Here is a 107500-nt window from a genome sequence, read left to right as displayed (position 1 = left end):
TGGAGAAGGTGGTTGGTCCAAAATAAAGATAGCAAAAGAAAAACACTACCTCAAAGATCACAGCCCAGGTGCACAAAAAAATTCCCTCTAGATCTTGGTGGGAAAATCTATCTGAACACAGACATCGATATAACTGATCTTGGGGGTACCTTTATGGTGTTCTGTGAATTTCCACAATCATAACAATATAAAACGTGATGAAAAGCGATGTAAACGAGCCTGTGCAAAATCCGATGTTAGTCTTCTTCAACGAACCATATGGAGACCAGCTACCTCATCGCACCATGGATAACCTGAAGAACTGTCAGTATCAGGAAGGCACACTCGTTCAAAATCCATGAACTACGATAAAAGTAAGTGCTTTTCTGCCAAGGCAAAGTTCAAGATGTTTTGCACGAATGTCGTTCAGGAAATATTGGAACTCTGATGCATGATATAGTGCAACACTCCAACAACACAGAGTGGAAAGTGAACTATGCTGATGTCATATCTGACAATGATGCACTGCCACAGGACATTGTGTATCACAAGCAGTGTATAACTGAACAGTGGAAACTTCTGAAGTGTGAGCTTGAGTGTGCTGGAGACAGTCTACCCTCCTCAAATACCCCTACCAGTGGCAATACCGATGATAGTGAAACAACTGTTCACTATACAGCAGCCGAAATCGAGTTCTTTGCTGAAATACAGGAGCATATCGAACAAGGTGAAATCGTACCCATCGATGAAGCAGAAAAAGACTAAGTATCGAAGATGAAACAACACGATATTGAATATTGGTCAAGATTTTCAAATGCCCAAACAGCACGGAGACGGTTGCAACAGAAAATCGAGAAGAATGTCAAACTCGTTCAGTTCACACTATTGCCAAATAAGCCTACGCTGATACATTCCAAAGCCAAACAAAACGCAGCAGTCGGAGAAGCAGTACACAGACCTGACCCACATGATAACATGAAGAAGATTTTCGAAGCTTCCATGGTGCTACGTAAATCGATTGAGCAGGTCAAAAAGGACCCATGGGTTTTCAATGGAACGCTGGAAAACTCAGCAGAAGATGTAGTTCCACATGAACTACATAGCATGATTCTATGGATCTTGAAGGGAATGTACACAGTAAAAACTGAAGCCCGAACACATGATTTGAATCAGTCAGCAATGGACATCTCTCAGCAAATATTGCAAGCACATAAATCAAATCGTCAAAGGTGTGGAGAAGCTACTTCCGACTCAGGATGTATCACTGAGCATATATTGCACGCACACCTACGAGCCAACATATGGTTGCAACACTTAGTAGCTGTACCAATTCTACTGGATCCTGTTACTCTGGGATGGCGACAACTGGAGGACGGCCACTATGTCCAAGTTGTCTCAAAAGTTCCAGCACCACCGGAGGCTGTGGTGGAACTTGTGAAGTGTTCTTGTGTCGCCAGTAAGTGCAGTGGATGGTGCTCTTGTAAGGCACATAATCAAGCCTGTACAGAGCTCTGCAAGTGTGAAGGAGCTGAGGACACATGCAACAATGTCGCAATTGATGAGAATTCAAGCGATGACGAGGAAAATGAGGACTTGGATGACTAAATAATTATATATACCTAAGCATCTTTGTGTTTTGTATTTGCACATCCATTCAAATTGTATGTTCTCAGTACTGCTGAACGTCCTTTTGTGCATATTTGGCTGTCATCTTTTGGGGGGTTCGTAAATAATGCCTAACTAGGTTAAATTTAGCTGAACAGATATTTAATATTATCTCTGAATGTGCTATAATGGGTAAAAATGGCGATTTCTCAAATTTTGGATTTTGGTATGCTTATGAATAAAAAAATTGGAAACAGCTGTTTTTGTGTTCACTGTAAACATAGGAAGTGAAAAATTACAAGTTTCCAGATTCTATATGAAAAGTTGACCAAATTACACAATGACATACACTAATTATGCTTATATGAAAAACTTTTCTGGATTGGTAAGTCGCCAAGTTTATAAATCAAAGCAGAAATCATATCCTTGTCAGAGATGTCGAAATATCTTTCGATCTCAACAAAGACTTGATAAACATTTAAAGTATCGTTCGAATCATAAAGCAACAGTTGTTGAGATGCCAGGACCAGGAGAGAAAGTTGTATTTAATGAAACAAATAAATGTATAAAACACCCATTTGTAATATATGCTGATTTTGAGAGCATCTTGGAAAAGACTGATATTAAAAAAAAAAATCAAAAGCATATCCCTTGCGGGTTTTGTCATGACATTAAATGATCTGTAGGAAGTAAATATGATAAGTTGGAGTTGTATCGAGGACCTGATGCTGCTGATGAATTTGTTAAAAGGATTGAGGATGATTGTATCAAGCTAACTGAAATTATGTCAAGAACAAATAAACCCCTTGACTTATCTCCAACTGAAGAGATAGAATTTGAAGAAGCAAGGATTTGTCATATATACTCAGAGGCTTTGGTAAAAACTGATAAAAGGGTTAGAGATCATTGCCATATAATGGTGAAATAGAGGAGCAGCTCATAATAATTGTAATCTTAATTATAGAATCCTGACATTCACACCTGTATTTCTTCATAATTGTCATTATGATATGCATCTCTTTATAAAATAACTAAGACTCCTGGAAAGATAATAGCAATTCCTAATACAGATCAAAATTACATCTCATTTATGAAACAGATTTATATTTGTGAAATGGGTGTAAATACAAATATTAGATTTCTTGACTCATAAATTTATGACAAGCCCTCTAAGTTCTTTGGTTTCAAACATCTCCTCTTTTCCTATACTTTATTGTCAATTTAAGACTGAAGTCGACTTCGCTAAAGACATTTCTCTTCTTACTAAAAAGGGCACTTCCCCCATATGATTATATGGATTCCTTTGAAAGATTTAAAGAAAAAAGACTTCCTCCTAAAAAGCATTATTATAACAAGTTAGGAAGATGTTATATTACGGTGAATAATATGAAGAGTGAAACAAGTTTGGAAAGAGTTTGAGAAAAAGAATAAGGGTGAATATCATGACCTTTATTTAATAACTGATGTGTTATTACGAGCTGATGTGTTTGAGCCAAACCTTATAAGTTAAAAGTCTAACTATTAATAAAAAAATGGGGTTGGGGGAATTAACGGGCTACCGCTGCATTATTTTTACTTGATGAATAAATTAAGTTATTCCTGAAAATAAAACATAAATATTTATAGTATCTCTATATGATCACTCATAAATTGATCACTCATAAATATCTCTCTCTGATCACTCTATATGATCACTCAATATTATCATACATTTGTTTGGGGAAGTTGTAACAAGAGGATTGAGTAAAACTGAAAACGATGTCCTGGACAGCATTTGCTCGAGTACCTTGATAGCATTGTTTTCATGGAGACTGCCATGTTGCTTTGTGGTGCCGAGCACTCCATTCCGTTGGAGTGCTTGCTTGAGCTGTTTGATAAAGCAAGCTGCTTGCTAACGGACCACACCCCAGGTGGAGAGGATGTGGTGTCGATATCACAGCCCAGAGGCTTCAAAAGCCGCCACCAGCAGGCCTGACGATATCAGTTTGAGTAGCCTGAAGCAAATCCAGTCTGAGTCCAAGTCTGGGTCGGATGTCGCCGGCGGTGGTCGTTGTGGCTGAGCCACCCAGAAGCAGGCAGGAGGCATTATGGTGGAGGCGCCCAATAGCTGGTGGGGACTGTTGTGCCCCTCCCCCAAGTCCCGGTAGGGGGCGTTGCAGCGGGCCATGCTGGTTAGATAGTTGTGGCAAGGTCCCCTGGTCACTGGCGGAGAATGTTGCAGTGCCCCATCTCTCCCCAGCAGGGGCCATTGAAGACCCCCGACCTGGTCACCAGTGGCGGACATTTGGGGGCTTCCGGTCACTGGTGGGTTTCATTCCACAAGCCCCTGGTCTTCAAACTTAGCGCAGCATATTGTTGTGGTTACCAAATTCGCAAACCACCATTCAGGTCCCTTAGGTGAGGTATCTCGGTAAGTACATGTGTAGTTAGGCCCAAACCCGTTGTCTAGTGGGAATACATGTCATTTATGCGTGCTGCGACTCTTCAGGATAGCCGTTTTTCTTTTACTATCTTTAATTTGGACCAACCGCCATTGTTACAACCACAACATCAACCACCCACCGCGGCGCCGCTTCACGTCACACCTCGCAACCGTCGCATCGCCACCGTTCTTGCGCCGCTTGTGGGTACCGGTGTTGGACTCGTGCAGGGCGCGCGCCGAACAGCGTGTACAAAACCACGGATTTTGCACTTCAAAAACGGATCAAAAACGACACACGCCCACTTTTGTTCCGTCCAATCGGTGAGCGAGGGGCGATTTGGCCCCGCCTCCAGGGCGTTGGAGGGCGATCGATATATGCAAATTTATGGATCAAAAAGCATTCACGCCCACTTTTTCTCGGGCCAATGGGGAGCGAGGTGAAGGGTCGAAGGGAGGGGGTCAAAGATGAGAGAGCGAAGCCACGGGGCTTATAAAAGCGACCGCGTTCGTCAGTCAAGTGGAACAGAGAGTTAAGACTTCGCGGGCGGTGGAGTTGGCAAGAAGGAGCTGGTCGTCGTGTGCGTTGGAGTCGGAGCGGAGGGGACGGAGCTGTGGAGAGGCGGCGAGGGCAGACGAGGGGGTGCTCGCGTCGTGCAGGGAGCTGCACCCCAGGGAGGCCGACAGCGCGACCTGGCCGAGGTGGAGACGCTCGTCGCGGGACTCGAGGCAGAGTAGGAATCCTCTATACCCCGAGCATCAGCAACCCCCTCCTGTTTCCCCCCGCGCTGAGATAGTGCGACCAAGGGGGCCCCTTTCCCACCCCCTACCAGACACTGCCCGCGAGGCCCGCGGAGATGAGGCACCATCGCCGCTCCGCGTCTCATCACCAGACGGGTAGGCCCGACCCGGTCTCGGCCTCAGGCCCGCCTCATCCTTGAGGGTTCTCTGTTCTTTTTCTTGGTTTTGGATATGTGTTGTCGGCGCCGTCTGTGAAGTTAAATTGTATAAGTGTTGCCGTGTGCTCGCGTAATCGGTAGTAGATCTGCATTGTCGCATTTGCTTTTTGTGTAAATTGCATTGTGTTTTCCTTTTCTATGTGCTTTTGGTGGAATTGTATATGTGCGCTTTCCGTTCATCGCGAATAAATGTGCTTTTGTGTTGAACTGTTTCCCGCTTCGCTTCGTCATTTCTTTCATTGAATCCTCATCTTGCTTCACGTAAAGGGTTGGTAGTGGGCTGAATACGCCCGATAATTAATCGAACCGTCGAGGTCGACGAATAACACCGCTCGGTTATCCCGATAGTACGGAACGGGTCGCTTAAGTGGCCCGTGTCCGAAGTCGACCTGCGGCGAGGTGCGACCGCCCGGTCTACCCTCCGTGTGGGTACTTAGGTAGGTCGAATTTGGCGAGCAACCCTATCCCACGTGGGGGCTGATTGGCTCGATCGCGGTGAGACCGAAAGGTCCACCCGTGACTGGTTCCCGGCGTTAGTCCGAGAGGGTCACGACTGGATTGTCCGTCCGGTGGGCGACGTGCCGCGATTCGAGTTACGTGGCCGTCAGCACGCCGGCGGGCGCGAATCCGTAACACTGGTGTCAGGAGTGGGATACAAATTCATCGCCCTCCTCGCGGCACTGGTATCTGAGAACAGGAAAACGGGCTCTCCTGTCTCCGGCTAAATTCACGGGAATCGGTCCAGGGGTGAGAGAAGCGACCCCCGATTCCCTCCAAATTACGAGCGAGCGAAATTAACCCTTTAAGAGAAGCAAGATGGCGTCTCAAGGCGAGCGGGTGCCGGGTGGATTAGGTATGTGTAATAGTAATGTAGAATCCATGGCTCAGGACGAGATCACCGTGCAAGAGAAACCCGTACCAGAAGGTTGGGAAAGGCATCGATGCCGTTCATCTGGTCGGTTTTTTTATTATAACTCCACCACTAAATGTAGTCAGTGGGAGTGGCCAGGGCAGGTGACAATGCGGCAGATTATGGAACTCGCGCAGAGCATAAATGACAAACTGGATTACTGGAATGCCGGAATAGAAAAAATGAACGAAAAGATGGATGCAAATACAAACGAAATGAAAGGCATGAACGAAAAGATGGATGCGAATACACAACAAATGAACGAAAAGATGGATACAAATACAAATGAAGTGAAAACGACGATGGATGCGAATACACAGCAAATGAGGGAAGAAATGAAAGAGCTACGGGGTGAGACGCAGAACATGAGCCGATGCCTGCAGGCGGGCATGAAGGCCGTGACCAGGGAGATAGGAATGGCGACTCCACGTGTGGAAGCAAACGAGCTGGAAGGGGGTGCAACGGCTGACAGGCCCGCGGTGGAGGCGGGTAAAAAAATAATTCAGGGGGCGTGTTGGGCGAGGGTCGTGACAGAGGAATCGACGGTGACCGAAAGGGAAAAATTAAATGGGGAGACCAAAACGTGCGAGACGAGACACGAGGTGCCGACGACAGAAACTTATAAATGTATAGAGACACGGGAGATAGAAAAAATAGAGGAGAGACAACACGATGAAGACAGGGTAAGTGACGCGCACACACACACGGAGGTAGTGGAGGATAATGGGGGTGAGCTGGCGGACTGGGTCGAGACCCAGTGCGAGCACCTGGATGGCCCCCTCCAGGAACGAGGGGAGGGAGTATGCCCCCTTGAGGTGAGTCACGACCAGGTGAGTTCGGTCGTGCTTTGCGAGGTTGAGGGGAGGAGAGCTGCGAACGGGTGCTTGGAGAGCTTGGGGGGTATAGAGGCCCCGGAGACCCTTGTGGGGACACGAATCCCCAGTGTGGTTGTCCCTGTGTGTGTGGTGAAAGGCGTGAGTGCGTCCCCGTGTGTGAGTGGTGTGGTGGCGATGGTGCCGGAGTACGTGCTTCCCAGCACGCCGTGTGTGGATGAGGCACGGAGTGTGGATGAGGCACGGAGTGCGAGTGAGGCACCGCGGGTGAGTGCCCCCGCGTGTGTGGATGAGGCACGGAGTGCGAGTGAGGCACCGCGGGTGAGTGCCCCCGCACGCGTGAGTGAACGGCCGTGTGCAAGGTCGCTGTGTGCAAGGGAGACCGTGTGTGTGAGAGAGCGGTATGTAAGGGAGATGTCGGTTGGCATGCGGGAGCACGCAGCCGCGTCTCCCGGTGTGAGTTTAATGGTGTGGACTGTGTGCGTCGTAACACGCAGGTGTGCGTGGGTTGAATGGCGACGACGAAGGCGACATGAGAAGAAAGAAAGCCGGGTTGCGGCTGTTGTTGTTTTGCGGACCGTGCCGGGTTCACCCAGCAGTGAGCACGCGGTTCGTGCTGTGCAACGCACGAGACCGCCACGTGCTCGCTTGCGAGAGTGAAGTCCCGGTCCGGAAACGCCAGCGGTGGATTTGCCGATCCCGCGGACGGACAAAGTTTAGGCAGGATAATGGATTTGGACCGGACGGGTTCTCCACGCGATCGTGTGTGTTAAGCTCCAACGGGCAAAGCACATGTGTTCGCGTGGGGAACCCCTCGAGACGTGGGGCTTGTGGTTTTTTTATGCGCACGGTGACGCCATGGCTGCACGTGGGGTTGGAATCCGGCAGGAGGGGTATCTCTGCCGGATGGTACCGTCCAAGGAGGGACGAGGAACACGTGCAGCTGCATGACGTCACGGGCAGGTGTAAAGTGCGCGAGCTCTGAGTTGCCGCGCAGGTGCTGCGCATGGAAAAAAAAAAAAAAACAAGCCTCACTTTCGGGTGCACAGGATTCCTGGGCAAGGGGTGGAAGACCCCCTTGACCCGGGGCACAGGATGGAAACTAGTTAGGGGGAAGGGTTAGCTTAGTTAGACCGACTTCATGGGGCAGGGGTAAGTCCTCATGGAGTCCGTGGAATGGATTAGGTAGAGGGATTGCAGCCAGATTTAGGTGGGGAAATAAAATGATTTATTTGGAGACAGAGACAGACTTGTGGATGTGTAGTGGGGACGTAGCTTAGCTACGTAGGTTAAATGGAACGTGTTATAGTTAAAGGGACGACGTGGGAGCACGAGTTAGTTAGGGGATGTAGTTAGAAGGATGGCAGAGTTCAGCGGTGAGTGTGTTGAAGAGTTGGTGAGTTGTGAGGTGAGTACATGGTGAGTGAGTGAGGCCAGCGGGTCTGTGTGAGTGGAGCGAATGGGGAATGCATGGTGCGATGAGTGATTGGGGGGAGGAGTGACTCCCGCCCAAGGGACCCCCGGGGTCAGTGTAGAGTGAGTTAGCTGGGTTAGTCAAATTAACAAAAATGGAGGTCGTTTTGCTGTTGGTGGGAATGTAGGCTCGAAACCCATTTGGAGGGGTGCAGGAGCCCTGTTGACGGGCTTGGGAGCGTGGCTGCGAAAGGTGAGTATCGCTGAGTGGGTACCCCGGGCACCAGGCTAGTCGGCCGCGGTAGGCCATGGGCCCATGGGGGGGCCGGGATAGAGTAGTGAGCACGGGTGCGCCTGCTTGGTGCGGGGGCCCGGGGCGCCATTAGCCGCGTGGGCAGTGTTGTGGGCATGGGTGACCCTCGGAAAGGGGCCCGGGAAGCCAGCCTGCCACATGTGCGTTTCAGGGGAGGTGCCATGGGGGGCACTCCCCGGTGTTAGGGAGCTGGTAGGCTCGGAGGCAGTGTAGTGCCCGGGGGTGCCATAGCGGGAGATTCGGCAGAGGGTCGTGCCTGCCAAAGGGAGCCACGTGTCCCAGCCATGAGACCGTGTGAGGGCACGGAGAGAAAATTGGGGGGCGAGGCCCGAAATTGTAAGGACACCAACACAGGCGACGGGAATCTGGGTTGTTAGAACCAATGGTTTAAGCGAGAGGCGCTTGTTGAGAGCCCCGGGGTAGTTTAACAGTTAAATGGTTAGGGTAGATTAGGAGATGTACCCCTCCGCACCATCCATCCCCTCGCTCTCGTTGTGGGCCGCTGGACCCACTTTGGTTATAGATCGCCGAACTCTGGGGAGGCCATTCTGAGGCTTCGTTGGGCCTCGACACAGGACGTTAGCTCTCCCTTATTCCCCCCGGGAAGGGAACGTAGGGGTTGGGAGTAGGCTAGGTGACAGAATAGGTTAGCCGAACAAGGACGATAAAGGGGGTTAGGGGACGATTTATAGTGGGGGAGTAAAAATAAAAACAACAAAAAAATAAGTTGGGGCTAAATTGGGGTTTGACAAATTAAGGGAGTGGGTATGTACAGTGACAGGCAAAGGCGATAGGTTGGGAGGGAGACAGGTAGGTAGGTCCGAGCCCGCCTTCCGAGTGGCCAGCACCACCGCACCCCCTCCACCAACCTCCACTGAACGGCAAAGGCTGGCCAGCTTCATCGGCTGGCTGTTTTTCTTCAAGGCCTGTGCCGGCCAACTTCATCGGCAGCTGTTGTTTTGCTGCGAGGCCTGTGCCGGCTGGATCGTCTGCAGCTGCTGTGCTGCAAGGCCTGTGCCGGCCCACTTCATCTGCCGGCTGGCTGTTTTTTCTTCAAGGCCTGTGCCGGCCAGTTCATCTGCCGGCTGTGTTTGCCTGCAGCGGCCTTCTTCTGCGGGCTGTGTTGCCTGCACTTTTGCCATGCCATGCGCACCGCCCATGTTCACCAGCCCCGTTCAATTTTTGCTCTGCCCCCCCTGTTCATTTCCATGTGCGCCAGGATCCGCAAGGCAACAGTTTGCAAGCTGCAAGAACTGCCCTGTTGGCAGCTACAACACGGGCCTGCAGTGGCGGCCCGTGCACCGTGTTTGTGTCCATCCATCCATCCGTTGTGTTCATTGCGTGTGCCACTTGAGCTGGCACGGAGACTACGGTTGTGCAGCCCATGCACCGTTGTGGTTCACTGCGTTCAGTTCAAAAGGGAAGGCCTTGGACTGCGTGTGAGCAGCCAGCCACGTTCCCTGTCACCTGCATCGTTTTGAGCCAGAGACTGCATGCGAGCAGCCTGGCTCCCTGCTAACTGCTTTCTTTTTGCAGAGTTCAATGATCCTGGGCCATGGTTTAGTGTAAAATTTGTAAGTTAAGGTTAAGATGTACTGTAAATATGAGTGCGCCCCCGGCATGTCTGTCTAGCGCCGGCAATTTTATTTAAGTCGTCCGTGTGAGTGAGTTTGTTTAGGTAGTTACGCAGCCCTCAGGTTATTTATTTTGGGGACACGAATACCATGAATGTCGCACTCAGGGATCCGTAGGTAAAATGTACTAGGGGAAAACTACACATGATGGCACACGAAAATTTGACGACTCGGGACGAGTCTGTAAAAAGGGGAGGGGGTAGTGTTGTGGTTACCAAATTCGCAAACCACCATTCAGGTCCCTTAGGTGAGGTATCTCGGTAAGTACATGTGTAGTTAGGCCCAAACCCGTTGTCTAGTGGGAATACATGTCATTTATGCGTGCTGCGACTCTTCAGGATAGCCGTTTTTCTTTTACTATCTTTAATTTGGACCAACCGCCATTGTTACAACCACAACATCAACCACCCACCGCGGCGCCGCTTCACGTCACACCTCGCAACCGTCGCATCGCCACCGTTCTTGCGCCGCTTGTGGGTACCGGTGTTGGACTCGTGCAGGGCGCGCGCCGAACAGCGTGTACAAAACCACGGATTTTCCACTTCAAAAACGGATCAAAAACGACACACGCCCACTTTTGTTCCGTCCAATCGGTGAGCGAGGGGCGATTTGGCCCCGCCTCCAGGGCGTTGGAGGGCGATCGATATATGCAAATTTATGGATCAAAAAGCATTCACGCCCACTTTTTCTCAGGCCAATGGGGAGCGAGGTGAAAGGTCGAAGGGAGGGGGTCAAAGATGAGAGAGCGAAGCCACGGGGCTTATAAAAGCGACCGCGTTCGTCAGTCAAGTGGAACAGAGAGTTAAGACTTCGCGGGCGGTGGAGTTGGCAAGAAGGAGCTGGTCGTCGTGTGCGTTGGAGTCGGAGCGGAGGGGACGGAGCTGTGGAGAGGCGGCGAGGGCAGACGAGGGGGTGCTCGCGTCGTGCAGGGAGCTGCACCCCAGGGAGGCCGACAGCGCGACCTGGCCGAGGTGGAGACGCTCGTCGCGGGACTCGAGGCAGAGTAGGAATCCTCTATACCCCGAGCATCAGCAACCCCCTCCTGTTTCCCCCCGCGCTGAGATAGTGCGACCAAGGGGGCCCCTTTCCCACCCCCTACCAGACACTGCCCGCGAGGCCCGCGGAGTTGAGGCACCATCGCCGCTCCGCGTCTCATCACCAGACGGGTAGGCCCGACCCGGTCTCGGCCTCAGGCCCGCCTCATCCTTGAGGGTTCTCTGTTCTTTTTCTTGGTTTTGGATATGTGTTGTCGGCGCCGTCTGTGAAGTAAAATTGTATAAGTGTTGCCGTGTGCTCGCGTAATCGGTATTAGATCTGCATTGTCGCATTTGCTTTTTGTGTAAATTGCATTGTGTTTTCCTTTTCTATGTGCTTTTGGTGGAATTGTATATGTGCGCTTTCCGTTCATCGCGAATAAATGTGCTTTTGTGTTGAACTGTTTCCCGCTTCGCTTCGTCATTTCTTTCATTGAATCCTCATCTTGCTTCACGTAAAGGGTTGGTAGTGGGCTGAATACGCCCGATAATTAATTGAACCGTCGAGGTCGACAAATAACACCGCTCGGTTATCCCGATAGTACGGAACGGGTCGCTTAAGTGGCCCGTGTCCGAAGTCGACCTGCGGCGAGGTGCGACCGCCCGGTCTACCCTCCGTGTGGGTACTTAGGTAGGTCGAATTTGGCGAGCAACCCTATCCCACGCGGGGGCTGATTGGCTCGATCGCGGTGAGACCGAAAGGTCCACCCGTGACTGGTTCCCGGCGTTAGTCCGAGAGGGTCACGACTGGATTGTCCGTCCGGTGGGCGACGTGCCGCGATTCGAGTTACGTGGCCGTCAGCACGCCGGCGGGCGCGAATCCGTAACAATATATAAGGATTTCCTTGTTGAGATATTTACACTTTCAAGACAGACCTGATCACATGAGGTGCCTTGACAAAGCCACAAACACTCTCGATATCTTGTAGGTCCTGTTTCCATGACATGGGAAAAATAATTGGGTGGAATGTGGACTAAAGTCATTGAGAAATGACTAAGTTTGAAGCGCCTGCTATTGATGTGATGTGACTGCAAAATCTGGTCTTGTAAAATATACATGTGGCACGGCCAGCTGAGGTTGTCGTGGCCAGTCAGGCAGGACCATATGGGGTGATCGGAGCCAGCTGAGCAGGACCAGTTGGGATCCTCAGAGCCAGTCAAGCTGGCCCAGCTGGCGTCGTTGGAGACAGTAAAGCAGGGCCAGCTGGAATCCTTGAAGCCTGTTAAGCTTGGCCAGCTAGGGTCCTCAGAGCCAGTCAAGCAGAACCAGGTGGGGTCATTGAAGCCAGTAAAGCAGGGCGAGTTGGGGTCATGCGAACATCACAGGCAGTAAAACTCATCCAGCTTGGGTCATCAAAGGCAAGTAGAGTTGGCTGGGGTTGTCAGAACCAGTAAAGAAGGGCCAATTGCGGTCAGCAAAGCCAGTCAAGCAAGGCCAATTGGGCATGGTTTGGGCGGCTCAGTTACATGCATTATAAAAGGTCCATATTGAGTTTCAAGATTATAAAACGGAAGCTCCTGGAGTGAGAGGCAGCCGTGAGAAAAGGATAAAAGCCGTAGGTACCTACGTAAGCCGTAGGTACAGTGGGCAGTTGCAGTTGAACTTACAGGGCAGTGGAAATTTAAGTGGTAATGGCAGTGTTACCCAAGAGAGACAGACTGAGAATGAAAGCCTATTTGTCACGAAGTATGAGCCAGGTGCACTTCTGCACAAGTCTACTGCTTCTAGCCATTTCACCACCATACCAGCCTGGTGTGATGCCACCTCATTGGCCTGTAAAAATGGGCAGAAACAGCATTTCCCCCACACTTTATTTTCTGATGCCTCAGCCTCAGGGTTCTCATTTGCAAACTCCACCAATTTGCAAACAGGGAATGAATTGGAATGTGGAGCAATGGCACAATCAGCACCACAGAGTGCAACATTGAGAGACACTAGAGCTGAAAGACAGTTAATGTTTGTGTTGCTGTCTGTGAAAAGAAATTGAAATTTAAAAATACAGGTTTAAAAATATTTGTCAAATCTAATACAACTACAACAAGAAAAAGAGCAAGATGAGATTGCAGACCCTCGCCAGGACTTGTTCTGTGTGTGTATTTCGTGTGGAATTTTTCTACTGGTGTGTTACATAATAGGCATAACTAGAAATGCCACTTTATAACTGTGGAAGTGATGACCGTTTTGATGCAACCCCATTTTGAGTGTACACCTGACCCTGACCCTGACCCATGACGTTTTTCATTATTATTCAATTGAATGTAGAATGGGATTAAAATAAATTCAAGACAAATCAAATGGAAGACCAAATAGGTGCAGTCCTGTATTGGAGTAATCAGAATGAACCAAAACAAGCAAAAAGCAAAGATGAAGTCATCAGGAGGAACCTGGATTGGATTCGCATTTCAGCTGCTACTCCTCTCCCATCAAACCAATCCAGGCACAGCCAAGTGAGCCTTATTAAAAAAACAAAAACTCAAAAAGAACCCACATCAAAAAAATTAAATATTTCTGGCTGCCAGACCATGTGTCCAATCAAGTTGAAATTCATAACATATATTCTACATCACCACTACAGCATAAATGTGAAGTTTCATGTCAATTGATTAAGCGGTTCCAGAGAAAACATTATTTCATATTTTCTTCAATAAAATATGGCTGCCAAGCCATGTGACCCATCATCCTTAACAAACTTGTACATGCAAGGCTTGGGGAACATTTTGTGAAGTTTTCCCTCGATCTGTCGAGCCATTCTGGAGAAGAAGATTTTTGTAGGTTATCGGGTAAATCCAATATGGCTGCCAAACCATGTGACCTATGATGTCAAACTTGAGAACCTTTTGCTCCTAATGTAGAGGTGGTCATATCTATAAAGTTTTGCCTCATTCTGTTCAGCAATTTCAGAGAAGATTTTTAAATTATGACATATACAATTATAATTATACAATTATGACGTCATAACAAAGGCACCTATGACATGAACTACCTCAGTGGTTAAGGCGGTGGCTTGGGATCCTTGGGATCCTGAGTTCGATCCCGGCTGGCCGCTGAGTTAACATCAGGGGGCTTGACCCAGCCTATCATCCTTCCGAAGGTCGGCAAAATGAGCACCAGCATACTGATAATTATCCCTGCAGGGTCGAAGGCGACTAAAGGGTTGGTGTCAGGAAGGGCATCCGGCCGTAAAAAAAACATTGCCACAAGAAAGGGTACCATGATTGGAGCCCGCAAAAAGCTGACCCCTGCTCAGGGATAAAGGCTTTCAAATGATGTGATGATGAACAAAGGTACCTATGATGTCATAAAAAAACACATTCTCAAAGTCTGAGTACTTACTATGTGCCAAGTTTCAATTTTTCATTGGTGTGGTTTCAGAGATACAGAAGTCCAATGTTTTCCATTTTTTCCAACATGGTGGACACACCACGTGACGTATGACATCATAATTATCATTAAAACATTCTACATGAGTAACAAGGAATAACAAGGAAATCCAACAGAGGTGGAGGCCATTCATGCCTGTGCGAACACCACACCAACCCATCCACACAAGATCCAAGGAAGAAAATGCAAAAAAAACGTTTTTAGTTAATGAAATAATTTTGTTTGTTTGTTTGTTTTTTGGAGTTTTTTTTGTAGTGTTTTTGGTTGTTGAATATTTATTTATTTATTTTCCTTTCCTTCCCCTCAGGGGAGGGGGCATGGGTTTGGATAAAAACACAGCACATCAACCACACAACCCTTCTTGACAAAACCCCCAACAGCACTCCGTACACATGCACACAATCACCATCAATGCTCAAACTACCAAAAAGTCTTATCAACATCCCCATACCCCTCTATCTCCATAACTTCCAGGTACCTATCTCATTCTAATTTAAACTGATCAACTTTTTCTGCTGCCACTACCTTTCCTGGGAGGTCATTCCATGGATTAACTACTCTCTGAGTGAAAGTCCCCTGCCTTACTACCGTCTTAACTCTCCTCTTCTTTATTCTCAAGCTATGGCCCCTGGTTCTATCACTGTCTACTCTGTTGAATAATTAATGTGCACTTCTTTTATTTATACCTTTCATTGTCCTAAACATCTCTGTCATAGTGTTACAAATCTGGCAGCCATGAGCACTCAACATTTAGGTCCCCGTAGCTCAGTTATTTCTTTAAGTAAATGTGGATAGATAGCTCCCTTTCCCCTATGTCTAATGGGAATTAAGTGTACGTGCACTGTGAAGTTATTTTATAGATAGGATTTTTACCCCAACAACAACAACAACAACAACACCAACAACAACGGCATCCTCCCTGGCTTCCTTCCACCATCGGCCTTTCTGACGCGCATACGTGCCGAGCACCTGTGGGCGGAGTTCCATTGGCAACCGACGTATTGGCTCCGCTCCAGGGTTGAGCAAGACGTGTTGCCTTCAGCCAATGGGAAAAGTGCGAGCGACGTACGCCGCGTTCCAGCTAATGCGGAGGCACGTCGCCCAAAGATGGAGGAATGCCTCACAAGGGGGGGCCGAGCCGCTAAGATGCTCGCCACGCCCCCTGGACGAATCACGAACGGCGAGCGGATCGCCTGAGACGAACCAGCCAATCCGGAGGCGATTTGCGTCGGAGGGGGGGGATTAAGAGAAGCGAGGGTGTGTGCGAAGAGGTAGGTCTCTATTTTTCCCTTTGAGCCTGTCCCACGGAGGATCGCCTGCCTGCGAGTATGTCCTGCCGAGAATCGCTTGCCTGTCTTGTCTGCTGGCGCTCGCTGTCTCGTTGCGTGCCGGAGGAGCGTGCTGGAGCCCGATGCTGCCCTCCGTACCCGGTGCTTGCAGCGGCATTGAGTTGCCAGTTTTGGTCCCGCTAAGCCGGATCGTCAAGGGCCGCATGAGGCGGGAAGGTCCAAGCTTGCTTCTTACCTCCAGCTCACCTTCCCTCCGAGCTGGGGGTATCAATAAAGACACGACGGGGTCCATTTCTTTTCAGGTGTGTGTGTGTGTCTGGTGCAGGCCAGTCCTTTAAGTAGCACCTGTATAAGTGCTTGTGCATAAATTTACATTTCTTTTATATTCGGATAAATAAATCAACTCTTGTTGAATGTCCCAGCTCGTCCTTGTCCTTTGTATCATTGGTTTGCTGCGCTGCAAACAGGAATTAGAAGGCCTCATTGTTGCCGTAATCATGCAATTGGCTGGCAGGTTTCTGGTACTCTCTGCTCGGGTTACGACTTGGATCCGGCTCGGTAACGGCCCGGATCGCGCAGATCCTGCCGAGCGTGAATTTCCCCGGTAGTTTGACGACATGGGTAATTTGGTATATTGAAATTGGCAATTGACCCTACCCCACGTGGTCGACCTATTGGCGATCTTCAGTCCGATAAGGGCACCGTGACCTTTCAGATTTATCTGAAAGGTACGACCTAAATTCCGGGTGTTCGGTGGAGCCGACTCTACTGCTCCCCCTAGCAGTCGTGCTTGCCACCGAGACCCAGCCCCCACAACAATTGGTGTAAGGAGTGGGATTTGAATCCAATGCCTCCACAAGAAATTTAATTTACAGGTTCGAATCCACAACAATTGGTGTTCAGGAGCGGGGTTAGAACCCCTCCACCTCCATGAAATTAACAGGATTCGGATCAGGGGTGCAGGGAAAAGAGGGGAACGAATTAAATAAAGTTAAAGTGAAGCACACACGTAGAGCTGGTGAGGGACAATGGGGGTGTGCTGATGGAATGTGTTGGGACCCAATGTCAGCAGCGGATTAACCTCCTCAGGAACAGGGGGAGATGGTATGCTCCCTCGAAGTCGATTGCGACCAAGTGGGTCCCGTCGGACCGAGCGATGTCGAATGGGTGCATGATATGGAGTGGTCCATGCAGAGTTTGGGGGGAGTAGAGGCTTCGGGATCCCTTGTGTGGACTCCCGCCGCCAGTGTGATTGTCCCGGAGTGTGTGGTGGAGTGTGTGAGTGGTGCGTGTGTTGAAATGTGTGCAAAAGGTGTGCAGAATGTGAGTGTCATGGCATGTTTGAGTGCATGCATGGAAATGGACGTCGGACGGATTCAGACGGGAGACACGAATAGCGAGCTAAATAGGCCGCAAAGGGTTAATTTGGCAACCGCGCCGGGTTCGCGTGACGGCGAGTACGAGAGTTGTGGTGCGTTTCGCGTACGGCCTGCAAGCGCATGTCTGCGCGATCGCGATCCGGCCCAGAAATGTTCCACGTCGGACACAAGCTGGCCGCGTGGACGGCGAAAATGTTGGCGAGTGTTGTGTGAATTTGAAACAGATGGGTCCGCATGCGGGCACGTGTGTGAAGCTCCATGTTCTGCGCGCTGCGTGTTCTGTTCGCAGAATCCACGGAGCGGGTTCCCGGGACGATACGCTCGGGCTGGCCTGTACGGCAAGCCGTGCAGGTTCAGTGTGTGAGTGACGTCACCAGGGACCTCGCACCATGAGCTTCAGGTGAGCAGCGCACGTCGGCTCGCATGGCGGATGACCCGAAAGTGAGCGCTCGGTGCGATATGCAGGGTGACGTCATGGCTGCACTATCGCCCGACGGAAGGGACGAGCGAGTGAGCCGTAAACCGCCGCCTTGGTGGTTCAAGAAAAAAATAAAATAAGCCTCGCTCCAAGTACACGGCCCCAGCTGAGGGAGTACACGAGGGAGCATGAGATAGTTCGTGGAATAAAGGTGGAGTGTGGAGTGAATTGAAAAATTGGAAGAAGCATGTTGAGTGTGTGGGACAGCGGGCCCGAGTGTGTGAATGGAGTGAATGTGGAATGCATGGTGCGAATGAATGAGTGGGGGGGAGGAGTGAAACCCACCCAAGTGACCCAGGGGTCAGTGTAATGTTAGTTAGTGGGTTAGTTAAATATACCAAAAGGAGGTCAGCAGGGGATATATGGGGTTTCTGAGGCAACCATGCAAATGAATGGGGTGAAGGGGAAAAACTCTTTGAATTGATCCCCGAAAACCCCTCAACTGGAGTCTAATTCCTCCCATACAAATGTATAGGGAGAACTGTCTGACTCGAGACCCATCAGGACAAAAAGAGGAGAATGATTTTTCTGGCATACAAGCTCATGTTAATTTGAGACTGTCTCAGGGCCCAAAAAAACCTCATACAAATGTATAGGCTAACCTTTTTGAAAACCCACAAAAAAACGTCAAACAGGAGAATGATTCCCCCCATACAAATTAATAGGGAGAACTCTCTATCTCAAGGCTCATTCAGTTAAAACAGGAGAATTATTTGTCCATGGGGATTGCCTCAGTCCATGGGGTCAAAAGAAGAGACTGCTCTCTGCCCCATTACTTACTCCACTCAAAGAGTGAGCCAATGAATATTTGTTCATGTTCTATTCGAGGTAATAAATTAATTTTCCTATTACATTCATCACCATCAAGTTTTTTTCACAAATATTATTTTAGAACTTAGTTCTTGGTCTAAATATCTTTGTTGAGCAGAAATAAAATGATAAACTTCTCTCAATGCTCTGGTTTGACTACCTCCTGAGCTTCCGATTATTTTTTTGCATAACCCACGCCCACCTTTTCTAAGCCCGCCCACTTTTTAAGCCACGCCCACCTTTTCTAAGCCACGCCAACTTTTCATGAACCATACCAACTTTTCCTAAACGCCACCCACTTTTACTCAGCCCGACCCTCTTTTGTGAGGACCACCTACCCTAACAATATTTCCTGTTAATCTCTTTTCCAAAGAATTCACCAGAAAATTCTAAAATGTTATGTTTTAGAAATTTCAACAGCAGAGAATTCTCCATTTTGAAAAAGGAAACCACACCCACCAGTCTTTCTCTATAAAGGCTTCAAACCCAGACTGATTTTAAACATATTTTTACTTTTACTGAGAATGGACTGCTGTGCGGAGCTTGAGTGGGATGGCTTTAGAGTTCCTTGGAGGTCTACTACTTGTATGGAACTTAACCTTCAAGTTGATGAACTGGATTCAAACCTCTTATCTATTGAGGTAAGATTTTATTTTCCTATTTATAGAGTTTGATTTAAGCATAGACTCATTTAATAATTAAATCACTTAATTAATACATTATTATTTTCTCTCAAAGGAAATTGTATCTGAAATACAAAATGAAAATACTGCTTTTGCCACAACTTGGGACGAAATTGTTGGTTTGGTTGAAGACCTTATGAGCGACCAAGACCCACAGAACGAGCTCGTCCTTGATGACCCAACCAAAGAGTTATACCTTGGAGACCAGCAAAATCCTGAAAAAGAGTTTTACAGCAATAGTACTCATTGCGAGTTATCAAGACAACACCCACTGAACAAGTTATACCTTGATGAGCCAGAATACAAGTTTTACGTTGAAGACTCACAAATTTTGAAAAAAAAATCAGTAAATGAGTATATTTCTGGAAATTGTGATTCAACCTTGGAGTCTTGGATAGATGGTTATATTTTTGGAGACTTGAAATGTGGGTGCTGGCTTGATAACTCACAATGTGATACGTATCTTGGAAACTCAACAGGAACATGGTTATACCTTGGAGACTTGGAAAGTTGGGTTTATTTTGGAGACTTGAAATGCTACCACTCTTTGGGATCTAAACCTATCAATGTAGTTCTTTGTTGGATGGTGCTTGATGTGAGCAATATCAAGAAAATTCTGGAAGAAAGTGCAGGAAAGTTCTTACTCCCCCTTTCTACTTCATCAAACCTGAAAACTTTAAAAGACAGAATTGGAAGAAGAGAAAAAAAACATAAAAAATACATATTGTTGAAATACGTATTTAAAAAAAGATATTGTGCTGGGCGAGGGTTGGGTTGGGGTTGAGATTTTGAATGTGAGGTTTAGGGCGGGGGTTTGCGTTGGGGTTGAGATTTTGAATGTGAGGGTTAGGGTGGGTTTGGGTTGGGGTTGAGATTTTGAATGTGAGGGTAAGGGTGGATAAGGGTGGGTTAGGGTTGATTATGCTCCCTGTTATATTATCTCACACACACACACACACACACACACACACACACACACACACGCACACACGCGCACACACACACACACACACACACACACACACACACACACACACACACACACCAACAAACAAAAGTTAAGCCTTGACTATTCAGTTGAGGATTCTGTGTTTGGGGTTCACAGATCTAAGAAGGTCCCCCTTAACACACTATATATATATATATATATATATATATATATATATATATATATATATATATATATATATATATATATATATATATATATATATATATATATATATATATATATATATATATTTTAAACCCTCGGCAGATGCCACCTGTTATACACCTCGGACTTGGTCCTCGAGTGTCCATAAAGGTGTATAGTAGAGGGGAGTGAAGCACCAACCTATTTCTCCCATGACTATTATCTGCTTAGTTTTGTCTTTTGTAATTCCTGTGAATAAAATGAACCTAAAATCTGTTCCCCTTCTAAATCATTTACTTTATAAGTCCAAGGAACTGTATCGATCACATCAACAATTTTTAAAAGTTCATTTGTCCACCGCTTTGTATAACCTTTTTCAAAATGAGATTTCCATCTATATATTCTGACTATATCACCAACTTTGAACTTAGGCTCTTTGACATGAATCTTTTTCATATTTTAATTTTGTAAATGTTTCTGATGGTTTCATATTCGTTGACGTGTGAATCGTGGCATTATACTTATCCACAATATCCTGAATAAAAGATGACCATTGTTGAGAACCGAGTTGTGTGAATTTTTTATATCGTCTCTCTTTTAAGGTGCGATTAAAACGTTCAATAACAACTGCCTTTCCTTCATTAAAGGTACTGTATAATGTAATACTGTTATTTTTTAGAAAATTCATAAATATCTTGTTATTAAACTCTCTACCCTCATCAGTCCACAATTTTTTAGGTTTTCTCTTACTTTTATTAAATATCTGTTGAAAGGTTAACATAAGAGTATTACCTGTTTTGTTTTTTAAAGGGACAACCCACCCATATCTACTCCTCAAATCAATAACGGTTAAAGCATACTTGTACACCTTATCATTATTGAGTTCAATCAAATCAGCGGACCAGATATAATCAACTTCTTTGGAATAAACCTTCCTTCTATGAAACTTTGTGATTATTGGTTTATGTAATTCATCAGCTAATTGCTCTTCAGTCTTCATGACATCATTAGAGCCTATAAGTTTTTTGAATTTCCAAGTCCAAGTTTCAATTTAGCACTGATCATCTTCTTCACGATGAACCTATCAACTTTTTCTCTCAAGGTTGGATTTTGTATCAGAGACAAATTATACAACATTTCTCGATCGGCTTCATGTTTTTCTTCCAACGTTGTGGTATTCCCATAATCAATATCGTGCCTCATGCACACTTCATCAACCCTATTGATGGGTTTACTCCATGGTTGAGGATTGTCTGCCTCATCTAATCTTTTATCCAAGTTTGTGCCTGGACCACAGAAAGAATACCCTGGTAGATGTAATTCCCCTGGTATTCCAGTAGTTGTAAATTTACTTCCTGATAAAAATTTTGTATATCTCCTCCACGTTTGTGTTTGGAGATAAATCGACACATTTTTGAACCACACACCGAACATGTGCCTTTTTGTATAACCCTATTATTTTCACTTTTAAAATATGAGATATTTTTAGTATTAGCTTTCCTTTTACATTTGAGACAATAACTCATTTATTTATGAGAAAAATTCCTACAGAGTGCAAAAACCTTTTTAGTTTCCAACATGCACATTTGAATCTTAATTTTTAAAACATAAAGAATCATTAGAAACGTCTTGACTCTCTCCTCCATTGATTTAAGAAAAAAATGAAAAACATTAAATAAAGTCAATATCTTTTCCTTGATAACGATGTCAATAGTCTTGTCGAAAATATTGCTGATAGACTTGTCAATTCTTTGTTTTCCTCCTCGGTACGTTGAGATTTATTTATTTTCTGTAATACGCCCAATCTTTTTAAAATCTCACTGGTTTCCATATTTTCATATTTATTTATTCTCTCTCTTTCCTCCCTCTCCTCCCTCTCCTCCCTCTCCTCCTTCTCTCTCTCTTCTCCCTCTCCTCCTTCTCTCTTTCCTTCTTCTCTCTCTTCTCTCTTTCCTCCTTTGTCAAAGTTTCTTCAACTCCTTCCTCGTCCCTCACTATCCATGAATCACTTACACCCCATAGAATATAATACATATATTCATCAGGATTTCTTGTTATTCCTGTATCCAAAATAATTTTTTTTACAACAGGAAACCAACAAAATTTCTTCTGAATTTCTAAAAGAGCCTTACGTTTTCTTAACTTTATAATTTTTTCATTATCTTACATTTTAATTAAATCTAAAGTTGTCGGTTTATCAACATCAGCATAAAGCCAATCTTTTATTGAAAATACATCATTCTTATGTTGTAGAACATATCTATTAAAATACCGAATAACCTTTTCTTGAAGGTATGCTTGGACACAGAAATGATAATTTTCTTGAAGCCTTCTTGCTGTCATTTATATATTAGAAATATATGACAGAATAATATTATGACACGAAACACCTCCCCATCTTCCCATCGTAAAATCATTTTGTATTTCCTTACTTATTATATATAATCCTGTTTTTTCTGTTTTCATGATATAAACGAGGGCAAAACCATTATTATATTTACTCTTATAAAAAAAATTTATTTGTTGTTTACAAATCGTGCTTCCACAAAACTCATTCTCAATACCAAGTGGATAATATTCTTCCTTAGGAGACTGACTTAATTGTTCCAGGTCTTCTAGGTCAATTTTAAATGACCAATTATACCCTAAATCATTCATATCATACCCCAATTGTTCTATTCTCAAACAAACGATATGCCCTTCTTCATAAAAAATTTATTTTAATTGGAACTGTGAATTCTGTATGACCTGGAGATAAAATCAACACTTCTGTATCTTTGGAATACACGGCCGTTTTATTTTAGGATATATATTGTGATAAATCACTTAATCTCACCAAGTCATTCGCGTCAGTCGAGCTTGGATAATTTTTTATTTATAAGCATTTTTCATATCAATATTTTTTGTTATAATATATTTCTGTCGTTCAGCCTGTGCCTTTGTGTAATAATTTGATAAATCAATATCCAGTTCTTGGGATACACCAAAGATAGAACCATCTTTACCAACATAAGTCATTTATATTAGATTAAAAATAATATCATTAAAAAAATTATTTTTGTTGAGTTGAAATAACACATAAAGACATAATTGACCACAACACTTGGAATTTAATTATTGGACTTGAAATGTTTGATAAACACCATTCTGGAAGAATTTTATAACTTCAACAGGTGGTGGAAGACCAAAACTATCAAAATAATATTTGTCTTGACTATTAAAAATACAAACCCAATGAGAACCGTTCCCATTATTATCTTCTAAGTTCATAATAATATTCTTTGTATGTTTCGGCACATTTGTTAATTCATCTCTCATACAAATAACCACATTATGAATTTTTAATTTCTTACAGTATTTGACAAGTTGTAAATTTGATGTTGTATTCTTTCCAAATTCTTTCAACCACTCATCAATGCTCATTTATTTATTAGAAAGATATAATCCATTACCTCTTTTCGTTAATTTTACACCTGCTTGTGCTATAGAAGAAAGCATATCTCCAACTAACAATCTCGCTTTATCAGGCAGACCTTCAAGTTTTTCAGCAAAATCTACAATTGCACCACTTCCACTAATTTGTTTCTCCAACTCTTTGTTATGTCTTTCCAATTCTTTTTGAGCCTGGAGTTGAGCCTTCCTTTCGTTGGCAGTTTTCACCGCTGTTGAAATACCACCCGTCAATGCTCCAACCGCACTTAAACCAGCAAATAAAGGAATTAGAAATGGGAGAAATCCTCCACTCGTCTCTCTTATTGAATATTTTTTCAACATTGGCTTTGTCATTTTAATTTTAAGTGAGCCAGTGTCATTCAAGATTTTAACCTGTTCTCTTGTGAGCAAAACATCAATTCTTACTGCTCTTTTTCTCTGAATTGTATTAACGTTAATCGTACAAGGCTTTTGATTTTGAACACAAGATGATAGTTTATGAAGATTGATTTGATTAACATATACCCCAGTTGGTACTTTGCCACTCATTTATTTAACAAAAAATTATGTGAGACTAATCATCACACCATTATCTGTATTAATCTGCAATTCTGTTTCTTCCAAAAGCAAACAATATGTATCAACTTCTTCACTCTCTCCTCTTTCAATGTATAGGGAAGTATCCACTCGATTAGACTTTATAGTTTCCTTTTGAGCGCTCAGGTCAAACGCATAGATTGTATACAAACTTTTAAATGCTGTCATATCCAAAATAGGTTCTTTATTTCCATTACTTTCACACACCTTTTGGTAAGACTTGTATGCTTCAGCAAAATCATTTTTTCCCAATTAATTTCCAATCTATCTCGTGGATAAAATGTTCCATCTAGAGAAACGCGAAGTTGTTTCACCTTAGCATTATCACTCAATGCATTATTCTTATTAGTAGCAGTATCACCATCTGGCTTTTTAAAAATGATCCACAGATATCGTGGCTTTCCTTCCAGAACACCCAAATTCCACATGTAAGTAGTTTGGTTGAGTTTAACGTGTTGACATCTTCTTTTGAGGTATGATACACTGAGTGGTTTCTTTGAGTTAAGTCTTCGATTCAACATCTCTTCTGTTTTAAGATTAGGAGTATATTCACTGATATACCAACTCATTTCCTCAATTACAAATTTATTCTGATCACCAAAAGCACTACCAACACCAAAAAGCAATCGATTTTCATTACCATTCCTTTGTAGTTGAAATCTAATTTTAAGACCATACAGAACTTTATCATGATCACAAAATCCAAATATACCTTTAAGAGGAACTGCCACAGTAAAACTATTTTCTGCTTTTGTATCATCATTATACGCTCCTTTCCTTTGAGTATATCCAGGGTCTGTGTTTGTTCCCGTTGACATATCAGGAATAAAACCTTCGACAGACCCCTTTCCCATTCTATCACTGAATGTATAGAGTGTAAATTTCATCATTTCAGATACAGCAGAGACATAATCAACCGCTTCAACTTCTTGTGTTCCAATATACAAACGCACACTCTCAAACATTTTCCAGAAGAAATCATTTATAAGTGTAGCGTTTGTGTTATTCCCAGCTTTAGTGAATTTAAATTTACACAACAAGAAACTTTCGGAGAGATTCAAATAGGTTTGTTGATTATTTATTTCAAAACTTTTTGTACCATTCGTATTCCAGTCTGTTCCAGTTATTGCATTTACCTTGAAGTAATCTTCTTTTTTAGTGGAGTTTGAGATAATAATAGTATCATCCAAATCATAGATACTATCAATTGCTTCCATACTTGTATTTATTTAGGAAAAAAGATGTTAAAACTTTTGAAACCCTGATCCAAGTATTCAAATTATTTTCTGTCGTTCTTGGGGGGACAACTGAGTTTTGCCTTTCTTAATTTCTTTTATTGCTTGTAATTTATGAGATTCCTTCTGGGCATCTTTTATGCTCTTTACAACACCTGCTACATTTCCCACAGCAGAAGCAGTTGAACCAATTAGATCTTTATGTTTAAGAATAGTTGAACCAATACCCATTAGAGTATCAATTATCCCATCTCCTCTAAATTGCTGTCCAACACCCCTTTGTCTCTTAGGTTTATAGTATCCTCTACTAAGATACATACCTTCACCCTTGTAGTATGGGGAAAGGAACATCCCATCCCCTGAAATTATTTTATATTTTCCCAACTCGTGTTTCCTCACAATAACCATCGTATTTATTTATTGGAAAACTTCACGTCAGTGAATTCTAATGGATATAACTTCTCCATTAAAAGAAATCATACGATTATCTTGGTCGGTTATCCTAAAATTTACCCTGTGTATGTTTTTTCCTGACACAGGGAGATAAGCCAAATTTTTAGGTTCCATATTGAATTTATAACCAATTGGGGTTGAGTATGCGCTGAATGAAAATATTGCATTTGTTTTTTTTCCATCATTATAAGCACCATCAATCAAATCACAGTAAATTAACACCGAATTTATTCCCGAGGATATTTGAATGACATTATCACTGTAAAACGTCCCATTAGTTTCAATCTTTTTTGAGGAGAAACCCAATAACTCTCTAAATGAATTATCAATTGTGAAATCAACCTTGTAGTTATTTTTAACTTTAATCGTTGATTTTGAAGTATGTTTTTGAATGTCTGTAACAATATTTTTTGGTTCATCGCCCTGTTCTTTCATAAGACGAGCAATTTCGGAAGATATTTGAGAAATCTCATATGCTCCGGGTGAGACTGTTATCGTTTTGTATCCACTTCCGGGATTATAACTAAACTTGTCATTTTTATCAGTTATATTAAATAAGGTATTATAAGTTTCCATGGACAATAAAGATGCCTCATATTCTTTTGTTGGGTCAAGTTGTAGTGGGTATGGGAATGAAGATGTGTGGTCGCTTGTTGTGAAATTAAAACTCAGGATTGTGCTTCTCATCTTATTTAATATGAGATAAAATGTCTTTATATTGAGATTTATTAATTATTTTCATGTTCATCAACTGGTCTAAAATGGCTGATGCTTCATTCAAACAATTGTTATTTCCAGCCTTCTTACTACCCAACAACAATAACAGTCTAACTAATTGCGATGGGTCATTTGGAAGAAAACTAACACCTGAACCAAGGATACTTAAAGCCTGAATAATGTGTTTCTCCTTCTCATTCTTCCTACTTTTACCAGAAAGAATAACCCTATAATTTAGAGTGTTCAGCAGATCAATATATACTCTATCATCATTATTTTCCATATCCAATGGTTTATCAATATACTTTGATTCATCCCTCACAGTTGAACCTTGTCTTCCATCTTTTGTGAGAAGAAACATTAATCTTGGAGTTAGTTTAACAGGGGGTTGAGCAGAACCCAAGAACCTTAATTCATCATTAAATATCAATACCTTTTCTTGAACAAGATGAAATATTGCTGGTTGTTCTGTTGGAATGAGTCCTGCTTTGGTTTTTGAATCCGCTGAATATTCATTGTTTTGAAGAGCATTCACAATATAATCAGGGGGTCGATTAATCTCTTCCAGTTGTTGAAATAAACCTTCATCATCATATACCTTTAATTCTCCTAAATGCTCTAATTCTTCCTCCGTCATTTGATCAAAATCTTTTAACATTTGAAGTTTTTTGGAGTATATTCTACTGTGGGAACTGTGGAAACATCTTTCATTTTTTCTTGGGAAGTTTTTAAAAGTGGTTTAAAAAATTTCTCTTGTTTTCTTTCAAATGCTTCTTCGCCCGTTAGTTTCTGTCTGCGTTTCTTCTTTATGTCTTCCTGCTGTTTTACAACTTTTGAAACCAACTCTTGATGTTCCTTAAATCTTCTTGCTCTTTCTTTTGCATCCATTTATTTATTGTAAAATATAATTTAATGAATTGTAAAGATCAACAGGGAAATTTTCCGTTTCTTCATCATTCAAGTAGATGTGTTCAAATAAATCCTTTTCTTTAAATATTTCATCAAATTCTTTATTAACATTAATGCGAGTTGTAATTTCTTCTTCACTAATACTTGCATCTCTGCTTTTCATACATTTGCGTTGAGTTTCTTCATCAACATCAAAACCGAATGATAAAATCTTCACTCCGCTCAGATGTTTAATAATTTGTCTCGTTCCTTCTGGATTAGTTTCTAATATCCCAACACCACCATATTTTAGTTTCCTTAACTCACTCTTACAATGTGAATATTTTGTTGTACCAAGAGAAACCTCCTCAAATATTTGACCTTCATTCCTCAATCGCATATGTTCCTCCACTGAAATATAGTGATAATATTCACCTTTTACTTCTCCAGGTCTTATTGCTCTAGTTGTTGTTGATACAATGCGTATCACGGGGTGTTTTTCAAGTAAATTTACAATATTCTCATTTGTACTACACAAGAACCTTGATTTATGAAAGTTTTTTTCCAGAAGCAGATTTACCCACAAGATTTACAATAATAGTTGTCATTTATATATGTAATTGTTTATAAAACAAAAAATATATCCCTTAATATCTCATCTTGTTTCACAACAATATATTTATACTTTTCAGTCGTGTGCTTCATGTAATCCTCAAATTTCTTTTTACTACATAAGGTAGAACAATTATCTCTCCAAAAATTATTGATATCTATTGAATTTAACTTGAATAAAATAAAAGTATTAGCATTGTTTCTGATGGAACGACGAGGAAGTTGAAAGTACGATTGACTAAGATAAATACAATTACAAGAAGAATGTCTCCCTCTTGTGTAGTAGCTCTCCATTATCGTTTGGTTTCTCTCATTAACACAATCATCAAAGATAACGAGGTTCTTTTTTGATTTATCCAAATCTTGGGGAGACGGTATATCATCCGTATTATCACTAAGAATACAAGTTATCGGATTTGAATTCTTTTTACATCTCTGTGTATCACAAAATAGTTGAATTATATCTTCAATGTTATAATCATTTAGGTTTTTTTGAAGTTTAAATAAACCGATTATATCTTCTTTTTGAAGACAAGCATTAAAACCTTGTGAGAGTAGTTGATACTCTGGCTGAAAACTCGACTTTGTGAAAATTATTAAATTATCATAATCTAAAAAGTTGGGAGTGAGGAGCATCTTTAAAAGTAAGCAGGTTTTTCCACATCCACTTGAACCAACTATGAGACATCTTAATGAATTTGGGAGATTTTTATGGTTGTTAAATTTATCTTATTTTCCCAAATGGGTAAAAAATCATTCATTTATATATTTGGAAAACAGGTTATTTAATTTATTATTAGCTTTTTTAGAAACTCTATATTTTATCCTAAGTTCAGGTTTAATTTCAAGATAATCCATTATTTTATTTATACAATATCTTGTGTTGATATTTCCCTGAAAATTACATCCATTAATAATATATAACAACAATCCTTTGAATATTTCTCTTATACGTTCAGTTTCTTCCCTTGTAAGGAAAGGTGTGTTATCACCCTCATACTTTACATTCATTTCTCTAATCAATCTTGTAAAGTAATTCATTTTTGGTGTAAATCTAAAAGAATTATTTTCCTTTTTCTATTTTTTATTATCATTAATTAGAAGATAATCACAGAATATACATTGTTTACAGGCTTTTGACTCTGTGTTTAATCCCCGTCTTTCACACGCAGGACAATTCTCAAATTTGTCATATGGAGAATCAGGAAAGTCTAGCATATTTATAAAGTAAAACTTTACTTAAACTGAAATTCATCTATACTTTCAGTTGTATATTGACTCATATTTAATAATATTACCATCGATATCGATATACTTTTTTTCATTATCAGATTCAACGACAACGTTTTTTATATTAAAGGTAATTTTAAAATGATCGTTAACTACTATTGAAGGAAATGTCATTTCACCTGATATATTAACATCCTTTATTTCATCAGGATTTACATCTTTCGGGTTGTTGAAAAAAATACAAATTTCTCCTTGCATATTACAGATGGTCTTATCTTTTCTTTCTAAAGCTTCATCCATAAGGTTTTTGTTTTTTGATACTTTTTCTTGTTTCATTGCTTTTTCTAGTTTTGAATATATTACCAGAAGGAGAGGAGAAACTTTTGTTAGAGATACTTTAATTGATGTTCTACCAGGTATACTAAAAGCCCTTCCACTGAAGGAAATTGAAGAACTCATATTATTTACCATAATTGTTTTTATCCAATAGTTGTTATATTTATCTTTGTTCAATTTTACATCCTTGACATATTTCTCAGTATCTTTAACAAATGAAGAGATCGATTGAAACTTGTCTTTTGTGTCTTGAAACATTGTATTTATTAAGTGAAAAAGTTGGAGGATAAAATGGTTTTAAGCACAGATTCACCTGTAAAATAAACGAAATTTTCATCAAGAAAATTTTAGTTTAAGCAAAGATTTATTATATAAATATGGTGAATACAACATACTGCAATGTTTGTAATCACAAATATAAACATTATAGAAAACACCTCCGAACTAACAAACACACATTTAATCTATTTCATAAAATATCTCCTCTTGAGTTGGAAAGAAAACATTGTGATATCTGTTCAAAGGATGTTTTGAAGAGAAGTTATAATAAACATCTTCAATCACAAAAACACAAGAAAAATGAGTTTAAAGTAAAGGGAGACTATTATATTGAAAACACTGATGGGGCATTTAAAGGGCATATAAAAATAAGGATTTTTCAATTTGGAGAACCCGGTCCATCATCAATAGCTGAATCAATTGAAATAGTGAAACCCGATGTTGAAAATTTTATTAAAAAGACATTAAAAGAAATGAAAACTTTAAAGTTTTATATGGGAGTGAAAATGAATATGAAAAGACAAGATGAAGAACATACTCCTTATATGAGAACAGATCTTCATTTTATAACATCATTTCAAGATTTTTTGAATAGTGGGGTTTATGAAGAACTTTCAAGACAAGAGGAGGATGTTGATAATACAGTGGTAGGAAGTGGATTCAATATTAAAAAAAAATCATCTTTTTAGATATACACATTCTAAAATCAAACCCTCTTAAAGCTTCTTCTTATATTGAATTACCAAAAGAAATAAAACTAAAGAAGGCAGTTGTTAATATTAAGAACAATGATAATAAATGTTTTCTCTGGTCTGTTCTTGTTCACTTTCATCCACCAAAATGTAATTCAGAAAGAGTAAAACAATATATGAAATATGAGAATACCTTGGACATTAAAGATTTTAAATTCCCAATGCCACTTACAGATATTCCTAAATTTGAGAAAAAGAATAATCTTTCTATTAATATATATGGATTAACGGATACAAACAAAGTTCAAATATTAAAAATTTCAAACAACTATAAAAATGAAGAAACACACATTGATCTTTTATATTTTAGTGTTGGAAAGAATTCACATTACACATACATCAATAATTTATCAAGATTAATCTCTTCTCCGGTATTCAGAACAGCAAACAAAATATATCCTTGTAAGCGATGTCTTAATTCATTTCATACAAAAGAACGATTAGAACAACATTCAAAATATTGTAGTAATCATAAATCAGCTGTAATTACAATGCCTAAACCTGGTGAAAAGATTTCTTTTGAAGATTATAATAAATCTATCATGCACCCATTTGTGATATACGCTGATTTTGAGTGTATCCTTAAAAAGACAAATACTGCTTCTCCTAATCCAAAAGAATCATATACAACTAAATATCAAAAACATATTCCTTGTGGTTTCTGTTATTATATCAAATCATCTGTTGGAGAAAAGTATAACAAACTTGAACATTATCGTGGAAAAAAAGCTTCACAAGAGTTTGTAAAACGATTAGAAAAGGATTGTATAAGACTCACTAAATTAATGAAAGAAACAAATGAACCGATGAAATTAACCAAAGAAGAAAAATTAGAATTTAGAAAGAACAATATCTGTCATATTTGTGAGGTGGAAATTAAGGAGTCTAAAGTTAGGGATCATTGTCATCTTACTGGTAAATATAGAGGTCCCACTCATTCCTGTTGTAATCTTAATTATAAATTACCTTCTTTTATTCCAGTCTTTCTTCACAACAGCGCCAACTATGACACACATCTATTTATAAATGAACTTTCAAAAACACCAGGGAATATTTCTGCCATAACAAACACAAGTCAAAAGTATAATTCATTTACAAAAATTATATTCACAAAACCTTTCACTCGTATTAGGTTTCTAGATTCTTACAAGTTAATGGGAACACCACTAGCCTACCTCGCATCAAATCTAAGCTCCACGGACTCTTTTCCAAATCTTAATTCATTCTTTCCAAAAGAGGAAATTCTCACTAAAGAGGAAATTCAGATTAAAGAGAGAATTCAAAGTAAAGAGGAAACTCTAATTAATGAGGAAATTAATGAAGAAATTCTAACTGAAGATGAAATTCTAATTATAAAGAAAATTCGAACAATGAATGAAATTCTAACTAAAGAGGAAATTCTGATTAAAGATGAAATTCTGATTAAAGAAGGAATTTCCACGAGAGAGGAAATTCAAACAAGGAATGAAATTCAAAGTAAAGAGAAAATTCTTACAAGTAAGGGAATTTATCCTTATGATTATATGGATTCATTTATGAGATTTAAAGAAACACAACTTCCTTCAAAAGAAAGTTTCTATAATAACCTTTATGAAGAAGAGATAAGTGATAAGGAATATAAACACGCACAAGAAATATGGAAAATATTTAAGATAAAGAACCTTGGAGAATATCATGATTTGTATCTAAAAACAGATGTTTTATTGTTAGCTGATGTGTTTGAAGCTTTTAGATCACTCTGTCATAATAAAAATTGTTATGGATTAGATCCTGCCCACTATTTCACAGCTCCTGGTTTAGCTTGGAGTGCAATGTTGAAAATGACAAAACAAGATATAGATTTAATCAGTGATGTTGATATGCTTTTGATGATTGAGAAGTCCAAGAGAGGTGGAATATCACAAGTATGTTCAAAAAGATATGCTAAAGCAAATAATAAATATCTTCCAAATTATGATAGTGAAAAAGATAGTAATTATTTGATGTTTTTTGATGGTAATAATTTGTATGGATGGGCAATGTCTCAATCTCTGCCTTATGGTAAATTAGAGTGGGTGGAAGAAAAGGATTATGAAAAGGCTTTGATGAATATTGTTATTTCTTCTCAAGAGGAATTGAATGAGGAAGAAGAAGGTTATTATTTTGAAGTTGATTTGAGGTACCCGAGTGATCTTCATAATAAGCATAAAGACCTTCCTTTTGCATGTGAGAAAGAAACCCAAAGAAAGAATGGTTCAGTGATTATCATAAAAGTTTTAATATTAAAGGCAAATCAACAGAAAAGTTATTAACAACATTCTATGATAAAGAGTAGCTAAAAGTGAGAGTAGCTAAAATAAAAAAAAAGTTTTAAAATTTAAACAAAGTCCTTGGGTGAAAAAGTATATTCAATTCAATACAGATATGAGAGCAAATACAAAAGTAAAATTTGAAGGGGACTTTTATAAATTAATGAATAATGCTGTATTTGGAAAGACTATGGAAAATGTTAGAAACAGGCAAAACATTAGATTCGCAACATCTTGGAAAGAAGCTTCGAGATTGATAAATAAACCAAGTTTTGAGAGAGAAGAGGTTTTTTCAGAGAACTTTTCTGCAATTCATATGAAAAAGGAAAGTATTGTAATGGATAAACCAATTTATATTGGAACAGCAGTTCTTGATTTATCAAAGATATTGATGTATGATTATTTGTATAATGACTTAAAGAAAGAGTATGGTGAAAATGTTTCATTGTTGTATATGGACACTGATAGTTTTATCCTAGATATAAAAACTGATGATGTTTATGAAGATATGAAGAAAAATATTGGAGTATATGATACAAGTAATTTCAGCAAGAAGAGTGAGTTATTTTCCAAAAAGAATGAAAAGGTTATTGGTAAGTTTAAGGATGAGTTGGGTGGAAAAGTAATGAGTGAGTTTATTGGATTGAGAGCAAAGGCATATGCTTATAAGTATGGTGATCAGATTGATAAGAGGTTAAAGGGAATAAAGAAATATGTAATAAAGAAATCAATAACTTTCAGAAATTATTATAATTGTTTGATGAATAAGAAAGAAGAATATAGGAAAATGAATGCAATAAGAAGTTATAAACATAACATATATAGTGAAGGAGTAAATAAAAAGGCAGTAGGAGCCTTTGATGATAAGAGATTTATTTTAGATAATGGAATAGATTGTGTTCCATATGGATATTGTATGATAGAGTGTATAAAATAGATTGTGTTTTAACGATGGGAAGATGGGTTAGGGTTTTTTTAAGGGCTACCGCCGCGTTTTTTCGCAATACATAAATGGTTAAACCAAGTATTAATCAAACTAAAGAGTGGAGAAAATCTCAGTCTTGGTATATAAATGGAAAACATAATGAATGTGAAAAATATCAAATAAGTCTTATTGAAAAAATAACGAAAACAAAGGTAAATAAAACAAATAAGCGAATCAATTTAAAAACTAGTAAGTTAGAGGATGTAAAGAAAAAAATGAATATCCTTGAATGGACTGAAAACTTTGATGGTTATCAATTGAACAATGAAAAAACAATTTGCTATAATCTCAAAATGATATGTGGCTCAGGAGGTGGTCAAACAAGAGCATTAAGAGAAGTTTATCATTTCGTAATGGCACAAAAGGGGTATCTTAAAAAATATAAAGATTCAAATGTTTTGTTTTTCAATATTTTGAATGGGGATTATTGTGCAAAGAAAGTTAAACTATTGAAGGAATTTGAGAATGAACAAATCTTTATAGGTTCAATGAGTGAGCTGTTCAACCCCCAGGTGTTCAATTCAATGAGGTTCAACCTCCAGGTTAAAAGGGGAGACAAATAAATATACCTTGGGATAAAAAGGGGGTTTATTTTTAGGGAAAAAAAATAGGAATCGCTGAAAATCCCCCATTCATTTACATGGGGAAAAGTGAGCCAGAACCAGTATATTCACCCTACTTTCATCATATTCACATAATTAGTGATTATTTAATTAGTTCCCCACACACAACATGTTTATTTAATTAAAAAATTATCCACCCATCCACACAAGCTCCACTCATCCACCCATCCACCCATCTCTCCACCCATCCATTTATCCACACAAACCTCATCCACATAAGCCTCATCCACATTCACCCCTCCCACATAAACCCTGCCCACACAAGCCCCACCCACATAAACCCTGCCCACATAAACACTGCCCACATAAACCCCTCCCACACAAGCTCCACCCACATAAACACTGCCCACACAAGCCCCCACCGAAGCCCCGCCCACATAAACCCTACCCACACAAGCCCCGCCCACACACGCCCCGCCCACACAAGCCCCGCCCACACACGCCCCGCCCACACACGCCCCGCCCACACGCCCCGCCCACACAAGCCCGCCCACATAAACCCCACCCCCTCATCCCCCCTGTGCACCCCCACCTTTGACCCACCACCTCCCTCATCCCACCCCCACCCTTCCCCACACACACACATGGGGAGGGGAGGGGTGGGATGAGGGGGTGATGGGTCGTTGGGGGAGCGCACCTACCCCCCGCCCACCCCCCCTCCCTCCCTCTTCTTCATGTCTTGGTCCTTTTTTTGAAATTCAAAATCAAGTTATTGTAAACAAAACACATATAATTAATCAAAATTTAAAATATTAAATATTCATTTGCGAGAATGTATAATCTTTCCCAGCAATCTTCTTCAGATGTCTTGTGATTTCGAAACTCAGATACCATATTCTGTTTTGAAACAAAAAGTGGATAATAATTAGGTTTTATAAAGATAATTACATGGTAATATGAGTAAGCCTGGTGTTGGTTCTAAGTTCAAGCCTCGTTGACCACTGAATTAACACACCAGGAGGCCGACTCAGCCTGTCATCCTTCCAAGGTCAATAAAATGAATTCCAGTGTACTGACAAAACCGCGTCCAAACTAATGATGCAACCAACATAAGGCGACATTCCAAAGAGAGAGTGATATTAATAAAAGAATAAATAAACAAATAACTAAATAATAATTCAGAAACATTTACCTCCAGAAAATCATGTGTTTTACCAGATTGCTTCAACAGCTTATGTTGTGTGATCGAGCTGAAAAAAAATAAAATAATGAGTCAAGGATATAGATGGAGAGACAGACAGAGAGAGGTAGGAAGAAAGACAGACAGAGAGAGATACAAAGAGACAGACAGGGAGAGATAGAGAGAGACAAACAGGGAAAGAGACACACACACACGCTCGCGCGCGCACACACACACACACACACACACACACACACACACACACACACACACACACACACACACACACACACACACACACACACACACACACACACACACACACACACACACACACACACACACACACACACACACACACACACACACACACACACACACACACACACACACACACACACACACACACACACACACACACACACACACACACACACACACACACGTCTCACCATTGGTTTAATTCATTCGAGATCAGAGGCCGTGATAAGACTTCGTACCAGTCATTATAAATGTTTTTCAATTCTCTTCTAAAATCATTGACCTCTTCAATAAGAGCATTCATTTGATGCACCTCATCGTGATATGTAAACTCCACTTCTTCCAAGGACCTGCCAGGAAAAAATATATATTTTCGCATTATCACGATTTAATTTATAATCAATTGCTTCATCGTTCAAAGAGGAAACCATACACAAACTTACCAACTTTGTAGTGAGCTGTTATCTTCATCGGAAGAGAGTGAGTCCATGTCTCAGTTTTTTTTACCATTGGTACAAGATGGCAAAAAGATCAGAGGCCGTGATAAGACGTCGTGTCAGTCATTAAAAATGTTTTTCAATTCTCTTCTAAGATGATTGACCTCTTCAATAAGAGCATTAATTTCATGCACCTCGTCGTGATATGTAAAGTGCTCTTCTTCCAAGGACCTGCCAAGAAAAAAAAATATATCAGAATTATCACGATTTAATTAATAATCAATTGCTTCATCGTTCAAAGAGGAACCTATACACAGGCTTACCAACTTTGTGTTGAGCTGTTTTGTTCGCGGAAGAAAGATCACTCATGTCTCAGTTGTAAAAATGAAAATCCCGTCTGGCAGAAACTTTGTCTGGCGAATCACTTATAAGGCAACGATGAGGAGATTGCTTAATCATTGGGTGTGGCCACAGGAAATGACGCTTCGGGCGAGACAGCTTGGAAAATAACTGGGCGATATATTCTCAAATTGTATGAATCATTTTTAAAACATACTTAAAATGCCCTAAAATGATTTTGATTAAACTTATGTTTAAAAGCCTGTTCGTGTTCTGAGATAAAATAGAAACACGAGGCCTTGTCTCACAGAATAGTTCCTATTTTTTCACAGCATGACTGTCCAAAAACACTTCCTTATTCTCACAGCACAACCGTGTCAAAAAAAAAAACACTTCCTCATTTTCATGGCACGAACTGAAAACATTTGAAGCAAAACTTTTTTTATGGCGTGGTTTATGCACAAAAATGATTTACAACTCGGACGGTGGCCAGATGAGATCATTAAGAGAAGTTTATCATTTCGTAATGGCACAAAAGGGGTATCTTAAAAAATATAAAGATTCAAATGTTTTGTTTTTCAATATTTTAGATGGGGATTATTGTGCAAAGAAAATTAAACTATTGAAGGAATTTGAGAATGAACAAATGTTTATAGGTTCAATGAGTGAGCTAAAAAATATGCATCGGTTATTTGATAAAGAGTGTCTCGAGGCTTAGACGTTTCAGATATTTCTTTAGAATCACCTTTAACAAATCACATTACCACTTTAGTACTTGAACAAATCTTTATCTTATTGCATGGATTATTTGAAAAAAAAAGTGTCCACAGGTTAAAAGGGGAGACAAATAAATATACCTTGGGATAAAAAGGGGGTTTATTTTTAGGGGAAAAAAAAGGAATCGCTGAAAATCCCCCATTCATTTACATGGGGAAAAGTGAGCCAGAACCAGTATATTCACCCTACTCATATAAATACCAGGAAATCTTGTTTTAGTGCAAGCACGTGTGGATGTATACCATCTTAGTGGGTTGTGCTCCTTGGAACCAAGGAGTACAAAGTAAAAATAAAACTCTCACATGTATTATACTTTCACGTTGTGGACAGTGAATTAATTGTGGCTTTCATTTGGGTAGCATGATTTACATCGAGTCGGGTTAAAACGGTTAACTAAAAGTAAGAAAAATAAAAACGTTAACAAATAAGTTCCACAACATTCCTCATCTGGTCCTGAATTAATGTCTCCAACACCTTCCCCACAAGTGAAGTCAAGCTCACAGGTCTATAGTTTCCAAATTCTTCTCTGTATCCTTTCTTAAATAATGGTGTTACATTTGCTACCCTCCAATCTTCCGGTACCTTCCCTGACTCCAGGAAACTACATTGAGTCGTCGCTCCGAAGGTGAAAATTTTGTCTCAATCCGACAAGCGGTTGCGGAGAAAAACACTAATGTTCTGTGTGGACAAACAAACAAACAAGAAGGCGACGTTGTGCAGAGCATGATAATTGCAAAATTCAAGAAACAAATTTGACGTCAAAAATAATTGGCGGTTGAATTCCTTCACATGAAATATAAATCCTCTTCAAATTTCGTGTCAATCAGATGAACATTGAGGATTTTAGAAATCTCACCTAAGTTGTTGACCTTTGGCCTATGTTGACCTTTTGGTCAATGTTGACCTCAAAAATAATTGGCACGTTTAATTCAGTGACGTGAAATATAAATACTCTTCAAATTTCAATTCAATTGGATGAAAATTGAGGATTTTAGAAATACAACTTTAGTTGTTAACCTTGGGCCTATGTTGGCCTCAAAAATAAATGGCGGTTTGAATTCACTGACCTGATATGCAAATTCTCTTCAAATTTCAAATCAATGGGATGAAAATTGAGGATTTTAGAAATACCACATAAGTTGTTAACCTTTGGCCTATTTTGACCTTTCGGTCTATGTTGACCTCAAAAATTATTGGCGAGTTGAATTCAGTGACCTGAAATATAAATTCTCTTCAAATTTCAAGTCAATCAGATGAAAATTGAGGATTTTAGAAATCTCACCAACGTTGTTGACCTTTGGCCAAAGTTGACCTTTTGATCTTTTGACCTCAAAAACAATAGGCTTCTTCCTCATGCGAAACTCTACCATGTGGTGAAGTCTTGTGAATATCAGTTTAAAATTGCGACCTGCAGGTGACAAACAGACGAACAGACAAACAGACAGAAGAACGAAATCGATTGACCAAAATACTTGAAAAATCTTCGATTTTGCAAGTAACAAATGGACCCAAACGCAATACCCTCTCCTACGGCGAGGGTAATAACAAACATTTTATGACCATTTCCCCTTTTTCAGGGGGTTGGTCAAATCATGCTATTCCTCAATTCAGATTTATCTTTTGCGGCAGTTTCATGCAAATCCAAACATTCCATATCTTTATTAACATTTTCAATCCATGTCTTTTTCTGTCATCTTCTCGGCTTTCTTCCTTCTTTCACAAGCTTTATTGCATTCTTAACAGTTTCATCTCCTGACCTTCATTGCAAATAACCATAGCAATCAAATCTCTATTCCTCAAATATTCTTCACTCGTATTTATTTTTAATCTCTTCCTGATATCTGTGCTTGGAATTCTTCAAGGTCAAATCGTGAACCTGGATTTTTGTTATTCATTTAAGTAATGGCGGCAAAAATTGCCTCATATTTAATTGAGCCTTGTTGGAAGTTCTTCATGTTGACATCTGTGAAATGGGCCCTTTGCAGAGCCTCCATAAGGAGCTGTGGCTGCCAATTCACTTCCTTGAAGAGGCCATTTTCCTCAAGCTTCTGCAGCTGAGACATCCTCAGTGTTGTCACCATGAATGCTCCTAAAGGTAGGCAAAATATGAAATAATTAATTCAGGTCGAAATTCAAGGGCATCTGGACTTCCAGTGATCTGTATTGCTTTGTTTTCTTGAATCTTAAAATACATTGCACATGCCTTCATCTTCAATCCAAAAATCTTGTTTTTTAATCATATTGTAACACAGTACATAATTACTTCCGCCACTGAAGGTGGATGGAGGTTATGTTTTCACTCCTGTCCGTTTATTTGTCTGTCAGTCTGTGAGCAGGATATTTCAAAAAGTTGTGGACAGATTATGACGAAACTTGGTGGACAGGTTGGGCATGTGACAACGAAGAATTGATTCTATTTTGGTGAAGATCTGAATCTGCATCCAGATACTATATTTTTTTTAGTTCCTGAACCATTGCGAGATAGGGCCAAAACCGATATATAGAATGACATTTCAAATGTTATGGAAGGATTATGGGAAATCTTGGTGGGTGAGTTGGGTCGGTGACAAGAATAAGCTGTTCTGGGACAAGGATCTGGGATCCAGATCCAGCCTTTCAGTGGGATACAAAACATAAACTGTTCAGCATTGTGGATGTATGTATTCTACTGAGTGCCGTTCTCATTTCTGACTGCTTTTATTCCACAAATTATAGTTACTTCATCAGCAGTCCACCAAAGATGTCAATACATTCAAGACACTTTTGTAGCATTTTTTTCTGCAAGCATCATTAAAATATCAAAATTGTAATGAATTTTGAAAGGTTTTCATTGTTCATCTTGCCTGGTTTCATGACTCTTTTGATCTCATTGCATGCCTTGTCCAAGTCTGTCCAGTAGTAGTAGCTGCTGCAGTGGAACACACGATCAATGGTTCCATCAGATAGTGGTAGGCTTTCTGCTCTTCCACGCAACAGCTTCACCTGTCCTGTCTGAACATACACGTGCATTAATGTGAGGCCGTCATGATGGGATTTAAAGGGTAAAAACTTTTTTTGTATACATTGTCGAGGCTCGTATGAGAGCGAACACACAGAACGTATAACAAGGGGAGCAGGAGATAAGAGGGTGGGAAAGGGAAGCACAAAACAGTGGGGGAACAGAGACATGAGGAGATCTGTAGAAGGAAGAGGGATGGCGCAGGGTACACGGGGTAAACATGATGGTAAGACAGGGATTTTCAGGTCTTTATATGACAGGGATTTTCAGCAAGGAAAGCAGGGAATCTGAAGGAGGTGGGTTTGGGGTGGATTAACAGGGATAGAAAAGATCATGGTTTTGGATGGGGGAAGATAAGAGATGGTGGCGAACAGCTGTTTTGAAGACCTGCAAGGAAGAGTGGGATTGAAGAGAGTGGGAATTTGTTCCAAAGGTGGGGAAAAAATAGGAATGAAAGAGTGAAGGTGAGCAGTGATTCTTAATTTTGGACGTTTTAGCAGAAGGAGGATGCTGACGGACCTTGAGCGCCCTGCGGAAATATGGGCGGGACAGATAGCAGACAGAGCAGGAGGGGGCGAGGCCAGAGTGGAGACAGTAGAAGACAGAAAGACCACCAATCTCACACAGAGAGTGAGAGACCCAAGGACTCATCCTCATCGTGGAAGATACCAATGATCTTAAATGCCTTGGTTTCCACATTGTGAAGCCAAGAAAGGTGAGAGGTGGGAGCACCAGCACACAGCGGAGAGCAGTACTCCTTCAGGCTGTGGATGAAAGCTTTGTATGTGGTCAGGAGCTCAGGTGTGCCAAGGAAGGACTTTGCACGATGGAAGATGCCCAGTCGATGACTCGCTTTGGAAGCCAGCTTGGAGATGTAGCTTTCCCCGGATAGATCACGGCAGATAGTGAGGCCCAGAAGCTCGAATAATAGGACTTTTTCAAGAGGATTCTTGAGAAAGTAAATGGGGGGGGGGGCTCCAGACATCCTTTCGGTGAGACATCCTGAGTGTGACATTTGTCAGAATTGAGAAACATGTTCCAAGTGTTGGACCAGCTTGAACTTTTATCCAGATCTGCAGAGAGTGAAGAGGCTGGGATGGAATCATCAGCAAAGAGAAAAATGAGGATTTTCCAGAGTCAAAGAGATCATTGATGAAAACCAGAAAAAGAACAGGGCCCTGCCTTGAGGAACTCCAGCCTAAACGTAAAGAGGGGATGGGAGAATTCCATTCAGGGCCACATGTTGACTGACAGGAGGGGAAGTCTGTGAGCCATGAGTGGAGATTACCTTGGATACCATAGGAAGAGAGTTTGGGGAGCAGGGCGGGCTGCCACACTGTATCGAAAGCACGTGATATGTCCAGCGAGATTGCTCTGATCTCATGGCAGGCACTGAGGGCCTCCATCCATTGTTGGGAAAGCAGGAGCAGCAAGTCCAGGGTAGAGTGACCTGGTCTGAATTCAAATTGATGATCAGAAATCAGGTCATTCGAGAAGAGCAAGGATTTAATGTTGGAAGCGATGATGGATTCCATAACCTTGCTGATTTGGAGAAAGCTGATTGGTCTGTAGTTGCAGAGATCAGATTTTGCACCTTTTTCATGCAGAGCAGTAATGTTAGCTGATTTCTAAGCAGATGGCAGATGACTGTCGTGGAAATTTACACAAAAGGGAAAACACTTTGTCATGTAATAGACAATTTATTGTGTAAACATATATGTGCAGAGAAAGGCTCATCTTCAACTGTCCAAGCAGATCTCTGACTCTGAGCCAGAATACATGGTTTTCATATGATTGGAAAATAGGGAGGGGTCAGAGCATCAAAGGGGACTGGTTAATCAATACCAGACGACAATAAAGCTTTGTTAAACAAGAGGTCCTTCAAGCAAAGAGAAAAAACAATTATGTGCATAATAAAACAAGATAGCGCAGTGAAAGAATGTGCGTCTTGCTTCAGGTCGTGCGTGCACAGAAAACCTTCATTTACATCGGCAATGATAAGCATTTAGTACAATAAGCATGCCGGTGGAGCATCTGGTTTGCACAGACAACATACAAGATTGCAGAACAATGGAAAGTACATTGCCTCAGCAGTCCGATGACACTTCTGCTTTACAATCTAAATAAGAAAACAATGGAAAAGCAGAGTTAATGAGACTTTGCAATGGTTTTGGTGTTCGACTGACTGGTGCCAACTGAAGCAGCTATAACTTAACTTGCCACCAAGTGAAATAAAGAAAAGATTATATTGTTCCACAGTTAACTAACACACGATATCGCTTCATTCTCAAAAAACCATCAGTATGCAATGATCCATTATCAAGTTTATTTTAAAGTATCAGAGCAGAAAACTACTCACTCATGGCCTGTCATAATGAATTCTGAGCAAACAAAGAAACTCATTACCATGAGCAGCCCTTATTTGCAAATACAATGAGCTCAGACTGTCATTGTGAGAGACCTGATATCCAATTTAAGTCTTTATCTCAACTGTATCTCAGTGCATGTGAACCATTCCTTATAAAGTGATTTTATCCAATACTTTACAACAGATTTCATAATTCCATATTGCTTAAAGGCATTTTAAAGCAAACAAAGAGAAATGAGTACATAATTTGTGGACAAAGAAGATTTATCTCAAGATGAAAAATACACTACATGGCCAAAGGTATGTGGACACCCCCTTTTCATTCATGGATTCGGCTATTTCAGCCACACCCATTGCTGACAGGTGTATAAAATGAAGCACACAGCCATGCAATCTCCATAGACAAACACTGGCACGAGAAAGGACCGTACTGAAGAGCTCAGTGACTTTCAATGTGGGACCGTCATTGGATGCCACCTTAACAACAAGTCAGTTCGTCAAATTTCTGCCCTGATAGAGCTGTCCCGGTCAACTGTAATACTGTTATTGTGAAGTGAAAACGTCAAGGAGCAACAATTGCTCAGCCACGAGGTGGTGGGCCACACAAGCTAACAGAATGGGACGACCGAGTGCTGAAGCGCGTAGCGCGGAAAAATCATCTGTCGTCGATTGCAACACACTAGCAAGTTCCAATCTGACTCTGGATGCAACGTCACCACAAGCACTGTTCATCGAGAGCTTCATGAAATGGGTTTCCATGGCCGAGCAGCCGCATACAAGCCTAAGATCGCCATGCGCAATGCAAAGCATCGGCTGAAGTGGTGTAAAGCTCATCGCCATTGGACTCTGCAGCTGTAGAAATGCATTCTCTGGAGTGATGAATCACTCTTCACCATCGAGTTGTCCAACGGACTAATATGGGTTTCGCAGATGCCAGGAGGATGCGACCTACCCGAATGAATAGTGTCAACTGCAAAGTTTGGTGGAGGAAGAATAATGGTCTGGGTCTGTTTTTCATGGTTTTGGCTTGGCCCTTAGTTCCAGTGAGGGGAAATCTTAATGCAACAGCATGCAACGGCATTCTGGACGATTCTGTGCTTCAAACTTTGGGCAACCGTTTGGGGAAGTCCTTTTCCTGTTTCAATATGACAACGCCCCTGTGCACAAAGCGAGATCCATACAGAAATGGTTTGTCAAGATCGATGTGAAAGAACTTGACTGGCCTGCACAGAGCCCTGACCTAAACTTTGCTCTCCTCAAGGGAGAGACACACTTGTTCCGAGCTTTGTGTAAGGAATTGAGATTGTCTTCAGTTGGATTTGCCTTCCATGAGGCGAAGGCAAGTTGTTTCAGGACAACTGCCTCACCACAAGCTTCAGTGTACTATGGGTGGGAGGAAGGACAGGATAACTGAAGATGAGACGGGAAATATCTGTGCATGAGAGAGAACAAATTTATTTGAAAGAATTCCCAAAATGAGTTGATGTCAAAGAAAGTAAAGATGGGAGACCAGTCTAGAAGTTTGATTGCTGCTTGAAGTCTTTGCCAGTCGGCCCGAGTGAAATGTCAGACTCGATGGCGCTGAGGTGGTTCTCTAATAATAGCGAGAGACGTCTACTTTGATAAGCATGTGGTCAGATGAAGTGATTGGAGCAAATGAAGAACAGCAGATATTTTCAGGAGAGATTGGTCAAAATGATTTGAACAAAAAGAACAGAAGAGATGGGGTATCATTGGTTGAGATGTGGTTCAGGAACTTGACAGGTTGTGTCAGACCCATTGAATCACAGAAATATTTTGCTGAAGAACCATGGCAGGTGAGAGAGGTACCCACACCCAGCCAACTGGCATGATGACAACTGAAGTCACCACATTTGAGGAAGAGAGAGTTTGGATGAGAGGATAGAAGTTGGTCCATGTTTTCGGCGAGCAAGGTGTAAACTTAGGGGGGATTGGCTGAAAAGGTTAAAGGAATGAGACGTGAACAAAAATCCAAGACACATTGACTTTTGTTTAATTTTACAAAATAATATTTATTGACTGCAATGCACGGTCATCATTGAAGGAAATTGGTGCTCATGCAGGTGTGACCTCAAATCCTGAAGGAAAAGTGAGTCAGTTAGCCAATCAATGGGTTTCCCTTGGCACTTGGCAGCACAGAAAATCGAGGCCATGACAATGCTGGCTGATTGTTAGATTAAATTTATCTGAGGTGACAGCATTTTCTTGTACTTGCACTGCATGGATTTCAATTTGGCTTCAGGATCCCATTGGTGAAGTTACATTTCATCTCAAGCTAGCAGAGGAGTGATAAAGTTGGCCATGGTAAGCTAGTAAGAGCTGCCATTTCAGGCATTAACCCTTAGACCATGGGCCAGGACTAGAAATTTCACTTATCAGGCATTAACCCTTAGTCCATGGGCCAGGACTAGAAATTTCACTTATTAGTAATATCTTGGGGGGGTGAATCGGGGGGGGGTTGACCTAGCTCTATGTCTCAAAGTAGGTGTGTGTGTGTGTGTTTGTGTGTTTGTGTGTTTGTGTGTTTGTGTGTTTGTGTGTTTGTGTGTTTGTGTGTTTGTGTGTTTGTGTGTTTGTGTGTTTGTGTGTTTGTGTGTTTGTGTGTGTGTGTGTGTGTGTGTGTGTGTGTGTGTGTGTGTGTGTGTGTGTGTGTGTGTGTGTGTGTGTGTGTGTGTGTGTGTGTGTGTGTGTGTGTGTGTGTGTGTGTGTGTGTGTGTGTGTGCAAAGTTTTAACTTTAACAAAGTAACTATGATTTTTAACTTCGATAATGTCCCCACCCGGAGGAAACATTTACTTCTCAGAATGTTTTCATATTATCTCGGCAGCCTTTGTGTGCAGTGCCTGAAGCTTCGCATTATGGTGAGTGAGTGATTCAGCACTTTGTGAATGAATGAATGAATGAATGAATCATGACAGTTAACATTTGTGTTGCAGGAGCATCGATTGGTGGGGACAGGGGGGGGTGGTAGATAGCCAATGTTGTCCTGATCGAGGATTGTCACATCAACTTGAATCAGGATATTGAAGCAGTCCAGCTGCTGATTGACTGGTCTTCTTCCTCTGATGTGCAGGATAAAACCCAGATGAGGTTCTTCTATCTCACAGACAGGACAACGGCAGGGTCAACGTCTATGTTTTCAGTTTGGGGTGGGCCCTCTCTGCCAAACATTGTATGTGGGCAGCATCGGCTGTGAAGTACTGATGCTTCTCTTCTTTGTCTTGTCAACAGGGGTCAGGATTTAGCTGGCTGCACGTAAACTGCCTTTGCTTGGATAGCAATTCTATTGATTCTGTGGGATGTCCCCTCGCCACTGCTGGTCTCTTCAAGTCAGTCAATGTTGTCCCAGGCTCGGGTAGTGAAAACGCCATGATGGGTGTTTGCTTGAAAGAGGACAATGTCATCTTTTGACATCGAGAGCTTCTACAGACACAGGGCAGTGTCAATATCTTCCATCTGGGAGTAGAATGGTGGGAAGAGGATACACCGTCACCAAATCGGTTGAGGGTCTGTACGAGTTCTACATTCAGAGACTTGAATGCCATTGAACTCTTTGGGATGCATGGCCGTTTTCCTTGGTACCTGTCAGTAAATATCGCAGAAAGAGGATGACAGACTCTGGGATGATGGGTCCACTTTCCTCTGCTTTCACTACCAGTGGTGGCCAGGCCTGAGGGAAATCTTTCTTTCTGATGTCTGCTCTCACCTGAAGTGCTAGAACCTCTTCTGCAGTGAGAGATTACAGGATCTGCAACTCTGATTTCAGCATCTGGTAGGCCTGGGCAAGTTCCGTTATTGACAAGTGTCAGGAAAGAGAAGAAGTTTCCCTTTCTCATTGGCAAATCTATCTCGGGCTTTATCAAACTCACTTTCTAGCCTTTCGCGGAGGTGCTTCTTAAAGGAGTTCTTCACCTGTTCATGATGAGATTTAATCAATGCAACCAGTCGAAATATGAGATCAGCCATCGCAATCACCTGGGGGTTGGGGAAAGCTCATTCCTAATAAACAGAAACACCTCATTGTGCGAGTGACTTTGAGCAATCTCATACTAAGCTTCATCATTGTGGTCTTCATCATGTCACCACTGCTGGCAGCATTTTCCTCCCTTATTTGTGTAGGATCTGTAGCACAAGCCATGACAATGCCCTTCTGCTACTCCAAGGTCTCTGCTGACAATAGTGAGCAATCTACTATTCATTTTCTTAATTCCTTGCCAGGAAGATAGCGTGGGTTTTAAATGCTCTCGCCCCAGGTCTCAAAGTAGCCGTGTGTGTGTGTGTGTGTGTGTGTGTGTGTGTGTGTGTGTGTGTGTGTGTGTGTGTGTGTGTGTGTGTGTGTGTGTGTGTGTGTGTGTGGTTGGTGTGTGTGTGTGTGTGTGTGTGTGTGTGATTGATGTGTGTGTGTGTGATTGATATATGTGGGTTTCAGAATGTGGAATGCAGTCCTCCCAGGGTGGGCTCAAAGTATCCACCTTCATTTCAGTAAGGTGTCACGATTCACGGACCAAGCTGTGAAGTTTTCCGTTCTCAAAGTTTTGTGCTGAGGTCTCTCTTCAGGATCGTCGCTGTGCCCAGGACAGCTTCCAACTGCAGTTCGTTTGTGGTTATATTCCCAGGGATAGTTTTTAATATCTCTGTGATGTTCTTCATCATCATTTCCGTGAGGATCTTTATCATCACTGGTACAACTTTGACATTCTTCAGCTTCCAGGCTCTTTACACTTCATTCTTGAGGTCTTGGGACTTTGTCATTTTCTTGATTTAGTCCAAAATGTGCATCTTTTTTAAGTCTCCTCTTATTCTTGATTTAATCTCCTCTATCCTCCCTCTGCCCTGTCCTCTCCTCTCCCCTCCCTCCCTCCCTCCCTCCATGACATTGTGAATATTCATTGTTTAGTCCAAAATCACTGGTATTAACACCTCAATTACCAATGCCTTCTCTTTTTTGTACCCATGTATGTTATTTGGTCGCAATGCTTTGTTTTCGATGTTCACACTCGATGGGATCATGAGGTCGAAGGTGAGTGGTACTTTCATGTTTTCAGTGATTGCTTTTGGTTCATGTTCTCATGAATTCTCTGGAATTGTTATCTCAAAGCTTTTGCAGATGTGCTAGCGAATTACTTCACAAACTCTGTTGTGTCATTGTGTGTACAGCTGTTCTGACACGAGTGTTATTTTTGGTGTGTTTGGTCATTAAGCGTAACATCATTCTCTTTGCTAACCCCACCTCTACCCCTCACCTTTCTACCTTTTTTTTCCTCCTCCCCTCTCACTCTCACTCATTCTCTCTCTCTCTCTCTCTCTCTCGCTGTCTCTGTCTCAGCCGCTCCTTACACCACTGCCTCCTGCAGTGTATCACAACATTTGGTGAGGCGTTGCTCTCCGCTGCCCTCCCCCCACCCCCACCCACCCTCGCTCTTTTCCCCTTCCGAGCTTCCTCTCCTCTCCCTCCGTCCTCTCCTCTCCCCTCCCTCTGTCCGTCCTCTCCCCTTCCTCCATCCCCTCCTCTCCTGTCCCCTTCCTCCATCGTCTCCTTTCCCTCCATCATCTCCTCTCCCCTCCCTCCATCCTCTCCTCCACTCTCCTCTCCCCTCTCCCGTCCCTCCATCCTCTCCTCTCCCCTCTCCCCTCCCTCCATCCTCTCCTCTCCCCTCTCCCCCGGGTTGTATTTCCAAGTACATCATAAATGTCAGTGTGTCAGTCCATCAATCTGTCAAGAAGTCAGTCTCATCCATAATTACAAAACCATGAAGCCTTGCGGCCCCAAACTTTGCATGCATACTTGGGGAACTCCATGGGCATGCATGATTTTAAAAAACACCCTTTTTGAAGATAATTAATGGCCTCAGCAGTAGTTCTGACTGTTAAAAAAAGTGTGCATTTATCCAATTCGGACATTGTTTGACATTCCAGGCGTCTCCGAGTGTTTGTGGCTTTATTTAGTTTCCACACATGTGATAACCTCAAGAATCTCTTTACCTGAGCTGAATTTCAAAACTTAAAAACCTCTCTGGATTGTCAAACAATGTCCAAATTGGACAAATTAACACTTTGTTGTTTTTGTAGCCATCAGAACTGCTGCTATGGTCAATTCTGTATTTTAAAATTTTGAATTAGGCTCAGGTGAAGAGATTGTAGAACATATCCCATTTCAGCTGTATTGCTTATAAACGACCAGAGAGATGTATTCACACATTATTTGATACTCCGGACGGTTGTCATCTCCGGTTGTAGCTTTCCTTGGAGCTGGCACCTTGTATGCACAAAACTTTGATGAGACCTTAATACTCAATTTTAGTAAGATCCATAATTGCATGATGGAGCACTAAACAATATCACATGAATGAAACTAATCGCATCAAGCCATATAACATGCATATAGGCACATTTATGAGAAATCACCCGTTAAAATGGTGCGAATGAATCTGCCATTCCAAGAACATTGTGAACGCCTCTTGTACCTGGATTCCGGATGCAAGACGTCGGCTGGCCACAGAATGCATGTATTCTGATGGGTCAACTCCATATAAATGGCCATGAGGTCCAAGTTTTGCGAGGGCATTTTTCAGGCCAATACCTGGTCCAAAGCCCAGTTCCAGCACCTGATTGTGGATAAGAAAGCAAAATGATAACCAGGTTTAATTCATAGGCTATTTACTCATTAATGGAGTAAAATGGGGGGTGAAGGGTTGGGTGGTGCAGGCATAGGGGATGATGGTGTGGCTCTGCTGATGTTTGAAGAGACAAAACAGGTCATTTTCCAAAGTAATGAAATATCAAGTAATAGAAATTGTACTTTTTTTTGAAAGATTAAACAATCAGATGGAAGAATAAAGCGATTGAACATTGGGTCTGAAATGCAATTAAATAACAGTGAAATTGTAATATCACAATTAAGTGCAATCCAAATTTTTGGTGTTCCCCCTGATGCAATAAAACATGATGTTCTTTAATCACGATGATTTGGGGAAGAAAGCTGCAAACAAATTAGGGCACATCAGAAAATGAACAAATATCATTTTTTTCAAAGATGTGGGTGCAGTTGCCAAAAGTAAATAGAAAATTAGTAACTACTAGACGACCCGTGAACCCGTTGGGTTCCCGTTGCATCAGCGGTTGATGAAAAAAATCATTTAAAAAAAAATTAAAAGATAGCTCCAGTGAACTATACCGCTGAGGTTGTTTGCATTGAGCAAATACTCCTAAAGAGTACTTGACTGAATCGGGAATTGATTTTTTTAAAACTTTTTTGTTGCCCAATTTGAACAAAACTTAATACTGCACACCGCAGGAGAATGGTGAGTAAGGTGGCTGTAAATTTTTGCACTATCGTCTTCCGTTTTGGCTGTATTTAGGGAACATGCATGCATACATACATACATATATTGAAGATGAGAGTTTTCGTAATATATAGAATAGACAAGTCTGAAGACGACGATGGTTCACGAACGGTATTTGACGATGTAGATTGTTTCAGAAGTCAAGGATGAGACAATGTGATAATGTTTGACCAAGTTATAAAAATGATCAACATGATGTGGTACGAGTGACAGGTTATTATATTCGCTGCAAAATGTCGAAAACCCGGTTTCGTTCAACAACTTTCAAAATTTGACCTTTGCATAACCTTTAAAGGTCACAAAACAATGTTGTGGACATTAAAATAAGGAAACAGGATACGTGCTATAGCTTATTGGAGTTAGTTCGTCGAAGAAGGTCGAAAACCCGGTTCGATTCCCACAACTTTGAAAATTTGACCTTTGTGAACTTTAAAGGTCAAAGGTCAAGGATTATGACCTTTGGTGCAAAACTTCCTCTGGAACATTCCAGGAACAATATAACGTCATATAGGCTATATGGCATTTCGCACTCCGCGGATTATCCATACTTTGATGAAATCAGCGTAAAAACAAACTTGAAGGGGGCGCCACGGACAAGGTGTTCGAGATAGAGCAAAATGGTTTCAAGACTTTAGGTGGGGAATGACCTCAAGCTTATGCATAAAAAATATTGTCATCCTAGCTCTCAAAGTTTGGGCGGTTGTCTGATTTTTATGTCAAAATTCGAAATTTTCTAAGTTCGTGACCTTGTGACCTTGACCTTCTTGACCTTGGGCCAAAAATGAAAAATCGAGCTTTGTGGGGCTATGCAGGTGCAATTGGGCTACCAAATACTGAAACCACTGCCAGATTCGACAATCCCCCGAGGAGAAGATGCAAATTGAAATCGGATACCCCCGTAAAACACAATTCGCAATTTTCTAAGTTTGTGACCTTGTGGCCTTGACCTTGGGACGAAAATGAAAAATCGAGCTCTGTGGGGCTATGCAGGTGCCATTGGGCTAACGAAATACCGAAACCCCTGCCAGATTCGACAAACCCCTCGGAGAAAAAAATTTATGTCAAAATTCGCAATTTTCTAAGTTCGTGACCTTGTGACCTTGACCTTGGGACGAAAATGAAAAAGAGCTCCGTGGGGCTATGCGGGTGCCATTGGACTAACCAAATACTGAAACCCCTGTCAGATTCGACAAACCCCCGAGGAGAAGATGCAAATTGAAATCGGCTACCCCCGAAAAACACACGTTTTTTGGGCGTGGCTCCGCCCATAATGGGCGCACCACGCCCATTTTCAGGAAAACACAACTGGATCATGATATAAACCTCCCACCAAAATTTTGTCAGGATCGGATCAAAACCCACGGAGCTATGCTCGGGACAGACAGACATACAGACAGACAGACAGACAGACAGACAGAGACATACAGACATACAGACAGACACACAACAATAACGAATATAGTGGTCACTTATTTATATTTTTTCGTGAACCAATACATAAAACAAGAAAGAAAATTGTTTGCAAGATGAGTAACCATGAGGAGAAGCAGGCCAGATGTCGATCTCCACGAGGCAATTCGTCAATATGAATTCAACGTTACCCCTCCATCTATCTTATTTTAATGTATCTGTCAATCGTGGAATTGGAGCTCCCCAGTGATGTTGTTGAAGTGGAAGAGAATAGCACTCGAATAGATCTGTCCAGCTGATGGATGCCTTGTGCATAGTTAGCAATATCAAGACCCCTGACATGACATGTCAGGTCAGGTTCGATCTGTGACCTGCTACAGGTACCATGTAAACCTGTACTAACCTGTTCCATGGTCGGGTTGTCGGCGACTAAACCGTCTCCCCCACCAGGTTTTCTGGTGAGGAGGGTGTTTGGATATGGACACCCAGCAGGATTAAAAACAAAACCTGTCAAAGGGCAGAGGAGCTCCTTGTGAGCCAACGGCCATCCAAATCTAGTGCCCAACTGTGTCTGCGGACGTCCTCCTGCAGTTGGGTCACTTCTTATTAGGAGGTTGGTGGCAGGATTTGCACTCCGGCCACCGTAAAACCCTTCATTCCGCAAAACGCAAAAACGCAAAAAAATCTGAAAACCCACTCCGTGGGAGTACCTCCTGTGCAGCCTCCCTTCGCAGGGCAGCTCACCGGATGACGGGATTGGGGCAAAGCCTTCGGGACCCCCAATCTTTGATAGGAGGGAAACCACGGGGTAACATCCCTGGGTCAGATTGCGGGAGAGTGTGTCGGAGTGGTGCTGAGGTGTCGTCCACCAGACGGCGGTCCCCTTGGGTTAACCTGAGGCGGTCCCTTCGGGTGGGTGCCTGGAATGTCCTATCCCTAAGAGAGGATGATCACCTGTCTCTGTTATCATCTGAGCTCAAGCGTTTGGACATCGGGATTGCAGCGCTCTCTGAGGTTCGGAGACCGGATTGCGGCGAGATAATGGTGGGTGGTTACACCTACTATTGGTCTGGTCGCTCTGATGGTTACCATACCCAAGGAGTTGCTGCAGCTGTGTCCAATAAGCTGACCCCAATGATAATTGAGGTAACACCGGTCAACGAGCGTATTATGAGATTAAGGATTCGTCACTCCTTAGGTGTCATTTCCCTGGTCTCTGTTTATGCTCCGACTGAGGCGAGTGATCTCACCGTGAAGGATGCATTCTACGCCACACTCGAGTCTGTGGTTGATCAGTGCCCCAGACGAGATACACTTCTAGTCTTGGGGGATTTCAATGCATCGACTGGAACTGATAGGGACGGTTATGAGGTGTGTGTTGGTCCCCATGGGTCAGGAACTATGAACCAGAATGGCACTAAGTTCCTTGACTTTGCAAGAAGTCATGGACTTAGGGTGGCTGGTTCATGGTTTCAGCGCTCACAAGCTCATCGCTGGACTTGGTATTCCAACGCTGGCGGTGTGGCAAAGGAGATTGACCATGTCCTCATTGACGGTCGTTGGAGGATGATCCAGAACTGCAGGGTCTACCGGAGTGCTCAGTTCCTCAATACTGACCACAGGCTTGTTGTAGAAACTCTAAAGCTGCACCTTAAATCCTGGAGAATGGTACCATCCCAGCCTAGGCTGGATGTTGCCAAGCTCAGGGATGAGAGAGTAGCTGAGGAGTTTGTGAACAGGCTGAGTGGACACTTGGGGGGTCTGGGTGCTTTGGGGGGTCCTGAAGAGTTGTGGAGCGCCTTCAAGACCACCGTCCTTGATGTTGCCGGTGGATGCCTTGGAGCTCACCGCAGGGCAAAGAAGAATTTTGTCTCTCAAGGGACACTGGATACCATTGACCAGAGTCGCAGGGCCAGGCTGAATGGTAGAGCTGAGCTGTTCAGGGAGCTGAGGCGTAAAACTGTACGTGCACTGAGGGTGGACAAGGAGGCCTATGTGCGAGGAATCTGTGAGGGGGTAGAGCATCACCTGTGGACAGGTGATTCTCGTCCCGCTTACAGGGGAATTCGCGCATTACGTTCATCCAAGCCCATCCCTCGGAGCACTACAGTTCGAGCAGAGAGTGGTAGGCTCTTGACAGAGGAGTCTGAAGTGAAGGCCCGCTGGGCCGGTTACTTTGAGCGGTTGTACCAGGTTGATCCCCCAACTGTCGAGTTGGACGTCAAGGGTGTTACAATCCCTGTTGCTGACCCTCGAATCAACTGTGGTCCACCTACGCTTGTGGAAACACGGGCTGCGGTGAACCAGTTGAAACGGGGAAAAGCTCCAGGGATCTGTGGCATTCATGCCGAACTTCTCAAGGCTGGTGGAAATGCTGCACTCGTGTCGTTGCATGCAGTTTTGTGCTCTGCCAGGAACACAGGCATCATCCCAACTGACTGGAAGAGGGGCCTTGTTGTCCCTCTCTGGAAAGGGAAGGGTGATCGCCAAGACTGCAACAACTACCGAGGGGTGACGCTGCTCTCAGTGCCGGGCAAGGTCTTTGCTCGGATAATTCTCGATAGGGTTCGCCACCATCTGCTTGAGCACCAGCGTCCAGAGCAGTCAGGCTTTACACCGAAGAGGTCAACGATTGACCGTATCCTTGCACTTCGTGTCCTCACCGAACGCAGACGAGAGTTTCGGCAGGGGCTGCTTGCAGCCTATGTTGATCTCTGTAAAGCGTTCGATTCAGTGAATCGGGATGTCCTCTGGAGGATTCTTGGTCTTCGTGGGGTGCCACCAAAACTGATCGATCTGATGTCTGAACTCTACTCTGGTACTGAGAGTGCTGTGAAGTGTGGTGGTACCATCTCTGACTTATTTCCAGTTGTTACTGGAGTTCGTCAGGGGTGTGTACTGGCCCCCACACTTTTCAGCACTTGTATGGACTGGATTCTCGGGAGGATGTCGGAGAGATCAAGTTGCGGTGCGTCATTTGGGAATGTCAAGATCTCGGACCTTGACTTTGCAGATGATGCAGTCATCTTTGCAGAGACTTTAGACATCCTCTTGGGGGCCCTCGAGGTGCTGAATGAGGAGTCGGAGCCGTTGGGATTACGGGTTTCTTGGGTCAAAACTAAGATCCAGGCTTTCGGTGACATCTTGGATGCTGCTGTCCTGTCTGTGTCTGTTTGTGGTGAGGATGTTGAGGTCGTGGAGAGATTCACTTACCTTGGCAGTGATATTCATGTCTCTGCTGGCTGCGAGTCAGAGGTCAATAGACGTCTGGGTCGGGCCTGGGGAGTCATGGATTCACTGGATCATGGGGTGTGGCGCTGCCGGTACCTGTGCGGGAGGACGAAAGTCCGAGTCTTCAGGTCCTTGGTACTTCCAGTCTTGCTCTATGGGTGCGAGACTTGGACTCTGACCAAGGATCTGAGATGGAGACTTAATTCCTTTGGTACCAGGTCTCTTCGGAGAATCCTTGGCTATCGCTGGTCAGATTTTGTGTCCAACGAGCGGTTGCTGAGAGAGACTCGGATGAGATTTGTTACCTGCATAGTCCGTGAGCGTCAGTTGCGGCTGTATGGACATGTGGCTCGTTTTCCTGACTCTGATCCTGCTCACCAGATTCTCTCAGTGAGGGAGTCTCATGAGTGGAGGAGGCCAGTGGGTCGACCACATGCCTCATGGTTGCAACAGGTTGACCATCATCTCAAGGAGATGGGGATGGGCCTGGCATCTGCTTGGGGGATGGCCAGACGGAGGCCCCTGGAGTACCGGCGGAAAGTGGACGCAGCGACGCGCTGTTCTGGCACATGTTCCCATACCTGACCTGACCTGACATGACAAATGCAAGGCAATTTACTAAGAAGTTCATTGACACTATGGCAAGCATGAGGTATGCGCACAATAAGTCAGAGGACTCTTCGAACAGTATTTGTCAGACTCACTTGAGGAAGCAACACGTGAGAAGAGAACAATTAAAACAAATTCGATTCATTGTCATGAAAATGATGACATGTAATTTAAGAGCATCAAAGACCTTCTTGCGTGTACAATGTCTTCAGAAACTATTCACACCCCTCAAATTTTTTTCACATTTTCTTGTGTTACCGCCTGTATTTAAAATGGATTAAATTTAAGTGTTTTTTTGTGCCAATTTTGTGCCAACATCTATGCCAATTTTCGTGCTTATCACCCAAAATGCACAATTGGTCTGTAATGTGGGCCCATTATGCAGCACTAAAACTGAGCAACCGAGCAAGAAGGACATTGGTCATGGAGGTTACCAAGAACCCAATGACCATTCTGACAGAACTACAGACTTCCTTGGATGAGATGGGAGAACCTGCCAGAAGGACAACAGTCTCTGTTGCACTTCACAATTCTAAGCTTTATGGGAGAGTAGCAAGATGGAAGCCACTCCTGAGAAAAAGGCACATGACAACACACCTGGAGTTTGCAAAAAGGCACGTGAAATACTCGGGGAGTATGAGGGAAAAGATTCTGTGGTCTGATGAGATGAAAATTGACCTCTATGGCCTTAATGCAAAGCGCTACATCTGGCAGAAAACGAGGAAAGTTCATCACCAATCTTACATCATCCCTACAGTGAAACATGGTGTTGGCAGCATCATGCTATGGGGATGCTTTTCAGTGGCAGGGACTGAGAGACTTGTAAAGATAGAGGGAACAATGAATGGAACCAAATACCGACAAATTATTGAGGCGTGCAAAAGTCATGAGACTGCAGTGAAGGTTAACGTTCCAACAGGACAATGACCCCAAGCATAGAGCCAAAGCAACACTGGAATGGCTTCAGAACAAGAGTGTGAAAGTCCTTGAGTGGCACAGCCAAAGCCCAGACTTGAATCCCATTGAGAATCTGCGGAAAGCCTTGAAGATTCCTGTTCACCGATACTCCCTATCCATCTTGACAGAACTTGAGAAAATTTGCAAGGAAGAATGGGAGAAAATCCCCAAATCTAGATGTGCAAATCTGATGCAGACATACCCAAGACGACTCGAAGCTGTCTGTCATCCTGCCAAAGGACCTTCTACAAAATATTGACTCAGGTGGCTGAATACTCATTGACACAAGATATTTCAGCTTTTCATTTTTATTTCATTTGTAAAAATTTCTAAAAACATGTTTTCACTTTGTCATTATGAAGTATTTTTTGTAGATCAGTGACAATAATTTTTTTTTTTAACCATTTTGAATTCAGGCTGTAACACAACAAAATGTGAAAAAAATTGGAGGGTGTGAATACTTTCTGAAGGCACTGTATAAATATGGTTTATCTGAGGATGAAAGAACAAACCATTTCAAATGAGCACCTGAGGTTCTCGTGGCGTATCATACTCAGATGGAGACCAACCTTTCTATTTCTAAGATTGTGAGTCTTCCAGAAATGCGAGCAGGTGAGCACTCAATCGAAGAAAGAGATCAGCTGTTGCTATTGCATGTTGTCGACATTATGGATAAAGATCTGACGACCAAACTTGATGTCTTTTCAGTAGATACTGAGGTGTTTGCTATTGTTGCATCCAGGGTTTTTTTACCCTTACCTGGACAGATGGCCAAACTTCTCCCTTGGAGATTAATGCGCGCGTGGGGAAACAGTTAAGTGATGTACCAGTATGGCACAAATACATGGACACAAGCAAATTGAATTAACTAAATAATAATTTAATAACAATAATCAAATGTGTACAATGACAATTCAAATTATAATAATGAAAGAAAACGTGAGGTAACCTCAACCTAATTCCAATTGAGGCGACTCCACACGGACTTAAACACAGACAAGGGAAAAATGAACCAAAGAAAAATCCCTCCTTTGCTTCGGCACTTCGCCTGGTCCAGATGGTCTTTATGGAACGTGGAATCGAGGCGGTTCCGAGACGTGCCCAACAAAATGGTGCCAAGCCCTTCATCAGGAAGTGTGGAGATGACACTCGATGTCATGGCTCACGAACTGCGCTGTAGTTTATTCTGCAGAGTGAATATGCCGACGTTCCTCTCCCACACTCGGTCTGTTCAAAACAATGGTCCACACGACAACGCGATCTCTGAGTTGGACAGCCAACGGTCAGTGCTTTGCCCAGAAGGCTGCAAATTCACAGCACGAATACGAGAATCGTGAAGCCTTTGTCATGCCAGGAGCAAAAGCGAGATCCTCTGAGGCCCTCGATTACTCGCCTCCTACACCCTCTTCCTCTCCATGCGTCCCACGTCACGCCCATCAATCACTACTCGGGGGCGTGACCGCCTGTTGTCACCCTTTGAAGGCGGGGCTTTCTGCCCCTTTGTTGTTGTTTTAGGGACATGTTCCCCACCTTTATTGCCGATCTTGAAATAGAAAAAGAGGGAAAAGTCACAGAGAGGCGATTACATACTATGGAAACTATCCCTAATCCACATCTCATTAGCAAGGCACTACACGCCCACCGTGTGGTGACACGTAACACTTCAACTCACAGTCTCCCTGCGTAATTACATTGAGATGTCTCCTACACGTCCACGGGCCATGCAACTCTACACAATTCTATATTTCTAATGAAATCCCTTCATCTACCCCATAAACATAACAGTACTTTGACCGGACACTTTCCATTGCTGCCTAAATCCACAACTGTCGTTAAAAAGAATGGAGAAAGAGTGCGAATACAAAATATTTATAACAAGCTCGGAAGAAAGACATTTTAAACATATATATGATGGTATGCTTGCAAGGGCACTGATAATACAGGGGCATTTACTACTACAGGTGGAGCCAGCCATATAAAGCGTTTTACTGAAGCAGATGATTATATACTGAATGTGTTTGCTCTTTTTGTAGTTTAACCCCAAATATCTCCAGCTATATACAGACAGATGGAGTGATATATTTGCCTGTTATGTAAGGCCTGTGACATAATTGCGGATGCTGTGAAGTCATTGCGTTGGATGCTGTTTTCAAGAAAAGGAAAAGGAGGATAACAACATCCCCTCCTTTAGGCACACCGATTCTATACACTGGACGGGCTTATCATACTCATATAGCACTTGTTTGGAAGTCATCAGACACCTTGTCTAACAATCCCTGCTGCCACGAACTATCATTGGAAGAGTGGGGTTGGGGGGCAGGGGGGCACCAAGCTGAAGCCAGTCTTTTGTCTATATCCCCCTGCTCCTGAAGCCGTCTTGCAACTTCGAAATTGTAATCCCAAGACTTGTCAGAATAATTCCTGTGGTTGCCAGAAAAGTGGTCTTGTGTGCTCCAATGTTTGCAGTTGTGGAGAATATTATGCAAAGAAAGAAGAACCCTTGGATCGAGAAGAAGACTTTGATTAAAGATTATGGTTCACCCTTTACTGTCACATTCAGAAAGTTAGACTATGACACTTGACTTATGTAAATGTCAGGGGACGAACTAAAGTGGAGGTCCTGTGATTTATATGCCCTCCTCAATAACTTAGGAAAACAACAATATGATAATCATAATGGAAAATTTTTGTTTGATGTCATCAAGATGACCTCACCAAGGCAATGCTCTTTTGGTTGGCACATTTTCAATGTGCATCGAAAAAAGTAGCTCTACCCCTGGCTCCAAAGGAATCATGGATGGGATAATTTTCACAGAATTATAGAAGCGATAATTTTCCCAGAAATAATTGGCATATTTTAAGAGTAGAAATTATTATCGTTAACTTTTCTTTTTAACCATCAAAAACTTTCCGGTGCACACCCCAGTACACGCACCAGTTTTCAACTGAGAAGTGCATATAAATCCAAAAACACACCTCTTAATTTATCTATAACATAATGATTAAATTACCAGCACACAAAAGTATTCACTTGTCATGATTGGTAAAGGAAAACAAAGTTAAACATGAACTTTACAATCAAAGTTGAATCTTGAGGTTTCAGAAACTTCACAAAACAAATGTCAGGATGAAAAACAATAAGAGAGGCTACTCATTGGGCGTTATTCGATCGATCACTCATACATCCATCTATCTTAACAGAATCTCGAGAGATCATTGTGTGAGGTGCAAAAATACCTGGTGGTCAGGTTCCAAGAGCGCAAGGTTCACAGCAGCTTGCTCGACAAATCTGTTATTCTGCTGAAAAAAGTGCTTAACGATCCATCCGAGGGGTGACAATCTCGGTAGACTGAATTGTCGCAATAAACGAGTCTGAAAAGGTCCACTCATTGAATCGCCGTGAAAATGAAGCGCAAATAACGAGGGAATGATGTACAACGTTAATATATATGTATATATAAATAAATAATTGTACGACTTGGATCGCTCCCGGCCTATCCACATGGGAGTGCCAACATCCAGTTCCAACATTGAGAATAGTATTTTAAACTTATTAATAAACCACAGCGATGAGAAAAGGATAACGTAAGTTTTGACAATTAGCTTGATAAACTGTTTAAATAATTCTTAGGGCTGAATGTATCTGTTGGTCTGAAGCACACACAACACACTCGATGAAGTGTAAAAACTGTGTCGTCTGATTAGGAATGTCAAGGAGACCTTTTTACATAGACCAACTGAGAAGTGGGTCCTGATCGAAGTCTTACCATCTAAACCCCTAAACATATCCCGTAATATCCGTGTACGTCCGTTGGGGTGTACGAATATATTATTATTTAACGCACCTCTGTGTGAAGGTAGCAGCCAACAACAGGAACACACACACACACACAAACACACAAACACACACAAACACGCACGCACAACACACAAAACACACACATACACATACACACACAAACACACATGCAACACATACACGTCTCAATTTGCTGCATGAACTCCTATAGATGAACCCATCGAGGTTGATTTGTGAGATCCTGTCTTGATTAAAAAAGACACGAGATGCGACAACAACAAAGGGAGAAACTTGGCCACTCGGTAGAGCGCAAACCTCCACCACGTAATGCCTGATCCACGAGAGAACATATCGGGCCCAATACATTTTTGAAATATCATGCAATTCAGTACCATCTCTCAATGGTGAAGAATCACATTAAAATTTAAATAATTCTCCTTTCCAGATCCGGATGTTCACCAAAATCGAATCAATTCGTCGTGGTCACACACTCAACCTGTCCACCAAGTTTCATCCGAATTTGTCTAACTTTTTGAGATATCGTGCTATATATCGTTTTTGGCCTCATATCTCAAATAGTGTATGTTGTGATGTAGAAATTCATACAATGCTCAACTTTTCATATAGAATCTGGAAACTTGTGTTTTTTCACTTCCAAAGATCACATAGGACTACAAGTCAGCTGTTTCCAATCTTTACAAACATTGCTAATGACAAAAATCCAAGATGGTGGCCAGCGAGTGACGAAAATCGATAAAAATTTTGATGACAAATTTCGTTTCGTATTTTCAGACAGTGTATGCAGTAGAAGATCTATAATAGACATCATAATCATAATCCCTAACACTCATCAATATGACCACTCTGATATCTTTGCCTGATCCTGCAGGTTTAGACTATACATAACTTTACATAAAATAACAAAAATTATCTTTTATGTGTTTTTTCTCTATTTGCAGATAAGTCGTGGCACAGAGCGAAGAACTCCCGGAGAAAAGGGCGCGCACACAAATAAACTATAAACTATGCATAAAGTGTCAGAGCTCCAAACAAGAGCAATTGAAAGAACCACCACAATCTGAGGAACATTCAACGTACCACAAATTCTTGACAGCGGTTCGTTTGAGAGCGAGTTTTGGGAACAGCGAGTTCATTACACTCAGTTAAAAAAATCGGGGACTTGATAGCAGGTGATGAAAGTGACAAGCATGTTGTGTGGCACAGAACATGCTACGCGGAAAGCACCAATAAAGAACATAGTGTTACAGATTTCCGCCCGCCGGCGTGCGAGCGACCGCGTTTAACTAATAGCGGCCGCTTCGCCCACCGAACGTGCAATCCAGTCACGGCTTTCCGGGTCAACGCCGAAAACCAGCCACGGGTGTGTTTTCAACCACACCACAACCTGGTCCGTACTCTACCCGCGCGCCACAGGGTCTGATCGCCGAATAGTCGATTTACCTAATTAATCGCGCGGGCAGACTACCGAGAGATTGTACCTCAACGGGGCCTGCTTAGAAACGAGCCACTTAAGCAGCTTGCTCCGTTTTGTGAAAACCGAGCGGGGTATTATCACGAGGCCCCGTTGGACCCGATTCTATTATCGGTTATGTAACAACCAACTATTTATTCCGAACTCAATACGGCAGCTCAATGAAGGAAAGGACGCAACGAACAGGTTTACATTCACACAAGGACATTTAATTGCACACATATATGGTCAAAGAAGCAATGCAGAGATATACAAGCATGCAATGAATGGGGGTAGGGACAAGACGCGAACAAGACAAAGACTACAACTGTATATTTATTATGTACAGTCACTTGCACTTAACATCAGTTCTACTTAGGGACATGGCGCCACAATGTTCATGCAAAGAAACAAGGAAAAACCCCATCAAAGACAAGGGGGTAGAATGGACCTCTTGGGGTCTTTATGAGCACCGAGCTGTGTAGACCGCAAAGGCTCCGAGAGGCCGGGCTGGTTATCTTCACCTTTGTGGTGCCTCGCTGGGGGACCCGCGATGTCCCATCCACACGGCGGCTGGCGTGACCGCGGCTCAGCCCAGGCCTCGTTGGGCGGCCTGGTGATTCGGGCCCAGCCGGCAACGCCTCAGAAGAACAAACGGGTCTTTGCTCTCTTAGAGTTGATGCTCTCTTTAAGAGCCCATCCGTCCCTCAGCGTCGCTCGGACTGTCCCGAAGCCCGATCACCTCGGACCGTTCGGTGCTGACTGGCGACCTCTCTCCGGCTCTCCCCACGTCCCGCACATGAACGCGCAGTTCTGCGCGGCACGGCAGGCTTGGCTGCGCTCCCAGCTCCTCCGCTCTCTTCAGATCTCCCACCGACTGCAGACTCCAGGCTCCAGACTCCAGCTCCCAACGCCAAACCCAGACCGACTCCACTGTCTGCTTGGCGTCTCTGCGCGCCGTTATATGGGGTCCGTGAGGTGAGGTTTGATCTCCGATCTCCAATCTCTGATCTCTGACCCCCGCTGTCTCTGCCCCTTTCGGCATTCTGATCCGATCGCTTCATGAAGCGTGCACAAAGCGGATGTGCGTGAAATCACCCACGCGGACCTCGTTGAAATCACCAACCCTCGCTCCTACGAGGGATCCCCCACATCTGTCGGCAGCGATGCTGTTCGTGGGGAACTCGCCGTGGCTGGTGCAAAGATGGCGGCGTTTGCGAAGATGAAGGTGAGGCGATGCTGTTCGATTGTGTTAAGGTGGTGAGGAGATGTTGGCAGTTGCTGGCAAAGGTTGTGAGGTGGTGATGGCGGTTGTGGGTGAAGTGGTGAGGTGATGTTGGTGGTTGTGGGTGAAGGTGGTTGTTGTGAGGGCGGTTGTGGAGACGGTGGTTGTTGTGAAGGCGGTTGTGGAGAAGGTGGCTGTGTGGAGAAGGTGGTTAGTGGTTGGCATGGTGGAGAAGGTGGTTGTGGTTGGGGTTGTGGAGAAGGTGGTTGGTGGTTGGCATAGTGGAGAAGGTGGTTGGTCCAAAATAAAGATAGCAAAAGAAAAACACAACCTCAAAGATCACAGCCCGGGTACACGAATAAATCCCTCGAGACCTAGGTGGGGAAATCTATCTGAAGACAGACTTAGATATAACTGATCTTGGGGATACCTTTATGGTGTTCTGTGAATTTCCACAACCGTAACACTACCCCCTCCCCTTTTTACAGACTCGTCCCGAGTCGTCGAATTTTCGTGTTCCATCACGTGTAAGTTCTCCCCTAGTACGATTTACCTTCGGATCCCTGAGTGCGCCATTTGGTGTATACTTGTCCCAAAAGTAAATAACCTACGGGCTGAGTAACTAACGAAACAAACCCACTCATGCAGACGACTTAACTAAATTGCCAGTGCTATGACACACATGCAGGGGGAGCAACTCATGTACAATTTACCCTTAACTTAACCTGAACCTTATAAATTTACACTAAACCATGGCCCAGAACTGATGGACTCTGTGGGAAAGAAGCAGGGAGCCAGGCTGCCCGAATGCAGTCTCTGGCTCATGAAACACATGCAGGTGACAGGGAATGTGGCCGGCTGCCCAATGCGGTCTTAGGCCTCCCCTTAGAATGAGCCCAGTGAACACAAAACGGTGCACAGGCTGCACCAATGCAGTCCCCGTGTGCGGCTGCCTGCAAGGCAGTCCCTGCAGAACACTGAATGGGCACTGACGCAAGCAAACAAAATGATGCACGGGCTGCTCAATGCAGTCCCGTGGTGCGGCTGCCTACAGGCAGTCCCTGCATTTCGCGCGATGATCCTGGCGCACATGGTAATGGACGGAATGGGGTGATGCAAACAAGGGCTAGCAGGCATGAGGTCAAGGCAAAGGCAGGCAGACAAGGCATGGCAAGGCAAGGCCGGCACAGGCTGTTGTAGCAAAAACAGGCCGGCGGGTGGAGCTGGCCGGCACAGGCCTTGTAGCAAAAACAGGCCGGCAGGTGAAGCTGGCCAGCACAGGCCGTGTAGCAAAAACAGGTCGGCAGGTGAAGCTGGCTGGCCTCTTGTCTCATTCTGGAGGATCGTGAAGGGAGTGCGGTGGTGCTGACCACTCTGAAGGCGGGCTCGGACCTACCCTACCGTCTCCCTCCCAACCTATAGCCTTTGCCTGTCTCTGTCCATACCCACTCCCTTAATTTGCAAAAAAATCCACCCAATTTAGCCCCATCTTTTTTTTTCTTCCCCCCCCAGCTATAAATTGTCTCTTTAACCCCCTTTATCGTCTCTGTCCGGCTAACCTACCATGTCACCTAGACTATTCCCAACCCCTACGTTCCCTTTGGAGGGGAATAGGGGAGAGCTAGCGTCCTGTGTCGAGACCCAATCCAAGCCTCAGAATGGCCTCCTCAGATCTCAGCGATCGACTTACCTAAAGTGGGTCCAGCGGCCCACAACGAGAGCGAAGGGATGGATGGTGTGGAGGGGTACACTTCTCTATCTACCTCAACATTATTAACCTTAAACTACCCCGGGGCTTTCAACAACCGCCTCTCACTTAATCTATTGGTTCTACCAACCGAGATTCCTGTCGCCTGTGTTGGTGTCCTCACAATTTTGGGCCATGCCCTCGAATTTTCCATTCGTGCCCTTGCACGGTCTCATGGCTGGGACGCGTGGCTCCCTTGGCAGGAACTACCCTCTGCCGATTCCCAAACTATGGCACCCCCGGGCCCTGCAACCGTCTCCGAGCCTACCAGCTCCCTAAAACTGGGGAGTGCCCTCCCTGGCTACTCCCCCTCGATGCTCACATGGCAGGCTGGCGCCACGGGCCCCTTCTCCGGGTGCCCGTGCCCAATGCACTGCCCACGTGGCCAATGGCACCCTGGGCCCTGCATCACGCGGGCCCACCCATGCCCACTACGCTATCCCGGCCCCCCTTGGGCCCTTGGCCTACCGCGGCCGACTAGCCCTGTGCCCGGGTACCCACTAAGCGATACTCACCATTCGCAGTCACGCTCCCAGCCCATCAACAGGGCTCCTGCTCCCCTCCAAACGGGTTTCGAGCCTACATTCTCACCAAGAGCAAAACGACCTCCATTTTTGTCAATTTGACGAACCCACTAACTCACTTTACACTGACACCGGGGTCCCTTGGGTGGGAATCACTCCTCCCCCCAATCACTCATCGCACTATGCATACCACATTCGCTCCATACACTCAGGCCCGCTGGCCCTCACTCACTCAACATGTTTCAATCCATCGCTCACATCGGTGAACACTGCCTTTCTGCTGACTGCATCCCCTAACTACCTCGTGCTCCCTCGTCATCCCTTAAACTCAAAGCACATCTTTTTAACACTACGTAGCAAAGCTATGTCCCCACTACACATTTCCAGTCTGTCCATGTCTCCAAATATCGTTTTTCCCATTCTAAATCTGTCCTAAAATCCCTCTAACTAATCCATTCCACGGGCTCCATGAGGACTTATCCCTACCCCATGAAGCCGGTCGAACTATTACTAACCCATCCCCCTAACTAGTGGTATCCTGTGCCCGAGCAAGAGGGTCTTCCACCCCTTGCCTGGGAATCTTGTTTACTTGAAGTGGCGAGGCTTGCTTTTCATTCTTTTTTTTTCTTTCTTTTTAATGCACACAACACCAGGGCGGAAACTCGCAACCTGCGCACCTTTCCCCTTGACGTCATGGCAACTGTTCACACTTCGCGCACCTCGTCCCTCCTGGACGGTAACATCCGGCAGGGATTCCCCTCCTGCCGGATTCCAACCATGCAGCCACGATGTCACCCTGCGCATCACAAGCAAGCCTCACGTTTCGAGGGGTTCCCCACTCGAGCACATGTGCTCTGCCCGTCCATAACCTGCGCCGTGCGCTCTGCGAACAGAACGCACTGCACAGGCCACATGGAGCTTGACACACTCGCTCGCCTGGAGAACCCGTCCGGTCCAAATTCATATCCAGCCTACCTTCTGCCCGTCTGAGGTGTCGGCTACATCCACCATGGGCGTTTCCGGACCGGATCTCACCTGCGCAGGCGCGCACGCAGCAGCCTCGTGCAAAGCACAGCCCAGACCGCGCGCTCGCTGCTGTGCAAACCCGGCACAGTCCCCAAAACAGCTACGGCCGCGACTCGGCCTTTGGCCCTCGTCTGGTGCCGTCTTCATCGCCATTCAACCCACACACTCCTGCGTGTCACGACGCTTACACACCATGTCATGACACTTCCACTCGGAGACGTGGCTGCGCCTTCCCGCATACCAACCGTCATCTCTCTCTCATACCGTTCTCTCACACACACGGTTTTTCTCACACGGGGTGTTTCATCCACACACGGTGTTTCTTTCACAAAGACCTTTTCCGTCACACACGCGGTTTTCCTTACACATGGCCTTTCTCTCGGGCACTCCTTTTCACCCACACACACCATATTACTCACGCTCGGTGTTTCCTTCACACACGCGGTCTCTTTCACAAACAGCCTTTCACCCACGCTATGCGTGCGTTGCAGCATGCATTTTGCCACACTCGTATACACACACACACACACCGAAACAACCACGCTGGGAATTCACGCTACCACAAGGGGTCCCGGGGCCTTCATACCCCCCAAGCTTCGCGTGCACCCGTTCGTAGCACTCGCCCCTCCTAACTCGCTTGGCACCACCGGACTCACCTGGTCGCGATCCGCTTCACGGGGGCATATCCCCTCCCCTCGTTCCTGAAGGAGGCTATCCGGCTGCTTGCACCGAGTCACAGGACATTCCTCGAGCTCCCCCTCATTGTCTCTCGCTACCTCTGTGTGTTTGTGTTCGTCTTTAGTTTCTTTTACTTCACCCTCTGTCTCCCGTGTCTCTGTTATTTCTTTTAATTCTTGCGTCTCCCTTTGTGTCTCTGCCAACTCAGTCACCTCATTCATTACCTCAGTCTCTTCCCTTGTTATCCGTGTCTCCGTCACCTCCTTTAACTCTTCCGTCATCGCCTCGTGTCCGAGTTTATACACTTCTCGTCCAATCGCTATTATTTTTCTGTCACTTCTTCCTCACCCGTTGTCACCGCAGTTCGAACAGCCGCCACACTCCCCCTCGACTCAGTAATCTCCTCAGGTAGAGTCCTGGTCCCATTTGCAAAATCTTGGAGCATTTGTAAATCATCTACCATTGTTCGCAGACTCCAATTCTTGCGCTTCGCCGCTTGTTCCATTCCTGCCATCATTGCCATGAACCGCTTCATGCTCGATAACTCGAACAGGACCGATCCGTCACGATCGGACGTGGTTTCGCTGGGGACAGGGAGGGGCGCTTGTTGTTGAGGGTGTTCGCACGCTGCTGCCCCCACGTCCATTACGGATTGTGGGTTTGGTTGTGGGGGATAGTCAACCTGTAAAGCGGTGTCCTGCACGGTTATTTCGTCCTGAGCCATGGATTCTATGATTTCTAAATCCATTCCCAATCCACCCTGCGCCTGTTCGCCTTGAACCGCCACCTCGCGTATCGGAATTTTTTTTTTTTAAAGCTCGCAAATTAGGGGAACACGGAGGGTTGCTTCGCATACCCTTGGTCCAGTTCCGTTAATTTGGTTCGGAGGCGGGATGGATTTTAATCCCACTCCTGACACCAGTGTTACAGAATTCCGCCCGCCGGCGTGCGAGCGACTGCGTTTAACCAATAGCGGCCGCTTCGCCCACCGAATGTGCAATCCAGTCACGGCTATCCGGGTGAACACCGAAAACCAGCCATGGGTGTGTTTTTAACCACACCACAATCTTGTCCGTACTCTACCCGCGCTGCAGGGTCCGATCGCCGAATAGTCGATTTACCTAATTAATCGCGCGGGCAGACTACAGAGAGATTGTACCTCAACGGGGCCTGCTTGGAAACGAGCCGCTTAAGCAGCTCGCTCAGTTTTGGGATAAGCGAGCGGGGTATTATCACGAGGCCCCGTTGTACCAGATTCTATTATCGGTTATTTCACAACCAACTATTTATTCCGAACTCAATACTGCAGCTCAATGAGGGAAAGGATGCAACGAACAGGTTTACATTCACACAAGGACATTTATTTGCACACATATATGGTCAAAGAAGCAATGCAGAGATATACAAGCATGCAATGAATGGGGGTAGGGACAAGACGCGAGCAAGACAAAGACAACAACCGTATATTTATTAAGTACAGTCACTTGCACTTAACATCAGTTCTACTTCGGGACATGGCGCCACAATGTTCATGCAAAGAAACAAGGAAAAACCCCAAAGACAAGGGGTAGACTGGACCTCTTGGGGTCTTTATGAGCACAGAGGTGTGTAGACCGCAAAGGCTCTGAGAGGCCGGGCTGGTTACCTTCACCTTCGTGGTGCCTCGCTGGGGCGAGCCGCGACGTCCCGTCCACACAGCGGCTGGCGTGACCGCGGCTCGGCCCAGGCCTCGTCGGGCGGCCTGGTGATTCGGGCCCAGCCTGCAACGCCTCAGAGGAGCGAACGGGTCTTTGCTCTCTTAGAGTGGATGCTCTCTTTAAGAGCCCGTCCGTCCCTCAGCGTCGCTCGGACTGTCCCGAAGCCCGATCACCTCGGACCGTTCGGTGCTGGCTGGCGACCTCTCTCCGGCTCTCCCCACGTCCCGAACATGAACGCGCAGTTCTGCGCGGCACAGCAGGCTTCGCTGCACTCCCAGCTCCCCTCTCCTCCGCTCTATTCAGCTCCCCCACCGACTGCAGACTTCAGGCTCCAGACTCCAGACTCCAGCTCCCAATGCCAAACCCAGACCGACTCTACTGTCTGCTTGGCGTCTCTGCGTGCCGTTATATGGGGTCCGTGAGGCGAGGTTTGATCTCCGATCTCTGACCCCCCGCTGGCTTCGCCCCTTTCGGCATTCTGATCTGATCGCTTCGTGAAACGTGCACAAAGCGGACGTGCATGAAATCACCCATGTGGACCTGGTTGAAATCACCAACCCTCGCTCCTACGAGGGATCCCCCGCGTCTGTCGGCAGCGATGCTGTTCCTGGGGAACTCGCCGTGGCTGGCGCAAAGATGGCGGCGTTTGCGGAGATGAAGGTGAGGCGACGCTGTTCGTTTGTGGTAAGGTGGTGAGGAGATGTTGTCGGTTGTGGGTGAAGTGGTGAGGCGATGTTGGCGGTTGTGGGTGAAAGTGGTTGTTGTGAGGGCGGTTGTGGAGACGGTGGTTGTTGTGAAGGCGATTGTGGAGAAGGTGGCTGTAGTTGGCGTTGTGGGGAAGGTGGTTGGCGTTGTGGAGAAGGTGGTTGGTCCAAAATAAAGATAGCAAAAGAAAAACACTACCTAAAAGATCACAGCCCGGGTACACGAAGAATCCCTATAGACCTCGGTGGGGAAATCCATCTGAACACAGACTGATCGATATAACTGATCTTGGGGATACCTTTATGGTGTTCTGTGAATTTCCACAACCATAACAATATAAAACGTGATGAAAAGCGATATAAATGAGCCTGTGCAAAATCCGATGTTAGTCTTCTTCAACGAACCATAGGGAGACCAGCTACCTCATCGCACCATGGAAACCTGAAGAACTGTCAGTATCAGGAAGGCACACTTGTTCAAAATCCATGAACTACGATAAAAGTAAGTGCTTTTTCTGCCAAGGAAAAGTTCAAGATGTTTTGCACGAATGCCGGTCAGGAAATATTGGAACTCTGATATATGATACAGTGCAACACTCCAACAACACAGAGTGGAAAGTGAACGATGCTAATGTCATATCTGACAATGATGCACTGTCACAGGACATTGTGTATCACAAGCAGTGTATAACTGAACAGTGGCAACTTCTGAAGCGTGAGCTTGAGTGTGCTGGAGACAGTCGACCCTCCTCAAATACCCCTTCCGGTGGCAATACCGATGATAGTGAAATAAACCAATGTCACCCGCAGAGTGACCCGTATCTTGCCAAAAGGTGACCACGTGTGATTTCTTTAAGGTCACACTGAGGTGAACAGAGATGCTATCCACCAGGGGCGACTCCTTGAGGAATATCTGCCCACGAGAGATTCCGATGAGAATCATTCTACACATTAACCATGAAAAATATGTTTGCCTTATAATGTCACCAAATGATGTCATAATGTCTCAAGCTTGACATATCTAGAAAGCACTCATCGAGGTGTTCAATTTGAGGTACGACATGATATGGTTCCTAAAACTTGAAAATTTGACCTTGGGGTCAAATATGTTTGACCTCAGACACTAACCATGAAGGTCAAGGCCAATTGCCACCAAAAACTAATCAGCTGAGCGCCAGACCATATACTACATTCCCATAAAGTTTGGAGACGCTTATATTAAAATTACTCAAAAAATAAGGGTTTCGTCAACTCCCCTGATTTGCGACAAAGTGACCTTGACCTTTGACCTTGACCTTCAACATTTTATGCGCTGAAAGGGACCTCTATAGGCCTCTGATATGCGAAGTTACAAAAATTTCCAATGATAACTGTGCTTTGCAGAGTGATTTATACGTGATTACAGACAAAAAAAAAAACATATGAAGGTCAAGGCCAATCGCCACCAAAAATTAATCAGCTGAGCACCTATGTATGTACCTGAGCAACAAGACTATGTATCGAAGATGAAACAACACGATATTGAATATTGGTCAAGATTTTCAAATGCCCAAACAGCACGGAGATGGTTGCAACAGAAAATCGAGAAGAATGTCAAACTCGTTCAGTTCACACTATTGCCAAATAAGCCTACGCTGATACATTCCAAAGCCAAACAAAACGCAGCAGTCGGAGAAGCAGTACACAGACCTGACCCACATGATAACATGAAGAAGATCTTCGAAGCTTCCATGGTGCTACATAAATCGATTGAGCAGGTCAAAAAGGACCCATGGGTTTTCAATGGAACGCTGGAAAACTCAGCAGAAGATGTAGTTCCACATGAACTACATAGCATGATTCTATGGATCTTGAAGGGCATGTACACAGTAAAAACTGAAGCCCGAACACATGATTTGAATCAGTCAGCAACGGTCATCTCTGAGCAAATATTGCAAGCACATAAATCAAATCGTCAAAGGTGTGGAGAAGCTACTTCCGACTCAGGATGTATCACTGAGCATATATTGCGCGCACACCTACGAGCCAACATATGGTTGCAAGACTTAGTAGCTGTACCAATTCTACTGAATCCTGTTACTCTGGGATGGCGATAACTGGAGGACGGCCACTATGTCCCAGTTGTCTCAAAAGTTCCAGCAGCACCAGAGGCTGTGGTGGAACTTGTGAAGTGCTCCTGTGTCGCCAGTAAGTGCAGTGGACGGTGCGCTTGTAAGGCACATAATCTAGCCTGTACAGAGCTCTGCAAGTGTGAAGGAGCTGAGGACACATGCAACAATGTCGCAATTGATGAGAATTCGAGCGATGACAAGGAAAATGAGGACTTGGATGACTAAATAATGATATATACTTAAGCATCTTTGTGTTTTGTATTTGCACATCCATTCAAATTGCATGGTCTCAGTACTATAGAATGTCCTTTTGTGCATATTTAGCTGTCATCTTTTGAGGGGTTCATAAATAATGCCGAACTGGGTTAAATTTAGCTGCACAGATATTTATTATTATCTCTGAATGTGCTATAATGGGTAAAATATGGCAATTTCTTAAATTTTGGATTTTGGTATGCTTGTGAATAAAAAAAATTGGAAACAGCTGTTTTTGTGTTCACTGTAAACATAGGAAGTGAAAAATTACAAGTTTCCAGATTCTATATGAAAAGTTGACCAAATTACACAATGACATACACTAATTATGCTTATATATCAAAAACTTTTCAAGATTGGTAAGTAGTCAAGTTTATAAATCAAAGCAGAAACCATATCCTTGTCAGAGATGTCTAAATATCTTTCAATCTCAACAAAGACTTGATAAACATTTAAAGTATCGTTCGATTCAAAAAGCAACAGTTGTTGAGATGCCAGGACCAGGAGAGAAAGTTGTATTTAATGAAAGAAGTAAATGTATAAAACACCCATTTGTAATATCTGCTGATTTTGAGAGCATCTTGGAAAAGACTGATATTAAAAAAAAAATCAAAAGCATATCCCTTGCGGGTTTTGTCATGACATTAAATGATCTGTAGGAAGTAAATATGATAAGTTGGAGTTGTATCGAGGACCTGATGCTGCTGATGAATTTGTTAAAAGGATTGAGGATGATTGTATCAAGCTCATTGAAATTATGTCAAGAACAAATAAACCCCTTGACTTATCTCCAACTGAAGAGATAGAATTTGAAGAAGCAAGGATTTGTCATATATATATATATATATATATATATATATATATATATATATATATATATATATATATATATATATATATATATATATATATATATATATATATATATATATATATATATATACTCAGAGGCTTTGGTAAAAACTGATAAAAGGGTTAGAGATCATTGCCATATAACGGTGAAATAGAGGAGCAGCTCATAATAATTGTAATCTTAATTATAGAATCCTGACATTCACACCTGTATTTCTTCATAATTGTCATTATGATATGCATCTCTTTATAAAATAACTAAGTAAGACTCCTGGAAAGATAATAGCAATTCCTAATACAGATCAAAATTACATCTCATTTCTAAAACAGATTTATACTTGTGAAATGGGTGTAAATACAAATATTATATTTCTTGACTCATAAATTTATAACAAGCCCTCTAAGTTCTTTGGTTTCAAACATCTCCTCTTTTCCTATACTTTCTTGTCAATTTAAGACTGAAGTCGACTGAGGTAAAGACATTTCTCTTCTTACTAAAAAGGGCACTTCCCCCTTAGGATTATATGGATTCCTTTAAAAGATTTAAAGAAACAAGACTTCCTCCAAAAAAGCGTTATTATAACAAGTTTGGAAGATGTTATATTACGGGTGAATAATATGAAGAGCGAAACAAGTTTGGAAAGAGTTTGAGAAAAAGAATAAGGGTGAATATCATATCATGACTTTTATTTAATAACTGATGTGTTATTACTAACTGATGTGTTTGTGCCAAACCTGATAGGTTCAAAGTCTAAGTATTAATAAAAAAAATGGGGTTGGGGGATTTAACGGGCTACCGCTGCATTATTTTTAATTGATGATTAAATTAAGTTATTCCTGAAAATAAAACATAAATATTTATAGTATCTCGATATGATCACTCATAAATATCTCTCTATGATCACTATATTATCTAAATTTGTTTGGGGAAGTTGTAGCAAGAGGATTGAGTAAAACTGAAAACCATGTCCTGGACAGCATTTGCTCGAGTACCTTGATAGCATTGTTTTCATGGAGACTGCCATGTTGCTTTGTGGTGCTGAGCACTCCATTCCGTTGGAGTGCTTGCTAGAGCTGTTTGATTAACCAAGCTGCTTGCTAACGGACCACACACCAGGTGTAGAGGACGTGGTGTAGATATCACAGCCCAGAGTCTTCAAAAGCCGCCACCAGCAGGCCTGACGATATCAGTTTGAGGAGCCTGAAGCCAATCCAGTCTGAGTCCAAGTCTGGGTCGGATGTCGCCGGCGGTGGCCGTTGTGGCTGGGCCACCCAGAAGCAGGCAGGAGGCATTATGGTGGAGGTGCCCGATAGCCGGTGGGGACTGTTGTGCCCCTCCCCCCAGTCCCCGGTAGGGGGCGTTGCAGCGGGCCACGCTGGTTAGACAGTTGTGGCAAAGTCCCCTGGTCACTGGCGGAGGCTGTTGCAGTGCCCCATCTCTCCCCAGCAGGGGCCATTGAAGACCCCCGACCTGGTCACCAGTGGGGGACATTTGGGGGCTTCTGGTCACTGGTGGGGTTCATTCCACAAGCCCCTGATCTTTAAACTTAGCGCAGCATATATAAGGATTTCCTTGTTGAGATATTTACGCTTTCAAGACAGACCTGATCACATGAGATGCCTTGACAAAGCCACAAACACTCTCTACATCTTGTAGGTCCTGCTTCCATGACATGGGAAAAATAATTGGGTGGAATATGGACTAAAGTCATTGAGAAATGACAAAGTTTGAAGCACCTGCTTTTGATGTGATGTGACTGCAAAATCTGGTCTTGGAAAATATACATATGGCATGGCCAGCTGAGGTCGTAGGGGCCAGTCAGGCAGGACCATGTGGGGTGATCGGAGCCAGCTGAGCAGGACCAGTTGGGATCCTCAAAGCCAGTCAAGCTGGGCCAGCTAGCATCTTTGGAGACAGTAAAGCAGGGCCAGCTAGAATCCTTGGAGCCTGTTAAGCTTGGCCAGCTAGGGTCCTCAGAGCCAGTCAAGCAGAACCAGGTGGGGTCATTGAAGCCAGTAAAGCAGGGCGAGTTGGGGTCATGCGAACATCACAGCCAGTAAAACTCATCCAGCTTGGGTCATCAAAGGCAAGCAGAGTTTGCTGGGGTTGTCAGAACCAGTAAAGAAGGGCCAATTGCGGTCATCAAAGCCAGTCAAGCAAGGCCAATTGTGCATGGTTTGGGAGGCAAGGTTCCATGCATTATAAAAGGTCTATAGTAAGTTACAAGATTATAAAACGGAAGCTCCTGGAGTGAGAGGCAGCTGTGAGAAAAGGATAAAAGACTGTAGGTGCAGTGGGCAGTTGCAGTTGAACTGACAGAGCAGTGGAAATTTAAGTGGTAATGGCAGTGTTACACAAGAGAGACTGACTGAGAATGAAAGCCTATTTGTCACGAAGTATGAGCCAGGTGCACTCCTGCACAAGTCTACTGCTTCTAGCCATTTCACCACCATGCCAGCCTGGTGTGATGCCACCTCATTGGCCTGTCAAAATGGGCAGAAACAGCATTTCCCCCACACTTTATTTTCTGATGCCTCAGCCTCAGGGTTCTCATTTGCAAACTCTACCAATTTGCAAACAGGGAATGAATTGGAATGTGGAGCAATGGCACAAGCAGCACCACATAGTGCAACAGTGAAAGGCACAAGAGCTGAAAGACAGTTAATGTTTGTGTTGCTGTCTGTGAAAAGAAATTTAAATTTAAAAATACAGGTTTAAAAATATTTGTCAAATCAAATACAACTACAACAAGAAAAAGAGCAATCTGAGATTGCAGACCCTCACCAGGACTTGTTCTGTGTGGTGTATTTCGTGTGGAATTTTTGGACTGGTGTGTCACATAATAGGCATAACTAGAAATGCCACTTTATAACTGCTGGAAGTGATGACCGTTTTGATGCAACCCCATTTTGAGTGTACACCTGACCCTGACCCATGACGTTTTTCATTATTATTCAATTGAATGTAGAATGGGATTAAAATAAATTCAAGACAAATCAAATGGAAGACCAAATAGGTGCAGTCCTGTATTGGAGTCAGAAGGAACTCAAACAAGCAAAAATCAAAGATGAAGTCATCAGGAGGAACCTGGATTGGATTCGCATTTCAGCTGCTACTCCTCTCCCATCAAACCAATCCAGGCTCAGCCAAGTGAGCCTTATTCAAATAAAAAATAAAAAAGAACCCACATCAAAAAAATTAAATATTTCTGGCTGCCAGACCATGTGTCCAATCAAGTTTAAATTCATAACATATATTCTCCATCACTATTGCAGCATAAATATGAAGTTTCATGTCAATTGATTAAATCGTTCCAGAGAAAACATTATTTAATATTTTATTCAATCAAATATGGCTGCCACACCACGTGACGTATGACATCATAATTATCATTAAAACATTCCACATGAGTAAAAAGGAATAACAAGGAAATCCAGAGGTGGAGGCCATTCATGCCTGTGCGAACACCACACCAACCCATCCACACAAGATCCAAGGAAGAAAATGGGAAAAAATTTAATTAATGAAATAATTTTGTTTATTTTTTGGAGTTTTTTTGTTGTTGTTTTTGCAATTTGTAGTTAAATATATATTCATTTATTTTCCTTTTCTTCCCCTCAGGGGAGGGGCATGGGTTTCGTTAAAACACACGACATCAACCACACAACCCTTCTTGACAAGACCCCCAACGGCACTCCGTACACATGCACACAATCACCCATCAATGCTCAAACTACCAAAAAGTCTTATCAACATCCCCATGCCCCTCTATCTCCATAACATCCAGGTATCTATCTAATTGTAATTAAAACTTATCTAATTTTTCTGCTGCCACTACCTTTCGTGGGAGGTCATTCCATGCATTAACTACTCTCTGAGTGAAAGTCCCCTACCTTACAACCGTCTTAACTCTCCTCTTCTTTACTCTCAAGCTATGGCCCTGGTTCTATCACTGTGTACTCTGTTGAATAAGTCATCTGCACTTATTTTATCTATACCGTTCATGATCTTAAACATCTCTGTCATATCGCCCCGCAACTGCCTCCTTTCTCATGTATAAAACCCTGTCTCCTTCAGCCGTTCCTCATTGCTGAGTCGAGCTTGATCCGGAATCAATCTCGCAGCCCTCTGCTGAACCCTCTTTATGGCATCTATGTCGTTCCAAAACTGTGGTGACCAAAACTACACATAATATACTAGATATGGCCCTCACTAAATTCCTGTACAATGTTACCACCACCTATTTTGATTTATAAATGATCCCCCTCCTTATACAGCCTAAAACGCGATTTGTTTTACCTGTAGCTGATGAGCACTGTGCTGCCTGCTTACCTCCTGTATCTATTACCATCCCCCATATCGTTCTCCTGTGTGACACACTCCTAAATTACTCCTTACATCCTGTAATCTCTGTTTTCATTGATCTTTCCCATCCCCAACACCTTACACTTGCTCAGGTTAAGTTCCATCTGCCAATCTTTCTCCCAATCTATGCAAGTATCAATATTTCTCTGTATATGATCACCACCCTCTCTGCTATCCACCTCACCTCCAAGCTTTGTGTCATCTGCAAATTTGGAAAGCTTACTCTTTCTAAAGAGTCTCTCACCTGAAATATAAATCCATTATCCAAATCGTTGATGTAAATAATGAATGGTAATGGTTCGAGTACTCATCGCTGAGGTACCCCGCTATTTACATCCTCCCAACAAGATATCCTCCCACTCACAGCCACTCTTTACTTCCTATCACTTAGCCAGTTTGCAATCCAATTCGCTCCCTGACCAGCCACTCCACAAGCACTCACCCTGGCTAACAACTTCCAATGTGGTACCTCATGAAATGCCTTCTTAAGGTCTAGATATACAATGTCCACTGCCTTTCCCATGTCCACCCAATTAGACACTGCTTCATAGAACTCTAAAAGATTTGTTAAACAGGAACTACCTTTGGTAAACCCATGCTGACAAGCTTTAATTAGTTTGTATTTGTTTAAATGGTTCCTCATCTGGTCCTTAATTGATGTCTCAAACACCTTCCACACAACTGAAATCAAGATAACAGGTCTATAGTTTCCCACTTCTTCTCTGTATCCTTTCTTAAATAATGGTGTTACATTTGCTACTCTCCAATCCTCTGGTACCTGCCCTGACTGCAGGGAACTACATTGAGTAGTTGCTCCAAAGGTGAAAATTTTGTCTCAATCTGACAAGCGGTTGCGGAGAAAAACACTAAAGTTCTGTGTGGACAAACAAACAGACAAACAAGAAGACAACGTTGTGCAGACCACTATACTTGCAAAATCCAAGAAACAAATTTGACCTCAAAAATAATTGGTGGTTGAATTCCTTCACATGAAATATAAATCCTCTTCAAATTTCATGTCAATCAAATGAAAATTGAAGATTTTGGAAATCTCACCTAAGTTGTTGACCTTTGCCCTATGTTGACCTTTTGGTCAATGTTGACCTCAAAAATAATTGGCTGCTTTTATTCAGTGACCAGAAATATAAATCCTCTTCAAATTTCACTTCAATTGGATGAAAATTGATGATTTTAGAAATACCACCTTCGTTGTTGACCTTGGGACTATGTTGACCTTTTGGTCCACTTTGACCTCAAAAATAATTGGCAAGTTTAATTCAGTGACGTGAAATATAAATGCTCTTCAAATTTCAATTCAATTTGATGAAAATTGAGGATTTTAGAAATACAACCTTAGTTGTTGACCTTGGGCCTATGTTGACCTTTTGGTCAATGTTGACCTCAAAAATAATTGGCTGTTTGAATTCACTGACCTGATATGCAAATTCTCTTCAAATTTCAAATCAATGGGATGAAAATTGAGGATTTTAGAAACACCACATAAGTTGTTAACCTTTGGCCTATTTTGACCTCAAAAATTATTGGCTGGTTGAATTCAGTGACCTGATACATAAATTCACTTCAAATTTCAAGTCAATCAGAGGAAAATTGAGGATTTTAGAAATCTCACCAACGTTGTTGACCTTTGACCAAAGTTGACCTTTTGATCTTTTGACCTCAAAAACAATAGGCTTCTTCCTTATGAGAAACTCCACCATGTGGTGAAGTCTTGTGAATATCAGTTTAAAATTGCGACCTGCAGGCGACAAAGAGACAAACAGACAAACAGACAAACAGAATAACGAAATTGATTGACCAAAATACTTGAAAAATCTTCGATTTTGCAAGTGACAAATGGACCCAAACGCAATACCCTCTCCTTCGGCGAGGGTAATAACAAACATTTTATGACCATTTCCCCTTTTTCAGGGGGTTGGTCAAATCATGCTATTCCTCCATTCTCATTTATCTATTGCGGCAGTTTCATGCAAATCCAAACATTCCATATCTTTATTAACATTTTCAATCCATGTCTTTTTCGGACATCTTCTCGGCTTTCTTCCTTCTTTCACAAGCTTTATTGCATTATTTACAGTTTCATCTCCTGACCTTCATTGCAAATAACCATAGCAATCAAATCTCTATTCCTCAAATATTCTTCACTCTTATTTATTTTAATCTCTTCCTGATATCTGTGCTTGGAATTCTTCAAGGTCAAATCGTGAACCTGGATTTTTGTTATTCATTTAATTAATGGCGGCAAAAATTGCCTCATATTTAATTGAGCCTTGTTGGAAGTTCTTCATGTTGACATCTGTGAAATGGGCCCTTTGCAGAGCCTCCATAAGCAACTGTGGCTGCCAATTCACTTCCTTGAAGTAGCCATTTTCCTCAAGCTTCTGCAGCTGAGACATCCTCAGTGTTGTCACCATGAATGCTCCTAAAGGTAGGTAAAAGATGAAATAATTAATTCAGGTCGAAATCCAAGGGGCATCTGGACTTCCAGTGATCTGTATTGCTTTGTTTTCTTGAATCTTAAAATACATTGCACATGCCTTTATCTTCAATCCCCAAAAAAAATTTTTTTAATCATATTGTAACACAGCACATAATTACCTCTGCGTCTGAAGGTGGACGGAGGTTATGTATTCACTCCTGTCTGTTTATTTGTCTGTCAGTCTGTGAGCAGGATATTTCAAAAAGTCGTGGACGGATTATGACGAAACTTGGTGGACAGGTTGGGCATTTGACAAGGAAGAATTGTTTCGATTTTGGTGAAGATCCTCATCTGTATCCAGATAGTATGTATATTTTTCGTTCCTGCACCATTGCGAGATGGGGCCAAAAACGATATATTGTTACGGATTTGGAAACCTTGTGCACACAAACAGCCAGAGTCCCCGTAGTTCAGTTATTTCGATAAGTATGTGTACAGTTAGAATCTATCCCCTATGTCTAATGGGAATTTCGTGTGTGCGCTGTGAGTTATTTTATAGTTAGGTTATTTAAATCTCCAGATGCCCTCCACTTGCGGCCACATTGTCTTTCAGCGCTTGCGCCCTCGCCTCATGGCCGTAGCATATGAGGCAAGGTCCTCGCGTGCTTGATTCGACTTCCTCGAATTGGTCTGCATTCCAACACCACAAGGCAAAATCGTTGTTTCTCCAGCAAGAGGGGTATAGACACGCGTAGAGGGGGTGGGGTTTTCCCTGCTCGGCCATAACCCCACCCAAAAAGGGTGGACCCATGGAGGTCCCTGTCCAATCAGGGCGATCAGCGCGTCAGCTCCACCAAAGCCCCGCCCCACTCAGAGCGGTCGATAAAGGATGATGCGACCCTCAATGTGTGCGTGTCTGGAGAGTTCTTGTGCTCGTTTGAGTTCGGAGGGTTCAGAGTTCAGAGGGTTCTTGCGTGTCCTTGGGAGTTATTGAGAGTTCTTTGAAGTTCTTTGGAGGGAGCAGTTCTTGGAAGGCAGTTTGGGTGCGCTGTCGTCATTGCTGGAGCTCTCAAGCCTGGAGTCTCCGCTGGCCTTCTACAAGGAGCGACCCTGGATCCGCTATTCAACATCCAAGCTCCCACGGACTCCACACGTGCAGTCACGGGCCAAGCCGCACAAACGCGGCCAGGTACCCCGACAGAACTCTGACCCCCAACTCGACTATCCCCTTGGCTGCGAGGGTCGAATAAAGACCAATTGGGTCCTTTTTTCTTTTGGGTGTGTCTGTATGTGGTTCCGTCCTATAAGTAAAACTGTTTAAGTGTTTATGATCATTGTAAATATTTGCTTGCATATAGTCGTGAATAAGTCTCCACTTCGTCCCTTTCTTTTATTCCTGTAAATAAAACAATTGTTTAAATGTTCCAGTTCGTTTCTGTCCTTTCTTTGATTGACCCAGCATGGTTCGGACTTGACAATTAGTAAGGCCGTTCGGGCCGGTAAGTTGTCATTTGGACCGATGGATGTTGGTAATCCCCGCTCGGTTTACACCCAGATCGGGCTCGGTAAACGGTCCGTTCCAGCCGAGGTCAGTCGAGGGTGTGGTTTTCCCCGGTAGTTGGATGACGTGGGTATTTAGGTATATTGAAATTAGGCAATTAACCCAACCCCACGCCGTCGAAATATTGGCCACCACAGTCCGCGAAGGGGCCCATGAACTCTCGGACTAATCAGAGAGTCACGACCTAAATTCAGGGTGTTCGGTGTGAGACGACTCTACTGCTCCCCCTGGTGGTCGTTTATTGCCACCGAACCCCGGCCCACAACAATATAGCATGACATTTCAAACGTTGTGGAAGGATTATGGGAAAACTTGGTGGGTGATTGGATCGGTGACAAGAATAAGCTGATTAGACTTTGGTTAAGATTCGGATCCAGATCCAGCCTTTCAGTGGGACACAAAACATAAACTGTTCAGCATGGTGGACGTATGTATTCCACTGAGTGCCGTTCTCGTTAACCTCCGCCATCGAAGATCGGAGGTTTCTGTTTTCACCCCTTTCAGTTTGTTTGTTTGTTTGTGAACAGTATTACGGAACAACTCCTCGACGGATTTTGACGAAACTTGGTGGGGGAGGGTTAGGTATGGTCCAAGGATCATGCCATTAGATTTTGGACTTTGTCCCCCCCCCCCCCAAAAAAAAATTGTTAGAAAAAAAAGTTTTTTTTGCATTTCTACATGTTTAAGTGATTTACAACCCACAATTTTTGCAACTTTTTTTTTCAACAAAATTTCGATTTCTTTTTTTTTCCGTTTCCACATGTTTTAAGTGATTTCCAATCCCCCACCCCCAAAAAAAAAGTTGGAGAAAATAACTATAATTGTCAGCACTGTTGACATCATATTCAATGAATAAGATATAAGGTTCACTTTAGTGACCCAGCAGTATTGGCGGCGGAGGTTTTGCACACTCCCGAGTGCTCCCCCTCTAGTTTCTGACTGCTTTTACTCCACAAATTATAGTTACTTCATCAGCAATCCACCAAAGATGTCAATACATTTAAGACACTTTTGGAGCAATTTTTTCTGCAAGCATCATTAAAATATCAAAACTGTAATGAATTTTGAAAGGTTTTCGTTGTTCATCTTGCCTGGTTTCATGACTCTCTTGATCTCATTGCATGCCTTGTCCAAGTCTGTCCAGAATAAGTAGCTGTTGCAGTGGAACACACGATCAATGGTTCCATCAGATAGTGGTAGGCTTTCTGCACTTCCACGTAACAGCTGCACCTGTCCTGTCTGAACATACACGTGCATTCATGTGAGGCAGTCATGATGGGATAAGGCTAAAAACTTTTTTTGTGCACATTGTCGAGGCTCATACGAGAGCTAACATACATAACGTATAACAAGGGGAGCAGGAGATAAGAGGGTGGGAGAGGGAAGCACAAAACAGTGGGGGAACAGAGACATGAGGAAATCTGCAGAAGGAAGAGGGATGGTGCAGGGTACACGGGGTAAACATGATGGTACGACAGGGATTTTCAGGAAGGAAAGCAGGGAATCTGAAGGAGGTGGGTTTGGGGTGGATTAGCAGGGATAGAAAAGATCATGGTTTTGGATGGGGAAGATAAGAGATGGTGGTGAACAGCTGTTTTGAAGACCTGGAAGGAAGAGTGGGATTGAAGAGAGTGTGAGAGTTTGATCCAAAGGTGCAGAAAAAAACGAGGAATGAAAGAGTGAAGGTGAGCAGTGATTCTTAATTTTGGTAGTTTTACCAGAAGTTGTTGCTGTTGGACCTTGAGCACCCTGCGGAAATATGGGCGGGACAGATAGCAGACAGAACAGGAGGGGGCGAGGCCAGAGTGGAGACAGTAGAAGACAGAAAGACCACCAATCTCACACAGAGAGTGAGAGACCCAAGGACTCATCCTCATCGTGGAAGATACCAATGATCTTAAATGCCTTGGTTTCCACAGTGTGAAGCCAAGAAAGGTGAGAGGTGGGAGCAACAGCCCACAGCGGAGAGCACTACTCCTACAGGCTATGGATGAAAGCTATGTATGTGGTAAGGAGCTCAGATGTGCCAAGGAAGGACTTTGCACGATGGAGGATTCCCAGTTGGTGATTGGCTTTGGAAGCCAGCTTGGAGTTGTTGCTTTACCAGGATGGATCACGAGCAGATAGTGAGGCCTCTCCTCCCCCCCCCCCTTCCTCCCTCCATGACAGTGTGAATATTCATTGTTTAGTCCAAAATCACTGGTATGAACACCTCAATTACCAATGCCTTCTGTTTTTTGTACCCATGTATGATATCTGATCGCAATGCTTTGTTTTCGATGTTCACACTCGATGGGATCGTGAGGTCGTAGGTGAGTGGTACTTTCATGTTTTCAGTGATTGCATTTGGTTCATGTTCTCACGAATTGGCTGGAATTGTTATTTCAAAGTTTTTGCAGATGTGCCAACGAATTACTTCACAAACTTGTTGTGTCGTTGTGTGTACAGCTGTTCTGAAAAGAGTTTTATTTTGGTGTGTTTGGCCATTAAGCATAACATCATTCTCTTTGCTAACCCCACCTCCACCCCTCAACTTTCTAACTATTGTTTTCCTCCTCCTGTCTCACTCTTTCTCTCTCACGCTGTATCTGTCTCAGCCGCTCCTTACACCACTCCCTCCTGCAGTGTAACGCAAAATTTGGTGAGGCGTCGCTCTCTGCCCCCCCCCTCGCTCTTTTCCCCTTCCGAGCTTCCTCTCCTCTCCCCTCACTCTGGCCGTCCTCTCCTCTCCCCTCACTCTGGCCGTCCTCTCCTCTCCCCTCACTCTGGCCGTCCTCTCCTCTCCCCTCACTCTGGCCGTCCTCTCCTCTCCCCTCACTCTGGCCGTCCTCTCCTCTCCCCTCACTCTGGCCGTCCTCTCCTCTCCCCTCACTCTGGCCGTCCTCTCCTCTCCCCTCACTCTGGCCGTCCTCTCCTCTCCCCTCACTCTGGCCGTCCTCTCCTCTCCCCTCACTCTGGCCGTCCTCTCCTCTCCCCTCACTCTGGCCGTCCTCTCCTCTCCCCTCACTCTGGCCGGCCTCTCCTCTCCCCTCACTCTGGCCGTCCTCTCCCTCTCCCCTCACTCTGGCCGTCCTCTCCTCTCCCGTCACTCTGGCCGTCCTCTCCTCTCCCCTCGCTTTGGCCGTCCTCTCCTCTCCCCTCACTCTGGCCGTCCTCTGCTCTCCCCTCACTCTGGCCGTCCTCTCCTCTCCCCTCACTCTGGCCGTCCTCTCCTCTCCCCTCACTCTGGCCGTCCTCTCCTCTCCCCTCACTCTGGCCGTCCTCTCCCTCTCCCCTCACTCTGGCCGTCCTCTCCTCTCCCCTCACTCTGGCCGTCCTCTCCTCTCCCCTCACTCTGGCCGTCCTCTCCTCTCCCCTCACTCTGGCCATCCCTCCTCTCCCCTCACTCTGGCCGTCCCCTCCTCTCCCCTCACTCTGGCCGTCCCCTCTCTCCCCTCACTCTGGCCGTCCCCTCCTCTCCCCTCACTCTGGCCGTCCCCTCCTCTCCCCTCACTCTGGCCGTCCCCTCCTCTCCCCTCACTCTGGCCGTCCCCTCCTCTCCCCTCACTCTGGCCGTCCCCTCCTCTCCCCTCACTCTGGCCGTCCCCTCCTCTCCCCTCACTCTGGCCGTCCCCTCCCTCTCCCCTCACTCTGGCCGTCCCCTCCTCTCCCCTCACTCTGGCCGTCCCCTCCTCTCCCCTCACTCTGGCCGTCCCCTCCTCTCCCCTCACTCTGGCCGGCCCCTCCTCTCCCCCTCACTCTGGCCGTCCCCTCCTCTCCCCTCACTCTGGCCGTCCCCTCCTCTCCCTCACTCTGGCCGTCCCCTCCTCTCCCCTCACTCTGGCCGTCCCCTCCTCTCCCCTCACTCTGGCCGTCCCCTCCTATCCCCTCACTCTGGCCGGCCTCTCCTCTCCCCTCACTCTGGCCGTCCTCTGCTCTCCCCTCACTCTGGCCGTCCTCTCCTCTCCCCTCACTCTGGCCGTCCTCTCCTCTCCCTCACTCTGGCCGTCCACTCCTCTGGCCGTCTTCTCCTCTCCCCTCACTCTGGCCGTCCTCTCCTCTCCCCTCACTCTGGCCGTCCTCTCCTCTCCCCTCACTCTGGCCGTCCTCTCCTCTCCCCCTCACTCTGGCCGTCCTCTCCTCTCCCCTCACTCTGGCCGTCCCCTCCTCTCCCCTCACTCTGGCCGTCCCCTCCTCTCCCCTCACTCTGGCCGTCCCCTCCTCTCCCCTCACTCTGGCCGTCCCCTCCTCTCCCCTCACTCTGGCCGTCCCCTCCTCTCCCCTCACTCTGGCCGTCCCCTCCTCTCCCCCCACTCTGGCCGTCCCCTCCTCTCCCCTCACTCTGGCCGTCCCCTCCTCTCCCCTCACTCTGGCCGTCCCCTCCTCTCCCCTCACTCTGGCCGTCCCCTCCTCTCCCCTCACTCTGGCCGGCCCCTCCTCTCCCTCACTCTGGCCGTCCCCTCCTCTCCCCTCACTCTGGCCGTCCCCTCCTCTCCCTCACTCTGGCCGTCCCTCCTCTCCCCTCACTCTGGCCGTCCTCTCCTCTCCCCTCACTCTGGCCGTCCTCTGCTCTCCCCTCACTCTGGCCGTCCTCTCCTCTCCCCTCACTCTGGCCGTCCTCTCCTCTCCCTCACTCTGGCCGTCCACTCCTCTGGCCGTCTTCTCCTCACCCCTCACTCTGGCCGTCCTCTCCTCTCCCCTCACTCTGGCCGTCCTCTCCTCTCCCCTCACTCTGGCCGTCCTCTCCTCTCCCCTCACTCTGGCCGTCCCCTCCTCTCCCCTCACTCTGGCCGTCCCCTCCTCTCCCCTCACTCTGGCCGTCCCCTCCTCTCCCCTCACTCTGGCCGTCCCCTCCTCTCCCCTCAATCTGGCCGTCCCCTCCTCTCCCCTCACTCTGGCCGTCCCCTCCTCTCCCCTCACTCTGGCCGTCCCCTCCTCTCCCCTCACTCTGGCCGTCCCCTCCTCTCCCCTCACTCTGGCCGTCCCTCCTCTCCCCTCACTCTGGCCGCCCCCTCCTCTCCCCTCACTCTGGCCGTCCCCTCCTCTCCCCTCAATCTGGCCGTCCCCTCCTCTCCCCTCACTCTGGCCGTCCCCTCCTCTCCCCTCACTCTGGCCGTCCCCTCCTCTCCCCTCACTCTGGCCGTCCCCTCCTCTCCCTCACTCTGGCCGTCCTCTCCTCTCCCCTCACTCTGGCCGTCCCCTCCTCTCCCCTCTCTCTGGCCGTCCTCTCCTCTCCCCTCACTCTGGCCGTCCTCTCCTCTCCCCTCACTCTGGCCGTCCTCTCCTCTCCCCTCACTCTGGCCGTCCTCTCCTCTCCCTCACTCTGGCCGTCCTCTCCTCTGGCCGTCTTCTCCCTCTCCCCTCACTCTGGCCGTCCTCTCCTCTCCCCTCACTCTGGCCGTCCTCTCCTCTCCCCTCACTCTGGCCGTCCTCTCCTCTCCCCTCACTCTGGCCGTCCTCTCCTCTCCCCTCACTCTGGCCGTCCTCTCCTCTCCCCTCACTCTGGCCGTCCTCTCCTCTCCCCTCACTCTGGCCGTCCTCTCCTCTCCCCTCACTCTGGCCGTCCTCTCCTCTCCCCTCACTCTGGCCGTCCTCTCCTCTCCCCCTCACTCTGGCCGTCCTCTCCTCTCCCCTCACTCTGGCCGTCCTCTCCTCTCCCCTCACTCTGGCCGTCCTCTCCTCTCCCCCCACTCTGCCCGTCCTCTCCTCTCCCCTCACTCTGGCCCTTCTCTCCTCTCCCCTCCCTCTCGCCGTCCTCTCCTCTCCCCTCACCCTGGCCGTCCTCTCCTCTCCCCTCACTCTGGCCGTCCTCTCCTCTCCCCTCACTCTGGCCGTCCTCTCCTCTCCCCTCACTCTGGCCGTCCTCTCCTCTCCCCTCACTCTGGCCGTCCTCTCCTCTCCCCTCACTCTGGCCGTCCTCTCCTCTCCCCTCACTCTGGCCGTCCTCTCCTCTCCCCTCACTCTGGCCGTCCTCTCCTCTCCCCTCACTCTGGCCGCCCTCTCCTCTCCCCTCACTCTGGCCGTCCTCTCCTCTCCCCTCACTCTGGCCGTCCTCTCCTCTCCCCTCACTCTGGCCGTCCTCTCCTCTCACCTCACTCTGGCCGTCCTCTCCTCTCCCCTCTCTCTGGCCGTCCTCTCCTCTCCCCTCACTCTGGCCGTCCTCTCCTCTCCCCTCACTTTGGCCGTCCTCTCCTCTCCCCTCACTCTGGCCGTCCTCTGCTCTCCCCTCACTCTGGCCGTCCTCTCCTCTCCCCTCACTCTGGCCGTCCTCTCCTCTCCCCTCACTCTGGCCGTCCTCTCCTCTCCCCTCACTCAGGCAGTCCTCTCCCCTCACTCAGGCAGTCTTCTCCTCTCCCTCTGTCCGTCCTCTCCTCTCCCCTGTCCGTCCTCTCCTCTCCCCTGTCCGTCCTCTGCTCTCCCCTGTCCGTCCTCTCCTCTCCCCTGTCCGTCCTCTCCTCTCCCCTGTCCGTCCTCTCCTCTCCCCTGTCCGTCCTCTCCTCTCCCCTGTCCGTCCTCTCCTCTCCCCTGTCCGTCCTCTCCTCTCCCCTGTCCGTCCTCTCCTCTCCCCTCCCCTCCCTCGGGTTGTATTTGCAAGTACATCATAAATGTCAGCGTGTCAGTCCATCAATCTGTCAATAAGTCAGTCTCATCCATAATTCCAAAACCATGAAGCCTTGCGGCCGCAAACTTTGCATGCATACTTGGGGAACTCCATGGGCATGAATTATTTTAAAAAACACGCTTTTTGAAGATAATTAATGGCCTCAGCAGTTGTTCTGACTGTTAAAAAAAAGTGTGCATTTATCCAATTCGGACATTGTTTGACATTCCAGGCGTCTGAGTGTTTGTGGCTTTATTTAGTTTCCACACATGCAATAACCTCAAGAATCTCTTCACCTGAGGTGAGTTTCAAAACTTAAAAACCGATCCGGATTGTCAAACAATGTCCAAATTGGACAAATTAACACTGTTTTTTTAGCCATCGGAACTGCTGTTATAGTCAATTCTGCATTTTAAAATTTTGAAGTAGGCTCAGGTGAAGAGATTCTAGAACGTATCCCATTTCAGCTGTAATGCTTATAAACGTCCAGAGAGATGTATTCACACATTATTTGATACTCCGGACGGTTGTCATCTCCAGTTGCAGCTTTCCTTGGAGCTGGCACCTTGTATGCACAAAACTTTGATAAGACCTTAATACTCAATTTTAGTAAGATCCATAATTGCATGATGGAGCACTAAACAATATCACATGAATGAAACTAATCGCATTAAGCCATATAACATGCATATAGGCACATTTATAAGAAATCACCCGTTATAACGGTGCGAATGAATCCACCATTCCAAGAACATTGTGAACACCTCTTGTACCTGGATTCCGGATGCAAGACGTCGGCTGGCTACAGAATGCATGTATTCTGATGGGTCAACTCCATATAAACGGCCATGAGGTCCAAGTTTTGCGAGGGCGTTTTTCAGGCCAATACCTGGTCCAAAGCCCAGTTCCAGCACCTGATTGTGGATAAGAAAGCAAAATGATAACCAGGTTTAATTCATAGGCTATTTACTCATTAATAGAGTAAAATGGGGGGTGAAGGGTTGGGGTGGTGTAGGCATAGGGGATGACGGTGTGGCTCTGCTGATGTTTGAAGAGACAAAACAGGTCATTTTCCAAAGTAATGAAATATCAAGTAATAGAAATTGTACTTTTTTGAAAGGTTAAACCATCAGATGGAAGAATAAAGCGATTGAACATCGGGCCTGAAATGCAATTAAATATCAGTGAAATTGTAATATCACAATTAAGTGCAATTCAAATTTTTGGTGTTCCGTCAGATGCAATAAAACATGATGTTCTTTAATCGCGATGATTTGGGGAAGAAAGCTGCAAACAAATTAGGGCACCACAGAAAATGAACAAATATCATTTTTTTCAAAGATGTGGGTGCAGTTTCCAAAAGTCAATAGCTAAGCAGTAACTAATAGATGACCTGGGAACCCATTGTGACAGCAGTTGATGAAAAAATAATTTCAAAAAAAAAAAAAGATAGCTCCAGCGAACTATACCGCTGAGGTTGTTTGCATTGATCAAATACTCCCAAAGAGTACTTGACAATCAGGAATTGATTTTTTAATCATGTTTTTGTTGCCCGATTTGAACGAAACTTGATACTGCACACTGCAGGAGAATGGTGAGTAAGGTGGCCGTAAATGTTTGCGTTATCGTCTACCGTTTTGGCTGTATTTCGGGAACATGCATACATACATACATACATACATACATTAATACAAGATGAGAGTTTTCGTAATATATAGAATAGATAGATAAAACAAGAAAGAAAATTCCTTGCAAGATGACTAACCACGACGAGAAGCAGGCAAGAGGTCGATCTCCGCGAAGCAATTCGTCAATATGAATTCAACGTTACATCTCCATCTATCTAATTTTAATGTATCCGTCAATCATGGAATTGGAGCTCCCCAGTGATGTTGCTGAAGTGGAAGAGAATAGCACTTGAATAGATCTGTCCAGCTGATGGATGCCATGTACATATTTAACATGATTAAGACACCTGACATGACAAATGCAAGGCATTTTGCTGAGAAGTTCGTTGACACTGTGGCAAGCATGAGGTATGCACACAATAAGTCAGAGGACTCTTCGATCAGTATTTCTCAGACTTACTTGAGGAGGCAACGCGTGAGAAGAGAACAATTAAAACAAATTCGATTCATTGTCATGAAAATGATGACATGCAATTTAAGAGCATCAAAGACTTTCTTGCGCGTACAATGTCTTCAGAAACTATTCACACCCCTCAAATTTTTTTCACATTTTCTTGTGTTACCGCCTGTATTTAAAATGGATTAAATTTAAGTTGTTTTTTTGTCACGATCTAAACAAAATACCCCACAATGACAAAGTGAAAACGTGTTTTTAGAAATCATTACAAATGAATCAAAAATGAAAAGCTGAAATGTCTTGTGTCAATAGGTATTTAACCCCTTTACTATGATGCACCAAATTGAGTTCAAATGCATCCATTTTCCTTTGATCATCCTTGAGATGTCCATAACTTGATTGGAGTCCACCTGTGGACAATTCAATTGATTCGACATGATTTAGAAAGAAACACGCCTTTCGATACAAGGCCCCATAGTTAACTGTGCATGTCAGAGTAGAAACTCCACCATGAAGTCCAAGGAACTGTCCGTAGAACTCCATGATATAATTATGAGGAGGCATAGATCTGGGGAAGGGTATAAAACAATTTCTAGAGTGTTGAAAGTTCCCAAAAGCACAGTGAGCTCCATCTTTAGGAAATGTAAGGAATATGGAAATACCCACACTCTTTCTCGAGCTGGCCGTCTGACCAAATAGTGCTGCAGAATGGTGGAAGTATTGTGCACTTTTGGTGATAAGCATGAAACTTTTCACAGTTGTAGTGTTTTACCTACTGAACAATATTAGATGTGGGGCCAACTGAATTTTTTCCAAGATGGCGGTCATTTTCAAAATGACCGCCACCATGGGCGAAATTACCGATACAACCACATAAATGAATATATTTCCTATGATTGTTTGGAAAATTGACCAGAAATGTGAAATGTCACTAACTTTTCCCTTACGTTTCACATGTTCTTCATTTCTTAACCAAGATGGCTTTCAAATTCAAAATTGCTGCTACATGATAAAATGGTGACAAACATATGAACGTGTAATGTGGTAATTGTACCATGCATCACAGTTAACGTTCTTCCAGTTAATCTGTATATATCGCATACATTCATCCATACATTCATCCTTCATCTTCTTCTTTGAGATCAGTATCTCCATATCACAGTGCATGCTGTTGTTAGTTGTCGAAGCTCTGGTGGTGGTGTCGTAATCAAAATACCAACAATGGCTAAATCCTTCAAGATTTTAGACCCCAGACAATGTCCAGAAACTCCTTCAACCTCCGAATCATCATCATCGCCGATAGATTGGAAAAAATGCATTTTGTGTCAAGAGACATCAAAAGAACCACTGCGATGCCCAGCTGATTCAAAGAGGACTGATATTGACATTGGTACACTTTATGATAATCTTGCAGATAATTTGATAAGATTCAAAGAGCTTCGAGTCTTCCAGATAATATAAACTTATCAAGGTTAGACAATGGAACAGGAGTTGCTTCAACTCTAAACTCGAATGCAGCCAAATGGCACAAAAAATGCAAGGATAAGTACAACAATACCAAACTTCAACGGGTAGAAAACAGGAAAAGAGATGAGTGTGAAACCAACAGTGACTCGCCAAAAAAGAAAGTCACTCGCTACAGCAATGGTGGTGCAGCCAGAACATCGCAAGGCACTTGCTTCTTTTGTGGTGAAAAATCTGATAAACTCCAAAAGGCATCGACGGAGAAACTAGACAGAAATGTTCGGCGATGTGCAGAAATTGTGCGAGACCATATGTTAGTTGCCAAATTGAGTGCTGAAGTATGATGTCAAGATGCAATGTACCACAGCAATTGCTTAAAAACACTCTACAAGAAAGCAGAGTCAGTGAATTGCTCTGACAGTGGAGAAAGTTCTTCTGATAAACAACTACACAGCATTGTCCTGAAGGAGCTGCTTTCGTATATTGAAGGCTGTCGTGCAGAAAGCATGGAGAATGACGTAGCACCGGTGTTCAAACTAGCAGATTTAAATCAGATGTACACTTCAAGACTAAATGACCTGGGAGCAGACACATCTACTCAGAACACTCGACCAGACTGAAAGAACGAATATTAGCCAACATACCAGACTTACAAGCCCACAAGCAAGGCAGGAACGTTCTTCTTGCTTTTCAGGATGACATCGGACTGGCACTACAGAGGGCATTTGAAAGTGACTTTGACGAGGAGGCTATCGTGTTGGCAAAGACAGCTGAAATCGTTCGTAAGGACATTCTGAAGCTTGAAAAGTCTGTATTTATGGGGAAATTCTCCAAGGAGTGTCAGCACCAATCAGTTTCTAAGTCTCTGACGACCCTCGTTGGGATGATAATGGGTGGATCAGACATAGTGCAGCAATCAAGCAATGCAACTTATACCCAGGCGATACTTACTGTCTCGCAGCTTATACGCCAAAATGTCATAATTCGACGTCGTGAAGGATCCACCTCTCACTACCACAGTGTGGATCATGAGACACCCCTGTCCAGCTGATACCCTTGTGAGACACCCCTGTGTCCAGACACCCCTGTGAGACTAACAAAAACATCATTTCCAAGACCTGCCTACTTATGTCGGACTCCTCATCCATGCCAGGACAAGAAAGCGTGAGTTAATTGACAGAATGTATGACCTTGGGCTCTCCGTATAATATGACAGAGTACTTACCATTTCAAAGGATTTGGGTAATGAAGTTTGTGCAAGATATTGTTGCGAATTCGCGCCCGCCGGCGTGCGATCGGCCACGTGACTCGAATCACGGCACGTTGCCCACCGGAGAGACAATTCTGTCGTGACCCTCTCGGAATAACGCCGGGAGCTAGTCACGGGTGGGCCTTTCGGCCTCACCACGATCGTGCCAATCGGCTACCCGCGTGGGATAGGGTTGTTCGCCAAACTCGACCTACCTAAGTACCCACGCGGATGGTAGACCGGGCGATCGCACCTCGCCGCAGGTCGACTCCGGACACGGGCCGCTTAAGCGGTCCGTTCCGTGCTATCGGGATAACCGAGCGGTGTATCGTCGGCCTCGACGGTTCCGATTAATTATCGGGCGTATTAAGCCCACTACAAACCCTTTACGTGAAGCAAGATGGAGATTCAAATGAAGGAAAGGACGCAGCGAAATGGGGAACAATTCAACATAATGCACTTTATTTACACGACACACGAAGAGCACACATATATCAATTTAAAACAAAAACAACAATGCAGAGCTAACCGGATACGCAAACACACGGCAACACTTATACAGTTTTACTTTACAAGACACGGCGCCACAAGATCCATACAAAAAAAAACAAAAGAAAAGGCCACCCTCAAAGACAAGGGGGCAGACGGGGCCCGTGGGCCTTTATGTCGTGGGACTTGGCAGACCGAACGAGTCCCACGAGACCGTTGCAGGTTACCAGCACCCTCGCGGTGCGATGGTGGGCGAGCTCTCTCTGGCGCTCCTTGTATGAACGTGCAGGTCCACGTGACACAGCTGGCAGAGCGGCACCTCCAGTCCGTGTCCCCTCCGCGACGCCCGGACTCTCCACCGACTGCAAGCTCCAATGAGCAGGTCGCTCTACGGACCGCTTCTCCAAGACCCAGATGGGCAGAAGACCACGAACCGCCGACTGATACTGACACTCTCACCGACCGCCCTGACCTGACTTCTTTGAGCGGCGCCTCCGTGCGCCCTTTTATTTCCCCGGCACCCCACCCCTCCCTTCGCGGCACGTGGGGGGGGGGACATTCCACCAGAGAAATCGGGGCGGGAGTCGATTTTCCATCCGTCATTCTTGTTTACCAAAGAAATCGGGGTGGGAGTTGAGTTCCAACCGTCATTCTTGTTTCCCAGAGAAATGGGGGTGGGAGTTGAGTTCCAACCGTCATTCTTGTTTACCAGAGAAATCGGGGCGGGAGTCGAGTTTCCATCCGTCATTCTTGTTTACCAAAGAAATCGGGGTGGGAGTTGAGTTCCAACCGTCATTCTTGTTTCCCAGAGAAATGGGGGTGGGAGTTGAGTTCCAACCGTCATTCTTGTTTACCAGAGAAATTGGGGTGGGAGATGAGTTCCAACCTTCATTCTTGTTTACCAGAGAAATCGGGGTGGGAGTTGAGTTCCAACCGTCATTCTTGTTTACCAGAGAAACCGGGGTGGGAGTTGTTGTTGTTCCCCTTTTGTGTTCGTGGAGATGTTGACGGTTGCTGGCGGAGTGGTGAGGATGGCGTGGTTGTTGAGAGGCAGGTGTGGTTGTGGTTGTTGTGAAGCGGCGTTGTGGTTGGTGGTTGATGTGTGATGGCGGTTGAGACGTGATTGGTTCAAAATAAAGATAGAACAGAAAAACGCCTATCTCAAAGCGTCGCAGCCCGAATGAATCACATTATCCCTCTAAACAACGGGTTTGGGGCTAACTACACATGTACTTAAGAGATACCTCACCTACGGGACCTGGATAGTGGTTTGCGAATGTCCACAGCCGTAACAATATGAAGCAGAACATGTTGTTTGTCCTGCAAACTTCCGCCATGGTCGATTCACCACAAGTGCAGTTGATAACATCGACCACAATCCGACTTCCATGACCGCTCAAGGGGAATATCATGTCATAGGAATATCCCTCTTTCAGCACCCGAACAACGATGTCCATGGCGTAGAGAGAGACACAGAGATCCTCTGGCAAAGTGAGTCTAAAGAGAAGACCTTATCAGAATTGCCAGAGGAATACACCAGCATACCACCGGCTTCCCGACATACAAAAGAACCAACAGTACCTGAAGTTTCGGTTATCCTGCCTGCTTCATATGAAGGAATGTATGCAGCACTGCAGGACAATGCCAGGTGAGTTCAATATGTTCTAGTAGTAGGACCTCGCTTATTGTGCATCGGCCAACACTTATATTTATTTATATTTCGAATACTAGTAGATTATTGTGAATGTGAACACTGAACTGTTGCACTGTTTGTGCCTATATGCTTATTTCTTGTTGCTTTATAGGTGGCTCAGTCATGTGAAAGACATAGTTGAGTCTCATGATAACACTGCGCAAGATATGGAGGTCTCCTGGGCAGCATTTCATGCCAGCAGCGTAGAAAACGATTCAGGAAACCCAACAGATATCAGCTCGCTGCTTCCACTCTTCGCAGAGAAATCAAATTCTCCTGCGATGATACGTTACGCTATGAATATAATCAAGCAGAATGTTGAATTTCTAAATCCCGGCCAGACTCATGTCATTGCTTTTGACCAGCCATTGTTCGCACTCGCAAAGCAGATCCAATGCAACTGGCCAACAACTTACGGAGAAGGCAAGATTGTAGTAGTGCTTGGGGGCCTTCATATAGAAATGGCTGCATTCAAAATCATCAGTGACTGGCTAGATAAAAGTGGATGGACCAGTGCTTTAGCAGAGGCTGGTGTAGCTTCTCCAGGCACAGCTGACTCTTTCCTCAAGGCATCCCACTTGACAAGGACAACACATGCCCATCAGATTACGGCTAGTAGTCTATCCATCCTGATGCACAGAGCATATGACGAATATGGCAAGAGCTTGGCGGCTGATGGAATGCCACAAGCATTTGAGGCCTGGCGTAACGCAAAAAGCTGAAAGTCCACTGTTTAATTGCTGGTCTACCACATTGGAATTTGAGCTGACTATTTTGAGCTTTGTAAGATCTCTTCGAGAGGGCAACTTCAAGCTCTACATTGAAGCTCTGAATCAGTTTACGCCCTGGTTCTTCACCCTTGATCACCTGCACGACAGCCGTTGGCTACCAGTTCATTTGCGTGACATGATTAATCTTGGGAGGATGCACCCTGACGTCGCAGCACAGTTTCAAAGTGGCAATTTTGTCGTAAAGAAGACCCACTGGTCATTTTCTTCCATAGCCATTGATCAAGCTCACGAGCAAAATAATTGTATCGTGAAAGGCGACGGAGGGGCTACAGGACTTACAGAAAATACATCACAATGAATGCAGTGGATGGTGGCGGGGCCAGAAATGGCACGAGTGATCGGAGAATTGAACGACTCTGTAGAAAGCATCAGGGAGAAACAGAGCAAGGGGCCGGATATCAAACACCATGAACAAGTGAAGTCTGTGCAGAGCACATTTGCCAAACAAGTGCGTTCTCTCTGTCATACAATCGAGGAAATGGCTAACCCATTTAAAGAACAAACCAGTGATCTGTTGGTTCTTGACACAAGAGATATTGTGGGAGACGAAGTAGTGACGACAGTTTGCTACATACAAATGCTTGGAAAGGTGCAGTCTGCTACCTTTGTAAAGGAGCGCCTGGGTGACAGATCTAAGTCTCTGTTCAGCCCACCGAAGAGAAACAAACTGCCATTGTTCAGCTGCCCTCAGTCTAAATTGAAGTCCAATGATCAACAGCAGATTACATCGCTGAAGAAAACATGTGCCCTCTTCTCAAAGTTGTATGTGTCCTTTCAATTCTGTGATGGAGACATTGAGGAGTTCTTTTGCCATGAAAATCAATGTTATCCACCATCATTGTAAAAATTTGGAGAGTTGCGGTCAGGGACAAAGGCTGACCTAGTCAAGTGCTTTGAGGAAACTTACCCTATTCCACCAGAACAGGTTCCTGAGGTTGATGTCATTCTCCTCGATGGCGCCGCTATCATTAACATGTTGAAACCAGGCCCTGCCAAAACCTTCCATGAATACTCCAAGTGCATTTTCCTGCCCTATATTCAGACTCAGCTTACGAAAGCCAGCAGAGTAGACATTGTCTGGGATGAATATATTCCAAATAGTCTCAAAGCAATGACGAGGAAGAAACGTGGAACAGGCACACGAAGATGTGTTCAACCAAATAGCAAGATCCCAGGAAACTGGGAAGGATTCCTCAAAGTCAGTGAAAACAAGAAAGAACTCTATGCATTCTTGGCGCAACAATCGGTGACAATCCAAACTGAAAAGAAGGTCATCTCTACGTTTGGCAAATCGATATTTCTGAATTCCCCAAGAGAAGACATCAGTCGCCTTTCTCCATGTGCACACGAAGAAGCCGACACTAGGCTACTACTCCATGCAGCAGACGCTGCTGCAAATGGATACCAGAAGGTCATGTTGAGTACTGTGGACACCGACGTGCTTGTCTTGGCAATAGCATTGTTCACCAAACAAACCTGAGTGAAATATGGGTATTATTTGGCACAGGAAAGAAGTGCAGACTCATACCAGCACACACCATGGCCCATACCCTAGGTCCAGATAAATCTTTGTCTCTGCTAATGTTCCATGCCTTCACCGGTTGTGATCAGACGTCATTCTTTCTGAACCACGGAAAGAAAACAGCATGGAACACAATGAAGGTTTTCACAGATGTCGTAGAAGTCTTTGCGACTCTTGGTAGAGTACCTCCTTCAGACGAGACATTGAAAGAACAAATGCAAACAATTGAACAGTTTGTTGTCATCATGTGTGACCGGACAAGCTGCTGTAACAGTGTTGAAGATGCCCGAAGAGAGTTATTTACTCAAAAGGGCAGATCCATCGAGTTCATTCCACCTACTTCAGCTGCACTGTGTCAACACACAAAGCGGGCAGCATATCAGGCAGGGCATTGCTGAGGGCAGGCATTACTGCGAGCTCCAGAGTTACCAGATCCCGTTGACTGGGGATGGTTTAAATGGGCCTCACAGTTGTGGGAACCTCTGTGGACAACCCTGCCTGAAGCATCCAAATCGTGCAAAGAACTTCTTTAGTGTGGCTGCAAAATGGAACTTGGAAGCCTGCGCCAGTGCAAGTGTGTGAAGGCAGAGATGGCATGTACAACATATTGCAAGTGTCACGGAGACTGTGAGCGTCAATAACATGATGAAGCTATATTCAGCATCATTTTGTGCCTATAGGTAGATTGCTTTTTCTATATATAACTAACAATGGACTGCTAAAAAACCATTGCTGAATCTTGTTGCGATGCGATGACTTCGATCTATTATAACAAGATGAATGTGCACCTTATTGATAGACGTTTCTCTTGAAAAACAAATCATAGTAAAGGCCATGCCTACATGTGATAGTAATAAAAGAATTATAATTTGAAGAAAACCTGACTTCATGAAGGATACATTAGCTTTTCCAGTTATCCACTAAACAGTTGGGGAGATCCACCTCTCGAGAAATGGAGGTTAAAAACCGTTATTTTTGTCCAATTACTTTGTATTTACACATGATAATATTCCAAAACTTAAAGACGCATTGCGTAGATGAAAGTTACATGTCATAAGAACGTTTTGCCAACTGCAGAACTAATGTGCTTCATTATAGGAAGGGACAGTTTGCATTCCCCTTTTATTATGCAAATGAGATAGGCAACAATTTGGTTTAACGATGTAATTTGGTTTAAATATATGAGGCAATATGTGACTCAAAGCATGGAAAGAATGTATCAAGTAGCGTGGATATTATTCAGCAAAAACGACCCTTTTTGCCTCCTTTTCAGAGAGGTAGATCTCAACTGCTTCAGCATGGTGGCCATCCTGGATTTCTGCGCCATTTTTGAAATTGTTGCATTGTTGAAATATACAAACATCAGTAAAGAAACTAACTACTGTATGCAACATCATGGTTAAAGAGCATGAAAAATATGAAATTAGTACATTATAATATGACAAACAAGTCAGAAAGCAGTTTTTTACTCAATGGCGGCCATTGTGAATTTAGGGGCCATCTTGGAAAGAAACTGAAATGGCCCCATATCTAGAAATGTTCAGCACATTAAAAGCTACATCTGTGCCAATTTTCGTGCTTATCACCCAAAATGCACAATTGGTCTGTTATGTGGCCCCATTCTGCTGCACTAAAACTGAGCAACCGAGCAAGAAAGAAATTGGTCATGGAAGTTACCAAGAACCCAATGACCATTCTGACAGAACTACAGACTTCCTTGGCTGAAATGGGAGAACCTGCCAGAAGGACAACAGTCTCTGGAGCACTTTACAATTCTCGGCTTTATGGGAGAGTAGCAAGATGGAAGCCATTCCTGAGAAAAAGGCACATGACAACACACCTGGAGTTTGCAAAAAGGCACATGAAATGCTCTGAGAGTATGAGGGAAAAGATTCTGTGGTCTGATGAGATGAAAATTGAACTCTTTGGCCTGAATGCAAAGCGCTACATCTGGCAGAAACCGAGCAAAGCTCATCACCCATCTTACACCATCCCTACAGTGAAGCATGGTGGTGGCAGCATCATTCTATGGGGATGCTTTTCAGTGGCAGGGACTGAGAGACTTGTAAAGATAGAGGGAACAATGAATGGAACCAAATACTGATAAATTATTGAGGCGTGCAAAAGTCATTAGACTGCGGCGAAGGTTAACGTTCCAACAGGACAATGACCCCAAGCATAGAGCCAAAGCAACACTGGAATGGCTTCAGAACAAGAATGTGAAAGTCCTTGAGTGGCCCATCCAAAGCCCAGACTTGAATCCCATTGAGAATCTGCAGAAAGCCTTGAAGATTCCTGTTCACCGACACTCCCCATCCATCTTGACAGAACTTGAGAAAATTTGCAAGGAAGAATGGGAGAAAATCCCCAAATCTGGATGTGCAAAGCTGATGCAGACATACCCAAGAAGACTCGAAGCTGTCATCCTGCATAAGGCGCTTCCACAAAATATTGACTCAGGTGGTTGAATACTTATTGACGCAAGATATTTCAGCTTTTCATTTTTATTTCATTTGTAAAAATTTCTAAAAACATGTTTTCACTTTGTCATTATGAAGTATTTTTTGTAGATCAGTGACAAGTTTTTTTTTAATCCATTTTAAATTCAGGCTGTAACACAACAAAATGTGAAAAAATTTGAGGGGTGTGAATACTTTCAGAAGGCACTGTATAAATATGGTTTATCTGAGGATGAAAGAACAAACCATTTAAAAGGAGCAGCTGAGGTTCTCGTGGCGTATCATACTCAGATGGAGACCAACCTTTCTCTAAGATTGTGAGTCTTCCAGAAATGCGAGCAGGTGAGCACTCACTCGAAAAAAGAGATCAGCTGTTGCTATCACATGCTGTCGACATTATGGATAAAGATCCGACGACCAAGCTTGATGTCTTTTCAGCAGATACTGAGGTGTTTGCAATTGTTGCATTGATGGGTTTTTTTACCCTTACCTGGACAGATGGCCAAACTTCTCCCTTGGAGACCTACAGTCGAGATTCGGAGATTAATGCGCACGTGGGGAAACAGTTAAGTGATGTACCAGAATGGCACAAATACATGGACACAAGCAAATTGAATTAACTAAATTATAATTTAATAACATGAATCAAATGTGTACAATGACAACAATTCAAATAATAATAATGAAAGAAAACGTGAAATAACCTCAATATAATTCCAATTGAGGCGCCTCCACACGGACTTAAACACAGACAAGGGGAAAATAAACCAAAGAAAAATCCCTCCTTTGCTTCGGCACTTCGCCTGGTCCAGATGGTCTTTATGGAATGTGGAATCGAGGCGGTTCCTAGACACGCCTAACAAAATGGTGCCAAGCCCTTCATCAGGCAGTGTGGAGATGACACTCTATGTCATGGCTCACGAACAGCGCTGTAGTTTATTCTGCAGAGCGAATATGCCGACGTTCCTCTCCCACAATCGGTCTGTTCACAACAATGGTCCACACAACGAGGCGATCACTGAGTTGGACAGCCAACGTCCAGTGCTTTGCCCAGCACGCCACAAATTCACAGCACGAATCCGAGAATTGTGCAGCCTTTGTCATGCCAGGAGTAAAAGCAAGATCCTCTAAGGCCCTCGATTACTCACCTCCTATGCCCTCTTCCTTTCAATGTGTCTCACGTCACACCCATCAATCACTACTCGGGGGCGTGACTTCGCCTGTTGTCACCCTTTGAAGACGGGGCTTTCTGTCCTTTTGTTGTTGTTTTCGGGACGTGTTCCCCACCTTTATTGCCGATCTTGAAATAGAAAAAGAGGGAAAAGTTACAGAGAGGCGATTACATACTGTGGAAACTATCCCTAAGTATGTGTTTATAGTTAGAACCCTCCCCTATGTTTAATGGGTTGATTAGTGTCCATGCGCTGTGAGTTTCTTTCCAGTTAGATTTTTGCAATACCCAACGCCAACAAATGAATCCTTCACTTCTTCGCACCATCGACGCCATTGCCCACGTGCGTTTGACCACGGACGTGGGTGGATGTTTCCTCACCTCAGGACACCGACTCCGCCCAGGAAAGGAGTTTTTGGTGATGTCATCACTTTACCAAAAAAAATAATTTTTTGGGAGGGGAACAAGCTAAATCTGTTCAATAACATGTCAAAATAAGTGTCAAAATAAGAAATAAGTTTCAGGTATGCTCAACATTACCTCGACATGTTTCGACTTATGAGTAACTTACAAGTAACGTGTGTCGACGTGTGTCAACGATCGCATAACGTGCCTACAACTTATGGCCAGCGTATGCGGAACGTGAGAGTCATACGCTGGCATACATCAAAACATTTTGAGCATGTTAAAATTTGTCGACGAGCTTGGCATACTACGACGTATGCCAGCGTGCTTCAGCATGCTCTCAACGTATACAAAACTTACCCAGAGCGTATTTGACGTGTGCCAGCGTTTTAGACAAATTTTTCACATGTCGGCATATGCTGGCTAAATCGTCAAGGTGTGACAGCGGCTTTACCGACGGATGGCAGTGTGACTGTTGCACAATGTAACAGAGTCAATAACCTGGTGTGGCATTCTGCAACTCAGGAGGTAAGGTGGGGTTGCATGGTCAGGTGGCATGATCAGGCGGAAAGGTCCAACGTCCACAAGTGATGTGCAATGATATTTATGCCAGCGGCGCAATAAGGGGTTAATATATGTGCGACACATCTCAATGCTATAAATCTCAATGCTTTATTTCAATGCTTTATTGCTATAAAGTTTCCTCTGTGTATTCTTTGTTATATATATATATATATATATATATATATATATATATATATATATATATATATATATATATATATATATATATATATATCACAAAGCAGTACAGAGTTTGTGAATCCGTCACATTTTCGTAATTCTGTCACGCTCGCCAGCCGTGACTGGGGATAAAATGACAAAAGTCTGAATTTTGAATTCAGACATTATTTGAATAGAACAACACAGTCGTCTCCCTTCGCAGCAGTTCAGCGTCCTGAAACCTTTCTTATGTTTAATTCCTCTGTAATCTGTCTTGTATGTGCTTCTTGCCAGAAACCAGACTGCCAGCACAAGTTTTGATGTGAAGGTGTAAATTTGGCGTAAGGGATGTGTCCCTACCATGGCCGTAAAACTCACTCAAGGTTCAAGGGTGCGGATGCGCCTTGACGGCCGGAACGCCAATATGCGCAGGGTGGATGACAGGGAGCTGCATCATGAGGCAGAGTGTCGGCCAAGGGGATAAAGGTGGGGACAACCGGGAGCACAGAGTTGTTGGATGTTGGATTTTGGCTGTATGGGCTTTTCGGATTCCGGCTGTGCAGGCTTGTTCATGCACGGTCGACATGACAGACAGGCTGTGCAGGCCTGGTCATGCATGGTTGCTATGACAGACAGTCCTGCCACTCAGTGCCTGCCCCCCCCCCACTCCCACCACGCCGAGGCCCCTACGACCCACCACAGCCGGATTGTGCTCCCACCTCATTTTTGGACCGTGACTGCTGTGGACAATCGAGCCATGCCAGACGGTCCTACCTCAGGACCTGTTGCCCTCCGTAAAGTCACTCTCCCTGGTTCTTCTTCTGTGGTTTGCCTGGGGCCTGTCATGTTTAGATAATTGAGGAACTTCTGATACCAAGGACAAGTGTATTTGTAAATAAAACTGTTGTACACAAATGCTCTCATGGACTTTGTTGTCCCTCTCCATGTGGGCAGGAGAAAGGGGTGGGGGGGGGAGTCAATCAGGAGAGGAAGGGAATAGGGTGGAAGTCTGGATGGAGGGGGGTGGGTGTGAGGAGGTAGGGGAAGAGGTAGGGTGGGAGTTTGGGGGATTAGAGTGGGAGGAGGCAGGGGGAGGGATGGGATGAGAGGTAGGAGGGGAAGGTGCAGGAGGAGGGACCCCAGCATTGCCCGACAATGTTGAGCACCCTGATAGTAGAATAATAAATGTTACCATTCGAACATCTGCATTAAACTCCCACTCCCAGTTCTTCTTCAATCCCGGAAAGAGAACTTTTAAAACAGGTACTTTTATAATTAAAGGGAAATTAATTTTTGTCCCAAGTAAATAGATTTTTCGCTTTACAAGCAAGTAGAGATATTATTAGCTTTCCAACGGTTCCATTTTTAAAAATTATTTCAATGACGTTACCTGTTTATGGTAAGGATGTTGAGGTCTCAGAGAGATTCACTTACTTTTGCAGCAATATTCACGTCTCCGCATGTTGTGAGGCAGAGGTCGACAGACATCTGGGTCAGGCCTGGGGAGTCATGGATTCACTGGATCATGGGGTGTGGTGCTGTCGGTACCTATGAAGGACGACGAAAGTTTGAGTCCTTAAGTCCTTGGTGCTTCCAGTCTTGCTCTACGGATGTGAGACTTGGACTCTGACCAAGGATCTGAGATGGACAATCAACTCCTTCGGTACCAGGTCTCTTAGGAGAATCCTTCACTATAGCTGGACAGACTTTGTGTCCAATGAGCATTTGTTGAGAAAGACCCAGATGAGATTTGTTACCTGTAGAGTTTGTGAGTGTCAGCTGTGGCTGTAAGGACATGTGGCTCATTTTCCTGATGCTGATCCTGCTCACCAGATTCTCTCAGTGAGGAGGCCTCATGGGTGGAGGAGGCAATTAGGCCAACCACATGCCTCGTGGTTGCAGCTGGTTTATCGGATTCTCAAAGACATGGGGATGGGCCAGACATCTGCTTGGTGGATGGCCAGATGGAGGCCTCTGGAGGACAAGCGGAAAGTGATCGCAGCGATGCGCTGCTCTGGCGCATGCTCCCATTCCTGACCTGACAATTTTCTGAGATTTATGGAAGGGATAATTTTCTGAGAATTATGGAAGGACTCATTTCCCCAGGATTATGGATGGGATAATTTTCCAAAAATTATGGAAGGGATAATTTTCCCAGAATTATGGACGGTATAATTTTTTTAGAATTATGGAAGGGATGATTTTCCCAGAATTATGGAAGTGATAATTTTTCCAGAATTATGGAAGTGATAATTTTTCCATAATTATTGAAGGGATAATTTTCACATAATTATTGAAGGGATAATTTTCCCATAATTATTGAAGGGATAATTTCCCAAGAATTATGGAAGGGATAATTTTCCCACAATTATGTATGGGATGATTTTTCCGCATTATGGAAGTGATAATTTTCCAAGAATCATGGATGGGATAATTTTCCAATAATTATGGAAGGAATAATTTTCCCAGAATTATAGATGGGATGACTTTCCCAGAATTATGGAAGTGATAATTTTCCAAGAATTATGGATGGGATAATTTTCCCAGAATTATGGATGGGATGACTTTCCCAGAATTATGGAAGTGATAATTTTCCAAGAATTATGGAAGGGATAATTTTCCCAGAATTATGTATGGGATGATTTTTTCCCAGAATTATGGAAGGTATAATTTTCTAAGAATTATGGAAGGATTAATTTTCCCAGAATTATGGATGGGATAATTTTCCAAGAATTATGGATGGGATAATTTTCCAAGAAATATGGATGGGATAATTTTCACAGAATTATGGAAGGGATAATTTTCCCAGAAATAATTGGCATATTTTAAAAGGAGAAATTATTATAACTTATTTTCTTTTTAACCATCAAAAACTTTCCAGTGCACACTCCAGTACACGCACCAGTTTTCAACTCAGTAGTGCATATAAATCCAAAAACACACCTCTTAATTTGTCTCTAACATAATGATTAACTTACCAGCACACAAAAGTATTCACTTGTAATGATTGATAAAGGAAAACAAAGTTAAACATTAACTTTAGAATCAAAGTTGAATCTCGAGGTTTCAGAAACTTCTATTCACAAAACAAATGTCAGGACGAAAAACAATAAGAGAAGCTATTTATTGGGCATTATTAGATCGATCACTCATACATCCATCTATCTCTACAGAATCTTGAGGTTTCAGAAACTTCACAAAACAAATATCAGTATGAAAAACAATAAGAGAAGCTACTTATTGAGCGTTATTAGATCGATCACTCATACATCCATCTATCTTAACAGAATCTCGAGAGATCATTGTGTGAGGTGCAAAAATACCTGGTGGTCAGGTTCCAAGAGCGCAAGGTTCACAGCAGCTTGCTCTACCAATCTGTTATTCTGCTGAAAAAAGTGCTTAACGATCCATCCGAGGGGTGACAATCTCGGAAGACCTAATTGTCGCAATAACCGAGTCTTGAAAGGTCCACTCATTGAATCGCCGTGAAAATGAAGCGCAAATAACGAGGGAATGATGCAACACGTTAATATATATGTATATATAAATAAATAAGTGTACGACTTGGATCGCTCCCAAGCTACTTCCGGTCCATCCACATGGGAGTCCCAACATCCAGTTCCAATATTTAGAATAGTATTTTAAAGTTGTCAATAAACCACAGCGATGAGAAAAGGATAATGTAAGTTTTGACAATTAGCTTGACAAACTGCTTAAAGAATTCTTAGTGCTGAATGTATCTGTTGGTCTGAAGCACACACAACACACTCCATGACGTGTAAAAACTGTGTCGTCTGATCAGGAATGCAAGGGAGACCTTTTTACATCGACCAACTGAGAAGTGGGTCATGAACGAAGTCTTACCATCTAAACCCCTAAACATATCCCGTAATATCCGTGTACGACCGTTGGGGTGTACGAATATATTATTAATTAACGCACGTATGGTGAATATAGCAGCCAACAACAGCAACACACACACACACACACACACACACACACACACACACACACACACACACACACACACACACACACACACACACACACCAGGCCCGTAGCCAGGGCTCAGTATTAAGGGGGGCATATGAACTGGATGGGGGGGGGCACAATTATTATATTTAATATTTTTGATAACCCGGTATACTATTGTATTCATGCAGCATTGACACATCTATACTGAGGTTGACGTCGCATACCAACCAAATTGATCTCAGCTCGATTTAATATGTTCCGATGTTTTTGGCCTAAAAATATTCGAATGCAGGAGAGCCGCAACAAACTGGCACATTCACAATGCAGATATTCAATGATTAGACAATTGGCACCAATTCAGATGCACTTATACAAGGTGTTGTGAAGAATTGGCATTAGAAAATTAATATACCAGAGAAACAATGACTAAACGGGGGAGGTTGGCACCAGAATCAGTGCACTTTGAAATAAGATACAGTCGGCTATGACCTGCGATCATCACGTTAAACTATCAACAGCAAATACGACCAGCCTGAACTTACCACAAAGTCCGCATTTAAAGCAGTCAATTACACAGGGTAAGGTTATGCACAAAGCACTAGATATGGGATATGCAAAGCACCAAACACAACATTTAACTTAAACATCAAAAGTACAAAGCAGCCGACCACGGCGGGTGCTGACTACAACCACACTGCAACCACAACCACACACGCATCACCAGCAGTCACACACACACAATCTGAACTCCTCGTATAGTTTTTATACCGCTATCAGAAGAGCTGCAGGCGACGTGTCTCGGTGTGGAATCTTCTGAGGACCTTCTCCTTCCATTCATTCAGACATTAACATGTGAGGTCTCTCTCGAAAGCCAGCTGTACCAGTTGTGCCTTCCGTGCATGGCGCATGGACCGTCGATGGTCAGTGAAGACATTCCTCAATGTTGAGAATGAGTTTTCATACATGGCAGTGGACGCACCAAATGTTAGTCCAAGTCTCATAGCAGTCACTACACTTGGCATGGCTTCCAGCGTTTTGTGGTATGTTGAGAGGAGTTTTTGTGTTGTCCATCTCTCGTTTGGCTGCTTTTCTGTCTGTGAGCGAATAAACTGCTATGCAACCACACACTCTGTTTCACTGATGGTTGACTTTGTTAATGTCATGATGTGCTGGAGCAAGTGGGGATCCAAAAACGTGCCATTTTCGGGATTCAAGGCAGCGAGTGAACGGGCGAGTTGTGTGTTGCGCTCACTGAAGCACTGAGTGATCTCTCCAAGCACAGTGTCAATTGCGCTGTAAAAAAACCCTCTGCAGTTCCGTCTTATCATTGTCGTTGTTTTGTCCTGCAGTCTCCAAAACTATAAACTGTTCCAAGTTCTTGTGCATTGTGCGTCTCTGTTTTGGTGGTGCAGGTGTAGAAGTGCGAGCATCGTTGGCCTTGTTCCACAGATCAGTGAACTCATCCTCAGAGCGGAGTTTCTTCATGCACTCTGCAGCACTCGCCACCAGTTCCAACCCCGTTAGCAAGTCCAAGTCCTCTGCCTGCAAGAGTCTGTTCGGGCCATCTAACAACATCAGCAGTTTTTGTACAAAGATAGCAATGAACATGAAGGCAGGCCCAGAGACTTCCCGCAAAAGCCCAATAGCCTCCATCCTCATCTCTGCACCGTAGACGCGCTCTGCATCAATCTCTCACAGTAAAGATGTGATATCATTAAAAGATCCTATGATCAGAGACACGGTGGCTAAATGTCCCGTCCACCTTTGATCAAGAAGTCGTTTTAACTGCTCAGCTTAATACTGTGCAGCAACAGTGGGCTTTCTGAAGAATTTGCACAGGCAACAACAAACCTCGAGGAAATCAGTGACAGCTTTCTCTGCTGCCGGTG

At 44.1% G+C, this 107500-nt stretch overlaps 2 protein-coding genes across 4 annotated transcripts; both read right to left on the bottom strand.

Moving 5' to 3' along the window:
- Positions 1-35358: 35358 nt before the first annotated feature.
- LOC147025099 (uncharacterized) lies at positions 35359-60041 on the bottom strand. Of its 3 annotated transcripts, XR_015059343.1 has the most exons (6): positions 59790-60041; positions 49467-49607; positions 40460-40607; positions 36255-39705; positions 35815-35872; positions 35359-35519 (listed from the first exon to the last, which is right to left on the bottom strand). XR_015059343.1 is itself a non-coding variant. In XM_085885719.1 (4 exons), the coding sequence occupies exons 1-4, from the start codon at positions 59940-59942 to the stop codon at positions 39512-39514; spliced, it is 636 nt and encodes a 211-aa protein (XP_085741845.1). In that variant the 5' UTR covers positions 59943-60041; the 3' UTR covers positions 36009-39511. The 3 variants fall into 3 exon arrangements, 1 of the variants encoding a protein (XP_085741845.1); XR_015059344.1 differs by lacking the exons at positions 35359-35519; positions 35815-35872 and having other exon boundaries at positions 36009-36413; positions 36507-39705; XM_085885719.1 differs by lacking the exons at positions 35359-35519; positions 35815-35872 and having other exon boundaries at positions 36009-39705.
- Positions 60042-75643: 15602 nt separating this feature from the next.
- On the bottom strand, positions 75644-105659 carry LOC147025098 (uncharacterized). The gene is made up of 4 exons (XM_085885718.1): positions 104960-105659; positions 88359-88499; positions 82097-82244; positions 75644-79447 (listed from the first exon to the last, which is right to left on the bottom strand). Exons 1-4 carry the CDS (start codon positions 105110-105112, stop codon positions 79254-79256), a joined length of 636 nt encoding a protein of 211 aa, XP_085741844.1. The 5' UTR covers positions 105113-105659; the 3' UTR covers positions 75644-79253.
- Positions 105660-107500: the final 1841 nt, after the last annotated feature.

Source organism: Eptatretus burgeri, chromosome 6 (assembly GCF_056783735.1).
Source record: "Eptatretus burgeri isolate ZD-2024b chromosome 6, Ebu_testis_v1, whole genome shotgun sequence".
NCBI lineage: Eukaryota > Metazoa > Chordata > Myxini > Myxiniformes > Myxinidae > Eptatretus > Eptatretus burgeri.
This window is presented reverse-complemented; position numbering and strand designations above follow the sequence as displayed.

Excerpts from the sequence above, each read along its gene's own strand:
- LOC147025099 (XM_085885719.1), bottom strand. The coding sequence starts at position 59,942 with ATGAGTGGACCTTTTCAGACTCGTTTATTGCGACAATTCAGTCTACCG. Across the intron at positions 49,608-59,789 it reads TCTTGGAACCTGACCACCAG|GTGCTGGAACTGGGCTTTGG; the intron begins GTATTTTTGCAC and ends ATCCACAATCAG. Across the intron at positions 40,608-49,466 it reads GTCTTGCATCCGGAATCCAG|ACAGGACAGGTGAAGCTGTT; the intron begins GTACAAGAGGCG and ends GTGTATGTTCAG.
- LOC147025098 (XM_085885718.1), bottom strand. The coding sequence starts at position 105,112 with ATGAGTGGACCTTTCAAGACTCGGTTATTGCGACAATTAGGTCTTCCG. Across the intron at positions 88,500-104,959 it reads TCTTGGAACCTGACCACCAG|GTGCTGGAACTGGGCTTTGG; the intron begins GTATTTTTGCAC and ends ATCCACAATCAG. Across the intron at positions 82,245-88,358 it reads GTCTTGCATCCGGAATCCAG|ACAGGACAGGTGCAGCTGTT; the intron begins GTACAAGAGGTG and ends GTGTATGTTCAG.